At 35.9% G+C, this 117,710-nt stretch overlaps 2 protein-coding genes and 1 long non-coding RNA gene across 3 annotated transcripts; 1 reads left to right on the forward strand and 2 right to left on the reverse strand.

Annotated features, from left to right (window-relative positions):
- Window positions 1–18,276: 18,276 nt before the first annotated feature.
- Window positions 18,277–60,574, reverse strand: LOC138334327 (uncharacterized). The gene is made up of 26 exons (XM_069282976.1): window positions 60,252–60,574; window positions 50,799–51,373; window positions 49,935–50,030; window positions 49,459–49,561; window positions 47,790–47,979; window positions 46,460–46,625; window positions 46,151–46,246; window positions 45,397–45,563; window positions 44,923–45,040; window positions 43,378–44,096; window positions 42,757–43,208; window positions 42,031–42,120; window positions 41,120–41,416; window positions 40,522–40,685; window positions 38,584–38,730; window positions 37,123–37,256; window positions 36,324–36,462; window positions 32,661–32,773; window positions 32,207–32,360; window positions 30,484–30,609; window positions 29,691–29,854; window positions 28,934–29,039; window positions 25,300–25,434; window positions 23,176–23,309; window positions 22,077–22,253; window positions 18,277–20,591 (listed from the first exon to the last, which is right to left on the reverse strand). Exons 1-26 carry the CDS (start codon window positions 60,448–60,450, stop codon window positions 20,486–20,488), a joined length of 5,067 nt encoding a protein of 1,688 aa, XP_069139077.1. The 5' UTR covers window positions 60,451–60,574; the 3' UTR covers window positions 18,277–20,485.
- A 3,422-nt stretch (window positions 60,575–63,996) lies between these two features.
- Window positions 63,997–91,486, reverse strand: LOC138334326 (amiloride-sensitive sodium channel subunit alpha-like). Its single transcript, XM_069282975.1, has 12 exons — window positions 90,901–91,486; window positions 82,739–82,920; window positions 82,059–82,273; window positions 81,569–81,672; window positions 81,186–81,349; window positions 80,939–81,058; window positions 67,677–67,824; window positions 67,051–67,129; window positions 66,366–66,423; window positions 65,943–66,037; window positions 65,429–65,504; window positions 63,997–65,148 (listed from the first exon to the last, which is right to left on the reverse strand). The coding sequence occupies exons 1-12, from the start codon at window positions 91,088–91,090 to the stop codon at window positions 64,909–64,911; spliced, it is 1,671 nt and encodes a 556-aa protein (XP_069139076.1). The 5' UTR covers window positions 91,091–91,486; the 3' UTR covers window positions 63,997–64,908.
- Window positions 91,487–107,862: 16,376 nt separating this feature from the next.
- LOC138334328 (uncharacterized) lies at window positions 107,863–110,682 on the forward strand. Its single transcript, XR_011210107.1, has 4 exons — window positions 107,863–108,797; window positions 109,487–109,566; window positions 110,111–110,231; window positions 110,531–110,682. It is a non-coding gene; the product is annotated as an uncharacterized lncRNA (long non-coding RNA).
- The last annotated feature ends 7,028 nt before the right edge of the window (window positions 110,683–117,710 follow it).

Here is a 117,710-nt window from a genome sequence, read left to right on the forward strand (position 1 = left end):
ATGACTGTGTAATATCGTCATTGGTCGTGTTCAGTATGACCAATGTCGTGTGTGTTAGTTCACGTCATGTAGATATGGACTGTGTGTAATATCGTCATATGACCAATGTCGTGTGTGTTAGTTCAGTCATGTAGATATGACTGTGTAATATCGTGTCGTGTTCAGTTGGCCATGTCGTGTGTGTTAGTTCATGTCATGTAGATATGACTGTGTAATATCGTCATTGGTCGTGTTCAGTATGGTCCAATGCTCGTGTGTGTTAATGTGTTCAATGTCATGTAGATATCCTGTGTCAATAATCTAATCCGTCAATATTAGGCTTCGTGTTCATTATGGCAACAAGTCGTGGTGTGTGTTAGTTCATAGGTCCATGAAGAAATGACAGTGTAAAATCGTCATATGGCGTGTATGTCAGTAATGGACCAATGTCGCGTGAGTTAGTTCACGTCATGTAGATAATGACCGGCGGACACAATAGTCATACTGGTCGTGTTCAGTAATGCCCAACTGTCGTGTAGTGTTAGTTCTCATGGTCATGTAGATATGGACTGTGTAAATCCGTCATTGTTTCGTAGTGGTGTTCAGTAATGGACCAAAGTCGAGTGTGTGTAGTTTTACCGTCATGTAGATTATGACATGTGAAATAACTTCATATGGTCCGTGTCTCAGTAATCGGCCACTGACGTGTGTGTTAAGTTCTCATCGTCATGTTAGATAATCGGACAGTTGAAATATCGTCCATTGGTCGTGGTTCAGTATGTGCCAATTTCGTGTGTTGTTAGTTCACGTCATGTAGACTATGGTGCTGTGTAAATATACGTCCATTGGTTGGTCGTGTTCAGTATGGCCACAGTGTCGCTGTGTGTAATTTATCATGTCATGTAATTATGCCTGGTAATATCGTCATTGATCGTGTTCAGTATTACCAATGTCTGTTTGGATTAGTTGTCACGTCATTTTAGATATGGCTGTGTAATTTCGTCATTGTCGTGTTCAGTATGACCAAGGTCGTGGTGTGTTAGGTCACGTCATGAAGATATGTGACTGATGTAATATCGTCATTGTGGTCTTTGTTCAGTATGACCAATGTCTGTGTAGTGTTAGTTCTTGTCATGTAGATAAGACAGTGTAATAATCGTCAATGGTCGTGTTCAGTATGGCCAATGTCGTGTGTGTTAGTTCACGTCATGTAGATATGGCTGTGTAATATCGTCCAATGGTCGTGTTCAGTATGATCAAAGACTTGCGTAGTGATTAGTTCATATCATGTAGATTTATTACTGTTAATATATCCGACCCAATTGGACGTGTTCAGTTATGTGATTTGTGTGGGCCAAGGTCGAAGTCATCTGTGATTAAGTTCCATCAACACAGTCCTGTAGATCATGACTGTAGTAATATCGTCCATTTTGAGGTCGTGTTCAGAGAGTATTTATGGGTGATGTGTGTCCAGATGCGTGTGTCGTTGTTGTTATTGTTGTTTTCATTCGTCATGAACATGTAGATTAATTATGTCTGTGTAAAAATCGTTCATAGATCGTGTTTTCTACATATGTGGGGGGGCCAAAGTGTCGTGTTGTTTTAGTTTCACGTCATGTAAATATGACACGCGATGTACACTATCCGGTCCTATTCGTATCATTTGGTCGTGTCTCAGACGATTGATGGACCAATGGTCGTGTTGTGTGGTTCAAAGTCACGTCCATGTGTGACAAATGACTAATGTGTAAGATCGTTTCATTGGTTTCGGCTAGTCGTCATGGTAAGAGAATGAGCCCCAGTATTGGCCAATAAAGACAAGAAGTGAGGAGGTGTGGTTGATAGGTGCGTAAGGAATGTTGCGTGTTTGTTACGATCACGGAGGCGTTCAATAGTAGGATAACTAGAACTGTGTTGTGGTGTATATCCGTATTTGATCGTGATTCATGCTTATTATGTTCGAGGTCAGGGTGGGTGTTAGTTCTCGTCAGGTAGTGTTGACTTTGTGATGGTCTCATTGGTCGGTGGTTTCAGTTTTACTAATCGTATGGCCCAACGTCACGTGTGAGTGTGTTTAGTTCACGTCATGTAGATATGACTGTGTGGAGGTATCGGTTCCCATTGGTACGTGTTCATGTTTAAGGGCCAATGTGTGGTCGTGTGGGTTAGTTTCACGTCATGTAGATAATGGCTCATGTTGTTGGTCGTGTGGTACGTCCTTTGTGTCGGTGTTCATGGAAATATAATGGCCAAGGGTCGTCAGTTGAGTTAGTTCAACGTAATGTAGAATGGGCCGCCGTGGGGACGTTTTCTGTGTAATAAATCGTCATTGGGTCGTGTACCGCATATCATGGTATGGCCAATGTCGTGTGTGTTTAAAGTCATTCCGTTCATGTCATGTAGATTGAACTGTGGTAATATCGTCATGGGTGGTCGTGTTCAGTATGGCCCAAGGTGTCGTGTAGTGTGTGTTTAGTGTTCACGTCTCATGTGTTGATATGACTGTGTTAATTATCGTCATTTGTCGGTGTTCAGTATGGCCCAATGACGTGTGTGTTAGTTCAAGTCATGTAGATATGACTAGTGTAATATCGTCAATGGGTTCGTGTTTCGGGGCTCAGAGTATGGCCAGAAATGGGTCGTGGTGTGTGTTAGAGTTCAAGTGACATGTAGATATGAGAACTGTGTACTATCGTCAATTGGACCGTGTTCATAATGACCCAAGGTCGTGTGTGTTAGTTCATGTCATGGGCGTATAATATGGACATTTAAATAAATCGTCAATTGAAATCTCGTGGTACAGGTATGACCAAATGTCTGGTGTGTTTAGGTTCACCGACATGGTAGATAGTGACTGTGTAATATCGTCATTGGTCGTGTTCAGTATGACCAATGTCGTGTGTGTTAGTTCACGTCATGTAGATATTGTATGTTATAGTATTGTATGGTTAGTTATGTATATATGGGGTAATGTAGGTATTAGTAATTGGAGTGTGTATAGGATGATGAGTATGGTAGGGGTTTAGTTATATAATAGGTATGGGGGGAATGATGGTTATAGTAATTGGGTAGTGTGGGATGTGAATGTTAGTATGTAGGGTTAGTTATATATTAGTAAGGGGGGAATTTAGGTTATAGTAATATGTAGTGTGTTATATGATGTGATTATGGGTAGGTTATTTATATATAGTATTGGTATTTTGGTTATATAGTGATAGGTAGTGTGGGATAATATGTAATTTTAATTATGGTAGTTTAGTTATAAAAAGTATGTGGGTATGTAGGTATAGTAAATGTAGTTTGTGTATATGTAATTATAGTTAAATGTAATTTATTTAATAAATAGTAATTGGGAATTCGTTAAAGTATTAGGAAGGTGTTTTATATGAATTTTAGTATGGTATGGTAAGTTATAAATAGTAATTGGAATGTAGGTAATAAAGTAATAGGTATGTGTATATGAAGTGAGTAAGTAATTGTATTTATACTATAGTATGGGTAATTAGTTATAGTACTTGGTAGTATCATATCTACGATGACGTGAACTAACAACAAACGAACAAGTTGGTCATATATGACACGTGATCAATGAACGATTATTTTAGCAGTCCATATAATACATAGACGTGAAACTAACAAACACGATCTTTGCGTCATAACTGAAGCACAGACGATCAATGGCGTATTGATCAGTCATATGCCTACAACATGAATGAGAACTATCACAAACGGACAGTTGGGTCATACTGAACACGACACAAGTGACGATATGATTACAAAAGTATATCTACATGACGTGAACTAACACACACGACATTGGAACTGAACACGACCAATGACGATATTACACAGTCATATCTACATGACATGAACTAACACACACGACCTTGGTCCAACTGAACACGACCAATGACGATATTACACAGTCATATCTACATATCTACACATACTGACACACACGATATTACACAGTCATTGGCCATGAATAAACACACACGACACGACCAATGACGATATTACACAGTCATATCTACATGACGTGAACTAACACACACGACATTGGTCATACTGAACACGACCAATGACGATATTACACAGTCATATCTACATGACGTGAACTAAACACACACGACATTGGTCATACTGAACACGACCAATGACGATATTACACAGTCATATCTACATGACGTGAACTAACACACACGACATTGGTCATACTGAACACGACCAATGACGATATTACACAGTCATATCTACATGACGTGAACTAACACACACGACTTTGGCCAAACTGAACACGACCAATGACGATATTACACAGTCATATCTACATGACGTGAACTAACACACACGACATTGGCCATACTGAACACGACCAATGACGATATTACACAGTCATATCTACATGACGTGAACTAACACACACGACATTGGTCATACTGAACACGACCAATGACGATATTACACAGTCATATCTACATGACATGAACTAACACACACACGACCATTGGTCATACTGATACGAACACGACCAATGACGATATTACACAGTCATATCTACATGACGTGAACTAACACACACGACCTTGGCCATACTGAACACGACCAATGACGATATTACACAGCCATATCTACATGACGTGAACTAACACACACGACATTGGCCATACTGAACACGACCAATGACGATATTACACAGTCATATCTACATGACATGAACTAACACACACGACATTGGTCATACTGAACACGACCAATGACGATATTACACAGTCATATCTACATGACGTGAACTAACACACACGACATTGGTCATACTGAACACGACTAATGACGATATTACACAGTCATATCTACATGACATGAACTAACACACACGACATTGGCCATACTGAACACGACCAATGGACGATATTACACAGTCATATCTACATGACGTGAACTAACACACACGACATTGGCGTCATACTGAACACGACCAATGACGATATTACACAGTCATATCTACATGACATGAACTAACACACACGACATTGGCCATACTGAAACACGACCAATGACGATATTACACAGTCATATCTACATGACATGAACTAACACACACGACCTTGGCCATACTGAACACGACCAATGACGATATTACACAGTCATATCTACATGACGTGAACTAAACACACACGACATTGGCCATACTGAACACGACCAATGACGATATTACACAGTCATATCTACATGACATGAACTAACACACACGACATTGGCCATACTGAACACGACCAATGACGATATTACACAGTCATATCTACATGACGTGAACTAACACACACGACATTGGCCATACTGAACACGACCAATGACGATATTACACAGTCATATCTACATGACATGAACTAACACACACGACATTGGCCATACTGAACACGACCAATGACGATATTACACAGTCATATCTACATGACGTGAACTAACACACACGACATTGGCCATACTGAACACGACCAATGACGATATTACACAGTCATATCTACATGACGTGAACTAACACACACGACCTTGGCCATACTGAACACGACCAATGACGATATTACACAGTCATATCTACATGACGTGAACTAACACACACGACATTAATCATACTGAACACGATCAATGACGATATTACACAGTCATATCTACATGACGTGAACTAACACACACGACATTGGCCATACTGAACACGACCAATGACGATATTACACAGTCATATCTACATGACATGAACTAACACACACGACCTTGGTCATACTGAACACGACCAATGACGATATTACACAGTCATATCTACATGACGTGAACTAACACACACGACATTGGTCATACTGAACACGACCAATGACGATATTACACAGTCATATCTACATGACGTGAACTAACACACACGACCTTGGTCATACTGAACACGACCAATGACGATATTACACAGTCATATCTACATGACATGAACTAACACACACGACCTTGGCCATACTGAACACGACCAATGACGATATTACACAGTCATATCTACATGACATGAACTAACACACACGACCTTGGCCATACTGAACACGACCAATGACGATATTACACAGTCATATCTACATGACGTGAACTAACACACACGACATTGGCCATACTGAACACGACCAATGACGATATTACACAGTCATATCTACATGACGTGAACTAACACACACGACATTGGCCATACTGAACACGACCAATGACGATATTACACAGTCATATCTACATGACGTGAACTAACACACACGACATTGGCCATACTGAACACGACCAATGACGATATTACACAGTCATATCTACATGACGTGAACTAACACACACGACACATTGGTCATACTGAACACGACCAATGACGATATTACACAGTCATATCTACATGACGTGAACTAACACACACGACATTGGCCATACTGAACACGACCAATGACGATATTACACAGTCATATCTACATGACGTGAACTAACACACACGACATTGGTCATACTGAACACGACCAATGACGATATTACACAGTCATATCTACATGACATGAACTAACACACACGACATTGGCCATACTGAACACGACCAATGACGATATTACACAGTCATATCTACATGACATGAACTAAACACACACGACATTGGCACATACTGAACACGACCAATGACGATATTACACAGTCATATCTACATGACATGAACTAACACACACGACATTGGTCATACTGAACACGACCAATGACGATATTACACAGTCATATCTACATGACGTGAACTAACACACACGACATTGGTCATACTGAACACGACCAATGACGATATTACACAGTCATATCTACATGACGTGAACTAACACACACGACATTGGTCATACTGAACACGACCAATGACGATATTACACAGTCATATCTACATGACGTGAACTAACACACACGACATTGGCCATACTGAACACGACCAATGACGATATTACACAGTCATATCTACATGACGTGAAACAATAACACACACGACATTGGCCATACTGAACACGACCAATGACGATATTACACAGTCATATCTACATGACGTGAACTAACACACACGACCATTGGCCATACTGAACACGACCAATGACGATATTACACAGTCATATCTACATGACGTGAACTAACACACACGACATTGGCATACTGAACACGACCAATGACGATATTACACAGTCATATCTACATGACGTGAACTAACACACACGACATTGGCCATACTGAACACGACCAATGACGATATTACACAGTCATATCTACATGACGTGAACTAACACACACGACATTGGCCATACTGAACACGACCAATGACGATATTACACAGTCATATCTACATGACATGAACTAACACACACGACATTGGCCATACTGAACACGACCAATGACGATATTACACAGTCATATCTACATGACTGAACTAACACACACGACTTGGCCATACTGAACACGACCAATGACGATATTACACAGTCATATCTACATGACGTGAACTAACACACACACGACATTGGCCATACTGAACACGACCAATGACGATATTACACAGTCATATCTACATGACGTGAACTAACACACACGACATTGGCCATACTGAACACGACCAATGACGATATTACACAGTCATATCTACATGACATGAACTAACACACACGACATTGGCATACTGAACACGACCAATGACGATATTACACAGTCATATCTACATGACGTGAACTAACACACACGACATTGGCCATACTGAACACGACCAATGACGATATTACACAGTCATATCTACATGACGTGAACTAACACACACGACCTTGGCCATACTGAACACGACCAATGACGATATTACACAGTCATATCTACATGACGTGAACTAACACACACGACATTGGCCATACTGAACACGACCAATGACGATATTACACAGTCATATCTACATGACGTGAACTAACACACACGACATTGGCCATACTGAACACGACCAATGACGATATTACACAGTCATATCTACATGACATGAACTAACACACACGACATTGGTCATACTGAACACGACCAATGACGATATTACACAGTCATATCTACATGACGTGAACTAACACACACGACATTGGCCATACTGAACACGACCAATGACGATATTACACAGTCATATCTACATGACGTGAACTAACACACACGACATTGGTCATACTGAACACGACCAATGACGATATTACACAGTCATATCTACATGACATGAACTAACACACACGACCTTGGTCATACTGAACACGACCAATGACGATATTACACAGTCATATCTACATGACGTGAACTAACACACACGACATTGGTCATACTGAACACGACCAATGACGATATTACACAGTCATATCTACATGACATGAACTAACACACACGACCTTGGTCATACTGAACACGACCAATGACGATATTACACAGCCATTCTACTGACTAATACACAGACATACACGACATGACATAACACACATATCTACATTGAATACAACATACTTGCATATGAACACGACCAATGACGATATTACACAGTCATATCTACATGACATGAACTAACACACACGACATTGGCCATACTGAACACGACCAATGACGATATTACACAGTCATATCTACATGACTGAACTAACACACACGACATTGGTCATACTGAACACGACCAATGACGATATTACACAGTCATATCTACATGACGTGAACTAACACACACGACATTGGTCATACTGAACACGACCAATGACGATATTACACAGTCATATCTACATGACGTGAACTAACACACACGACCTTGGCCATACTGAACACGACCAATGACGATATTACACAGTCATATCTACATGACGTGAACTAACACACACGACATTGGTCATACTGAACACGACCAATGACGATATTACACAGTCATATCTACATGACGTGAACTAACACACACGACATTGGCCATACTGAACACGATCAATGACGATATTACACAGTCATATCTACATGACCATGAACTAACACACACGACATTGGCCATACTGAACACGACCAATGACGATATTACACAGTCATATCTACATGACGTGAACTAACACACACGACATTGGCCATACTGAACACGACCAATGACGATATTACACAGTCATATCTACATGACGTGAACTAACACACACGACATTGGCCATACTGAACACGACCAATGACGATATTACACAGTCATATCTACATGACGTGAACTAACACACACGACATTGGCCATACTGAACACGACCAATGACGATATTACACAGTCATATCTACATGACATGAACTAACACACACGACATTGGCCATACTGAACACGACCAATGACGATATTACACAGTCATATCTACATGACGTGAACTAACACACACGACATTGGTCATACTGAACACGACCAATGACGATATTACACAGCCATATCTACATGACGTGAACTAACACACACGACATTGGCCATACTGAACACGACCAATGACGATATTACACAGTCATATCTACATGACGTGAACTAACACACACGACATTGGTCATACTGAACACGACCAATGACGATATTACACAGTCATATCTACATGACGTGAACTAACACACACGACATTGGTCATACTGAACACGACCAATGACGATATTACACAGTCATATCTACATGACGTGAACTAACACACACGACATTGGCCATACTGAACACGACCAATGACGATATTACACAGTCATATCTACATGACATGAACTAACACACACGACATTGGCCATACTGAACACGACCAATGACGATATTACACAGACATATCTACATGACGTGAACTAACACACACGACATTGGCCATACTGAACACGACCAATGACGATATTACACAGTCATATCTACATGACATGAACTAACACACACGACATTGGTCATACTGAACACGACCAATGACGATATTACACAGTCATATCTACATGACGTGAACTAACACACACGACATTGGTCATACTGAACACGACCAATGACGATATTACACAGTCATATCTACATGACATGAACTAACACACACGACCTTGGCCATACTGAACACGACCAATGACGATATTACACAGTCATATCTACATGACGTGAACTAACACACACGACATTGGTCATACTGAACACGACCAATGACGATATTACACAGTCATATCTACATGACATGAACTAACACACACGACCTTGGCCATACTGAACACGACCAATGACGATATTACACAGCCATATCTACATGACATGAACTAACACACACGACATTGGTCATACTGAACACGACCAATGACGATATTACACAGCCATATCTACATGACTGAACTAACACACACGACATTGGCCATTACTGAACACGACCAATGACGATATTACACAGTCATATCTACATGACATGAACTAACACACACGACATTGGTCATACTGAACACGACCAATGACGATATTACACAGTCATATCTACATGACGTGAACTAACACACACGACATTGGTCATACTGAACACGACCAATGACGATATTACACAGTCATATCTACATGACATGAACTAACACACACGACATTGGTCATACTGAACACGACCAATGACGATATTACACAGCCATATCTACATGACGTGAACTAACACACACGACATTGGTCATACTGAACACGACCAATGACGATATTACACAGCCATATCTACATGACGTGAACTAACACACACGACATTGGACATACTGAACACGACCAATGACGATATTACACAGTCATATCTACATGACGTGAACTAACACACACGACATTGGTCATACTGAACACGACCAATGACGATATTACACAGTCATATCTACATGACGTGAACTAACACACACGACATTGGTCATACTGAACACGACCAATGACGATATTACACAGTCATATCTACATGACGTGAACTAACACACACGACATTGGCCATACTGAACACGACCAATGACGATATTACACAGTCATATCTACATGACATGAACTAACACACACGACCTTGGCCATACTGAACACGACCAATGACGATATTACACAGCCATATCTACATGACATGAACTAACACACACGACATTGGCCATACTGAACACGACCAATGACGATATTACACAGCCATATCTACATGACGTGAACTAACACACACGACATTGGCCATACTGAACACGACCAATGACGATATTACACAGTCATATCTACATGACGTGAACTAACACACACGACATTGGTCATACTGAACACGACCAATGACGATATTACACAGCCATATCTACCTGACGTGAACTAACACACACGACATTGGCCATACTGAAGACGACCAATGACGATATTACACAGTCATATATCATACATGACGTGAACTAACACACACGACATTGGCCATACTGAACACGACCAATGACGATATTACACTGCCATATCTACATGACGTGAACTAACACACACGACATTGGCCATACTGAACACGACCAATGACGATATTACACAGCCATATCTACATGACATGAACTAACACACACGACATTGGTCATACTGAACACGACCAATGACGATATTACACAGTCATATCTACATGACATGAACTAACACACACGACATTGGCCATACTGAACACGACCAATGACGATATTACACAGTCATATCTACATGACATGAACTAACACACACGACATTGGTCATACTGAACACGACCAATGACGATATTACACAGTCATATCTACATGACATGAACTAACACACACGACCTTGGCCATACTGAACACGACCAATGACGATATTACACAGCCATATCTACATGACATGAACTAACACACACGACATTGGTCATACTGAACACGACCAATGACGATATTACACAGCCATATCTACATGACGTGAACTAACACACACGACATTGGCCATACAGAACACGACCAATGACGATATTACACAGTCATATCTACATGACGTGAACTAACACACACGACCTTGGCCATATTGAACACGACCAATGACGATATTACACAGTCATATCTACATGACGTGAACTAACACACACGACATTGGTCATACTGAACACGACTAATGACGATATTACAGAGTCATATCTACATGACGTGAACTAACACACACGACATTGGTCATACTGAACACGACCAATGACGATATTACACAGTCATATCTACATGACGTGAACTAACACACACGACATTGGTCATACTGAACACGACCAATGACGATATTACACAGTATATCTACATGACGTGAACTAACACACACGACATTGGTCATACTGAACACGACCAATGACGATATTACACAGTGATATCTACATGACGTGAACTAACACACACGACATTGGTCATACTGAACACGACCAATGACGATCGTTAACCAGGTAATTATTTTTACCTGTACTCGCACCTGTTACGTGAAGTACCTACCTTCACATTTTCACACGTTTCAAAGGTATCTAATACATTGTGGACAACATATGTTTGCACTTGTATTGATTTGTGGACAGGTTATCCAGGGGACAGAAACGTCATCAGTTTAAGGAAACATAATTAGATGTCAGCAGCGTTACACCAGGTAATTTCGATAATCAACAACTGCAATATTAAGGCTATAGCAATGTCTAACAAGACAGTGTAATTAGAACAGTTGGTAGTTTGACGTCCGGTTTATTAACTTACGGGTACTCTGATCATCATCAAACTTTATTTCCTCCAGGTGGAGATACAATATAAATCGATATAAAAAGAGAACAAAGAGAGAAGTTAAATTAGTATAAATCAAAGAGTAATAGGCAAGCCATTACTCTTTTGCACGAATTTTTATCAAAGCTACTTTCACGGATGGAATAAACGCGAAGCGTGCAAGATGAACCGAGCCGATTTCATTAGGTATGTCTTTCTAGCAGCATCATTCTGGAAAGGGACTCCTGCCATTTCGCCTTAAAGGGTTCCAGCAAATGAAATGTCATTTTTGTTTATGATAGAGGTGAAGACACAGGGCCAAAATTCAGTCATGATTTCCGGCAAAAACCTGTCATGGAGAGCTCTGGAATGATCACAGCTAGCGCAGAAATGAATCATGACGTCGTGGAAGGGCTGCAGGCACAAATCACACACTGTAGTATCATGGGTGACTGATAATGTCAACATGGAACACAATGAGTAAATGACCTGAACATTCAATAGGATGTTGCTGCTTTCAACATGACGTACGGTTTGTAGGATGAATGACACAGCCGAAACATCTCAAAATCTGAATCATTTGTCATACGAACTTTCAAGGCCGCGTTTTCAGTAGATGATGACTTCCATTTACATTTAGAGGGGAATGTATATGTCCTGAGGTACAAGTCAAGATATGAGAGTAGCTCGTATCTTTGAAGGACCCCAACGATATCTGGAAAGTATCCTTTGCCACAAGAAGATCCTGGTTTTACTACTCGTACATTCAAAAAAGGAATACAATCGTGGGGTGAAGATTCGCTTGACTAAACACGACAATTCTAAGGAATCAGTTTCTGAAGGAAACACAACTTTCTTCTGTCAATTTCGGCAGATATACGAAATAATCCAAGCATGGGCTCGATCATGTCCGATCTTGATCGCCGGTGTACACAAAGAATAAGTTTCGCTGCGTAGTGTTGGAAACGAGCTAGTTGTGAAAGATCGCTCACACTCAACTGCACCCAATGTTCGCATCCATAGAAAACAGATGGCAAAATCACTTTTTTTGAGAAATTGGTCTTGACGAGCGGATTAATGAAATTGGATGGGCCAATGTCAACGATCGAGTGGATGGTTCTTCTCAATGAATGAATTTTAGTCTTGTTTATGATTTTACTAATGTCATGTGAATACAAATTGCCACATATAACATAGACTATCAGTGTTACTCTGCTGTCGAGTCATATATGTATCAACAAGTGATGGCTATATTTAAGGGATATAATGTTCAATGAAATTGACTAGCAATGTATTTCCATGGTAGCTGTCGACTTGTATCCCTATCAATGAAATATTTAAGCTTATTTAACTTTAATTCCAAGAATACATCGAACGTCCAAGATGGTTTTATATAAACAAAACCAATAACGCTTTTTTCAATAAATGCCGTTATATTGGTTAAGTATTGATTTTAAATGTTGGATATTGAGAAGTCGTTATTTTATATACAAGTGAATTAAGTTTTTATGTTTTATCTTATGTGTCCTTTGTAGTTATAATCAAGAGATATAGAACCATAAGATATAAGATAATGTTTAATTTGGCAATCACTAATATCCTCTGACAACAACTTTTGTTGTACCTCGTGATTTCGAGTTCACAACAACAGTTGCAAAACTTGAATTTACTTTATACAACTTTTCATCTTTCTAGGACTCGTCAGTGATGTAATGGACACATTACATGTGTTTCATCCTTCTAGGACTCGTCAGTGATGTAAGGGACACATTACAGGTGTTTCATCCTTCTAGGACTCGTCAGTGATGTTAGGGACACATTACAGGTGTTTCATCCTTCTAGGACTCGTCAGTGATGTTAGGGACACATTACAGGTGTTTCATCCTTCTAGGACTCGTCAGTGATGTTAGGGACACATTACAGGTGTTTCATCCTTCTAGGACTCGTCAGTGATGTTAGGGACACATTACAGGTGTTTCGTTTCATCCTTCTAGGACTCGTCAGTGATGTAATGGACACATTACAGGTGTTTCATCCTTCTAGGACTCGTCAGTGATGTAAGGGACACATTACAGGTGTTTCATCCTTCTAGGACTCGTCAGTGATGTAATGGACACATTACAGGTGTTTCATTCTTCTAGGACTCGTCAGTGATGTTAGGGACACATTACAGGTGTTTCATCCTTCTAGGACTCGTCAGTGATGTAAGGGACACATTACAGGTGTTTCATCCTTCTAGGACTCGTCAGTGATGTAATGGACACATTACAGGTGTTTCATCCTTCTAGGACTCGTCAGTGATGTTAGGGACACATTACAGGTGTTTCGTTTCATCCTTCTAGGACTCGTCAGTGATGTAATGGACACATTACAGGTGTTTCATCCTTCTAGGACTCGTCAGTAATGTAAGGGACACATTACAGGTGTTTCATCCTTCTAGGACTCGTCAGTGATGTAATAGACACATTACAGGTGTTTCATCCTTCTAGGACTCGTCAGTGATGGTAGGGACACATTACAGGTGTTTCATCCTTCTAGGACTCGTCAGTGATGTAAGGGATACATTACAGGTGTTTCATCCTTCTAGGACTCGTCAGTGATGTAATGGACACATTACAGGTGTTTCATCCTTCTAGGACTCGTCAGTGATGTTAGGGACACATTACAGGTGTTTCGTTTCATCCTTCTAGGACTCGTCAGTGATGTAATGGACACATTACAGGTGTTTCATCCTTCTAGGACTCGTCAGTGATGTAAGGGACACATTACAGGTGTTTCATCCTTCTAGGACTCGTCAGTGATGTAATGGACACATTACAGGTGTTTCATCCTTCTAGGACTCGTCAGTGATGTTAGGGACACATTACAGGTGTTTCGTTTCATCCTTCTAGGACTCGTCAGTGATGTAATGGACACATTACAGGTGTTTCATCCTTCTAGGACTCGTCAGTGATGTAAGGGACACATTACAGGTGTTTCATCCTTCTAGGACTCGTCAGTGATGTTAGGGACACATTACAGGTGTTTCATCCTTCTAGGACTCGTCAGTGATGTTAGGGACACATTACAGGTGTTTCGTTTCATCCTTCTAGGACTCGTCAGTGATGTAATGGACACATTACAGGTGTTTCATCCTTCTAGGACTCGTCAGTGATGTAATGGACACATTACAGGTGTTTCATCCTTCTAGGACTCGTCAGTGATGTAAGGGACACATTACAGGTGTTTCATCCTTCTAGGACTCGTCAGTGATGTTAGGGACACATTACAGGTGTTTCGTTTCATCCTTCTAGGACTCGTCAGTGATGTAATGGACACATTACAGGTGTTTCATCCTTCTAGGACTCGTCAGTGATGTAAGGGACACATTACAGGTGTTTCATCCTTCTAGGACTCGTCAGTGATGTAAGGGACACATTACAGGTGTTTCATCCTTCTAGGACTTGTCAGTGATGTAAGGGACACATTACAGGTGTTTCATCCTTCTAGGACTCATCAGTGATGTTAGGGACACATTACAGGTGTTTCATCTTTCTAGGACTCGTCAGTGATGTAATGGACACATTACAGGTGTTTCATCCTTCTAGGACTCGTCAGTGATGTAAGGGACACACTACAGGTGTTTCATCCTTCTAGGACTCGTCAGTGATGTTTCGGACACTGTGTTTCGTGTTTCTAGGACGACTCATCAGTGATGTTAGGGACACTATACAGTTGTTTCGTTCTTCTAGGACTCATCAGTGGTGTTAGGGACACCATACAACTGTTTCGTCCTTCTAGGACTCATCAGTGATGTTAGGGACACTATACAGTTGTTTCGTTCTTCTAGGACTCGTCAGTGGTGTTAGGGACACCATACAACTGTTTCGTCCTTCTAGGACTCATCAGTGATGTTAGGGACACTATACAGTTGTTTCGTTCTTCTAGGACTCATCAGTGATGTTAGGGACACTATACCGTTGTTTCGTTCTTCTAGGACTCATCAGTGATGTTAGGGACACTATACAGTTGTTTCGTTCTTCTAGGACTCGTCAGTGGTGTTAGGGACACTATACAGTTGTTTCGTCCTTCTAGGACTCATCAGTGATGTTAGGGACACTATACAGTTGTTTCGTTCTTCTAGGACTCGTCAGTGAGATTTTGTCCAAAGCGGATATAACCAGCATCAATTCCAAGTCCAGACAGTGTATCATGTCAATAAAATAGATTGCTAAATTTTGCATGTCAAATTATTCAGAAACATAATTAAACAGCTATTTACTTGTTTATTTAATAGGAATTAAATAATTGGATATCATTGATTGTTTAGAAGTATTAAATTATATTTACATGATACAGATCTAGATATTGTGATTCGCTGGTCAAAATACAAGTACATTTATTTGTCCTCCAGAAAATGACTGTGGAACTCAGATAATGATACGGACTTTGTGTTAGTAGAGGTGTTTCAATCGTCGATACAAAAAGTTGACGTGCATGTACCACATCCCTATCTATAAAATTATTAATAAAACACAGAAAAACTAGCACTTAGAACGTGATTTTCTGTATACCCCTGTAACTCTATAACTAATTTGCAGGTTTTGTTTTTCAGTTTTTCATAGCGTTATCGGGATTTCAGCTTTCTATGCTCAAATGAAACACAATTTGCGGTGAAGACAGAAATCTTGATATTAATGGTAGCACATCTGGTCGTATAACATGAAACGGGAGTGATACCACGAAAGAAAAGAAAAAATCTTAAATTTTGAAGGCTCCATTTTTAGGATTCTGGTAACACAGTACTAGGCGAACGAGTGACTGCAGTCAAAGGGAGGTAATTTGTAACATTCAAATGGTTGCGTAGAATATCGTATCGCTGTTATTCTGAAAGATTTAGTTGCACATAAGTTATTAAGCTTATTTAGCGAGACCATGTATGTAATATATGAATTAAAATGTAGAATTATCATCAAAATAATTATATTTGTAGAATTGGAATGCTAGCCTTATACTCAACCTCGGTTGATAGTCTGAAGAAAGTCAATCCATACCAATGCACGGCAGTGTAACGGAAAGAATATAGAACAATATGGTTAAAATCTTGATTTCCACGCCGCTCAGGTCAACCTGCTCTTTCTTACTGGAACGTACAGTATCACAGCCTTATCGAAGATCCGATTTTTTATCAGTTTGTACAATGGGAATATATTGTACCTTAGATTCCGTACATCAGGAGAAATAAAACACTATTATACAATGTGTTACTTAAAACGACGTGCTATTCACGTTTGTTGGTAGACACGCCGTTTGAATCAAGTTAACCATATTAGACGGAGCTTCGGCTTACCCAAAAACGTGGCCTCACTGGGCTATACAACCGAAAACAGTTTTATTTTCTATTTACATTATAGGTTTGATAACTCATGACAAAACGCTTACGCTGGGATTAGTTTGCCTGTTACATCCATGTATGCTCCATTCGATTATGTTATGGAATTTTACGTGAATGGACCGTGTAACACTAGGGTTTCCATTTTTAGAAAACTTTTTTATACAATAAATCACAAATGATCAGATTAAATATCTTTATTTGACCGATTTTATCAGCCTGAAAAAAATAAGTTACTATGTTTTATAAAACCAGTTCAAAAGATTACATAGGTAAAAACTATTTTCATCTAATGCAAACAAACTTCTCTGTGGTTTTTTGCTCAATGAACAAGCATGTTTTCATGCAAAATGTGGAAAATATAAATATCAAAACATGATTAATGATGTAAAAGTTAAAGTAAAATCGCACCTGGTGTTTAGTTTTGGTGTGAAATTGTTTCCTTACAATACAAATCCTGGGTGATTGTGTTATATACATAAACATTTAACAGTGTGCATTAATGGTATCACGGATGACATTTATCGTAACATAATCGATATACTTGACTTAATGTCCTCCGGTTTTTAAACAAGTGATCATCTACACGCTTATCAATCACTTATCTTGTCAGTTGAACTGTCAAATGCAAACCATTCTCAATATACTTTAACATGCTTTTGTCAAATCAAATCTGGTCTAACAAGTGTGTGTAGTACCTGATTTAGACACTAGTAAACCTTTTAGCATGGTTGAGTAGTGATAGTAATATTTTTCTATGTCTGGATGTTTTTCATAAAATGTATATTTTTCGCATATTCTATTTCAACTACAAGATAAACAGTAATTTACGAGTTAAAAGTGGTGTCTTAGTCACGATAATATAATTTTGATCAGCTTCTGTTAAACTGCACTGAAGAAGTGATTTATAGGCATGAAAAATATCACTGGTTTTAACTCTGGGTAATATCCTTTATGTTTTCCTGATAACCACACGTACCCTGATAGGAAGAATGAAGCTTCTGTGTCTAACGACCAGTATATATCATACTTATACCAAACAAATTATATAATGGTGATTGATTACTGGTCACAAAAGTAATAGTCAATAAAATTTTAATTATACATTTTGAAATAGTTAACCAATTCAATGCGCATATCCTATGAGACGTTTTTGTTCGAATAATAATTGAGACAATCAATGTGAACAAACACACGGTAAAACAATTATATGTCTAACACGCATTTAAAAAATCATCTTTTTTGTTGATATATTCAATTTTTATTATGTATAAAGCCTTGATTAGTCTTATTATGTAATAACATCCACAGTACAAAATAAAAATTTTTGATGATTTATAATCAAGTTACAAAAGGCAAAATATGGTGAATTAAAAAATAAATTTGAGAGTTAATAAAGACAATAGACTGAGTCCTTCACTTGGATTTCTATATAAAAAGATATGGTTCATGTAAGGATGAAATATGGTAATCAAATTAACAATATCCAGTAGGACGGTGTACAACTATGTTCCGTGTCTTATTTTAGAAATAAGCAGTTTCTCATTGTTACACACATACAATAGTTCATACTTGGAAATTATATATAAAAACTTAATAATCATTGTTGCATTTCATTTTGTTCCTGTCTTAAGTTAAAGAATTGACATAAGATGGATATTTGTAACCTAAATCTCTATGTGTATTTCGAAATCAGCTCCATTTTCTACTTTTAAGCGACAAAATATGCAAATCCATTCATGTTGGTAAAGGGTTAGAAAAAATATATTCAGAAGGAGTCAATCTGTTTATTTGTTATAGCTAGATATCATTATATCCATAAGCTATTCATTTATTGTGATAACTTGTTGAAGTTTATTGTGCATTTTTTTATAAACGAGTTTATATCATTTTATCACCGATCCTTTTACTATTAAAGATGTTCCACCATCGACAAAGTATAAAGAATCATCCTCATTTGAACAATAACTGGTGTTTACTTATGCAAATGTAAGTGTAATTTACACACACACACACAAAATAACTTGTTTTGCTTTAGGTGGATGCGCCATTAGTACTTCATTCCATATCGAGTACAGTACCATGGGATGTTAATTACTTTTTATATTTTTATCTTGAAGTAAAAAAGAAGCTCAACTTTTCAATAGAGGTAATGATGAAAAGTTACTTCTGTAGGCGAAGAAAAATACTTATTCGTCGGCCCCTGGTTTTGTGCAGTGAAGCATCTTTAAAGTCGTGATTTACATAAAAATATAAAATTAATGCAATTTAAAACAGCCGTGTCACATCGTATCATATAGCCATATGTCAAACCAAATTTACATATGATAGGGTTAACAGATGGGCTTCATATCTTTGTCCATTTCCGGTAACTCTGGAATCATGGGAGGGTTAACAGACGGGCTTCATGTCTTTGTCCATTTCCGGTAACTCTGGAATCATCCTCTCACATCCATGTAGGTTATGTGCACTAGCAGCGGACGCCAAGTCGACGAATCTGTCACACGAGAAACATGTAGGTGTATTATAACAGTTACCTTTGTGACGTTACTTATGACAGTGACCATGTACTACATAACCTGCATCGCTACTAAAGGCAACTTGTGAAGCAAAACCACGCGAACAGCTAACCTCATAAACATTGACGAAGATGAACCGATGTTTGTTTTATACCTCGTAAAGTCTTTAAATATATTTATTATATTATATATCAATATATGTGTATTTATTGTCCTAGACGGATCCTACCGTAACCTTGCACTTTTACCATTGTTTATCCTCGACGTCCAGGGGTTACTACCATTATCCTCATATCCACAACACCAGCACCAAGGCAGTATGGGCAACAACTTTACTTTATGTGTATTACATGTAAAATTAAATCATAGGATGTAAATAAAAAGAAATCTTAATGAGGTAAAAACGGTATAAAGCTAGTATATCAATAATCCGAAATAAAAGGTCAAAATAAATTTTAAAAAAAATCAAAAATCATTTCTATGGAATATATATTCAGCCACTATAAGGCCTTATTTAGTCCAAAATAACACTAACACAACCTGTTCGTCTACATGTTTGTTTACATTTATTGTGCGCAGGTATGAAATGTCTCGGCCTTTTTGATGTAGACGGCGGGTTATTTCGACCCAACATGCTATGTGCACTAAACCAACCCTAGTCTGTTTAGCCACAAGATACTTTAAAATATCAGATAGACTCTTGTAGCCATATACATAACACTGACGTATCAAAATGGGATATTATATGCAATCACATGCTCGGTCGAAACGTCTGATATATCAGTTTTTCGGGATGGCAATCAAAATTGCGGTCGAAATGTGTGACAATCGACAAAAGGCATGCTTTTGTTTTGAGACAACTCGTACCTCATACTATGCTGTAAACATAGTATCTATCAGAAAGTCTGATGATCGAATGAGGTTAAATGATAATGAGTCGCGTCTTTATCATCTTCTAAAGTAGTCATTGCGGGCCTGTATATGGTCATCTGTTGTCCTAGTAAAGCTGTCAGTTTGATTATGACACAATCCAGGGGTGGATATCACGATGGTAATATTAACCTCGAGGGTGTTCAAATCATCCAAAATTGCATCGAAATATTCTATTGTAAAACATCGATAGACATGGTTCAGAACACAAACGGAATGATGAAACATCAACGATACAAGTACACAAGTAGACCTACACCTCTTTAAATACTATTAGTATATTGTCACAAAACACAGTTAACACGAACATTAAGAATTAGGTTACTTATAAAATTCAAACAAATATTTTAAAACTTTCTATTTGGTTTGAATGATATGTGTAATTATCCCTCTCTCCTTATGCTTGTCATTACTACGCCATTTTCTCAGATTAACAACTCTTGTTTTTAATCAATATGACAGGGGCATTGGATCCGAATACCATTATTACGAAACAACGGTATAAATAACACAGAATATGACGTCATACTCACTTGTCATTAACGATTACGCGTGCTAGTCCCCCGGTAAATGACGTAACAGCATCCCCTTGCTCTCCTCCGACGGTAATATGGTATTCTGCCGGGGCGTCCGCGCCTATAGATAACCAGCCTCGCTTTTTATGTTGTACACTCACTACTGTTCCGTTCAGACTCACCCTCACTTCGGTCCTACACAAAAGAAAGTTATGATTACATTTATCTCATTTAATGTTATATTATCCCATTTCTAAAAGTAAAATGATAACGGAATGAACGTCTACCATGATGTTAGATACACACGTGGACTATACAGATAAAGGTATGTAATGATCTAAAGCACAATTTTTGTTGTTGATGAGGGAGATTGCTATAATACAACAGTGCTTTATTAATAAAAACATATCACATGCACAAAAATAGCACATCATTTTATCCTGGTGGAGTGCGTGCCCCAATGGTGACCACCTATCTTTGACACGGAGTCTTAAAGGGGAAAGTTGAAATCTAAGACCCAAGGGCCATGAAATTCACAATTTTTGTAAAATGTCTAAAGACCCCTCAACATATGAAGAGCATTTGATTCTACCACATCTGCTAGTGGAGAAGATGTTTAAAATTTCAGCTATTTTGACTCCATTTGGCCCCGCCTCTTTGGCTCCTCTGGGGTCAACTTGGACCTTTATTGATATTATTTTAAAATACTATCTCAGGTTGATAATTCTAACAAAATTGAACTTATGTCCTATGAAAATTGAGCAAATAATGCTATTTTTGATCCTTTTTGGCCTCACCCATAGCCCCTTTAGGGGACATATGATTCACAAATTTGATTAGCTTTGTGCCTTGGAAGAAGTCGAAAATATAAATCGACACACGATCCACGACGAACGACGCACGACGACGGACAAAAGACGATTAGAAAAGGTCACTTGTGACTTCGTCTCAGGTCACCTAAAATGACAGTGCGTCAACAATTTTCACATTTTCCGTGAATTAGTATCAAAGATAATCACGAAATGATCTCCCTCAAAATGATATAACTTTGCCGTATATTATGATACGTAATGTACTAATAAAGACCGGATATATTTGGAATAAACATAAAACTTACCCCAGATCCTCAATAACTAACGTCATCCACCTATCATCATGGTTTAGCGCTGTAAATAGCATCTCTTCGTGGCCCACTAAACTCTCGCTGATGGTAACACCCGCAGCATCCAGGTCAATATTGATATTAAATTTCTACGGAAATAAGCAGATTCAATACGTATTAATACCTTACAGGATGTGGATCAAATACAAACGTATAGGTAGATATGAATCACTCAGTGCCTATATGCTTTATATCAGGAAATACTCGCGGATATTTTCTTTCGTAATTCTGAACGATCAAATTATTTTGTGAGTGGGAATAATCTTAGTTAATCTTTGAAACAATATCTCCGTTATTGCATTAAATACATTGTACATTTCGGATTTTCCCTCTTATTCGTGGTTTCACCACATCCTTGAAAATGATAAAGATTTCTACACAGTCACATATACACTATACATACAGTAGTATGGGACAATTATCTGAACGTTTTAACTTAACAAAATTGTTACAAGAACATTTAGCATTAATTCGCCATGAGAAGACCGCTACTAATCAAAATGTAAGTAACGATTCACTGTTTCGTTAAGCCGTATTTTATTTCTGGTTTTGTTTTTATTAAACAATATAATTGCAAGCGTACATATATCAGAGGTAATATCGTGTTTTTTACTGATGTGTATATACATATGTTGCTATGCCTCAAATGTATATACACATCATATACAGCTGGGGGAATAAAATATTTGTACTGTGAAAAAAAAATAGCTGTTTATGTGAATTTATTATATATCGTTTATATAGCTGTAAATGTGACTCTATGATATATTGTTTATATAGCTGTAAATGTGAATCTATTATACATCGTTTATGTAACTGTAAATATGAATCTATTATACATCGTTTATATAGCTGTAATTGTGAATATATTATATATCGTTTATATAGCTGTAAATGTGACTCTATGATATATTGTTTATATAGCTGTAAATGTGAATCTATTATATATCGTTTATGTAACTGTAAATATGAATCTATTATATATCGTTTATATAGCTGTAATTGTGAATCTATTATATATCGTTTATGTATATGTAGCTGTTAATGTGAATCTATTACACATCGTTTATATAGCCGTTATTTTTAATCTTTTAAATGTAGTTTAATTAGCTGTAAATTTGAATCCATTATATATCGTTTTTATAGCTGTGAATGTGATTATATTATATATTGTTTATATAGCTGTAATTGTGAAAACCTCGAATCTGTATTCCGCAAATATATTTTAATTCGATAATGTGCTTAAATGCATTTAGGTATGCTTACAGTTACGTATACTCAATTAGAAACTTGTGTACGAGTGATAGAGGGTTACAGACTATTCTATGGGTGATCTGAGAGGGTTATAAACAATTCTAAGAGTGATATTTAGAGGGTTATAAACAATTCTATGAGTGATATTTAGAGGGTTACAGCCAATTCTATGAGTGATCTTTAGATGGTTACATACAATTCTATGAGTAATCTATACAGGGTTACATACAATTCTTTGAGTGATATGTAGAGGGTTACAGACAATTCAATGAGTGATAATTAGTGGGTTGAAGACAATTCTATGAGTGATAAGTAGAGGATTACAGGCAATTCTTTGAGTGATTTGTAGAGGGTTACAGACAATGCTATGAGTGGTATTTAGAGGGTTACAGATAATTTTAGGAGTGATATGTAGAGGGTTACAGACAATTCTAGGAGTGATCTGTAGAGGGTTATAGACAATTTTATGAGTGATCTGTAGAGGGTTACAGACAATGCTATGAGTGATCTTTAGAGGTTACAGACAATTCTATGAATAATCTGTAGCGGGTTTCAGACAATTCTAGGAGTGATCTGTAGAAGGTAATAGACTATTATTTGGCCGATCTGTAGAGGATTACAGGTAATTTTATGGGTGATATGTAGAGGGTTAAAGACAATTCTTTGGGTGATCTGTAGAGGTTTTCAGACAATTCTCGGAATATGTGCTCTTATATGTGAAGTATTATTATTTTTGGTATTTATATCTAATACCTTTAACCACTTAGAATACCTTTATTAAAAATGTTTAGCCAGTTATTGTTTATATACCTATGATATACCTACATCTTTCCTTTTATAGTTGAGTACTGTCCCCAAAGCCTCAGTACTGACAGTCACATATATTCTACTGGATTCCACTAAGTCTTCAAGTGGTACAGGGATGCTGCTCTCAACAAACTGAACGCACTGATGCCATAACTAAAAGGAAAACAAATACGTAACATTAAACATTATTTCAACAAACATTCGATCAGCTAAATAATATGTCAAAAACATCTGGTAAGTTAAACATCAAACATTATTTCAACAAACATTCGATCAGCTGAACAATATTTCAACAAACATTCGATCAGCCGAACACCGAATATAATTTCAACAAACTCGTTCAGCTGAACATCAAACACTATTTCAACGGACATTCGATCAACTGAACACTAAACACTATTTCAACAAACATTCGATCAGCTGAACATCAAACACTATTTCAAAAAATATTAAGTTAGCTGAACACCAAACACTATTTAAACAAGTTTTCTGCTGAACACAAAATCTTTCTTACCATAAAGGTTTTAACCCCCGATAAATTCTAAAAGGACTTTCATTTCATCAATACCCAGGCGACATTGTAATCATATACATACGAAACATTCAGAAAGTTCAGAAAGAGAGATAGGATTGTCTTTCACTTGGTCTGTTAGGTTTAAAAAGTACATTTGATACATATCTGTATATTGTAATATTTTTGTCACTTTTAAAATGAGACAAAGGGAGATAACCATTATACATGTGCCATAATTATAGGACTAGCTAATTATATTCAGCTTAAATTTCTCAAAAAAGATATGATTAATCTATGTTATCATGCTATATAGAATAACATTAATGTCAGTCGTGACACAGTTTTGCTTGCTAAGTATATAAGTGAATCCGAACTGCTGATGACGAGCAGATGATTTGTTCCTAGTGTTATATTACCTAAGACAGACATAAGGTATGTGACTATGTTTGGAACGATAACGAGATTCTGGTCCATTTTCTCATTTGAACATGTATGTCTTGACCTACTGCTTGCAAAATCATTGGCATGCGGAGAATGTTAGATCTGCTTTATATGGAAGAATATTTCAATTCTTACTGGGGTTGGACTCAATGAAACTACATGTACTTAAAATGCGGTTTTATTTGCTCATGAACTTGGGTATATTTTAACACCGGTCTTCGCACAAGAAAATATTCTGGACCTACTTTTGCCTTTGAAGATGGAGCTTCCTAACTAGGCCTACTTATTATTTCAACCCATTAAATCGACCAAAGCAAGAATCAATCCTTAAAAGTAAAACCAATTAGTCTTTCCAACTTTGTTCGGGGTACTTAAATATAACATTTCATAGCATTATATCAAATAAGGTACATAAGATGGCTATGTCTATTAAAGATAGAAGTGTGATTATAACTGGTACGTTCTGTAAGTAACAAATATCCCACCAGTTAAGTGACATAACTTTTATCTAATCCCTAAAGTAAGAGACAAGTCATTATCTACGTTTATATGTAGCTTTAACAAGCGTTATAAACAACGCCTTATTCTGAATACAAATTGTCATGGCAACACATAAGTTTCGTAAATACCATGGACAAAGGTTATCTTCAGTTCATAATAACGTTGTGTCTACACTACATGTACTTTCATTTTCCGGTCACCTGCCTTTTCCAGACATTACGATTTACTTTTTGTATGTGCAATATCCGGTTACTTTCTGTTCTTTTTGTTTCAATTTTGACTTTTTATAAAGATATCTAATTTAGTATTTTCTTGTCTGTATGAATTACAAGGTTTTTGTCAAAATCAAACATCAATCAATTAACTCAAAATTGTTTCTTTAATGGAATATAATCACGTACCACGTGTTGCCCGATAACGTTTGTGCGGGATTAGTATCTCTAGTGGTGATGGAAGGTAATTATATGTAATCTTCCTGCTGAAATGATGTTAGCATTCCATCACCAGTCGACCGCACAACGTTATCATGTATCACGTGGTATATGAATTATTTCCTTTATAGATACATGATTGTCTATAAAATACTTAATCGGCCAGTTATTTTACAAAATGGGATTAACGCGAAGATAATACGTTATTGAGAACTAGTAAGCATGCACCAAATTAAAGTCTTGTATGATTCAATTATTTTTGGAGCTATTCAACGTCAAGAAAACAAATTTTATTCATATACTTATATTGTAACATGGCGCCTGGAGACATACATTTGTCAATCTGAAATTTCAAAGGGCTTCGTTGAGCAAATAGATACTATCTAGATATGGCTTTTTTGGTTTATTAATTCTTGAAACAAATATTGTTTCATATGTATTTCACATAAGTTTTGTCATGTGTTATATTGGATTACCATCCATCCGCTGTTGATCTAATAAATACCCTGTCACCCTCTTTGACGGTAGCCTAATCCATTCAATATGGTTGTTGAGTTGTTACCAATAAGTCTGTAAATGTTTGAAGTAACATACCGGTAAGTTTGTTTTCTACCTAACCTTCATTCTTATAAAGCTTAAGTGTTGACATGTGTGTTTATCGGAGGACGTTACGACGTCCGAGGTGTTGAAATCTGGTTATTGCCCGATGTTACAGGATACCTAGTGACATTTAAACGGCAATGCTATATATTGTATCCTATGCCAAATTAAAGATAAACCATTTGTATCTCGATGGGTTGTGGTATATGACTGGCCGAGCTATAGACCTTGACACAGTAATACATATAAATATAGAGAAATACATCTGTAGAGCCAAACGCCTGTGATCTATCCTTTACAGACAAACACTTCGGTATGTCGCAATTTAACGACCCTCCATGTCTCTTTTACACCACCAATTGTGGATTGGTGTTGAAAGCGAAATTATTAAAACTATCAAGAAAGTTTATTTCAATTTCACCCTCACTTCTCTGGGTTAACCTGTGTGTCAGGCGTTTTCTCTCACGCGCCTGAAATTTACATGACGTCATCAATAAACTGGATGTAACCGCGGACTACATTGGTGATGATGTCATCAACTTTGACGTTCAAGTGATAATAGCGCTATACAAGTGTTTGAAACAACTAATTCAGCGTTTGTCTTTACAGTATATGAGACAAATAAACAAGTATGGATGTGCAACGTAGATAGGGATATTTTATACTCAAATTGAGATATCCCGGTCCAAAACATCTTAACTGAAATTGAGATATCAAATTGACAAACTGATATTTAATCATATAATTCATCTATGCTTTTTATGTATTGATATTTAGTCCTCCATTGTGAGAATAAAACATATACATATAAATTGGCGATATAACATTAAACTAAATTGTTCCTTGAAATGGAAACAAATTGGAAATTTACGCCTACTTAAACACTAACGTAAAGTAATCAAACGCCTATATATACAACAAAGCAGAAGTGAAACTGAACGCTCTGACAAGCTCTCTATACAGATATCAATATTGACGGAAGAAAATATTGACGAACAGACGGATTGACGGACAACAAATTGATAAACGAAGAAACACTACAGCAAAATAATGTATCGCTGTCTTCTTCTTAATGTATGGCTAAGGTGAGTGAATATTTCAATGTATATGTATATGTTGACAATGTTGACTGTTTATAAGTAAGTGTACAGAGTGATATACTTACGCTATCTGTACACGAGCCATATACCACGTTCTTACTCTCCTGTAACATATACATAGGGATGTCCCGCTCTGTTATACGTAGTTCGGAGACACAACCGGTAAGAGGTCTAAAAAGTACAAATTATAAACATTTTAATTCAAAACCTGGAACATTCAAGTAAATTATGGATTGTTTCTTTACCAGTAGCTGTTTATTTTCGTAAGTGACAGCTTCCCACATTTCAAAAATTCGGCCCTTTTGTATCACATATAAGGTTTCGCCACAACTTAAACAACGGAAGGGTTTTTTAATAGTTGACTCATGTTAAAGCATACACTATAGTTAAATATTATGTATTGTTATACCCCTATAAGATTGTTTCTATATAAATTCTATTGACAAAATGCCAATAAATAAACTGTTCCGTCGAGTCGTCCAAAGAACGGTTAAAATCGACTGTTAAAAAGAGTTGTTTCACCGGAGTGACGTCACATCTACAATTCGTGACGTCGATGCATTGCTTTGAGTCAATGAGTATAACAAACCAGTTATCGACTGGGTTTTCGGGTAACAGATGATTTGTTTGACCCTCAAACAAACTGTACCTCGGCCTTCGGCCTCGGGCAACAGTTTGTCTTCGGGTCCAACAAATCATCTGTTGCCCTCAATCCTAGACAACAACTATATATAATAGCATTGTAACAGAAGAAAGCCGATAGAACAGTAGAACACACGTTATAAAAATGACGCTGACAGACAGAACCACACGGTATTTTACCTGAGCTTAGTTTTACCAGCGATGATTTGATTGGAGGAACCTAGACCACCAACATAGATACCGTCCTCTGTTCTAGGGGGTATTTCTTGTGTTGATGTCTCGGCTGTAAAGGTGTCTGGGACGCCGTCAATGTTCGCCTCGATCTCGTCTGTTTGTACGTTTACCTGGTAAAGATAAGTTAGCTGCTATCAGGTGTTAATAACACAAGTAATATATTAATAGGCACCGTAAAGTGTCCGAATGACAAAGGTGGAAGGAGGGAAACAATAAACTGATAAGGTACATAGCACAATCAACTGTAGTACACAAATGTTTCATTTTAAAGAGAAGGTTCAGGATTTAAATACTGGAATTTGCATCTGTGAGAATCAACAGATAATATTACGCATACGATGGCTTTTACTATTAAAGGTCAGGATCAAAATACAAAAATAAACGTTTGAGCTCCATGCAGCTGACGAATCGTTCAAGGATCAAGGAAGAATCATACACATAAAATGATTACTTTTATTTTTGGTGCATGCGCAATCAGTACTTCATTTCATACAGGAAACAGTGAAATAAAAGCTGAAACTTTTCAATGGTGATGATGGTGTTAAGCCTATATCACTGATAAATATTAATGAGTCTGCTCGTGTTTATGATAGAAAAAAAAACATTCGTAGCAGGAGTGAATACAGTACTGCTCTATTTATCGAGCAATAGACCGAAAGCCAAAGAGCACGCTTTACATCATAATTCAAACAAGATACTATCGCGTTTAAACATTAAATATTGATTTAAATTCACTTACCTCCACAAAATGGAACGATCCATCAGCGTATGTATCCTGCTTACTTCTAAGAACAGTAGTCCCTCTTTTCGTTCTTGCTTCCATGTGTATAAACCCTTCCGATACAGAAAGTAACATTTGTAGTTGCTGAAATTCAGAAGAAAATAGTTTTGCTCATTCAGGAATTTCGAGTAAGATGAGTCCTTACAATGTTGTAACATTGGGAAAGAAAAATATCGCTTTAGAGTATCCTAATCCTAATATCATCACTGTTTTATCTTCAATAAAATACTTGGTAAGGTTGACGCATTAACAATAATATCATTTTAAGTGATTCTTTTTGTTTTATTTGTTTTAAAGAATATTCAATATATATCTTCGATTTGTCAGAACAGATGTTACAAAATAGAATAAATTGCTGATAGATTTTTCATCGCCGCCGCTTTAAATATGTAAAGTGAGCATAACAGGCTTTTTTACACATTTGCGGAAATTATGCGAGTAAAATTGTGAAAAAAAAAAATTAAAAAAAATATGTTGCAAAAGTACACATCAAATATTTCAGATAAAATTTTCTAAAAGACAGCACGTGAGGATGACGATTTTCTTTCTTTTAACTTCCGCTCATAAACACTCACATTACAGCGGGTTGTTTACACGCTCACGGGAGAAATGCCATCGTCGTAATAAAATGCTAGATTAAATATCGTAAATGCTATTCTAGCTAACATCTAGTCTGTTTTAGGAACATATCGAATATTGAGATTTCATTTAGCATGATTGTATATCATGAAGACGTCTGTAGGCCTAAATGACAGACTCCAGATTAAGTCTCGATATTAGTAAAGCAAACATATTGACTCGGATATGAAATGAAACATTGTTAATGTTTCGTCGTCATTTTTTAGTGGCAGGTCACGAATACACTAAAATAACTTTAATGAAATCGTATGACGTCATGAAGACTATGTCTTCTTCCTCCTAACATGGCCAAGTTTTGGTTGCCACATCATATCTTAATATTTATATTTCCGTTTTCTCTTTGTTATATAACTTTACCAACTGCGAAATCGTTTACACTTGCGTTAACGCAGTGGTTACCGCGCAAGAATACACACCGGAACACTGACTTCCGCAAGTAGTGTGAATGCGCATCCGGTTAAGCCTATTGTTTCTGTATGAAACATCTTCAATAGATTTCATGTATGAATGTTATGTAAATCTTAAATTATAAATCAACAAATAAAAGATTAACAAATATTGTGTAAATGGGATGAAAAAGGTAAAGTCAATGTGGAACTATATTTTGTGTACTCTCTGAATTTGACAACATTTCCCGCCAAATTGAAGCCAGCTGTTCCGGGATTCCATCAATTGACCGGCTGTTCCAACGATCGTATAACATTGGAAAACAGAGTTTTATTTTATTTGAACACTTAATTTGAATGAAATGGTCGATCTAAATGTAAATATAAGGAATAATTTTTATTGTTTGTTGTTTACTGCTGTGTAAACTGCATTTTTTGTACAGATATTTCAACATGATGCGCTGACGCGTGTCATTTAAAATATCTGTACAAAAATGCAGTTTACACACCAGTAAACAACAAACAATAAAAATCATTCCTTAAGTAACCTAATTCTGTATATTTCTAAGATAAACACGAATAACAAAAAGAGATGCGAATGAAAGGTATAATACTGATACTAATTCAATTGGACTGTTATCGTTACATTAGCATACCTGTTGTTGGTCGTTATGGAGGAGTAGAATACCTTCCCGTTGTCGTGTGGAGAACTTGAGAAACAAACTGTACACTGGATAATACTGACGTAAGACTGACAAAGGGAACATCACGTATCCGTCTCCAGTAAATACCATGGAACTAGAGGAACCACTGGTCAAACACAAGGTTACAAAATGTACATTTCAGTACTAATGTAAGTAATAAGAAAATTTGTTTCATGAAACCAAAATAAAATTCTTCTCGGAACAGCATCTTCATATAAAGATAACTTACCAACTTATATACGCCATTTTGATTTTGAAGGTACTAAATTTAATTGAAGCCAAATAAAGTTAAAATATGAGATTAGAATACGGAACCAGGGATGAAACTCAGTGCATCCAAAACACATTTTCACATGAACTAGTTCATAGAAATGTTTCATTCCGTTTTTATGTGTTGATTGTTTACCAGCCAGCTATACAGGTCCGCACGGGTTGTGAGATATTGCTCATTCTGGCTAATCCTACAGCTTGTCCGTTCACGATCACGCTCCCTATGCATCCAAAAACATCGGTACTACCCTGAAATATAGATTTACTCTCAAAACAAAATAATTAAATTGAAAAAGGACTCCGATATTGACGCTCTATAGGGACTGCAGGGAAAAAAATATATGTCTGCAAATACTAATTTGGGCAGAATATTTCATAGAGAGATTAATACTTCGATGCCTGCTTGTTGGGTATTTAGGAAGCAACAGTTTTGCAAAAATTAATGTTTTGGTTGGACAATATGTGAAGATAGAAAATCCATCTAAACATGTTAAATTCTTTTTTGTTAGGAGGAGATAATCGAGAGCGTATTGGTTTGAATATTTCGGTCACCCTGTGATGCGGAATTCAATACATGATATGAAGTGTTTAACAGGATAGTAAATCTTTCAAATTAGCTATTCACTTCTGTATGAGATGATTGGATCAGAGTAACAGACTTGAAAGCGCCACTTAATTCTAGCGTGTTAACACCGTAAGGACATGTGGCTGTCACTTTTTTTAAAATGTAAACATTGAAGACCTAGTTGTGCCTTGTGTGAAATATTAGATGGCCGTCGCCATTGTCGTTGTCGTAGTAAGCGATTACAGAATGTCTATACTTTTTATTCCGTCTTTCCGTTTCACAGAGTTTTCGTGCTTGCGGGTATGTATCCATTATGACGTCATTAGTTAGTGAGCTAAACTCAACGCGTTTGTTTTTGAAAACTATGATGCCATACTCATTAACTACTCCAAGGGCACAAAGCGTTGTAACAAGCAAATTCGGAATAGCTTTATGTTCCACACTTACGAGGAATCTGTATCATTTCTCTTCCTCTCCTTATTTGCATCATTTTTATAACTCTATCTAGTTATGCCAAAGACATGTTTATAATTTCGAAATTTTCATTGACTAAATATGAACTTGTAATCTTATTATTCAAAGAAATAAATCACTGTGCCTTTTCTATACGTTAAGTTGTTTTCCACTCCTTTTATAATTTGTGTTTGTCACACCCAACACTCGTATGACGTCTTTAGGTTCAGTTCATATTAACACGATTAGAGAAACAAAGAACACAATTATCGAAGGTTTTCTTCTAGGTCTGTGAAACAATGATATATATATATATAAATATTTAGGATGACACTGTATCGACCCTAGGGCTTCTGTACATCATTACACGTACCGGGTAATAATTTAACATATTGAGTTGAGGTGTTTGGGGAGGGCGATGTCCTAGAAAAACTGCTAAGCATTAACTTTCGTGATGTTTTTCCTTGAGCGAAAACTGGATTATCCACACCGCTAGAAACATATTTTATACTGGAAGTAGTTTTTTTTAACTTAATTGACTGATGGTTTTTCAAGAATATTCCGGCTTTCACGTTTTAAAACTCACACAGACGAGTAATATCTACCAATGCCTTATCATCAGTATCTCTGTTATGTGGAATACATTTACCCATTACGCCTACACAAAATGAAATATTATAAAGTTATTGACTGAGTTTGATATATTGAACACTATTATATCAAAAAGTATTTAGTTACACCTTCTATTACTGTGTTTTATCGTTTAGCTCTGAAAAAGGATGATTTGGTGAACTTAAATCCGTGTATTATTTCCCTTTTACAAGTAGCATAACACTCATTAAGCTTCTCTCCATTAACAACTGTCGACGGTGATCTGATAAAACGAGGTTTGAAAAAGTGTTTCAATATTCACGAAGTCATTTTCGACAAGAAATCTATTGTTTTCACGCGATTTTGACGCGACAAAACGAAGATTATTGCAGTTCCGGATGTCACTATATGAGGCTTTCGACGTATTTATAGCACGATCTATCGTCTATCAGTCGCACCGTCTGGGGATCTTGCGAAAACTTTGGACTACATGTATTTCCACTAAAGAAAAAATACGAAATACAAATTAAAGGTCTAAAAGACATAATGTATAGTTGTTAAATTTCGCTGGTGTAAAACTTTGCGATTCACTGAGGGTTTTTTTTTTTTTTTTTTTTTTTTTGCTGGGTCATTTTTGCGAATCCTATTTCTAGCTTTTGAATTCGTTATCCACGGGACAGGCTCTGATATGTATAACGATCATGTAATATATCTCGCGAGTTATTAATTTTCGCAAATTTGGAAGGACCCGTGAATGTTAGCAGCTATACAGTTATGTGATTCAGACTTTTTCTAACCCCCTCAACTTTTTATAGAAATCAGTTGCCATTAAATTTTCGCTTAAACGGTTATGTAATTGTTTTATATGACTGAGAAGCAGCCATGTGATTGAAATCCCGTGTATCTTCTGTAGAATATATTGATGAGTCTCTGTTGTTTGTTTTCTATAACAATTGTATAACGTAACCCATTGCCTTTATTATGAGCTAAACTGTACTGCTCCTATTATCGTCTGCACGCTGACCGTAATCACGTTTATGACATATATTCCATATAGAGATAAAATGTTTCATTACCACGACTGACAGTATAATCATATTTATAGGTGATACTGATGTTGTCTGAGCCACGCCTTGTACGGTATATGATACTTAAAGCAACGTATGTATGTTTAAAATGGTTAAAGCCAGGCTTTGGCTTATTGCACGTAGACCAGAAGAGGCTACAGCAATATTAGTGAGAAAGTGAAACCGACTCTAAAGATCAGATAAGTACGAATTGTGTTGATAAAACTTTGAACGGACACATTTCAGCGGTGATATGATTTTAGTGCTTTTCGTGCGAGAAATGCCAAGCGAAAATATAATTGCGCTATAGATATGTACATGTAATTTATAATTGTGCAAATTCAGCATTGCATTTACCTGTTCAAGATCGCGTTTACGCTTAAATAAGTACATTTGCAGTGAAATAAGTAGTTTACAGTAACATAAGTACGTTTGCACAAAAAAAGTTTTTGTGCATTAAAATAAGTTCGTGTGCAGTAAAATAAGTTCGTGTGCAGACAAATAAGTACGTTTACAACAATATAAGTACGTTTGCAGTAATTTAGGTTGGTTTGCAGTAAAAAAAGTACGTTTGCAGTAAAATAGGTACGTTTGCAGTAAAATAGGTCATTTGCATTAAAATAAGTACGTTTACAATAAAATAGTAAGTAAAATACGTACGATTGCAGTAAAATAATGTTTGCAGTAAAATAAGTACGTTTGCGATAAAATAGGTACGTTTGCAGTAAAATAGGTACGTTTGCAGTAAAATAAGTACGATTGCAGTAAAATAATATGTTTGCAGTAAAATAAGTACGATTGCAGTAAAAGTTTCAATAAATCGTCACTACCTTTGCGTAGACAAGATCGTGTTTTTATTCAATGCAGAAACCCAACAGGTAAATGTATATAAATATTCTGTATTTGTTTCAAAATTCATATGATTATATCACGTATAGTTATATTCATATTTGTTTTGATGGTACATCTGCGTTATAAGTATTATTATAGAAGTATAAGGACATGTAAGGATTTAAACTTATTTGGGGAGTCCGACAGCTGTCCCATGTAGCTCTTGATACAGAGACCGACCGCTTTTTTAAAATAATAAAGCTTAATATTTCTGACAGAGTGTGCGATTTACCTGGTCGGGCGAACCGCTGATCTGGACAGTTGTTGGACTCCTCTGTAGAGCCTCCATGGTTGGGAAGGCTGTCGCCTCTAATGTAGACCCCGTGTCATTACCGAGTTTGGTTGTCCTCATCTCAATCGTGTGGCCAGTCCTGGTGATAGACGTTACAGAATGGGTCAAAGAAATAATATCAACGATTGTTTTCCAGATAAAACAGCATCCTTCTAAAGACATGCACATACAAATTACTTAAAATATAGGACAAAGAAGTAATATCAACGGTTGTACTCCAAAAAACACTGGATCCTTATAAAGGCATGTATGTTGTATACAAATTATTTAAAGTAATAAATATGGGACAACGAAGTAATTCAAACAGTGTGAACAAACTATTGTCGAATTTTCGAAGCGATCTGCCCCTTTATCAAGATACACAAAAAAACACAATTACTTATAAAGGACAGTCACGAATGTTTATGAAACCATAAACAATAATCACATATAGATATATAGATACACTAGAGGGACAATAGAGATGCTAATTATATCTAATCTGTATCTTCTTTCTATAATATTAAATGTTTAAATACACACACACACAAACAAATTAGTTGAGCGCATTATTTTATGTTTATTTTTTTATTTATATTAAATAGATAAACAAATCCATGGATTGCTGGTTTTGAATAGAAATTATTTTACCAAAAAACAATTATGAACTATCTCATACGATATGTAAGACGTGAGATTGATATTGTATAATAAATTATATATTGTTTATTTAATTAAATAATATATATAAGATCCATACCTAGTTATATGCAAATTGTACCAATTCGAGGTTTCCATAGTAACGGATGATTGGATAGTACCATACACTTCCCCGTCACTTCCAGTCACAGAGACAACGGGAGCACTGTCCACAATCTCTATGTCATAGGCCACCTTAATATACAAGAATAAACATGTCTGATAAAGAAAGAATAAAACACCAAACATGTATATAAAATAAACATTATACAAGTACAAATCACCTGAATTACTATAGCGAAACCAAATATCGTAATAAATTAAAAACGAGTTAGTTATGTATGATTATCATGTAAATCACTATCAAAATGTACGTATTATGCGGACATTTAGGTTAAAGCGAAACCAAAATAAGTCATACATGACACGAATCAATTACACATATATTGACACAGGTAATTCCAAGCCGTAATGTGAACGATTTGGTCGTATCCCAAATGTCTAAAACAGATTTTGAAAATTCTACGTAAAACAAAAGAGGTCGATTTTTAATATAAAAAATAACAGATAAACATTAGATATACCAGATAAACATAAAAATACCAGATAAACATAAAAATACCAGATCAACATAAGAAATACCAAATCAACATAAGAAATACCAGATAAACATAAAAATACCAGATAAACATAAAAATACCAGATAAACATAAGAAATACAAAATAAACATAAAAAAATACCAGATAAACATAAAAAATATCAGATAAATATAAGAAATACCAGATGAACATAAAAATACCAAATAAACATAAAAAATACCAGATAAACATAAGAAATACCAGATAAATGTAAAAATACCAGATAAACATAAGAAATACAAAAAAAACATAAAAAATACAAGATATACATAAGAAATACCGAATAAACATAAAAAAATACCAGATAAACATAAGAAATACCAAGTAAACATAAAAAAATGCCAGATAAACATAAGAAATACCAAGTAAACATAAAAAATACCAGTTAAACGTAAGAAATACCAAATAAACATAAAAACACAAGAAAAACATAAAAAAAATACCAGATAAACATAAAAATGCCAGATGAACATAAAAACACTAGATAAACATAAAAGTATTACCTGATAAACGTTAGAAATACCAGATAAACTTGAGAAATAATTGTTTTTAAAACATTAGTTTTAAGGATGCGAGTAAATAAACATTGCACGTCTATCATTACATGTAATTATACTCTTTATCAGTTAGTTTTCTCAGAACAAATGCTAATTAGAAATTCAGTTTTATTTCAAAAATTCAATATAGAAATTTTCCAGTAATTATTTTTTTTCGCACTTTGAATCATGCATTACATTTATCTAAATCACTAATTATCGATTTTTTTCTAGTTCTACTGCCGTGAAAACCTGGTTATGAAAACCAATGACATGAAGAGGAAATCCTACGCTTTGAGACTGAGGAAATGTGGGGTAATAAGTAATTGGCTTAATCTGCTACTCACGGTTCCATTTCCATGGAAACTGGCCACCGTCATCGCTGACCTCTCAGGCTTAATACAGACTTGTAGTGACGCCATGGGTGACTGGGGCTCGACTGATGATGACATCTTAGCTGTGTACTCGTGTCCGTTTTCAACAGCTAGCATTACCTATATAGAATAAAGGTTAGGGCGCGGTACTAATAATGAGGACATCCGTTTGATTGAAATAGTATGTATCCTTTCTTTCAATTGACATCCGCTGACAGCTGAAAACATCATCCCTTATTTCAATAAACACCGATAACTATTAATTCTAGACAAAAATATGTCAATAACTGTCGTTGATAATTTGAAGTAACATGTCTACTTTTTTAAAAGAATATCAAAATTGATATCTACTGAAAACTTAAATAAAGAAATTACAATCGAAAAAATAGCATGATGTCTTTTTCAACCGTACTATAATCAGTGATCTTATTTCCAACAACATTTATCTAAACATTTGACGGATCAGAACAAGTTCCCTTAGTTCTAAATCCTGTCACAAAATCCGCAACACTTTATTTTTTTTCAATGTAATGATAGAAAATGAGCTCCAACGAATGGTTTTGGTGTATTACTCTATAGCGTGATCAATATTTCGAGGTTCTCCATATTCCTTTAACTCTTTATGTTCTAAAGTATGTATGATTTGTTTAATATTCCGGTGGTGTTTAGAATTCGTGGGTTTCTCTTTCCTGAATTCAAACTTCATGGTTCACATATTCCCATAGCTCTTTATGTTCTAACGTACAAGGTTAAGGATTCGTGGATTTAAATACACACACAACTTTAGGGGGAAATAACCCATCCGTGAACTTTAAACTCTAACGTCATTGTACCCAAATTGATACCAATACACGTAGATTTCTCTTATATGACATTTGTTGTTTGGTATGCTTCATTTTTTTTCTGTTTTGTTTTCAAAAAGAGCATACAAATTTTATTTTGATGCTTTGTTTTTCTTATTACAGTGCTTATTTTTATTGTTAGAACGATTAATATCATGTCTGGAAATTTCTAGCTTTGTCACATGATGTGTACCCAAATTGATACCCAGCAAGAAAAAATATATAAATACATTATAGAAAAATCAATTTATATAGATATTTGTGATTTTACTTTATAAAAGAAACGCAGTTGCGTTTATTATAACAAGTTATACTAAATACAGTTATACATTTTACTGTAAAAATTGTACAAGTGTTTTCGCAACAGTACCTGTGCTAATTTGGTACCCTGTAACACCACGTAATGACTTGTGTGATATTTCAATGATTTAAAATCAGTTTTCTGTGGCATTCACCTAAGCTTATATAGTTCCAATGTGGTGTATATGTCAAAAGACCACTATCAATTATTTTTAATGATTGTAAAAAATTTCAATGTAAAAAACTACAAACATAATTATGAATCAATCAAGTTACAAAATACTTGAATCTAGTAACAGTTTTAGTAAAAATTAAGATGGAGAAATAACGCTATACAAAGAGCAATTTGAACATGACTAAATAAATAAAAAAATAATGTGTGGCAACTATATTTTATCTATTTCTGTTAAGTGTTTATATCTTAAATTTCATTATTTAAGAAAATTTTCTTTGAGGAGGCCTTACGCTTTGAAAAAAACACTATTATGGTACAAATAGTAATTGTTGCACGGCCACATTTATAGGGATTAACACGTTTCAGACAGAGTTATCAATATCAAAGTTATCTTTCAGAGAAAATAACAGAAATAGCTACGTAAAACGAAGCGTAATTATCAATAAATGATGCATCTTTGGTATCACCACTGAGAAATGAGGTAAACTTTAACAACACAAATGTTTAAGGTATTTTTTCAATTAGGGTATCAATTTGGGTACAGTATCAATTTTGGTACAATGACGTTACACATTACATGACTGATATACATACAGGTAATGCTGACGTGATAGCACGGGCCCTATCGATCTTTTCCCGGAGGACGGCTATGCTGTTACGGAGGGTAATGGCCTCCTTTTGTACGGTCAAGCAGGGCTGACCACCAGGATTACTGGCTATCTCCTTGATCTGACGCATATTCGATCGGACAGTGTCCACTGTAAAAGGTTAATGTTTCTATTATCGAAATGCTGTGATAATTAATTCATGACAAATAATCCAAAAACAAAACGGGATGTGTCATTACATGACGACTTCATCAATAATTCAATTTAACGATTTCTTCTAGTTATACCTTAAAGGCGTGTGCAATATCACCAGCTGATAATAGTTCTACTTTATACGTATGTCTTGCATTATCATAACAGAGCAATGAAAGAAACTACCAAAACGTCACCGTTTCTATGAAATCAATGGAACAATAATATTCAAAATTCAGTACCTACAGAAAATCAACCTTTTATTAATTAAATTTCATTATAAAATTAATTAATTAAATAAAAAAATGAAATGTCAAAATAAACCATTTATAAGTATTAAACGTTAACAAAGCAAGAACAAATGAGATCAAGTAAACATCAGCTATAAGCACCTTTAGACAACAGATCTGTCATCATCTTCACTTGCTGGCGGGAAGGTTCCTGTCCGTTTTGGTTTCCCTGAGCCTTCTGTAGCTGGGTCTCCGCTACGACTCTTGCTTTCTCAAGCCTATCCCGAATCTTCTGATCATTTGCGTTAATCTTGGCGCTTAATTTCTCTATCTTTTTATGAGTGGATTCGATCTCGGGACTGGTGGCCATCCACATTGAATTCACCTCCGAAGCATTGTTCACGAAATATCTCAGGATGTCTACATTACCAGTGACGGTGTCCCATCTCTCTGCCATTACTGGAATGGAAGTAAACTTTGGTGACACAATTACAAGATAGGGGAACCAATCAATTAAATGAAGTTTAAATTACACAATTTCATGGTATATCAAACCACGCTGTTTGGGAGTGTGATCTCAGCTTCTCTGATGACCCATACTTCTGTGACCAAACTTTTGTATTTCAAATATTAATCTAGCACAAAACTTTTCAAATGTCATAGACAAGTCAAAGTAAATATACATCGCTCCCGGTAACAATAAAACCTGCTTACAGGTACTGAAGAAAATCAAGTTACCGTTGCCAATCTAAAAAATATAAAACTTTTCGTAATAGTAACAAATGAAGTGCTATTACATTAGTTATGACGAAACTTCATTTTGTTTCCAAGCTTAATGTTTTTGAATTGGTTCTATTCCGATACCTATGCTTTGGAAGGTTTGGCAATGCCGGATTGCCAAAGACAAACACCGATCAATGTCAGCTCCCCTCTCTCCCCACCCACCTCCCACGTTAGATTTCGAATTCGACTATCGGATCCAAAATATTGAAAATGTAGTTTTATAATACCTTACAACAATTGGCCACCCTAGTTTTGTCCGATGGATTGGAAAAGGAACTAGTTTGACTTACTGTCGTGTCTGCGGTCGATTGGAATCGACCTAGCCATCAATCGATCAGATATCTCTCGTTCTTCTTCTGCTCTCTTCTGTAACTTATCATCTACAATATAGTATTATCTTCGTTAATTATGCTTCTATGTTTCCATCTTAGATCATCATAAGGTACTGACTATGAACGGCAAATATGGAGTTAATTTAATCATTGTCTGACAAGTATTCGGTAAATATTTTCGATTTACAGGCGAAGGAATTTCTGCCTCAAAATTGTGTCTGTAAGCTTATTTATTCTATCATTACAACGGACGTTAATTAAAATATATAAAAATACACATTTAAAGATTCCACAACCCTTTTCAACCGAAATGTGACAATTTTCAATCAAATGAATGTTAAATATGTAGGTTATTAATACACTTTGGGCCCTACACCAACCCTGTTTACATCTATCAAAATACTTTACTCGAATTCAAGCGTGTTTCAAAATATTACAGGACAGCTTATTTTCTTAGCATTAATTTCGTGTAGATCAGAGTTCGCGGAAATCATTTACAGTGACACAGTTTTACCTTCATGCACATAAGACTTTCGGAAACGTAACCCATTTCAATCTCTGTGAAAAAGTCCTTAGATAGTAGAATACCAAACAGATTTATCTTGAAAAAATCAAACTAAATCGGAAAGTACATTTAGGACATTATATCTATTGTACTATTAATTGGCCAATCCATATACTTACTAAATAAGTTGCGATCGATCCCGGCGTATGGATCATCACCGTACCACCAACCGCCCCATCCACCGCTGTCGTCTGTCTTCTCTTCCGCTTCCTCTAAAACATCCCCGATATTGTCGTTGCCACTGCCGATTTCTATGGTTTCTGTGGTAGACACCGCCGTAGTTGTGGTGGGTGGAGGTACGGTTGTGGGCTTACTCGCCAAAGTCGTGGGGACATTTGTAGTAGTGGTTAAGGGTGAAGGGCTGGTGGTCAAAGATGTCGTACTTAGAAGGACGGAAGCGGTCGGCTTGTCTGGGACTGCAAAAATAAAATCATCATCTCCGCTGATGACGATATCGTCATCATCAGTCGTCGTATCAAAGTCATCGGGGGTCGGAGGCGGTGTAGTTGTTGTTTTTATAGGTGTTGTTGTAGTTGTAGGTGTTGTTGATGTTGTAGTTGAAGGTTGTTGTTGCAGGTGTTGTTGATGTGTGTGTAGTTGTAGTTGTTGTGGGTGTAGTTGTAGTGTTGTGGTGTAGTTGTAGTGTTGTGGGTGTAGTTGTAGTTGTTGTGGTGGTGTGTTGTAGTGTAGTTGTTGTGGGTGTAGTTGTTGTTGTTGTGGTGTTGTGTGTGTTGTGTGTTGTAGTAGTTGTAGGTGTTGTAGTAGTTGTAGTAGTTGTAGGTGTTGTAGTAGTTGTAGGTGTTGTAGTAGTTGTAGTAGTTGTGGGTGTTGTTGTAGTTGTTGGTGTAGTAGTTGTTGTTGTAGTAGTAGTTGTAGGTGTTGTAGTTGTTGTCGGTGTAGTTGTTGTAGTAGTTGAAGGTGTAGTAGTTGGTGGCACAGTTGAAGGTGTACTTGTTGTTGTAGTTGTTGAAGTAGTTACTGGCAGAGTTGTCGTTGTAGTAGGTGTCGATGTTGATGTGGGTCGTGATGTTTTCGTCACTGTTGTGGGTGGGGACGCGGTTGTTGTAGAGTGGGGAGTTGTTGTAGTTGTGGACATTGAGAGAGGCGTCATTGTTGTAGGACGAAGGGTTGTTGTAGATGCCGGGTGGTCGGTCGTCGAAATTTTAGTCCGCGGGGTCTCGGTAAGCATTGTAGTTTTAGTGGAAGACACTGATGGAGGTTTTGATGTCGGTGATGATTTTGACGATGTGACAAGAGGTGGTGTTTTAGGAGTCGTCCTGCGTGTAGTCATCAATTCCTCTCCACCACTTCCTGTTATCACGATGTATTGTTCACAGTCGATCACCGAATCCTCGTCATCGCCATCTCCAGATCCCGCCACCAAGTCTTCACAGCGCTCACGGAGGACAGCCTCGTCACCCAGTAGTAACCTTAGCTCGTCCATTCGTTGGTCAAGTTTCTACCAACGGAAATCAATGCAAATTAGGAACCCACACTACATTCTAATTATCATTAAAGACACTTTTTTGAAATTCCAGATTCATTTGTATTCCTCATCTTAATGAAATGCCTTAGCTTACAATTTTTCTTAATGAAAACTATTCAAAGGTTAAAGACAAACTATTGGTATCTACATTTATCTCCCTTCTGTATATTTTATATAAGTGTCGTCTCCCCTTATTATTACAGATAGTTATATAAACATTTGTGAACGGATGTGAATGAATAAGATGTAAAACAGGTTAATGTTTTCCTAATGAGAATTATGAATTTAAAAATGTTCGAACGATTGAAACTATCCCTTAAAATATATTTGTTTTGGGTTTGCTAAATGCGGTTTGTGTGTGTGCGTGTTGCTATTTTCTTCAAATGGTATTAAGCAACCAATAAACAACATATCCCTCTGTGATTAAGGTCATATCATTTGTACCCGTTCCCGCATTGGTAAAATCTTAACAATTTTACAATTTATGTGTGTCAAATTATCTCAGTTTAAATGTTAGAAATAGTAGACCGTACGCGAATGTTTTGATGAAATCTACATAAGAATTAAGATTGGATTGGATTATCTCTCAAATATTCCAATAAGGCGGATTTATACACATAAATGACAAGTACAATTATGACGCAATGTGTTGTAATGGAATGAAGCAAAGTGGCGTTAATATTACCGTAAACATCACATAAATATATTTCTATAAATACATCGTATTGTAAATTAAAACTATTTTAAAATCTAACGAGTGTGAGGTGTAAGTCAGGATGACATTTTTAAAATCACATACCGCCATGGCATTGGCCAACCTGCCTATAATGGCCATCAACTGTAAACGAACGTTGCTTCCGGATTCTCGCCTGTCAGCTATGTATTGTTTTCCCTTTTGAAGTATAGGGATGATTGCTCTGTAAATAACAGTTTTTAAGGTCAAATATGATAGGGAGGTGGCCTCTAATCATGTAGCACAATTCTATCACAGAGCTGTAGATGTAACGTAAGTTTAAATCCTATTCAATTTCATTGGCTTGCAAGTCTTAATGTATTTTATAAATTATGATTACAAGTATAAGAAAAAAATGCAAATATCAATATGAGCGTTCTTAAAATGTATGATAAGTTTCGTACATATTAGAAACATCTAAAGTAAGTTTGTCTAATAACAACTACAACTAATGCATTCTTAAGTATACATAGCTATATATAGAACATATTTTATACTGAGGATAGTTTGTAAGTTTTCCTCATGTGACACCTGTCTGACCTGGCTATAGCCTCTACTGTACGACTTAGTTGCCTGGATCTCTGATAGGTAGCTGTGGCTAACTGTTCTACTTCGTCCATGTTAGTGATGGGGGCCGACGTCTGAAATAGGACTTCATCAGTCGGCGGTCGTCTTTCAATGTAGGCGTTACGTAACGCTATGTTTCTCTGTGAATAAATAAAATTACGTTACTAGTGGTGTAATATAATATTCAACGTGAAACACAACATGTACGCTTCTGCAATCGTAATTATAAATGTGATTTTGGGCTATATAAAAAGTACTTCTTGGATATCACTTCTTAAAGATCATTCCTAATTTGTTACCTTTTGGATTAGTATAGAAAGGCATACCGTAAAACGTATGCTTTAAAGTTTTATTTCGGCATACCCGTATAGATTGGAACCTCCCGAACCGTATCGCGTGGTCAAAATATATCGCCAATACCCGTACAGATCTGAATAGATCGGAACAGTTCGGATTCTTCCGAGTCATATTTAACGTGTACATGTTAAAAATCAATATTTTAATTTAATTGTTTAATAACTTTGCGAATACGAACTTTACAACAATGGGTAAATATCGAAAGTTTAAAACTTAGAAAAGCGGAGAAAATATGTAGAACACTGTTAATACTTTTTCTATGCCGCAAATACAACAAGTCACAGACCATACAACTTTAACTTCATCACAATTTGCCACATAAACGTCGAAGAAAATACAAAGGGAAGTAACTCTAACAATGTCTCTGTACCTGTACATCCCGTTGGACGGCCCTGATTTCCTTATTAGCTGTGAAGGAGTAGTTCCTGGCATCAAGGTACTTGTCGGTAACACCGTTAAGGTAGCGCTGTAACACGAAATACAACATATGTAAATTTCCAATAAAAGACCGAAAACTTTTCTCATGTTATCGAACATCAAATGAATTGCATGCACAAATACACATTTGGACCTGTATGACGTTTTAAGATATTATTATATTATTAATATATTATTTTTATCCTGTGTAAGACAATAGTTGTTATTGTTGTTATCATTATGGGTATTATTGTTGTTTTACCGTGTACGTATGTATCCGTTGTCTGACGTCACCACGGATCTGCCCGTAAAGTCTGGTTTCAATCTTACGTCTATACCGGGCAATATCTATAAAAAGTGCCCGGGCATCTCTGCTCTTAAAGCTCTTAAATATGACGTCGTACTCCCTTTCCTGGGCCATACAGCGACTGGAATGGACGACAAACATACATAATTAATAATGTGGAAGTACTGACGGAATACGAAATGTTTAGGAAAATAACGTCATGAATATCGTCATCTGGACATTAGTTATAATTTGCCTGAATTTTGCCTTTATTCTGCAAATATTTTTTGCAAAAGATGCAAACTGTAATACTGATGTAAAAACAATATTTGTTTTGTTTCTGAGTAACATTTAGGTACATTTATTGGCCCAAAATTTACCTCTGATCCATCGTAATATAATTCTTTTTACCACAATAATTTACATGTGTGTCCGAATGTACCTTGACAAAATCCAATATATCATTGTTTTAAATGAGGTCATTAATGACGTCATAATGTTTTGTTATGAAATCCTGGCTGTAAATGATTGTATTCCAACAAACGGTAGTATCCATAATTCGTGAAAGTTTGTTATGAAGAAATTATGATAGTTTAAGTTTAAAGTCGGGACATGTTTTATGAAACACCCTGTATTATGAACTAGTGCACAGTGGCCCAAGAAAGATTTGTATAATAGACAATGCCTATTTATATGAAGGTTAACACATCTATTCCTGAACATTAACCTCTCAACGTGTGTACTGATTGCTTTACTATTGTATATTACGTAATGACAGATTCTTGTCCAGTGAATACTATTTATAGAAATATAACAATGTAAAAGATGTTTCCGGGACTATTAACTGTGCTCCATATTACTACAACAGATTATGTCCTTCATGTACTTTACAGCCGTTTGTATAAATCTGCTCTATTGGAATATTTGAGAGATAATGCAACACAGACTTAATTCTTTTGTAGATTTTGAATCAACAATTCGTGTACTATAAAATTCAGATCATTTGACAAATATATATTGAAATAGAACGAGTTTGGATCCGTCGCAATCCTTCGATAATGACATCTGTTCACTCAAGTGGCATGTTCTATCACTATATATACTATAAGTCAGTTAGTTTAACAATTTGTATCGAAATGTTAAAATCAGCGATAATCCTGCGACAAATTTTGTTTAACAAATTAGGACAGAAAAAGCGTGTTTCTTAAGATTACCAATGAATAAAGAAAACTATAATTATTGCATGCTATCTGTATACAGAGGTGGTCGATTAGACTGGTTCTTACTGATTTATCGACGGGGTTACCTTTTAAGCTGCTCTAACATCGTGTGCATGGATTTTGCCCGGCTTTGGGCTTGATCAGCGACCATAACATGGCGGCTAAAATCTTCAAAATATATATTTGGTGGAACGCTCATGGAGACAGGTGCCACCCTCTTCTCATAGGCCCTGAGGTGGACGAAACGCACGAGCTGTGTGACGTCAAGCAATGCATCTGTGTGGAAAAAAACCCAACAGGATTCTTAAAGATGACGTAACTTTAAGAGTATCATTAAGGTATTATTAACTACTTGTTTTGTGTGTAATGTGGATTTGTAATACGCGGGTAATATATATATATATATATATTGTTTTTTAAATCTGGAATTAAAAGTTCATAAACATACACAAAAAAAAACTATTTACAAAATTTATCATGTAGTTGATGGAAAATAGAACCCGAGTCCAAATCCCCTGAAAACCCTCTGTAATTGCAGAAACACTCAATGTTCAGGATATAAGAGTATCCTAGAATGTTGTGCCTGACCAACCTATTACCGATACATAGTGTAATGAAATGTCTATGATATTGTAACAAAGAAGAACATATTGTACCAGATCTTCAGTGTTACATGGTGACTTCGTGTGTCGTTTTTAACAATACATACTAAAGGTTTTTAATTATGTATGTGGTGTTCCGATATAGACTGACATCATATGAAGTAGTAGTGCTATCGTTCGGACTACCTTAATGAAGACGGTAGTATTCAATATAGTATTCACAAATTCACAAATATAGGTAATTACAGGGTAAGGGAGCTCACTCTTACTGCCAAGATTGCCTACCCCAACACAAAATGGTCTTCGTCATTAATTCACTATTACAAATATATTCCTCATCTGCGTAATTATATCCATATTTTATTCATAGATCTATTTAATTCCATATAAGATAAACGTTTGTCAACTGACGTGAATGTAAATCCATTTTAAAAGTACGTTATGTATATGGGGTAATGTATATGTGAATGTAATAACGGGGAAAGTCTACTTCAATACGTTACAATCCAAAAACAGTTCTGAATATATCTTAATATAGGGCAATTGTTTTCCTGAAATCAACATTTCTTTGCGTTATTTGTAATTTCACAAAATCCTTTAATAACATGGTTGGATATAATATTCAGAAAGTCTTTGATAATAAAAGTCTTAAGTTCATCATTGATTTTAAAATATAGTAAGAAATAGATTTAGTTAAATAATGTGATCTTTTATTAACGTAACATGGGCTGTCTAAAGATATACACATGTTTAATTAATGCTTTAATTGTTGATAGAACTATGGTACCGACTTATTACGTCAAAATGGTTTTCAACTGTTGTATATTCTATTATTTCAAAATTTTAAATAAAACGATATTAAAACAAAAACCTGAACCCTGTTCATCTGCTGTTGAATCAGTATTACGTTTGTAAATAGATGTGTTAAATGTCAATATCACATGGACCTTGAATAATTCTCACATTAACCTCCAGTTATGTGCTGGATCGCCCCGAATTTGAATTTCACACTAATGTTTACAAACAGCAGATGTGACTATTGTTTAGGAGATAATCTGTCCTATGTGTCTATGACGAGCACACTGTATGTAAAGTACCAGTATAAATGACAGCCAAGGGGATGTGTATTGTGTGATGGTATTGTGTTACTCACCATAAGCTTTGTTGTTCTCATCATGTATAAACTTTAGCTGATGTTTCACCTCCGAGATGTCACTACGTGCATCGGAATGAATGTTCATAAACCGATCGCTTACCTGAAGTGGAATGAACAGGGTGGAATATTAAAAGCAATTATTATGTTGAAATTTTAAAACATTCATTATACAAATGTATTTTCTGTGAAAATATTTAAATGCTTCAGAATTGGCCAAAAATATATCAATAGTGAGCAAATGTTCCTGGTCTATTCTCTTTATTCTTCAAATGATTGTCGATGTGGTCCGTTGTCTGTATGAAGTGCATTAAAGTGTTGACTGCAAGAAAGATAACAGGAAATGTCGAAAATGTCAGCTTTTAATAATTTTACCAGCATTTTTTCATGTTATATTTATCATTATATTGACGAATATTCGTCTAAACTTAGCGTTTTACTACAAAAACAAGAAATAATGATGGACTAATCGTTACCCTTTTGACTTTCTTCTGCATGATTTGTAGGATATTGGACATGGTTTGCTTGAGGTTGCGAATTGCTACACTAAGCTTTGGCCGCATTCTTTGTTCCTGTATGGATAAAATGATACGAAAAGGCAGATGTATATTACATATATTTCTTATAAATATTGGGTACGAAAGGCATAACAATTCCTGTAGAAACTTTATATTTTTCCTGTATACACTTTAGATTTTTCCTGTAACTTAAAGTTATATTTGCCGTATTTTTCATACTCACGAATCAAAATGAGCTTTGAATATGTTATTCATAACCAAAAAGGTACTAAAATTTTGAAAATTACATTACTTTCTACGCATTGGTTTCAATTTTACAAATTCAAATAAGGTCAGAAAATGATTTTATGTAGTACTGCCAAAAATCATTATATGTACATCTATAGTGAAGCGAAATAAGTATGTGGTTAAAAGTGTACTCTGTCAATGTGTAAGTCACAACTACCACAAAGACCAGCATTTCATGATCAAATATTGATAATTTAAGCTTATATTTCGGATGGATAGAATATGAATATAATGGTAAAATTAAATATCAATTTATTAACGTAACAGATGGAAACTATTAAAATGTCACAAATATAATATATCACTGTTAAAACACTTGATATACAAATTTGGTTAGGAATTTGGGCATTACTGTATTGACTAGCTGTTTCATTCCCGATATGGTCATAACAATCCAGGGAACCTCAGAATAACAACATCAATTCTTTATATAGTTTATTGTTTTATTTTAACATCTTTATCGTATGAATGCTGGAGTCATAGATACACCCATCTCCACTTTGAAACTTGATTTTGAATTGTTAACAGACTTACCAATCGAGATACCGCTGCGGGTTGTCTTTGCCCGTATCCATAGCGACGCCTGTACCCATACGGCTGTCTATATCTAAAAGGAGACTGGTTCTGCATTCCATTTCCATCCGCAATAGGACTTATCTGAAGATCACTAACTTGATGATGTTTCTCTTGTGTGTTCTGCTGATCCGAATTATCGACAATCAGACCGTGGTTTTGTATATGAAGGTTCCTTGACCTACTGGAATCTTTAGTTGGGTTTTGGTGGGATCCTTTTCCTGTTTGATGTAATGACTCACTTTCCAGGATAATGTCGCCATTACCAAACTGAAGTGACCTAGGTTTTTCTTGTCGATGTGATGACCGATGGGTCTTTTGTCCTGTTTCCTTGTGGTGTTTATGGTTGTCTCTGTTGTTATGATGGTGTTCTGTCCTAGTTCTCCTGTTGCCGCCATGCTGATGGCCATGATGGGTAGATGGTTGATCGTGACGACCATGACGCTTCCTTAGACTTTGTATGTTTCGGTTACGTCTCAAAGCTCCTCTAGATCCACTGCTATGGTGTTTTCTCGTAAGGTCATCACTTTCACAATCTGTTAAAAATAATATTTCATGAAGAAAATATTAGTATTTTGTTGAATAAGTATATACTTCAGCTTTTTGTATAAATTATCATTTTGTGGCACATAACCTTTTTAAAGCAGACTTTCTTTAAAATTCCTTTAATGTATTTTATAAACACATGTAAACAAATTCATACTTGAAAAATTGTTTAAAGATGCTCCAACGCTGACAAATGGTATTTTTCACTATCAAAAACCGGAACAGACGATTTTGTATTTTTCTTCAGTTACAAAAGTTACTTATTTTACACCATTACCACCATTGAAAAGTTTGAGTTTCTAATTTTACTTCAAATTAAGAATATGAAAAACAATTAATGGTATCCCGAAAAAATTCCGTTGCACTATATCTTATATAGAATAAAGTAATGATTGCGCATGCACCAAAAGGCGAAATAAATTATTTTATGTTATTTTTGTGGTAATTAGGTATATATATACACGATTAAACACCAAATATTGTTGGAATGATATAATTTATGCTCTGTCGGCAGTGGAGCATCTTTAAATGTCAAACTTATTTAATTCCCGATGTTTTAATTACCTGGTTTGGCACTTGGCCTAGTTGTGTAAAAGGTTATTAGGCTAATAACAGTTTAATATTTGTTCATAATCAAGGTAAGATAACTCCTTTTAAAACAAATGAAAAGTTCACTAATCACGTGATGAGACTTCTATATCAGTTACAGTAGGATAGCTATATATTTTAACAGACATTCTGAAAACATAAAATGGATTTGAAACAAAATTAATCTATTGGAAATTCTAAACAAGAATAGTGCTAACACATTAAAAGGTTGAGGACTACAGACACAGACAGGAAAGATGGTAATATTAGGATATGGTTACAGAGATATTTTATAACATATAGCCGAATTGGAGAAATACATGTCAATGGGTTTTTTATCGGTACACAATTGAAAAAATATCAAGCTACTGGAGAAAGTTGTTTAAAAGTACATAACGCACAATGTGGTGGTAGACGTTTTAACTGCGTTATTGCGAAATAGCCGCTCTGCTTATCCTTGGAATCTTAAACAACGACTGTACATAAATTCCATAAGGTCAGGCTACCTTACAAGTAAGAGTATCGTGTACCCATTCATGTATCCAGTAAATACATGTACACAAAGAATTTAAACCGCCAGTGTGCTTAAGATGAATGATTAACTTGTAAATTGTGAATGAATGGAATTCAACCTAACGATTTAGGCTAGTTGGTTTATACAGTTGTGGAGTTATGTAGTTATGTTTGATTTTTGTATTAAATAATGTCCTATCCAGAGCTATAGAGTCATTAAGTAGGACGTTGAACAGATATGAATCTTTATTTAAACACAATATCAATAAAAAGAAAAATATAAAAATTAAAATAAATGAAATATGAACATCGATACCAAGTAATTCACATTTTAGTGTGTTATTATCCATCCCGGTGTGTCATACATATATCTATAGATAACATCTCTTATATTCATAAAAAAAACTCCCACGCAATTTGTTACTATGTTGAATACTACACTTTAAATGTATGAAGAAATCTCGGGTTACCTGTAAACATATTTTACATAGATAAGTTAAAACATGAACTGTTTACCAAGCAGGTTACGAAATATCTGACTGTGCGTGGCGCCACTTTCGGTTTGTTTGCCTGCATTACCATTATAATAGTATAGCCCCTATTTGGGGGTCCCTCCATTGACTGGATACCACGATATGTGGCGTGAGGTGATTATAGAGGTGTGTTATTTCCAACCAATCAGAGCCCAGTAAGGGATATGTCCTGATCGAGTCAGGTGAGGTGACTTTACGTTAATTATGACTCCGATACTACATCGTGAGTGGTGCAGCGTGTCGGATGTGCATCGTAAACTGTATGTAAACATGTCTACATTCAGTTATATCACATATTTCATAAACGTCACACATGAATAGAAAGAATTTATAATAGATAAAGAAGACGTTACCAAAGTCAAATTTCTAGATTAAAAACCTAAATATGCTGGTGTAAATAGGCTGTCGTTTGATTACGTTCGCATATTTTTGTTTTTGCTCTTCATACATGAAAATCATATACTGTACACCAAACTCGAAACCTTACAACTCAAAGACTGTTTAATTCGAAGTATTTTGCTGATTTATACCACACTTTCTACCTTAACTTCATTAACTCGGAAGTCTTAATCATGGTTCTGTCGACTTCGAAGTAATGCGGTTTTACTATATATCGCTAGATGTCACAAAGTCGTCAATGTAATATCACCATCTTTGAGAAGATGATAGCAGGTGAGGTGTATATCCACGCAGGTTGTGGGTTCCCAACCTCTGGAACTAGTCCTCTCCATCGTCTTTTATATCTGTCATCTTTATCGACTGCTGCATAACTTGCAGTAATAATCTTGGTTAGGTCTTTTCTAACATATAAAAGAGTGCCTTAACAACAGATGACACGCACAGAGCAGTTTTGATTGTAGGGTATATAGTAAAGGATATCTTAAAATATTACTTCATATCCAATTTCGAGTAAAATAGTAGGAATTTCTATTTGGTTGCAATATCTATTCCACGTATTTTGTTTAACTATGTAACGTTTTCATTTATATGTATAATTAAAACATACTCGTATCTAGGTATATTCGTTTTCGACGATAAGTGTGTCATATTGCGGAAGTCTGTTTACAATATATGTAGAAATCATTTATTTCCTGCTATATTAAGATATGGTTTTAAGTAGTAATTAGAAAATCTTAATATATTATTCATTTATTTGTGTGAGTAAGATCTAGCTTCATTAGCAATCACTCTAAAGTAGAAATATCGTTTTGGTATTATTCCATATATAGAATTTAATTTAATAATTTCCTTTTGTAGAATATCATTATCGATTTTTAGATATGGATTTTACTATAATGACTGTAATCTTGTGAAGATATCACGTTATGATGCTCTAGAAGGTAATAGATCTTCGGAATAGTTTATCATTCTAGTCAGTTCTGTGATGAATTTCTGATATGGCATGATAGGGTTCTGAAATAAGCATAATTTGCTTTCAATAATTAAAATACTTACTTCCAAAGGAGATTATCGTAATGCACAGTTTAATATCTTACATCATCTGTAGACTAAAAATATTAACTTTCAAGGAAAAAACTGTAAGAAAACCTAAATATGGCAATCCTAATGATAAACAAGGAAATTTGAAGGAGATCAAATTACATAGAGACGTTTGATAAAGCAAAGACAAAATTAGCTCTAAACGATAAACCGGCGGGAGATAAAAGACACCATGAGAACATTAAATCACACAAGTTTTTAGCTGTTATATGCCTATGTGTTTAACAGCAGTTACCATTGCAAGGAACGCTTTCACTTCGGAAGCAGCTGGATCATTTTAATTTTATCTGTCCGAAGGTGTATTTCAGGAATTCTTTTGAACATACATTTTACATATCAGTTATCCCCTCTTCACATCTACATTCTTTAATATTAATTATTTGTTTTCTGAGTAAAGATAGAGTTTTCTATCAATAATTGCTTTCATATTTTTGAAGGATTTATTCTTGTTCTCATCAATTGTCAATTACTTCAACAGCAGACTGGATCGGAACCTAGCGTCTGTGGTTATTGAGTCTGGCGTTTCAACATTACAGTGAGCCGTATACCGACAATACCACCATCAATGATATCGGCGTCACGTCTGTGGTTAATGAGTCAGGCGTTTCCATATTACAGTGAGTCGTATACCGACAATACCACCATCAATGATATCGGCGTCACGTCATTTAAGCGCTCGCTATATTAAATGCCTCATGAAAACAGAATCGCTACGCGTGTTTCAATATAATCAAACATTAATAATTATTTTTAAAACTAAGATTATTGAGACAATGTCAGTTCAATCTCTAAATATAGCTATCATCTTTATCTCTGGTCTGATCCAGTTTGAGTGCGGATTAAGGTTTCTGGTTAAAGAAGTGGTGTCCTTTGTTAATGCATTAAAATGTAGAAAACATCTGCCGAGCATGTTTTGAAACCTTAATGTATTATGCATATGTGCGAATTTTACAGACGCATAAAAGCAACCGAACTACCAATAAATACCCGGTATATACACGTCTCGCTTTGATAGATTTCTTTATATTCTAACATACCTCCAGCAGATTCATTAAGGTAAACGTGGATGTTTGCCAGAAATTGTTTATGGTATGCAACTTCATGTTTATGTATTTATTGGCGAAATAGCGTAAAAAGACACTTAAGGAAACTAGAGATAAAGTAGGTGATGTGTTATTGAATATATGTTTACACCTTCCGAAACCAAAAAAGTGCAGACTCAGAGTTTGGATGATAGGTATACAACATTAAAACAATTAAACATCGATCACAAGGATTCTCATATCTATATCAAAAGTTAAACACTTTGTGTAATTTCCTTTACCTGGAAGGTTTATTTTGGCGTTTTTTATTATGTTCTTGTCAAATCGGTGGTTCATGATCACCTTACTGAAACTACACGATGGAATATATCGATGAGGAAACGTAACCAGGATTCCGTATCGGGACCAAAGCTCAAAAACTTAATGAAGGGAGATTTATTCAGAAATATCTCAACATTTTGATGTGTTTGATTGATTAACGTCCTATTAACAACCAGGGTCATGAAACATTGGTCAGGGGACATAAGCCAGAGCCTACCTCACAGAGGCGAGCGATCAACTGAAGGCCAAAAGCGGGGTGGTGTCAAGGGAGACGTTAGGAAGATGAAAGTAAGGTAGAAAGAAAGAAAAAATAAAGTTCTAAAGGTGTTGTTCGCCCATAGCCCAACTTTCTTGAAACTTTACATATCGAAAGTGCTACTAGTTGTCCCTTAAAAATGACTCTGCGTTTTCCTTTTGTGCTTTTAAAAAGCCCTAAAGGCCCATCGTATTCACTTTTATTAAAAATAGCACAAACATGCAAAAAAGGCAAGCCTTTGTTAAATAGTATACATACTTAAGTCATTTCTTTTAGATATTTATCGGAAACTTTTATTTCAAATAATAACTCTTACAAAAAAATAACACTTTTGGGAAAAATCGAAAACGAAACATTGCTCTTTGTCATCTCATTTCTCATTTCACCCTGTTACGGGTTTTGTCCACAATTTAACCCCCTCCCCCCTCCCCCCCTCCCCCCCCCCCCCTCTTTTAAAATACTCTCATGACATTCTCTGCCTACTTGTAAATTAGTTTCGAAATTAAAATCCGGGAAAACAGTTCTTGAGTGAATTGAAAATTGAGAGTACAGGAAGTAACGAACCACTTTTTTGTTAGTATACCTAAGCTATACATTTCAAATTTATGATTCCAGAGTCCGATATAAGTAAAAATTAGTGTACAGTACTAATTTTTGAAGCTAAATATCATGATAACACTTTTGAAAACAAAATGGAGGCATCTGATTGGTTGAAATCAAGATATTAAGAGATATAAGTGAAAATTTGTACATATGGGTCATGGGGTAAGCCGAATGAGTAAGTAAAAGGTTTTAATTCGTTGTTGTCATTGTAACGAAATAAAAGGTCCCTGATTGGTCAAAATAGCCTTTGTGATGCTTGTATTATTTTGTGATTAAACATGTTTTATATCAAAATCAAATGTAACTCTGTTTCCCTATTTAATAATTTTTAATGTATGTTAGATTACAAAATTCTACTCAATTTTCATCTTGCCAAATATTTGATTTTTTGTTTCTTGAAAATTAATTTGTAATAAAATAATTAATAAATATCATTATCGTTGTGTATAAAATAAAGAATGAAGTATGTTTTAGTAACAAAACTCATTAAAAAATATTTAAAAAAAAGATGTTTAAAAGGTGGACACAAGGGGTCCCTTGCCACATACCCAAAGTTTAGTTAGAAAACATCAGTTTATGCTCCTGATGTCCTTTAAAAAATTCAAACTACGTAAAAAGTACACATAAAGTTTTGTACCTGGATCTTTAATACTGCAAAATTTGAAAAAAATCTGTGTCTGTGCGGATTTTGCATCCCACCTTTAGTCGCCTTTTACGATCATGTAATGCGGGCAGCAGGTACAATTCTAACGCTCTACCTATTCAAGTACTTTGACATAGAAATTCAGCTGCACATATCTCACTGTTTATAATCTTACAATGGTGAATTCTGTAACAGGAATATCAACATCATGTCCAAATTGAAACGAACTTCTTTTAGAGACAGACTGTTTCAGTTTTAGTCTAACAATGCAGCATATCTTTCACGAGTTATCATCATAAAATGCCATCAGGTTAACATGTTGTCGGCTTGTGTAAATGAAGAGCATACCCCCTACATTGTACCCAGTTGATATGATACCAAAAGGTAGCGCTCATCACTCGAAACGGTTTGTCCTCATTTGTCGACAATTGTTTTAAGAAAAAAAACGAGTATGAATAATTTGTGTATTTTCGTCTGTAGAACATTTCCGACTCTGCTGTACACCAGCCCTGATCGTTTAACTGAGTTTTGAGGTCGCTTTCCCACGGCTGACTGTGGTTTAAAAAAAAACACTTTATTATCTACCACAGACACACACAACAGTTTACACACACGATATATTGATCTACTGGCTACAGGTTTATGTAACTCATGCCTACAAGCCTTGTCGTACAGCTTTTTCATTTTTCTTTAACACATATTGTGTTTACAATCACGCCCCTCACATTGTCGCCACTCTACTGTATGTATGCCCCTGTCTCGATTTGTTGTACTGCTTCAAACCATCGTAGAGAGTACTTTCTGTAATTGTGGACATGTAAAGTTAATATGACTTCCATGTCGAATGTATTTTTGCCCTTTGAAGTCATTGCAGCAACGTTTGAGTTATAGCCGATTATTTTTTCACCGGTAAAAAAAATTGCAGTGTATTGCTTGGTGTCTTTAGCAGCATCCTTCAGTGATATAGCACTGTAAAAAGAACAAGAGTCCCACTATAAAACAACACGAATATACCGCAGTCTCCCAAAACGCACCACGCACTTTATGCACGCTGCATACATTGGAGACCGTCCTTACATGACCCTGACTATTAATAGGACGTTAAAAATCAAACAAACAAGCAAACAAACAAACAATCGTCAGAATGTGAGGAATCAGTGCAGATATTAAAATAATGAATAATCATGTAAAACTTAACAGACACTTCTGTCGGTCCTTAAGGTAGGACGTTCGAATTGTACTTGTTGTTACCATTGTATGATTCATAAAAGGCGACAAAATTTGGTATCTTATCATCTTCCTATCTTACGTTCCCCATTTTAATGTCTTCCTTGACATCGCTTCAATGTGGTTTTGAGTTGAGTGTTAGATTTGTTTCTCATAAAGAGAAGCATTTCAAAGTATCACCAATCCTGTATTAATCATTGCCTTAATTAGGACTAAAACCCTAGTACAAGAACATAATATTATAGTAGACACGTTAAATATATTGCCTTTAATTTTAGTTTCAACAAGGACTGAAGATTTATACCTGGAAATTGGTTGTACATGAAATAACTTTATAGAATATGTAGATAGGATTTGCGTAACAAAAGCTTAGATAAATTACCGGATAATCAGTCGTGATAAAGATGGTAAGATAGTACACCGTCCTGTGTGGTTACTGATTAGACTACACAGACAGTCTACCCTGTATGTATATGCAGTGAGTATGTGAATGTCTCTATGTTTTGGGAGGCTGCGGTATGTTCATGTTGTGTCTGTTATTACCTTGGTAATACTTGAACTCTTGTCCTTTTCCTATATGTAGCTATCTAACTTCTTAACTCGTTAGTTGTGGACTGTGCATAATTCAAATTACTTTGTTCAAACGTCCAGACCTGTTGTGTTGTCAAAAACGGTCAATACCTACAGGAGCTTTTTACCTTTGATATGTTTGTCATTCCTCTTGTTCACTGTGACTGTCTTGTAAAATTGTTCTTAGTTAATTCCTTACGTTAAAGTAAGTTGGGGTTTTACGATACGTTTTGTAGATTTGCCAATCTTTGTCTTGTTACACATAACGGTATCAATACACAGAGGAACGTTTTTATATGGAATAGAATCCACTAGATAATCCCCTATGGTAAACATGCCCTACTGAGGTCAGTCGGGGCCGAGGTACACTTTAGGCCTGTGATTTCGAGTTAATCGTCGTCTATATTACCTCCAACTAATCGGCCACGATAAAACTATATCATGTTTTGTAGGACTATCACGGCGTATCAGTTACACTATGATTAAAGTCCTTGATCAGTTGTACTAGGTAATAACCAACCGGTAGATTTTCCAATACAGGAGATATATTTTAATCATTTATGCAATTTGTTTTTCAATCGCAACTAGTAACTGGAACGTCCTGTTGACAATGATCTGTGGTATACACATGTAACCAGATACTGTTGCGATAATTTTGTTATAAAATGTATATGATGTGTGCTTGCATACACCTGTATTTAAATACCTGTAGTAATAATATATATATGGTATATAAATATATCTTACACAAGATACCGGATATACCTGTCTGATTTCTTCGTTACCTGGCAGTATATTGTAAAAGCATTCATATAAACTGACATCGTAAAACTACCATTCCTAATATACCTGTACGAGAATATAATGTCATGATAGTATATTAAAGATCAATTCAGATAGATAATAAGTAAAAATATACTGGCGAAAAAAACCGTAATACATATCGTACGATACTTAGCTAGCCAGGTAAGTGTATTAACAATAAAACACGCCATGTGTCCCAACATGCTAGTGAATGGTCGCTATACGTCTATTGTTTTACCTGACAATTTACTAGCAGAAGTAACTTACCTTTCCCAAGACACTTTCTCACACCTGATTTCGGTCCTGTGTCCAAACCTCGTGTTTGAGATTTAGTTGGTACATGTTCACGTTGTAAATCCCTTTCATGTTCAATCTGTCTGCTTTCATATCCCGATATCGCAAAACACAATAAAATTAAAAATAAATTAAATAAAATCCTCCATCGAATTTTCACGAATGTTTTCATTGTATGTGAATATTGAAAAAAAACCAGTTATACACCTATAAGTTGACCGTACTAGTGATCCACTAATTCACAGGTAATATATTTAACGTGTATGTTTAACTTTGTGTATCACGTGGTTCACAAAGGGTATTGAGGTCATACTGCTATATTCGGCATTTGTAAACACTTGCGTCATCAGCCTTGTAAAGGTTTTGTGACATTCAGTCGTGGGACAGACTAACATGGGGATGTACCACACAGTGATCTGACCTTTTCGTCGTCAATTCTGACATATTCGGCAGTCACATGGCATTCTACCGGCCCAGCAGGGATTACATCTTGATAGTCTGCAAAAAGCGACTGTGTAATTTGATTTACAAGTGCAGATATATTGATAGTTTTACTCATTTATAACTAAGAGGCAGTGAAGTTACAGATATATCTCATCTGTGAAATGAAGAATAATGGTTTGAAAATAGTTATAAAGGCAAGTCGCACGATATTGTGGAAATGTTCATGAGTTACTTAAAATCTTTTATTCTTGTTCAACACTTGACAATGTATCGGGACCAATGAGCAGCAAACCATATATGGTAGAACGGATATTAATAAAGAATGTTTGACAGGGCATTAGCAATTGCTGTTTGACTGTGTGTAAAGTGTGAACTTGTCAGGCAGGTGGGTCTTTGTTCCCGACAGAACCAGTGAACTGTATAGGGAACATAGAATCAGTAGAGTGTGCGTTATTGATATCCTAGCTTTGTCTTCTCTCGTCAGAGAACAAAGATCTGTAACACCGATAAACAGTTTATCGTCAACTGACATAAGAAATACATAACTATGCCAATGTCTAATCTGTGCGTTAATTACACTTTAAAAAGTAGCAGGTGTAAAGTTACTGCATTATCCAAAAATGTAAAAGCTTCAGTTCAAAAGAGGAGAGCAGTATCCGTCATTAATCAAATGTTGTTTGTTGCGCTATTTTCACATGATATTTCAAATCTTTTGTGTTGTGGTAATGACGAATTAAAATCATCGAACTGGAACGGAGGTACATAACACTTAACAAATTAAACTTGCATTCTAACTCTGTTTACTGATTAGATATAGTGGTACGTTTATACAATGTATATCGCAAAAAAGACATAAATAAGTCCTAGGTTACATTTATGCTCCTCATATGTTTGGTGATGTATCGGATACATAGCTGGTTAGCCACTATTGCATTATGACAGCTTAATTTATTTTCTTTCCAGCTGACTTTTGTCTCCCCTGACATCGCCTCATGTCTGATTTTGATTCAAGCGTTTGCCTTAGGGAAATGCATTTGGCTCTGTCCCCTGGATGATGCACATGACAGCTTCAGACCTACTTCATGTGTTTTACAATTAAACTAGACATTTGCTGAAACTTCTAATATTTCTGAATTTGATCATTACTATGTGTTAAATGTATTATAAATTTGTTATATAATTATCATGCTACTTGGGACCTTTGCTACATAAATATTAAAACATGGCAGCCACCTTTTTCTATATATAAAGTTGGCCTTTTGCTAAACTGTTAAATAAGAAAATGGTCAATCACTACAAAACATTTCAGACAGTCTAGGTTCAGCATCAATGAACAGGGACGTATGTTGTGTCATTTAACAGTTGTGGTGTTCTGTTCCCAGTGTCTAGTAAAGGTTCAGCATCAATGAACAGGGACGAATGTTGTGTCATTTAACAGTTGTGGTGTTCTGTTCCCAGTGTCTAGTAAAGGTTCAGCATCAATGAACAGGGACGAATGTTGTGTCATTTAACAGTTGTGGTGTTCTGTTCCCAGTGTCTGGTAAAGGTTCAGCATCAATGAACAGGGACGAATGTTGTGTCATTTAACAGTTGTGGTGTTCTGTATCCAGTGTCTGGTAAAGGTTCAGCATCAATGAACAGGAACGAATGTTGTGTCATTCAACGGTTGTGGTGTTCTGTTCCCAGTGTCTAGTAAAGGTTCAGCATCGATGGACAGGGACGAATGTTGTGTCATTTAACAGTTGTGATGTTCTGTTCCCAGTGTCTAGTAAAGGTTCAGCATCAATGAACAGGGTCGAATGTTGTGTCATTTAACAGTTGTGGTGTTCTGTATCCAGTGTCTAGTAAAGGTTCAGCATCAATGAACAGGGACGAATGTTGTGTCATTTAACAGTTGTGGTGTTCTGTCCCAGTGTCTAGTAAAGGTTCAGCATCAATGAACAGGGACGAATGCTGTGTCATTTAACAGTTGTGGTTCTGTCCCAGTGTCTAGTAAAGGTTCAGCATCAATGAACAGGGACGAATGCTGTGTCATTTAACAGTTGTGGTGTTCTGTTCCCAGTGTCTAGCAGAGGTTCAGCATCAATGAACAGGGACGAATGTTGTGTCATTTAACAGTTGTGGTGTTCTGTTCCCAGTGTCTAGCAGAGGTTCAGCATCAATGGACAGGGACGAATGTTGTGTCATTTAACAGTTGTGGTGTTCTGTTCCCAGTGTCTAGCAGAGGTTCAGCATCAATGGACAGGGACGAATGCTGTGTCATTTAACAGTTGTGGTGTTCTGTTCCCAGTGTCTAGCAGAGGTTCAGCATCAATGAACAGGGACGAATGTTGTGTCATTTAACAGTTGTGGTGTTCTGTTCCCAGTGTCTAGCAGAGGTTCAGCATCAATGAACAGGGACGAATGTTGTGTCATTTAACAGTTGTGGTGTTCTGTTCCCAGTGTCTAGTAGAGGTTCAGCATCAATGAACAGGGACGAATGTTGTGTCATTTAACAGTTGTGGTGTTCTGTTCCCAGTGTCTAGTAAAGGTTAAGCATCAATGAACAGGAACGAATGTTGTGTCATTTAACAGTTGTGGTGTTCTGTTCCCAGTGTCTAGCAGAGGTTCAGCATCAATGAACAGGGACGAATGTTGTGTCATTTAACAGTTGTGGTGTTCTGTTCCCAGTGTCTAGTAAAGGTTCAGCATCAATGAACAGGGACGAATGTTGTGTCATTTAACAGTTGTGGTGTTCTGTTCCCAGTGTCTAGCAGAGGTTCAGCATCAATGGACAGGGACGAATGCTGTGTCATTTAACAGTTGTGGTGTTCTGTTCCCAGTGTCTAGCAGAGGTTCAGCATCAATGGACAGGGACGAATGTTGTGTCATTTAACAGTTGTGGTGTTCTGTTCCCAGTGTCTAGCAGAGGTTCAGCATCAATGGACAGGGTCGAATGTTGTGTCATTTAACAGTTGTGGTGTTCTATTCCCAGTGTCTAGCAGAGGTTCAGCATCAATGGACAGGGAGGAATGCTGTGTCATTTAACAGTTGTGGTGTTCTGTTCCCAGTCTTTGGCTGTATGCTTCAATGAGACAGTAATACAAGGAAAGACAACACGAACCATATTCACTAGCTAAGGGTATTCAGCACGATATTCTCCCTGATGCTGAATACCATTGGCTAGCGCAGTTTAGTGTTTTAAATAGTTGTTAACAGTGTAAGGGAAATAACTCGAACAACAATACAGAAATTATTTTTATATCATATGTGTGCTGCTTTATGTTTATAATACGTAACCGTCCATTTACATTGTCACAATAAAACACGACATTTTAACAAAACAAAGGTAATTAGAACTCATTAACATTTCTTTGAAAACTGCTTTATTAAACAAAATGCAATAAAACGGAAAAGACAGTTCATTCTATATTTTTCTCATTCTTTTAACACAAACCATTTTTCTAACTTTTATTGTTTACACTCGATGACAGTTGAATGTTTTTCACATCCCGACTTTTTGTAATAAACCTAACTGTTTTACAAAAAAATCAACCATAGTCGACATTTCATTGGTTTCAACTCCACTAATATGATGGCATTCCGCCTCTTCGTAAGTAAGTGTTCCAGACTTATAATGGGAAGTAACGATATGGAACACTTCAAAAATTGCATGTCAGTTGTATACATACAAAAAGCACATTTAAATTTGAATTAACAAAATTCAATTGGAAATTGAGTATTGATAAATAGTTTCGATGGTGTTAAACTCTTCACAAGAAACACGACATAATTATCACAGAAAAAAGTCAATAATAAGTAAAATCAAGATATTTGTGAATCCTTCACCACAGGTCGATACAACTATATATATATACGTACATGTTAGACGTTTGATGAATGTTACATGTATTTTGTGATATTCTAGAATATATCACAATGTTTATGTTTAACGTTTCGAAACTTGTCAGCATTCGTTAAGACCTTTCAGCACTATTTGCTGAAATCCACAAATGACATCGTCTTATCATTATATTAAATGCACGTAACCATAAACAATTATTACTTTTTTCATCATCTGAGGCTGGGATAATCGGTAATGATACTCTGTCACAAAAAGAGTTTGGCATTACTAATACACTCTTTTTATTGTATATTATGATACACATGATATGTGTAATATATTACATATTATGTGTCCTCTGCATCAGCATGTCTCTGTGTCCACTAGAAACGAAGCATGAGTATCTTTTGTGTCGTCATCTTTTCCTTTTTCATCTTTTTCTTCTCCATGTGAAGCTACATTATTTTTCCTCTTGTTCCACAGTCTGAGGATTCCAATGGTGACCAGATCCGATATGATCTCTATGATCTCGAACAAGGACACGATAGACAGTCCAATCCACAGTCCGAGCTGACCACCAATATCAGACAGCAGGTTCTCTACCTACAACACAAGCAGATCATACATTGCAAGGGCGATAACTCTAATTTTATGTTACATGCTTTTCATGATGATAAATTAAATTCAGTTTATTTGAGTTTTAAGTCGTTAATAATCGAAGATGTGCACCCCATAAATAATCCCGATACGAACCCATGATCATTTTAGTGACTGAAATATACACGTTACGAATAAATTTCATTTTACTTAGAATGACCTGAAAATAGTCTCTATAAGGAGTGTACGATATGTATCTACTGACGACTTTGTAAGATCGGCCTACCTCATACGACGCCTCTGTTTGGATCACCTCGAAGTTCAGGTATCGGTAATATATTTCAACTTTGATTCCGTTCTCACTGTAATAACAAATGCAGAATATGGAACTGAGAACATTTTGTTACCTGATTAAGGTCATCATATACATCTAAGTTAGGTGGAACTACATTTCTGTTGTAATATTAGCAATCCTGTCCTCTTAGGGTGCTACAGCCTGCCATCAGAGATACCGAACATAATCACATGATGCTAGTGTTACAGCCATCCCACCCCTTTATGCTGAGTCCAAAAGTAGGAAGTACCACCTTTATAGACTAGGGTAGGGGTGTCGGCCAGGGGATTCTGTCCCAAATTAAGGTCAAAGCTGACGTGGTGCCGAAGAAGACGTTTGGAAGAACGGAGAACAAAACCCTAAATTTTCGCCGCTTTTCACTATAATGCAATTGAGAAAACAATGTAAGGATCAGAAAAATAGAGAGCAAATGAGCATGTAAGATATAATAAGTACCACCACTTACTTCATGAACGCCCTTTTGTCTGTGGTTGAAGTGCTAGACGATATGGAGGAGTAGAGAGAACTCGAGGTACTACGGAAGTCGTTAATAGCAGTGTCCTGGAACAGTCAAAACATTTCATACCGACTAAATATATTCTGTATAGACATATCACAGAGTTATCTGCCCATGTCTATTGTTTGTTACGTCATGTTTACATTATCATTAAAATCGCCATTTACCCTACAATAACGATGTAACATCACAATTTATACCTATCCGTAGTAGAAATAAATAAATTCCAGATGTTCTTTCAAGATCAAGACAGTCGACTTAAGTTCGCTTCAGAATTATTTTTGTACGGTTTTAAATTTTATGATTTACCTCTCTCTGTTTAATTATGAAAGTTTCATTAAGGATACCTTTGTTTTGTTCAGTCACACTCACCAGGTATTCGTTGGACGGCCAGGCAGACATAGTCACATCTGTAGTGTATTCTGTCTCACTGTAAACAATATACACATATATATTCTGATATCTTCATCACATTAAAACAACATAACATATCCACATTTATATAATTATTACTCGATAGAAAACAAATCCATCAGTCTACCAAAATTAACTCATCAGATTTTAATAGACGAATGAGATACGAACTCACAAATGAAATCATAACATTTCCCTATAATTATGATTAACCTTCACCTCTAGCACACTTGTAAACATAACAGGTGGTATTTTGTAGATCTAAATATGGGTTTTTTCTACAATCTGTTAAGCAGGGATTGAACACAAATTCATTCCATGATTTTATCATGTATTGCCATATGTGTTAGACACACTAACTAGGTGGATATATATTTAGGCGTAATTTAAATTGTGAAAACTGTTCAGATAAACATGAAAAGCGAGGTCAAAAACAAATATTGTCTATTGAATATATAATAATCATATAATATTACAGTTACTCTAGTTACGTCAACGTTTTTGAGCAGCAAACCTGTAGTAACAAACACAAAATATGATTCCACGTCAATAAAAGTCTCAGTAAAGTACAAACAATTTTCTTCATTCCAGATATTATTATCAGAGATTAGTTGTGCCACGACATTAAAAGAGGAGTACTTACTCGCATGGTGGAACACAGTCAGACGAACAAGGCAGCTCGCCTTTTTCATACTGACTCAGTACGTATTCTTCACAGGCAGCTGCAGACATATAAGGATAACATATCTTACATGGACTAACGTTACTTAATGCTCGCACTTTTGTATATGTATACGGTTTAAAATGCTGTTTATAATTACACAGTGCATTGAACAGATGAATCAAGTTATCATAAGTATTGTAATCACATAGAAACCATAAATTTTGTTTGTTTATTTGATTAATTAACGTCCTATTAACAACTATGGCAATATAAGGACGGCCTCCCATGCATGCGGCTTGTTGCGTGCATGTTGTGCGAGGTAGTTCTTTGGGAGACTGCGGAATATTGTTGTGCCTTCTTGTATAGTGGAACTCTTGCCCTTTTCATAGTGCTTTATCACTGAAGCATGTAGCCGAAGACACCAAAAAACAAACCTAACCTGGTCACATTATACTGACAACGGGCGAACCAGTGTCCCACTCCTGTAAGCTCCAGGTTTTTTTACATTGAAGAAATATTTAAGATAAGGGATACATATTTTAAATATCATACAATTATTTATATTTGTAAATATAAAAATATGTATTACAGAATATACTACTCACTTTGTGTGGAGTTTGAATAGATACACCAATCCACGTACGAGTAAGCAGACCAGACATCATCAAAGGCTGCACCAGTACATGGGTAGTCCAGACTACAACATCCACAGTACTGGATCAGGCTCTTCTGGTAACATGTCTTCTGGCACGCCTGTCATAGGAAAACAAAACTTTAGTAAAGGTTGCATCAGAACATGGGTAGTCCAGACTACAACATCCACAGTACTGGATCATGATCTTCTGGTAGCGTATCTTCAAGCACGCCTAGGGTGGTCAAATACAAGATATACAATCTAACAAGTAAGCAGTTTATATAGCAGGTATTGTCTACATTAATGACAAATCTTGCAGATAATCATCACATTGCGCACTGGCGCTCAGTTAGATTAATTTATGTAAAGCTGTTGCATATATATGACGCAAGGTAAATAAGAAAAGCTTAAAATTCATATTAACATTTATCCTCTAAACAAAGTGAAAAAATTGAAGTCGCCGAATAAGTCTCAGTTATCAATAATATTTTTGGTGGTGCTCAATTGAAATGTCACTTCATAATATTGTCGCTTTTCGTGTGGTTTATAACCTTATCATAGTTTTTGTTTTTATATTGATTTACCTATGGAAATCATTTCTAGTTTAAGTGTGTAAGATAACTTTAATCACTGATCGAAACCAGGACGTCTTGAATGCAAGTCTGACGCTCGACCGATCTCGCTAAGAAAGATCTCTCTAACCGAGATTTATATTGCAGCTAGTATCCATCAAGGTTACACAAGTTAAAGAGAGATTTTATATATAATTATGTTATGAATTAATGTCTATCTGTAACCCTATAGAGGTAGGCAGGCTGGTAGCCTTGCTTAAGCCCAAATGATATTATTGGTGATAGACGATTATAACCCTATAGAGATAGACAGGCTAGTAGCCCTGCTTAAGTCCCCATGAATATCATTAATAGATATGATATTTGAATATTCCCGCTAGGTAAACAGGAAGTGGGGTACCTGTTGAACCTTGACAGAAGTTGTTATGTTAGCCGTGTATAATTGTGGATCGCGGGGCTGAGTTAAATTATAGTGTATTTTATAAGAGTACAAGTATTAGTTATTTAATAACAACCATGTATATATTTATTAGGCTGTGTTTAATTTCATAGTGCATTATTGTGGTGTATATAGTGTTGCTTAGACCTAGTATTGATGTGTAGTATATTTAAAGGTCAGTAACACGGGATTGTTTACTCATGTTTGCAGCCAGAGTTAGGTTGTTGTTTTAAGGCATGGCCAAACTGGGTGACCGAAATATCAGTAAATTGTTACGGCACCTACTTTGTAGCGACTACGTGGGATGTTCTGGAAAGCATGGCAGGACATCGCACGGTCTATGCACGTGTTAAACTAGGTGACCAACTTATTAATTAATTGTTACCGAATAGGTATGGGTATGGTAGGGACTACGTGGAATGTTCTGGAAGGAATGACAGGACATCGCGTAGTCCACACACCTGTTTAATGCGCAGTATAGTTTGTTCAAAATGTGCATATTACAGGCGGTTCTGTCCAGCCTCAACCAAGTCCAGTCAGAAAATCAAAACATTTCTATTTTGTTAAGCCTGCATCAGGCGCCGGTAAGGCTGTATTCTGAATTAAAATTAGTAAATTTTGACAGTTTATGATGAGCTGGGTAACCTTTGGGGCAAGCATTGTCCCAACGGCACGTGTACCAGTCACGTACCCAATCATTATAAATAGAGGGCCGCAATAGGCCCCAGTCAGACGGAAACTAGACGGAGACTGAAACTAGACTGAAACCAGACTGAAATTAGACTGACATCAGACGGGAAAAAGACTGAGACTGGGTACTTCCGCCTCACATACACCTACGTCACCGCCTCCTCTAGGGCCACCTTTGAGAGAGAGAGAAAGTGAGAACTCTTGTCTACACTTTGAATAAAAGCCGTCAACAAGCTTCTACCCTACTCCTTGTCGTCATTTCGACCAACACAGCCATCCATAGGGCGACAAGGTGGGGTAAGGGCTATGTTATTTGGTGCTGTGACCAGGATCTTCAATATAAAGAAGAAAAGAAAGAACCTGAAGACGAAGAAACAGACGGCTAAAGGTAAGCGAACTTTCTCTACTTTGATTAGTACCTCTAGTAGCTGACCATTTTTAATGTTGTATTAGGTATTTAGTGGTATAATTTGGTTAGTTAGAAACCAGGTACTGTCAGTATACATATTTTTGGCAATATTTAAAAAAAAATGTCTCTCAATTTAGATGTAGACATGGCCCAATTAACTGAGCGTATGGCAGGTCTAACACAGACAGAACAAAATCAAAATATGCCCCCAGATCAGAATATTGCTCAGGACGATAGTGAGGTAGTGTTCAGAAACATGGCACAACATTTTAAGAACTTCTCTGCAGCTATGACAGCACAGGGAGTTTTCCAGGTCGTTAGGTCATTTGAGGGTGACCCCACTAAATTCAAGACCTGGATAAAAGAAATAGAAAAATACGCGAAATTAGTAGGGCTAGATGACAAGGCAATCCCTAATATAGCGTATCAAACAAGTGTAGGTTCAGTAGGGGATTTTATCAAACGATATTTAGACGATTTAGAGGGAGATCTGTCTTGGGAGGACCTTAAGAAACTCCTCAAACAAAGATTCGCTGACATAACAGATTCGCATCAAGCTATGGCCTTATTACGTAAAACGATACAGAAACAGGACGAAAGCGTCCAGATATACGCTGAACGACTCCTGCAAGTAGCAGAAGACGCGTATCCTGATGCCCAGGAATGTGAAAGGGCATTGTTCAAAGACAATTAGTTAACGCCTTTTGTGATGGGTTGCATTTCAACTATGTTAAGATGAAGGTTATGCGCGAGGACCCAGACACATTAGAAAGGGCGGTACATATAGCTATGCGCGAACAGAACCTTAGGAAAAGGTTCAATCTAAGACAAGACATGAATAATGACAATGACATGGTCTTAAGGCCAAGACAGGAACATGTATATGACCCTCAGGTAGCCCCTACGCAAGACACATACTTTAACCTTAGACATAACGAAACTAACACGAGGCGAGAAGTACCAATGGACATTGACCACACCAGACAGAGACAGTGTTATAAATGTAAACAAAACAATATCATAAGACATAGACCACGCCCAGTACAAGACAGAAATAGTTTTAGGGAAACACAGATGCAGACACCCCTTAATAGAGCCCCTAGAAATAGGTATTCAGACAATAGCAGATATCATAACCAAACTCAAAATAGGTCGTATAGTACAGGTAACAGAGTGCAAACTCAGAACCCCCCACAAGTGCAGTCATTAGGTCGAAATAAACAAAGATCACAATTCAGATGTTTTCAATGTAATGGAGAAGGTCACATAAGAAAGAACTGCCCCCAATTAAATAGAAAAGGTAGGCCGTTAAACTAAGGACCTCGCTTCATAAGGAAACCGATGGGGCGAGGTTGAAAAGAAATAAGAAGCATGTGTCTAAGAAAATAGAAATATCGGGTAACCCAAGTACAACTGTGATAAAAATAGGTAAACAAAAATTAAGAGCTCTCTTAGACACAGGTGCTGAGGTTTCCATAATCAGCAATAGGATTTTTAAGATGTTACCGAATAAACCACGACTAAGAAAAGAAAGCATGACTCTCCAATCCGTCAGCAGTACACCGCTCAAGGTAATAGGTTCAGCAGACATTTCATTTCAAATAAGACATTTGACCTTAAGACATAAATTTTATGTTGTTGATGGCATGAACAGAAACTGCATCCTTGGTTTAGATTTTCTTAAACAAAATGGCGTTAGAATGTATTTTGACCTTGCATGTATGCGTATAGGTAAGACCTATTTTCAATTAGAGGAAGACATACATATTGCCTCAATAATAAGGACCACCCACAAGACATTGTTAAGACCGCAAACGGCAACGGTATGTCAGGTAAGACTCCCAAGAACTTTTAAGATACCAGGATCAAAGCTCTTAGAGATATCACCAAATGACACTTGTATATATGATGAACCTGGTTTGACCTTACAAAACGGTGTAACAAAGGTCACAAACCCTCGCAAGATACCTATCTTGATACTTAACCAAACAAACAGGACGATTAACCTAAAACGAGGAAGTGTAGTAGGCAAAGCACAGGCCTTAGAAGACAAAGACATTTCAAGTATAACTGCGACAAAAGATGATGACAGAGACGAAGAAAACTTTAAGGAGGTAGATGTACCAGACGAGTACAGTTACAGTGCTGAGACACTAAAGATATTAAGAAGAAACAAGGATCTATTCGCCAAAAAGGATTCTCAGCTTGGACATACAAAGACAGTTAAGATGCATATAGAAACAGGAGATCACAAACCAATTAAGAACCGACCTTACAGGACACCCCTGAAGAAACGTCAAGTACTGGACGAAGCCATTGACGAGATGTTAAAGGCAAATGTCATAGATAGGTCTAGAAGTCCCTGGAGTTTTGGCTTAGTGGTAGTTGATAAGAAGGATGGAAGTAAGAGAATGTGTGTAGATTTTAGGAGTTTAAATAAGATCGTTACCCCGATGTCAGTACCTCTTCCTTTGATAGATGACATTTTGACCCTCCTAGGACACTCAAAACATTTCACTACATTAGATTTGAAAAGTGGATATTGGCAAGTAGAACTCGACGAGGAAAGTAAACAAAAGACAGCTTTTGCCTGTCACAAAGGACTATTCCAGTTCAACAGAATGCCTTTCGGACTAAGTAACGCCCCTGCTGTCTTCCAAGAACTGATGAATATTGTCTTACAAGGATGCGAACAATTCGCCACGGCTTACCTTGATGATGTCATAATTTACAGTAGGACAGCTGAAGAACACATGAAACACTTACAGATAGTCTTCAACAAATTAAGACAACATGGACTCAAACTAAAGCTTAAGAAATGCACTTTCTTCAAGAAAGAGACGGAATATCTTGGCTTTATGATTACGGACAAAGGTGTAAAGCCGGACCAAAAGAAAGTTGAAGCTATTAGGGCCTTACCAACCCCTACTTGCGTAAGAGATGTAAGAGCATTCATTGGAATGTGCGGTTACTATAGGAAGCACATCCCCAACTTCTCAAAAATAGCGGAATGTCTTACAGAACTAACCAAGAAGTATGCTAGGTTCAAATGGACTGAAGAATGTCAGAAGTCATTTGACTATCTTAAAGAAAGTCTTACAGTAGTACCTCTACTAGCATACCCAGACCCAAACCTACCATATGTGCTTTATACAGATGCATCAGACACATGCATAGGAGCTTGTCTTACACAGAAGACAAAGGAAGGTGAAGAAATGCCACTTTATTACTTGTCACATAAGCTTAGCCCAACACAGCGTAGGTGGTCTGTGATAGAGAAGGAAGCTTTTGCTGTGGTATATGCTCTTCAGAAGCTTGATAACTACTTACACAACAGTTCCTTTGTAATAAGAACGGACCATCGCCCACTTTCTTACATATTCTCAGACAAGAAGACATTGAATAAGAAACTCTCCTTATGGTCCCTTACTGTAGCGTCCTATAATTGTAAGGTAGAATATATTGAAGGTAGATTTAATTGTTGCGCGGACTTACTATCAAGACTACCAACAGATACAGGAGAAGAAGCTGAGGATAAGCAAGGAGAAACCCAGGAAACTAAGGACATTCATGATGTCTTGGACGTAGATGACAGAGCCTTAGAGATTGGAGCTCTCAACTCTAACAAATTTAAGCCAAGAGACTTTGTCAGTAGTACAGTTGATACTCCAGACGATATTGTTAAACCTCATATGGATCTCCCTAAAGACATAGACATGAGAAAAACTCAAGACAATGACGAAGACATATCAAAGCTGAGACTTAGACTTTGTAATGGACAAGCAACCAAGAGTGAGGAGGAGCGCTTCTTGGTTGTAGATAACTTAGTGTATTATTTGTCAAACGCGGAATCAGATGACCCGGTCTTGAGACTTTACATTCCGAAGGAACTTGAAGGAATGGTGATAAGACAGTATCATGATTTCCTAGGTCATATGGCAGTTGACAAAACATATGACGTAATAAGAAAGAAGTATTATTTTCCTTCGTTATACAAGAAGGTTCACCAACACATTGAAAAGTGTGTGACTTGTCAGACAAGAAGTCAGAGTAACCCTCATCCTCCTCTTCAAGACAGCCAGATACCCCCATACCCTTTTGCTAAGGTAGCAATGGATTTGTCAGGCCCTTATCCCCAGACATTATCAGGAAACAAATACATCGTGTCGTTCATAGATGTTTACTCTGGCTTTCCGGAAGCATTTCCAGTCCCTGACAAATCAGCAGCAAACATTGTACATCTTATCTTGGAAGAACTATTCCCAAGATATGGTAGCGTATTAGAACTGGTTACAGATAACGGTTCAGAGAATATCGCTAGATCAGTAAAGGAGACACTAGAAGCATTGAATATCCACCATGTTACCACTTGTTATTATTGCCCCCAGTCAAATGGAAAAGTGGAGAGATTTCATAGAACGATGGTAGACATTTTGGCCAAGAAGATCAAAGAAAACGTTAACACGTGGGATCTTTTCTTGAACCAAGTATTGGCCGCAGTAAGATTTCATACCAGTGAGGTAACAAAGGCTTCGCCTTTCTTCCTGCTTTATAACCGCGATGTAGTACTCCCCTTGGACACAATCTTAAAGCCAAGACGGCGGTATGCCGGTGAAGAGTTACACAAGATCGCCTTAGAGCAGCAACATAAGTCCTTTGTTCTAGTGCATAGACACATGAAGCAAGCGAAGAAGAAACAGAAGAAACTCGCTGATAGGAACTGTAAAGACGAGAATCTTAAGACAGGAGATCCGGTTTACATAAGAAACCATAAGCGTACCTCAAAACTGGACAATAAATGGACACCTTACTATAGGATTATTGAGCAAACTGGACCAGTAAGTTTTAAGGTAAGAAACCAGCTTACAGGTGAAGTCACGAAGACACACGCGAGGCATTTACGATTAGCAAATGTTGATGAATGGGAGTTGCCCAAAGATAATATAGGTCGACCTTTAAGGAAATCGACATATGTAGTTCCCCCTGAGAGCAGTTCAGAGGAGTCTGAGGAGGAAACATCCTTAAAAAGAGTCATAAGATATAGAAGACAAGAAAGGTCAGATTCGGACTCTGAGGATGATATTCCGTTAATGGAGCTAAGACAAAGGCTCCGGACTCGAGAATTGGACAAAGCTAGTCCTATTGATTCAGATGATGAACTTATACCTTTATCACAATTGAAAGGTAAGTTAAATGAAAACAATAACGCTGACACTCAGACAGATGGTGTTGACGATGTTGATGATGCGTCTGAGACAGGTTGTACTGCTGATGACATGGAGATTGATGCGGTAAACAAATTAGCAAATGAAGTTACGCCCCAAATCTCCACTGCAGTAGATAAAACATATCAAGATGACGGGCTCCCCAATAGAAAAGATGTAGATTCTAAGAATCAGACAGAGGAAGTTAAGGGAAACATATCAAAAGACTCTGAGAAAAATTTAGTATTATCAAGAAAATGCCTGAGATATTTTCTTCGTGATCCAGAGCTATTTAAAAAATGTCTGAAATATTTTCTTCGTGATCAATAACGAGATTCAAGAGTGAATCGTTTTCTTATCATTTCAGGAAAATAGGACTCCGAAAACCCTTATGGCGGACCGAAATAAACCTGAAGAATTATGTAATCTAATACAGATGATACAAATTAGGGCACCCTCTATTGTAGAAAAAATCTTACTATTTTTAAGAATTGAAGAAGCTAAACACCCTGATAGAATAGCAATTAAAAAGGAACTTAGAGAATTAGTTAGAGTAGATAGGAAAATTAGGCGAACAGCAATACTCATTTTAAGTGGATTCGAATATGAACGAAACTTAAGACCAAGTCTGATAAAAGTAATGAAAGAATTGAGGAAGGCAATACAAATAACGCGCAAAAGGAAATTAGAAGAAGAAGTACTAGATAACATGATTTAGAGTTCATTAAATAGTTAAAGTTAAAAAAATGGATAAACGTGGACCCCCTAAGATTTCCCTGAATAGCCAGTTTAATCGGATGAAAGTAAGCGACAGGGAACCCACGGGTAGGAAAGAATCTTCAATAATAACGAGTCTAACGCTCGGGCCAAGATATAGTATACATGCCCCAAGTTGCACAAGACGGCCTAAAGCATTAAATAAGTCGCCCTCTAAGCCACAGCCACGATTGGTAGTTACCCCTAAGGTTAGAGCTTCAAGTAAGCAAAACAAATCTTCAAGACCCAATCGCCAAATTACAAAGTGTAAAACTTGGCCACCTGTCAATGTGTTAAGACATGATGAATCTAATGACCCTTTGTTAAAAGATATAAAGGAGGCAATGGACATATCATATGCTGTTAGACAATTAATAATGAAGTTTAGTAGGATAGCACAGGCTTCCAAGTCAGTTGCTAAAAACGATTTCCATTTAGAGTTAAGAACACTATACAAAAATGTATAGACTTTATCAAATCAAAGAAATACAAGAAGGAACAGCCAGCGTTACCATCTTACCGTCAATGATAAAATTCTGGCGAAAATATTCATTCCTTGTTAGATTTACCTTAGATACCCCATTCATACCCTTTCCAGGTCTTAAGAAGGAATTAGCCGAATTGGATGAATTACTCAAGAAACCAGATTTAAACGTATTTTCTTATTGAATTTACAGGTAAAAAGAAATTGTCAAGATGCGCAGTTCATTTCTAACCGTGTTTCTTTTCCTGACCATATTAAGTTTAAGCACTAGTACAGTAATAAGACAAAATGTAATATTTGAGAAAGTTGCTGATGTAACATCAACTAGATCAAAATGGCTTGTAGCTTTTGTTCTTAATCTTAATCCTTACGAGGAAGTTCTTAGAAAGTTAAATACTAGTCTGTCAGAAATAACTAAAAGCATCCTAGCAGAGTCAATAAAACACCATGAAACATCTAGAACGAGATTAGGTCTTAATAACAACCTTATAATACTGAACCATGAAATTGAAAATTTAAAAAAAATACACAAGACTTTCTTCAGTCAGAACTTACCGACATTAGGACACTACATCAAGCCAGAACTAAAAGAGCTTTAATTCCTATAATAGGTAAAGCACTGAATTTCCTGTTTGGTACTTTAGATGAAGGTGATATCAATACAATCAAAACTAACGTAAACCTCTTAAGACGTAATCAAGTCAAACTTCAGCATGCAGTAAGGGAAAGCTTAACAATAATTCATGCTGCACAAGGTCAAATCACTGATAATAGAAGGAATATAAATGACGTGATTGATACCTTAGAGAATCTAAGAAGCATAGCTCTAAATTTAACAGAAGCAATACAAGATATTGATGAATATTTAAGTACATACACTAAGATCGACAGGGCCCTTAGTGAAGCAAAGGAATTAGTTGGATTAGCTAGAGATTATCTTAATCATTTGAAACTTCAGATCAATATGCTATCTCTAGGACATTTAAGCCCTTCAGTCATTTCACCCCCAGACTTGTACGAACTCCTTATAGAAGTAGAAAGCAAACTTGACCCAGGTGTAAGAGTACCTTTTGACCCGGAAACTGACCTTTGGGAATTTTATAAGACAGTGACCTGTACGACACTTATTAGTACTGATAGCCTTATTGTAGTTATTTCCATTCCATTAATAGACATGATTGGCAAGTTTGCTGTGTACCGAGCACATAACCTTCCTCTTCCGTACCTTGGATCGAATCAAACAAATATTTTGGCGACTTATAAATTAGAAGCAGAAGCTCTTGCAATCAATGAAGCGAAAACACAATTGGTTACAATGACAATTGAGGAGATGAATCAATGTGTAAATAGCGTTAAAAACTACTGCAGGTTTCGTAGTCCAATGTATACTATAATGGGAAATAAGAAATGTATTGTTAATCTTTTTATGAATTGGACCAGTAATTTAGTTAAATATTGTACTACAGTAGTACAAAATACAAACACTTCCCCTATGGCCCAGTATTTGACCAATGGCCAATGGATAGTTGTCCATGATAGATCCTTGACCTTTACACTGAAATGCCCCTATAGAACCCAATCTGGTACTGTGGTGACCAGATACCCTATTGACACCTTATCCCTTGCGGAAGGTTGTTCTGCATCAAATGAATATATGACCTTGCCCCCATATTATCATTCAGAGAGTAAATATAACCTAACAGATCATTTTCAACAGGTGATTCCAAATTATTATGTAGGCTCTATTGAACTCTGGAAAGCAATGACCCAAAGACTACCAAATGTAAAGAACATTAAGATACCCCATAAACTTAAGCCTATAAAGGAAATCCCCATTGATGAGCTGATAAATGAACTTGACAATTCATTTGATCTTGAACCTATGAAATCTGATTTGCCCCTCTCGACCTACTTGTCGATAGTAGGTGTGGTAGTAGTTGTTGTTATAGTGATATATTTATGTCGTAGGAGAATTAGGGATAAATGTCTGAAATGTAGGTTAGGTAAATGGTCAGTGAAAAGGGGAAAGTCAGAGTCGAGTGCTTCGCAAGCCTCAAGACCCATGCAAAGACACAAAAGTAACCGATCCACAGAAGACACGACAGCCGTTGAAGAATTGATGACAACATACATCAAGGAACTCATCCACCAGGAACAAGAAAATACAGAAAAACCTACACTGATGTCAGGAAATTACCCTGAGGGCGTTGACCTCGCCGAGGCAGATGTAACTGCTCCATCAGGAAGTGGAGGAATTGAATCGGGTAAACAAGACTGCCTTACAACCCGAGTACGAAGTGTAATATACCCAGACTTAAGAAAAGAGCTCAGTCTTCCATAGACAGATATAAAGTAACGTCTTGGTCGTAACAAGACAATGTCTAAATGTGAAGAAGGAAATGATAATGACCCGGTGAAACATTATGTCGTGATATTTAACGTCTTGATGATTAAAGAGACTTACGAGACAAAGATATACATATAATGTCTCGGTTATTACAAGACAATAAGGAAACGTCTTGGTGTTAACAAGACCATCTCTTGTCTGGATATTAACGTTAATCAATTAAAAAAAATCACAATGTCTTAATGCGGATAAGACAAAATGTGACCTCTTCAAGAACCGTGGTGGATGACGAACCTAAGAACATGAAGAAGCTCTGGATATAACTAAATAAGCAGCAACTGTGGAGTTAAACTGTGGATTTTTATATATGAGCAGCCATATTATTACGAATGATTTTAACGATGATGTTACCATGGAACTGTGTGACTGTTGAATAGGTTCAAACTAAAATGGACGTGACTGTGAAATAATATTACTGATTTTCAACGACGTAGTTACCATGGAACTGTGTGACTGTTAAATATGTTCGAACTACAATGGAAGTGACTGTGAAATATGTTCGAACTACAATGGAAGTGACTTTGAAATATGTTTGAACTACAATGGACGAACTGTGAAATATGTTTGAACTACAATGGACGAACTGTGAAATATGTTTGAACTACAATGGACGGACTGTGAAATATAGTTACTGGCCAATTTTAAGATGTTGTGACCATAGAACTGTGACTGTAAATAAGATTTTATATTGCATGAATATATAAAAGAGATGTTTAAAGTAGAACGTCCAAGATAATTAGAATATGTGTATGTACATATTGTGCATTAAGGTAAAGAGTTGTAACGTTTAATAGGATAACTTCGCGATAATTAAAAATATACTGCATGACGCATGCGAATGAAAGAAGGTTGAAAGGAGAAATGAATGAAATGGCCACTAGTTACTATTTAGGAATTTTTTTTTTTTAAAGGAGGCGGTGGTTAATTGAAATGTTAATAATACTTGATACTTTGCTTTAAGAAATATGTAAGCCATTCTGAGAAATGCCTTACATATTGTCTTGTTTGAAGAAAGGGGCGATTGTAACCCTATAGAGGTAGGCAGGCTGGTAGCCTTGCTTAAGCCCAAATGATATTATTGGTGATAGACGATTATAACCCTATAGAGATAGACAGGCTAGTAGCCCTGCTTAAGTCCCCATGAATATCATTAATAGATATGATATTTGAATATTCCCGCTAGGTAAACAGGAAGTGGGGTACCTGTTGAACCTTGACAGAAGTTGTTATGTTAGCCGTGTATAATTGTGGATCGCGGGGCTGAGTTAAATTATAGTGTATTTTATAAGAGTACAAGTATTAGTTATTTAATAACAACCATGTATATATTTATTAGGCTGTGTTTAATTTCATAGTGCATTATTGTTGTGTATATAGTGTTGCTTAGACCTAGTATTGATGTGTAGTATATTTAAAGGTCAGTAACACGGGATTGTTTACTCATGTTTGCAGCCAGAGTTAGGTTGTTGTTTTAAGGCATGGCCAAACTGGGTGACCGAAATATCAGTAAATTGTTACGGCACCTACTTTGTAGCGACTACGTGGGATGTTCTGGAAAGCATGGCAGGACATCGCACGGTCTATGCACGTGTTAAACTAGGTGACCAACTTATTAATTAATTGTTACCGAATAGGTATGGGTATGGTAGGGACTACGTGGAATGTTCTGGAAGGAATGACAGGACATCGCGTAGTCCACACACCTGTTTAACTGCGCAGTATAGTTTGTTCAAAATGTGCATATTACAGGCGGTTCTGTCCAGCCTCAACCAAGTCCAGTCAGAAAATCAAAACATTTCTATTTTGTTAAGCCTGCATCAGGCGCCGGTAAGGCTGTATTCTGAATTAAAATTAGTAAATTTTGACAGTTTATGATGAGCTGGGTAACCTTTGGGGCAAGCATTGTCCCAACGGCACGTGTACCAGTCACGTACCCAATCATTATAAATAGAGGGCCGCAATAGGCCCCAGTCAGACGGAAACTAGACGGAGACTGAAACTAGACTGAAACCAGACTGAAATTAGACGGACATCAGACGGGAAAAAGACTGAGACTGGGTACTTCCGCCTCACATACACCTACGTCACCGCCTCCTCTAGGGCCACCTTTGAGAGAGAGAGAAAGTGAGAACTCTTGTCTACACTTTGAATAAAAGCCGTCAACAAGCTTCTACCCTACTCCTTGTCGTCATTTCGACCAACACAGCCATCCATAGGGCGACATATCTTTCTATTCTTTAACGAAAGACAATATGTACATGTGTATACTTACCACGTACGAATATTGTACGTTGAGCTGCCCCTCCTCTGCCCAGGCGTTGTATTTAAGGTTTTCAGCCCAGGTGTACTCTTTACACTCCCCGTGTGGTGGCTCGACTCGGATGACTTCTGTCTAAAGGTGCAAAATTGCATTCTTCAAACATTCGATTCAATTAACAGATTATATGTTGAATTAACAAATTGCTCTCAAAGTATAGGAAAGGTAACCATGTGTTGTCTACTTCCTTTTTCATACTTACCAGCCTTAACGCTATTCCCGTTTTAAATCCCGGGGCCAGATTGATACCGTTCTCCTCCGGGAATGGCATTGCGGTTTGGTTGTGTATGGTCAGACGTATCCCAGCGTCTGGGGCCAGGCTCCCCACATACTCATCCTGTTCTAGGTAAACTTCTAAAGTGAGACCTGAAACCGAACTTATCATGTCACAAAAGCAGTCTTTTGTTGGTTGTAAAAATATCTGATGTGTCATTTGTAATGAGGAAGCGACATGAAGCAGGTTTTCACGCCAGTTTACTGCTAATTTACGTCAATTTAAACAACACATAAGTAAGCAAAACCTATTGGTATTGACTGAGTAAGGTTTGTGTAATAACCAATAACCTTGATCACATTTCTACTTACCATAGACAGGTCCTGTCTTTTCAGTTTCGACAACAGTGGAATTAAACCCAGAATTAAACGTATAGCAGTTTCCATACTTATAGTGCAAAAAGTGAGAGAAATTCCTGAAACACAGAAAACTTGTTTAAAAGAACAAAAGTGGGTTTTCCATTCATTGCGCTTTCGTATAAAAGTAGGTGAAAATATTAATCTAAACTCTTAATCGGTTTCTTATTTTAAGTACAGTTAGTACTAATCAGACTTGTTTTCTCAAATACCTCGAACTGTTACCATGGTCACACCGACTCCGTGTTAATTAGGTAAGACCGTTAACATGTACTTTGGTACATTCGTTGCTGTCCGCTTACAGAAGCAACTTTTCAATAATGATAATTACTATATTGTTAATAGCAGACTCATCATTTAATTGCATTAACCTCTTCAATATTTCTTTTGCGCTATAATTTAATTGCTAAAATAAGAACGTTTACAGTAATCCAAAACGACTTACGCAGGTGAGCACGACCTCCCTTTAAAGCTACACGACACCAACATATCCTCTAGTTGGTGTCCGGTCGACGTCTTGGTAGCATCGTCCAGAGTGGCGTACTCGTGATAGAAATCAAAGCTGTAAGAGGCGTAAGAATCGTAATCGTCGTAGTACGAGCTATTGTCTTCATAACTATCCCAGTCCCAAACAGTCGGGGCCACGGTCGTGTCAGCTGCCTACAACGATAAAAACAACCTCCCAATTGGTCAAAAATAGAACCTTATTTTAAGGTTTTATATTTTATAGAGTGACCTCGTCTTGATGTCTGGAAACAAACTGAAGTAAAAAAAAAAACAACAACGCACCACTTCAGTCAACCCTTTGACATACATGTATGTTACATGAAGAGAAAACTTCAGTTTTGATTCAAGTCGGGTTTCTTTCGATAAATCGGGAACCTGGTTCCAAGATCATGAACAGTTTTAGATCTAAGCCTATCGTTAGTTTTTACTTAACTTATTACGCATCACGTTAGAAAGAAGAAGGTATTCAAAACATCAAATCTAATATTGTTTCATGAATTCCAAAGGATGAATCTCCATTGGTCATTGTACATGAGTAGTAGTTGCAATACATCGAGATACAATGGCTGCTTTGTAAACAAAAACCTTAATGTTGTTAAACATATCTTGAACACTTACCGCTATTAAATCATTGATACTTGTACTAGTACTGGAGAGATTACTTTTGCGTACGGGATTACTGTTGCATAAAGTCACGGCCGGGAACTGCATACTTCCGTTGGAGTTCAAGATGAGGTTTGTGGAAGTTGGGTAAGTGTAGAACTTCTGGATCAACTGTGTCAGCTGCCATATTGTCATCCCTGGTAAAGCATGATATAAAATCAGCAGGATTATACTACTGCCTTCAATGGGTAAATTACAACAAAGTTTTATTACAAATCATATCATACAATTAATGTAGGGAGAAAGGATATATAAGCAATAGTTGATGTCTATTCCTGTTTTCCAAATGTATCATTGTCAATAAGATTGAAATTTAAAATTGTATGGGATCACTCTGTCAAATATAGAGATGCTGACAAATACTGCAGGGTTTCTATGGCCTGAACCACCGTTGTATTCACCCATTACCATTTAGGAAATTCAGAATTTATATCTTTTTTTTTATTATAAAGAATCTTCAATAAAGTTTCCTATACAACACATTCAGAACACATTAACAAACATGATATCTTTATATTGTTAGGAAATAATATTCGGTTTAACGTATGAATTTCAAATTTTATTCAGTATATCAAATACCTTTTCATTACATATTTATGCAAATTAATGTATTGCATGCAAAAAAAACACAAAAAGAAACAAAAAACAAACAAAAAAACAAATTCATACCACAGAACAAAAGGAATCAGGTAATGATGTTGTTTACCATATATATGCAAATGTATCTATATCCAAATAAATGAGAAAAAAATACAAATTCATAACACAGAACAAAAGAAAATATCGGGTAATGAATATTTCGTGCGCGAAGACTACATGTATTGAAGGACAAACATGCTGCTGACTTTTATTAATGCCTTGTCTGTAAAACTTGACAACTGGCTGTATGCTTTACACATATACATATACATGTAGGAGGTGAAAACCGACATTTTTTAGAGGTGACATCTATCTTTGTTCGATTGCTGTATCTATTATTATAGGTCACATGATATTGCAAATTACGCCAAGAACCTGCTTCGACATTATTTATATCACGAAAACGTGACAAACATGTCGAATAGCCTTAGTGATTGTCGTATGACATTCGTACCGGGACAGTGTTCTAAACAAATACAAACTAAGCTATCGCTTTTGTGTTTCGGTGTCATCCTGAAGATAATTCCACCTGTGTATTGTTTCCCAACAGTTATAAGTCACGTTTGTTAACCTTGACACCATTTTTGTGGTCATTTAAAAGTTAATGTAAAAAATGTATATTCTGTCTTGCTATTTGAAAGAATTGTGCTTGAACACTCACTTCTGTTTTTAAAAACTTGCATAGGGATATAACAATACTGAAATAAAGCCCTTAGTCGAATAACGATAAAGCATATTTAGATGTAAAAGGAGAGTGGTATAGGTATGTAATTAGAGGTGTTATATGACAATTGTTAGTAGCCCGAGACCGTCAAATTAGCCCATAAATAGCAGAACTGTTAAAAGGTGCGATATCAAAATTGTCATATAACCTTTTTAGCACACATTTTAAAAAAAATGAAAGTTATAATTTAACAATATAAATTATTTATCCAAACGAATTAAGCAGATTCTACTATACAATGAAACTCACAATGATATTCCACTGATCATAATTGAGTCAATTTAATGTTGAGTTTTATGATTTTCAAATACAGAATCTCTTGATAAATGAGTAATTTTAAATACATTTTAAGCAAAATTATCGAGATTCTAGTTGAGGCTAGCTGTCACTTTATCAAAATAATCAAGATTCTAGTGGACGCTAGCTATCACTTTATCAAAATTATCGAGATTCTAGTGGAGGCTAGCTATCACTTTATCAAAATTATCGAGATTCTAGTGGAGGCTAGCTATCACTTTATCAAAATTATCGAGATTCTAGTGGAGGCTAGCTATCACTTTATCAAAATTATCGAGATTCTAGTGGAGGCTATAGCTATCACTTTATCAAAATTATCGAGATTCTAGTGGAGGCTATAGCTATCACGTTATCAAAATTATCGAGATTCTAGTAGAGGCTAGCTATCACTTTATCAAAATATCGAGATTCTAGTGGACGCTAACTATCACTTTATCAAAATTATCGAGATTCTAGTGGAGGCTATAGCTATCACTTTATCAAAATATCGAGATTCTAGTGGAGGCTAGCTATCACTTTATCAAAATTATCGAGATTCTAGTGGAGGCTAGCTATCACTTTATCAAAATTTTCGAGATTCTAGTGGAGGCTAGCTGTCACTTTATCAAAATTATCTAGATTCTAGTGGAGGCTATAGCTATCACTTTATCAAAATTATCGAGATTCTAGTGGAGGCTAGCTATCACTTTATCAAAATTATCGAGATTCTAGTGGAGGCTAGATATCACTTTATCAAAATTATCGAGATTCTAGTGGAGGCTAGCTATCACTTTATCAAAATTATCGAGATTCTAGAAGACGCTAGCTATCACTTTATCAAAATTTTCGAGATTCTAGTAGAGGCTAGCTGTCACTTTATCAAAATTATTAAGATTCTAGTGGAGGCTAACCATCACTTTATCAAAATTAACGAGATTCTAGTGGAGACTCGCTATCACTTTATCAAAATTATCGAGATTCTAGTGGAAGCTCGCTATCACTTTATCAAAATTATCGAGATTCTAGTGGAGGCTAGCTATCACTTTATCAAAATTATTGAGATTCTAGTGGAGGCTAGATATCACTTTATCAAAATTATCTAGATTCTAGTGGAGGCTCGCTATCACTTTATCAAAATTATCGAGATTCTAGTGGAGGCTCGCTATCACTTTATCAAAATTATCGAGATTCTAGTGGAGGCTAACCATCACTTTATCAAAATTATCGAGATTCTAGTGGAGGCTCGCTATCAATCTATCAAAATTATCGAGATTCTAGTGGACGATAGCTATCACTTTATCAAAATATCGACATTCTAGTGGAGGCTAACTATCACTTTATCAAATTTATCGAGATTCTAGTGGAGGACTATAGCTATCACTTTATCAAAGTGTCGATATTCTTGTGGAGGCTAGCTATCACTTTATCAAAATTACCTAGATTCTAGTGGAGGCTAGCTATCACTTTATCAAAATTATCGAGACTCTAGTGGAGGCTAGCTGTCACTTTATCAAAAATATCGAGATTCTAGTGGAGGCTATACCTATCACTTTATCAAAATTATCGAGATTCTAGTGGAGGCTAGCTATCAATTTATCAAAATTATCGATATTCTTGTGGAGGCTAGCTATCACTTTATCAAAATTATCGAGATTCTAGTGGAGGCTAGCTATCACTTTATCAAAATTATCGAGATTCTAGTGGAGGCTAGCTATCACTTTATCAAAATTATCGAGATTCTAGTGGAGGCTAGCTATCACTTTATCAAAATTATCGAGATTCTAGTGGAGGCTAGCTATCACTTTATCAAAATTATCGAGATTCTAGTGGAGGCTAGCTGTCACTTTATCAAAATTCATCTAGATTCTAGTGGAGGCTTGCTATCATTTTATCAAAATTATCGAGATTCTAGTGGAGGCTATAGCTATCACTTTATCAAAATTATCGAGATTCTAGTGGAGGCTATAGCTATCACGTTATCAAAATTATCGAGATTCTAGTAGAGGCTAGCTATCACTTTATCAAAATATCGAGATTCTAGTGGACGCTAACTATCACTTTATCAAAATTATCGAGATTCTAGTGGAGGCTATAGCTATCACTTTATCAAAATATCGAGATTCTAGTGGAGGCTAGCTGTCACGTTATCAAAATTATCGAGATTCTAGTAGAGGCTAGCTATCACTTTATCAAAATTATCGATATTCTAGTGGAGGCTAGCTATCACTTTATCAAAATTATCGAGATTCTAGTGGAGGCTAGCTATCACTTTATCAAAATTATCGAGATTCTAGTGGAGGCTAGCTATCACTTTATCAAAATTATCGAGATTCTAGTGGACGCTAGCTATCACTTTATCAAAATTATCGAGATTCTAGTGGAGGCTAGCTGTCACTTTATCAAAATTATCGAGATTCTAGTGGACGCTAGCTATCACTTTATCAAAATTATCGAGATTCTAGTGGAGGCTAGCTTTCACTTTATCAAAAATATTTAGATTCTAGTGAGGCTATAGCTATCACTTTATCAAAATTATCGAGATTCTAGTGGAGGCTATAGCTATCACTTTATCAAAATTATCGATATTCTAGTGGAGGCTAGCTATCACTTTATCAAAATTATCGAGATTCTAGTGGAGGCTAGCTATCACTTTATCAAAATTATCGAGATTCTAGTGGAGGCTAGCTATCACTTTATCAAAATTATCGAGATTCTAGTGGAGGCTAACTATCACTTTATCAAAATTATCGAGATTCTAGTGGAGGCTATAGCTATCACTTTATCAAAATTATCGAGATTCTAGTGGAGGCTAGCTGTCACTTTATCAAAATTATCGAGATTCTAGTGGAGGCTCGCTAACCATTCAGTACTTTATCAAAATTATATCGAGATTCTAGTGGAGGCTAGCTATCACTTTATCAAAATTATCGAGATTCTAGTGGAGGCTCGCTATCACTTTATCAAAATTATCGAGATTCTAGTGGAGGCTAGCTATCACTTTATCAAAAATTATCGAGATTCTAGTGGAGGCTCGCTATCACTTTATCAAAATTATCGAGATTCTAGTGGAGGCACCATCACTTTATCAAAATTATCGAGATTCTAGTGGAGGCTAGATATCACTTTATCAAAATTATCGAGATTCTAGTGGAGGCTAGCTATCACTTTATCAAAATTAAATTATCGAGATTCTAGTGGAGGCTCGCTATCACTTTATCAAAATTATCGAGATTCTAGTGGAGGCTAACCATCACTTTATCAAAATTATCGAGATTCTAGTGGAGGCTCGCTATCACTTTATCAAAATTATCGAGATTCTAGTGGAGGCTAGCTATCACTTTATCAAAATTATCGAGATTCTAGTGGAGGCTAGCTATCACTTTATCAAAATATTTAATCGAGATTCTAGTGGAGGCTAGCTATCACTTTATCAAAATTATCGAGATTCTAGTGGAGGCTAGCTATCACTTTATCAAAATTATCGAGATTCTAGTGGAGGCTAGCTATCACTTTATCAAAATTATCGAGATTCTAGTGGAGGCTAGCTATCACTTTATCAAAATTATCGAGATTCTAGTGGAGGCTATAGCTATCACTTTATAAAAATTATCGAGATTCTAGTGGAGGCTAGCTATCACTTTATCAAAATTATCGAGATTCTAGTGGAGGCTAGCTATCACTTTATCAAAATTATCGAGATTCTAGTGGAGGCTATAGCTATCACTTTATCAAAATTATCGAGATTCTAGTGGAGGCTATAGCTATCACTTTATCAAAATTATCGAGATTCTAGTGGAGGCTAGCTATCACTTTATCAAAATTATCGAGATTCTAGTGGAGGCTAGCTATCACTTTATCAAAATTATCGAGATTCTAGTGGAGGCTATAGCTATCACTTTATCAAAATTATCGAGATTCTAGTGGAGGCTAGCTATCACTTTTATCAAAATTATCGAGATTCTAGTGGAGGCTATAGCTATCACTTTATCAAAATTATCGAGATTCTAGTGGAGCTAGCTTATCAAATTAGCTATCACTTTATCAAAATTATCGAGATTCTAGTGGAGGCTAGCTATCACTTTATCAAAATTATCGAGATTCTAGTGGAGGCTATGCTATCACTTTATCAAAAATCGAATTTGATCTTCACTTATCAAAATTAGTGGCGGCTAGCTATCACTTTATCAAAATATCGATTTAGTGAGGCTAGCTTCACTTATCAAATTATCGAGATTCTAGTGGACGCTAGCTATCACTTTATCAAAATTATCGAGATTCTAGTGGAGGCTAGCTTCACTTTATCAAAATTATCGAGATTCTAGTGGAGGCTAGCTATCACTTTATCAAAATTATCGAGATTCTAGTGGAGGCTAGCTATCACTTTATCAAAATTATCGAGATTCTAGTGGAGGCTAGCTATCACTTCATCTTTAATCTAGTGATAGTCGAGATTCTAGTGGAGGCTTAGCTATCACTTTATCAAATTATCGAGATTCTAGTGGAGGCTAGCTATCACTTTATCAAAATTATCGAGATTCTAGTGGAGGCTAGCTATCACTTTATCAAAATTATCGAGATTCTAGTGGAGGCTAGCTATCACTTTATCAAAATTATCGAGATTCTAGTGGAGGCTAGCTATCACTTTATCAAAATTATCGAGATTCTAGTGGAGCGAGATTCTATCGAGATTCTAGTGGAGGCTAGCTATCACTTTATCAAAATTATCGAGATTCTAGTGGAGGCTAGCTATCACTTTATCAAAATTATCGAGATTCTAGTGGAGGCTAGCTATCACTTTATCAAAATTATCGAGATTCTAGTGGAGGCTAGCTGTCACTTTATCAAAATTATGATTCTAGTGGAGGCTAGCTATCACTTTATCAAAATTATCGAGATTCTAGTGGAGGCTAGCTATCACTTTATCAAAATTATCGAGATTCTAGTGGAGGCTAGCTGTCACTTTATCAAAATTATCGAGATTCTAGTGGAGGCTAGCTATCACTTTATCAAAATTATCGAGATTCTAGTGGAGGCTAGCTGTCACTTTATCAAAATTATCGAGATTCTAGTGGACGCTAACTATCACTTTATCAAAATTATCGAGATTCTAGTGGAGGCTAACTATCACTTTATCAAAATTATCGAGATTCTAGTGGAGGCTAGCTACCACTTTATCAAAATTATCGAGATTCTAGTGGAGGCTAGATATCACTTTATCAAAATTATCGAGATTCTAGTGGAGGCTAGCTGTCACTTTATCAAAATTATCGAGATTCTAGTGGACCTAGCTATCACTTTATCAAAATTATCGAGATTCTAGTGGAGGCTAGCTGTCACTTTATCAAAATTATCGAGATTCTAGTGGACGCTAACTATCACTTTATCAAAATTATCGAGATTCTAGTGGACTCTAGCTACACTATCAAAATTATCGAGATTCAACGCTAGCTACATTAATCAAAATTATCGGATTCTAGGCTGTGAATCTTTATCAATATTATCAGATATTCAACGAGATATTTTAAGAATTCGACGAGACAATTAACTATTAAACTGTTCGAATTTATCCTTTTAAATAACTTTATCGTCTGGATCGGAAACCGAATCGAAAAAGGAATACTAAAATCCGGAGTGAAAACCCGAATGACGTGATATCAGCTAGGATTAATATCAGATCTTGACGTCATCAAGTGACAAAATGCCCAATAACAAAGACAGAAGTTAATTGGAGGTTCCCAAACAAGTGACTGTTGTTAATTAAACCATAAAGCTCGTGTCTTTTCATAATTTGAAACTTAACTTAACGAGAGTTTATATAAACATGATAAACAACAGCCACGCGTTGGGAAACTTATTTATCCCTTAACTTTAACTCTATAATCTATACCGTGGTGACCGTTCTCTCGCCTTCATTCAAGAATATCTTTCCGCCATAAAATATAGTGCCTAAATACACACTAAATATTATATTGTTTAATACATATCTATTGCCCTGGCGGTAGGGAGACATGACACTTTGTTAAATAGAGACGTAGCCCAAGGGAAATAAGACTTACCGTGGGTAAACTAAGCGTCATGTCTCCCTCCCTACTACCTGGGCGGTAAATTGTTTATTATAACGAAAAAATAAAGATGAGATGCTATTTAATCGCCTTTTACGATCATGCGATGGAATGGGAAAATCATGAACATAAATTTCATAAAGAGAAAAGGTAAAATTTTATGAACTCAATTTTTTTTGTATCGTTAAAGATAAACGGTTGGAAGAATTTCATTATTTTAAATAATACTCATTTCGGAGACGGTAAATAATTGAGGACTATTAACATTTTAATGAGATATGAATGAAGATTTACATCTTAAGTAGGCAGATTCTATTTACTCAGTGGTAATTCCATAATTTAATATTTGTAAATATTGTTTGAAATCAAACAAAAATATATAACTTAGTTTTTATTAATTATTTTGTAATACGTACCCCAGCCCGCCATGAAGACTAAAATCCAAAGCGTCATGCGGACTATGTTTACGGATCGGGCGATGGCGGACGGGCCATGCATGTAACAGTTGTCAGCATATTGTCTGAATTTCTCTTTAGGGGAATCCTTAGCGGATACATCCAAGGCAAGTCTACCCGAGCAGCAGTCACATATATTCTTCTTCGTCATCCTTAAGTTTTATACCCACATTGACATTTCATTGATTCATCACAGCATTGTTCTGCGGTTTACCAAAATGTATGATACTGTTAGATGTAATGTATTACCTTAGCAATGGTGTCTGATAAACATACCCTTGTATATTTAGAATTGTCGCGAGAATACAATGCCACATTAGTAATTGGCACGTTCGTCACACGTCACATATCTTAAATAACTGCGGTAATTAGAACTTTAGACAAAGAAAGGGAATGTGATATCTTGAACCATAATGACAACAATCAGTTGTTTTCGCTTCCTTTCAAATGTAATTATAAGGCAACAATACACACTGACGGACCAAATACACATAACGGTTACTTATAACGTATGCAATATATCTGTTCCATATTGAAACATTTCTGGATATGTGAAACTACACATACAAAGCAAAATATAATATTTGTTCCGAAAATGGCATCATTATTTTGAAAGGGTTTTGTTTCGATGTAGTTTTGATGAGTATTTGAACATCTAAAAAACTGTTTCTTATTCAGCATTTGACCTTTGTTCTCGTGAAATCCACATAACTGATAACCGTCCACATTTTATTTTTACTCAAAAACTGTGCAGTGTTTGCATCGTTATGGCAGAAGTTTGAAATAAAAACACGGATTATAGATATATTAATGCTAAATTTTGGGATTTTAATCGTAAAAAGATAGTGTTACATTATACCGTTTTCTATTACACCGAAATTTACATAATATGCTATCTCAATCTCAGTCCAGACTGATCCGAACATCATATTGATATCGCTATCAAATTAGACTGATTAACAAATCTAAAGTTATATATACGCTTGTTTGAATGTTTGAAATGGTGTAAATTGAATTTTTTGAAACTGAAAATATCTACATCATAAAGCTAGAATAACCATTTACTCGAAAAACTCAAATTGTAGATCTAACGTATACGTGTATGTGCTGTATAGATGTATAGTACTAGGCTTACCTTGTGTAGCCGCGGACTACTCTGACATCACAAGACCACGTGACCGCCTTGCTCATTATCTCTGAACCGTAGTCGACACTACCCGTAAATCACGACCAAAACCAACCGATAGCGCTAAAAGCTAGGCGATTCGTTGGGTGGAACTTAATTTTTCATCCATCCAAAGCAATATCCTGACGTATTATCAAAAAAAATTTTGGCTGCACAAATCCTTTAACAAAATTCTTTGTTTATTTAAGGATCTGCTGTGGTGAGGCTGCAGTGTCGTTGAAGTCTCGTTTCAACATCAATCTTTATTCCTCAAAAATGAGAGTGTGTAATACAGAAAAAGAAAACAAAATTAATAATTGATATATACAATATAGATCAAATTTTGAAAGTCTCGTATCTTAAACAACATATCAATGTTCTTTGCTAGGGGTGTATCCCCCCTGACATCTTATGGTATCATTCCATGTTTACGGCGTTAAAATACGTTTGTGCTGCTTTATACAAGAAATATATACAGTCGTTTGCGAATTCGCAGCCCACAGCATCATTGTCAAAGTCATGTTCGCCAAGTGTTGCTTTAAAAAGAGACACTAAAAGTTTCTCGTCACTCATCTGCGACAACGTCAGATATGGCTGTACACCATAGTAATTTATTATTTTGTCCATAAACGTGTCCCTGAGTGAATGTGGTAGTACATTCAGTGACAAAATGCCGAATGACGTCATAGGAAGGTATTCCGCACTTCACACATATTTTGCTACTGTGTTCTATAGGAGGGCAAGTTAACATTTTACAGACGTATAATACTTCTTTCTTATTGGTGTTTTCTAATTTCAGTAGCTTATATGGTTCACTATATGTCATGTGTACATTTTTAAAACGATTAAAGTCAGAGTCATTGTTCATTCGTTCTTTAAGTTGTGCGTTTTCACGGATGTGTATTGCAGCTCTTTCTATATATTTCCACTCGCGTCGATTTGGAAAGTTCCAATCAATTACGTATTGAGATATGTATGTTATTAAATTATACTTGCGAAGAATGTTGACTATATCAGGCACGAATCCGCCTTGTATTTTTGATGTTCCGTCATAATTCAGGAATTTTAAAAGTCTAGGAATGAAAATATCTTTTGTTGTGCTATTTGAAGGACTACTTATCAGGCAGTGTAGAAAGTTCAATTACCTCTTTTCAATTTCACTATTGATTCTATAGATGCCGAGCATCGTTTCACACATATCCGACCTTGAAGATTTCCTAAGATTTAGAATAATTTTTGTAGCATAGTGCTGGAAGATTTCTAGCGTTGGTCTGTCTTTTGCCGTTAAGTTGCTCCACATTTCAGACCCATATACCACGGCTGGTAGTATTACCTTCTTATAAATGTTAACAGTGGTCAACGGCTTAGTATGTACACAGTCTGATCCCATACGAGTTATGGCATGTAACATGTTCCTTCCTTTTCTGCATGCTTTCTCCACAGCGTTTGAGATCTTTAGATCCGATGATACTTCAATTCCTAGATGAACTTCTGATTTTACCGTCTTGAGTATATTCCCGTCCAATGTCCATGTGATATTTGTAATACAGTTTTTAAACGATATTATAGAACACTTAGAAGAATTAAAAGTAAAATTCCATGTCTTCGCATATTCTTCCTCGATGTTGAGTAGGCACAGAAGAGCTCTCGGACTCGTGCTAATGAGTGCTATATCGTCCGCTAGGCATGGGATAGCACATTTAACTGACAGAATTCTCGCGCCTGCTGCCGATGCTTCTAATTGGTTAAGTAGATCGTTTATATGGAGGAGGTATAAAAAAGTTGACATTATTCCTCCTTGTCTTACTGATCTTTTCACACTGAACCAACGTGATTGGACATTATTGTGGAAGACCGCACTGACGATTCCTTTATATGAGTTGTAAAGCATTCTGAACAAGTTTCCGGTTATACCGCAACATATACACATTACTCTTTTGTTCTAGATTTTCGTTGATACATTCGTGGAGATTAAAAGATGCCATGGTGCAGCTCTTTCCTTCTTGAAATCCTTGTTGCTGTTTGTTAGGGAATTGGATATTTTCCGTTTCCATCCATCGAAGGACACGATTACGAATAACATTTTCCATCAGTTTGTAAAGGGTCGGTAGTAACGATATTGGACGGTAATTATTCGGATCGTTCTTCTTTTTATGTCCACCTTTATATATTGGAATGACTATTCCCATTTTCCACGGTTTTGGTATTTTCCCTGAAATCCTTATGAGTTGAACAGTTCTACTATCTTCTCTATCAATAATTTCCCTCCATATCTGAAATGTTCATTAGTTATATTATCAATACCTGGGGATTTATTCTGTTTTAGCTGTCGTATGCATATGTTGATCTCATCAAACGTAAACGGCGAGTCTAATTCCTCTACGTAACTATGTGGTGGGTCGAAGTCCGTCTCCTCATTTGAGTTATCCGAGTAGAGGCTTTCAAAAAAGTCTGTAAAAATGCCCGCTATTCCAATGGAATCTCTACTATCAACACCTCCAAGTGACAATGATGTAGATATTTCTGGCGTTGGGTTCTTTCGTTTCCGTATCGTTCGCCAGAATAGTCTTATATCGAGATCAGCTATGCTATCAAGTTCGTTGTTAATTGTGTCCATATATGATTTGTATGCAATTTGATGCATATTACGGAATATATTTTTAGCCTCCTTGTATTCTTTATATGTTTTGAATGGCATCCCTCGCGGTCTGTTTTCGTTTATGTCTTTTATAAATAGCCATATTATGCGCGTTTTCAATTTCTTCAATTTCCGGCGTCCAGTACGGTTTTAGAAATTGCTTGAATTGGCTTTTTGGAATGGTTTTATGTGAAGACAATAGCATACATAATGACAATTGGTCATATAACGTGTCTAAACCAAGTTGTGTATCCATGTCAAATTCTCGGATGTTGCCAAGTTTTTCCGTTAGAGCTAACTGATATGCTATCAAATGGTCTGTACTTGCTTTATTCCAAGATGTGTGGTTCCTTGGACTATTTTCTGGTACTTTACAATATCCAATATTGAGATCTATTGAGCAGACTATAGGTAGGTGGTCAGACGCTATTTCAATATCACCATTATCTAGTATTCGGTTGCGTGTAACACTAGCAGCGGTTGATTGGTCTATAAATATATAGTCTAACGTCGATTGGCAAGATCTGAAGGTATATTCTTGTCCAGTCCTGGACGGTTGATTGTTAAGAATGCACAGGTTAAGGTCATTAACTAGATTTTGCACAGCATTTGCCTTTTGTCTTGCAATTGAATATGTCGGATTTCTAGGATCCTTGTATTAAAATCTCCCGCTATAATCAGTTAACCGCGTTGGTCATAGAACGAAAGAAGATCGTGTAAAGTTTGTAAGGTTTCACAGTAAGCATTTATATTGCAATCACTATTCATATATACGCCAAATATATATATAGGACTGTTCCATGTTTTACCGGTTACTTCAATGGCAACAATGCGTTCATCATTCTTTACTTCGTCTAGTTTCCGGATGGTATATTGACAGATCGCCAGCTGTCAATCAAATCGCACGTGACCTTGCATTTTGTATTGTGTGTGCTAAGATGTTTGCTGCGACATTGAATAGAAACACGTGCGTTTGTGAGCGCGAGGCGTGGCTATATTACACCTGGCGATCGGTCAATTGTAAGGACTATTTAATAAGAAAAGCAGCGCCGGTTCCAACGTTGGAGTATTCACGACAATTAGCACATACTGCATAGTAGTTTTCGTCTAACGTGTCTAGATAGCCGTGCGACTTCTGGCACAATTTGTGTTCGGTGATCGCCATTACGTCACAGTCCGTATCACGTAGTAGTTTTACAACACTTTTACTAGAGGAGAAAATTCCCCTTACATTCCATGTCATTACGGTAAACACCATGATGTCAGCGAGAAGTCCTAATTTAGACATATGAAACGTCTGTCTTTCCCCGATTCTATTCGAGTGCTGTGTTCCAATAGAAGTTATCGCGTGCATCATTATAGTTCCAAGAACTGTCATTGCCTCTGTTGAATCTGTTGTAATAATTATCATGCCAATAATCTCTATTGCGTTCATTATCATTGCGGTCTCGCGGTGCTGTCCATCGCGATCTATCTTCATTTGGCTGTTGGGATTCAAGTTTTTCTTGCCATTCCCTATTGAGGAGCCAAGGTCTACATACCACGCTTTCTGGCCAGAATCCTGGGCTTTCGAGAATTGCGGCAGCATTGGGTTCAACGTTTATCTTTGCCGTAAACGATCCAAACCGCTGTGGAAATATCCATATGTCCGTTATTTTAACATGTTTCCTTTGTAGGTAATTGACGATGCCCGACTTGGTTGTTTGGTGGCCTATACCACTGAGATAAAACCGCGCCGCGCGTTTTCGCTTTTGAACTCCAACAAATATGTCTTGGCCTTCGTTTGTTTGGTCCATCTTAGGCTTACTATTTCTTTGTTTGTGTTCATGTCTCGTCCTTCCTGACTTTCTGTAGATTTCCCGGCTTTATTGCCATACGGCTTACAATGTCCGCTTTTTGGTTCGTAGTTTTGAGCATTGCCATTTACAGTATCTGTGGGTATATTGGTAGAATGTGTTACGCATTCTTGGGGTTCATTTATAATAGTGCTAGCTTTGTTAGTCGGAACAATCCGGCACTGGTCTGGACTGGTTGGGTTTTGGTCAGTATGCATATGGGCGTCCATACTGCTCGCGCACCGTTTCTGTCGTCGCGCTTCGTTGATTGTCGAGCTGGTCGTCTCACCTTTACCTGTATTAGGCCGGTACCGTTAGGAATGTTGTTTACATTTTCCTGGCTTCCTATAACCACATCGGAGAACGATTTAACGCTATTCATTCCTTTGGCGACTGTTGACAAGATATCTTGTAATTCTTGGACATTATTCGAAGTTCCATGTTTTCACCTCGCAATGTTTTCTAATATTTTCAACATCTGACATTCATTTTTGTGGCTTTGCTTCAGAGATAATTCAACACTTTTCAAAACGTTCATATATTGAATGAAGAAAACCTTGTTTGTCTATTTCATCAAGTTTATTCTCATATGATTTTGAGTTCTTTGTTTCATATCGATTTCGTTGTCCATCCACTATTTAGCGGGGTACCGGCGGTCAGGCTGTCCGATATTATCACTTCGGTTGCCCTACCCTTACTGCATACACTTTCAATTTCAGTCGAATCTCCGAGTATTATGTAGCAGTCTCTGGCGTATTTGACGTAATTTTGACTATTCGATGTAGTTTTTCTGGTCGCGAGTTTACCTTTAGGACAACCTGGGATTTTTGTTTCTGTACCATATGATTATTCCTTCGGAACCCTCCCATAACTCTGTTATTGTCTTTATATAATGTTCTCGAGGCAAATGTATCAAAGCTTTATCTAGTTTTTCAGCGTGATCCTTGTTATAGGACGGACTTCCTTTTTGGGAGAGCATCTGGCTGTTGGTCGGGGGTGAATTATATAACCAATCGACACTATGGCTAGGGCTTCGGGACGGGCTTTGACAGAGCTGATTCGCACTCACAATGTCTGACATATCAAAATCACTTACAAGTTCTTTTTCAGGGTCATTCCTCCTTTTTTCTTCACATATCATCAGTTTCGAACAACCTTCAACATTAGGTGAACTCAGGTTTGTTTATACCAATTCACTATCTTCAACATATTGCTCACTATAATTCCGGAGGCGGAGTGGCTCGCCGACCTCAATGGTCGCCATCTTGTACTTCAAAGATTAAAGATTAATCAAAGAGATCTTTGTGATTTAAAAAAAAAAAAATGGTTGTCTCAGTGTGTAGCAGTTTGTATGTTGATGTGAAATTTCATCTTTTTTACTCCAAAATATTCACTCAAACCGTTTGTGCGATGACATTTCAGCTATTTCATTTTTTTTTAATAATTAACGTCAACAGCCAGGTTCATGAGCAGCTTTAATAAAAGCAATCTTCACATCTTTTTGGCGACAGATTTTTTTCTATGACTTACCTCCCTTGAGTTCCGATGAGTTGTGACGTCATCTGAGACAATCAACTAGCGGAAGCCGGTGTGCCGATCGCGGAACTGTCAACATGCATGTGGATTTTAGCCACAGGTCTAAGTACTTACGGAAATACACACGGAGAAAAATAAGTTATATTTCGACTTATTGGGAAGCGTGTTTATCCCCTACATAATGACATATTACTAACGTCATAACCTGTAAAATGACGTCACTATATGTAAATGATGATGTCATTAATGTCGAGTACATATATCATGTGGAGTATCATATGAGGGGTTAAACATTATTCTTTTTTTCACGAATGAATTAGTATTACTTTCCTATTCAGTCCACCCTGGAGTAATACGACTGTGTATGCATACTGGTAAATCATTGTGCAAAATAAGATCGTTGTGAAAATGAACAATTATTGCGGCCCACCTCTACGTTTTGATGATGAAAAAAATCATCCGTTACAAACATACGGAGACATAAAAACAGGTAATTTAAAATCGAAAAATCACAATGTTAAGAACGCTTTAAAATCATCAAAATACATCGTAAAACTCATCACAGCCATTGTAAATTGTAATACTTTTTCCTTCTCGGGAGAGACCTTCGGACCCCCAAACACCAAAATATCGCGCCTTCGCAGCTCGCAAAATCATCAAAATACATCGTGAAACTCATATCTCAGCCATTCTAAATCGTAATATTTTCCCCAGGAGTCTCCTCCGAACCCTCAAAACATCACAATGTTCGCCAATTTGGCCAATTTGCAATTGCGTACTCATTAATTTCCTGTTATATTCTACATAGATCTAGTACACTTGCGTATATGTAGAATACGAATTTTACCGATTTTTTTTATCTAGACCCCTAAATCGTCTTATAATGTTCAATAGGCTATCTAGTGTGTCCATATTGATATAAACTAACCAATTCTCAAATCCCTGTGGACTTTTAGTATACTTTTGAAATTTACTTAAGGTCGACAGGTTTGTTATTTCCACAACTGCGCACGGTTAGATAATATAATGAAGCGGTCTTGTAAATGATTTGTGTTTTATAAGAAATATGTTGTCTCATGGCCCTGTGTTAGTTGAAATATTAAACATGCATGTCTTGTCCACGAGTACATGTCATGCATATTTGGTCACTGTATCTAGTATCTGTGTTTTGTCCTGTCTTTTTATCGGTCGTGCGTGTATTATTACTACTGTACATACATGTTATTCTATTTTCGTACACGGAAAACCCCGAAATTTTGTCGAATGAATCCGTAAAACTCGTAAAACTTTAAAAAAAAAAAAATAGATAAGCCTTACCCATTCTGTGCGGTGTTTCTAAAGCATTAAGTTCCAAATAGGAAATAGAGTGTGTGTAGTACATACATAAGGCGGGATAGGGGCACGTTTGTCGCGGTATGATAGGGTTTAGAAAGGGTATGAAGGGTGGCGGGGTCTACTTTTATAAATATGCATTATATGTATTAGCATGTAGTCTAGTGTCATTATTGTTTTGGTCCATTTTCTTGTAAACTTATATTTCTTCTTGTTGATATACACTTTAAAGTCTATGTTTAGAGTTTTAATTTACAGACAAAAGTCAACAGCAACCTCCTCGAACCTGAGTTGGCAAACACGTACATGATGATGTCATGTCACACCGAATGCTTCAATGCAGTGCTCACCTACAACAACAATACAACGAAAGATTTCATTGGATAATCATACAGCATTTCTAATAACAAAAGCATCGAGTTCGGAATGGTATGAGTATCTATAATTCCGGATCACCCTGTCAGATAAGACCGGACCATCTCTGCAAGCGCAGAGGAGAAATTTGGAGATCAGACAATTAAAACGTTTGACATCCTTAAAGAAGTAATTGTAATGGTTGTGTGATACTCATGACAATATCTCGTATCATTTACTGTAGAACATTCTATTTATTTAGATCGAATACGCCATGTTTGTAAATCTGCGGAATTAGATCACTTCTTTATAAAAAATCACCACCCACTCCCCCACCTTTGGTTCAATTCCATTGGGGGTTGGATTGGGTTAAGTAACTTTAAGGGGGTTCACAGAAAATCCTTTCAGTACTACATGATTTTTATAGGATTTGGTTAAGTTCTTTAGAGGGGTAGGGAGTTTTTATGTATCGGTTCATATACGTCGATTTGTAATTAGCTAGCTAGTGTAAAACATATATCCTTAACAAAGATCTCAATTTGTTGTTGTGCGCCAATTTTTTGGTGCTGCCGCATCCAGAATAATCGCGAAGGTCGAATTCGAGCTTTATAAATCAGTACTCACATTGCAGATGACGCTGCAGATTGGAAGGCAAAGGCCTATCAAGGTCTAAGCCACAGTGCGGGTCTGGACCGAGCTTTTCAAAGGGCTATACAGAAATGGGTAATTGTAACGTCAAAATTAATTGTCTTAATTATGGACCATATGCATATATATGTTTTTGGATGTATAAGGTTTAAATGTTTTAATGCCACAGAATGTTCCATTCTAATGATTTTTTTTCCTTTGTCTAATCCTTATCCGAGACTAGGGAGAGTCACGTAGTGTTTGTAAAACCAGAGGCTTTGCGACGTGTATGATATCAGATTGTGATGCCTATCGGTAAAATATCCCTATCGTTAAATACCACTATATATGAAAGTTTTTTTTCTCTCATACGCTTCGATCGTTTTTACGAATATAACATTCGTTATATATCACTATTTTTCCCGATCCATTTTCGAAGTACAATGCACAAAACATATCTAGACTGGAAAAATCCTATATCTTCATTAACATGAACATTGCGTATATAGACTGTCATCTTAGTGAAAAAGTAATTTAAGCTTAACATTTCATCATAACAGCAAAATCATAGTTTATCACCACAGCGGGCACGAGGTTTTATTTAAACATGGAGTAAGCTACGAATATGAGATAAGAAATACATGTAATTTCAACATTTCAATGATAAAACAATTATTTCATGCTTTTACACTGTTCATCTAAAAATCTATTTCACTGGCTAAGCTTTATCATTTAGAATTAGTTTTAGACAGTTTTCTTGAGAGCTCTCTCTTTTTTCAGTTCTTCCTTTTTTTCCTTTTTGACTTGGATCTCGCGTTTTGTTCAACTATTTCGTCACTCGTAAGTAATCTGTGTGAGGTGTTTCTTTTTTTCAGCGAGGACTCTGCACGCTCTGGGGATGGTTTGGGAGGCAAAAACAGTTTTTCAATTTCGGAATTCCATATACTGTGGTCTGCGGGTTCAACATTCACTTCAAGTTGGTCGGTACTCAACAAATTGAGCAGTAGTTCCGGGTGCTCAATCTCGGGTGGAGATAGTAGAGGAGAAACCGAAGGATGTGATAAATCAGAACCTAGATGAAGACTTCGGCTACAAGATGCGGAAAATTGAGAGAAGCATCACAGAGGATCGAATTCTCACAAAGACACGGAAGAGACGATACTGTTAAGTACAGATGGGACTCGGTGTATGTGAGGTGTGTATGAAGGATCGACGACAGAATGAATGGAACTGCTCATAAGTGCATAGCAGGAAGGAATTTTTGATAGAGAAAGTAAGAGGAAGAGATGTGCTGCTGAAGATGATTTCTTCCATAGAGTTTATGGCTGACCAATATCAAGGGGCAGCAGAGACTTCTTATGGACCGACTGTCGTACATGATGATACTGGCGAACCGTTGGTATTTGCTTGGTGCGTAGGACTCTTTAGCTGATAGGCATTAGGGTGAAACGGAAAAACTTCCGCATTGACCTAAACTCTGCATTCGGTATGTTTTTGACAGTAAAATGACGAATCCCCATCGCACACTTCACGAGGCCCGGAAAAATTCATTTTTGAGACAGAATTGAGTGGGTTTTGAGCATATAATTCAGAACATGCGGTGTTATATGCATTACTGAAGGGTTCCACTATCCCGCCAAAACGGCCGGGTAAGCGGTTGCAAAATATGAGTTGTGTGGGGAGGGAGACAGTTAAATTGATGATTGATATGTTTTCCCTTGCTAATTCTAAAATAGCAAGGGACTCGTGTGAGTGAGTGGCCATCTAGCTAACTAGGCAGCTGAGGCCTCTCCTCACCACATCCGGCTAAAAATATGTCTCGAAACCACTGCTCACCAATTTTGGTCACGTCATCCAAACCCCGTCTTACCCCATCCCGTTCTCCGTGAACGGCCCATTTTGTCCCAACTGGAGCAGCGGACGTATCAAATCCATGAATGGAGACATTAGTCTTCCCCTTAACTACAAAACATTGGGGACATGGTTTTCCCCGCAGCATTCACGCATGCCATAATCGACACATTGGTGCGATTGTTGCTTGTTCTGCCAACAACATTTTTTGATTTTTTTTCAGCGATTACGCGAACGGGGGTATGTTCAAAGCTCCGGCCAGGTCTCGTCACAATTCCAGATACATTCTGGTTTTTCTCGCAAATTGAGAGACGTGATCAGATCACCCAAACTGGTCATATACTGCTCCACAAACTGTGGGGTTTAACATGCGTGCTCTAGATGATGATAGTTTTTCTGGCCTGCGAATGGATAACTCAGGGTGCCGTTTTTTGATACCCTCCCACCACTGATTTGACGGAGTCACGTTTTTGAAAGGAGTGACTTTGTATTTTTCTACAGAGATCTCCCGTTCTTGCCAGAAGTTGTCGCCTGGAAAATGCCCATTCCCTGTTTCGCTGCAGCCTTGACTGTATTTACTATTTTATCTTCTATAGCGTCGGGAAGCGCGGGCGGACGGCCGAGGCGTGGATCAGAGCCATAACGCTCATTTACCCTATCAGACAAAGTTGATTTAGGGATGGAAAAGTGTTGTGCCGCTTTTCTTAAAGACATCGTTTTCGAAGTCACAGCGTCAACGGCCTTCATCATGTCTTCTCTGTCGTACTGGACCCTCTTCCCTGGCATCTGGATGAATAAATTAGCAATAAAAGTTAAAAAAAAAAAAAAAAAAAAACGACACCAAAAACGTCTATATTTATCATTTGCAGTACAACTTGTTGTAAATATAGTCTCATACATTTTTTTTTCAATTTCGATATTACGTTTAGAATACTATTTCATAGATTGAATAAAAAAAATAATTAAAATTACTCTTGATACAAAAAAAACAAAAAACAAAAAAAAAAAAAACAAACAAAAAAAACCCAAACAAATTGGGCATATATTCTATATGCAAAATTAAAATAACATATGATATTCATTCCACTCTCCAAGTACGTTTGGCCCTGTCCGGAATTATGTGGCCATCTGAAATATAGTCATGTATTACCGGACAGCCGATATTTATTATTTTTTAGGTATTTATCAAATATTCTCAATTAATACATTGATCTTAATAATTAATAAAGTATATCTTTGTTTTACTTAACTATTTTCCAATATACAATTCGAAAGATTACCTACCTTAAATGTATTTCAATACACGAGACCCTATGAACCGGTCACCTTGAATTTCACCGCCACAGCAAACTCAGCATCACGTGATGAAAAAAATCCGTACCGATTAAACCGAATCGACCAAACTATTGGTATCGCCACCAGTATATAAAATAGTATCAGGGTATTCCCATGCTTAATCGATGTCGGAAAAGCGCTTTATTAACAAGCGTTTACGATCGAGATACAAGAATAATGGTTTACAATCAACATTAATTTGGGAGTGTCCGGTAATATATTAATGTCCGGTATTTATGTGAATTTCCCCTACTTTGTATTTGTTGAGTTAATAACTGTTTAATGTACATGATATTTATACATGTAAGTTAGTCACCAGGTTCCTGACTCCACAAGCTTAAGCCATTAAATGTTGTTATTTTGTAGATATTATATAGTGAGTTATACAGTCACCAGTGATCAACTTTGTCGCACTCCTAGCTACAATGTAGGTCAGCTGTTAAACGACTGACAGATAGTATTGGACTAGGACTGTTTTCAGTAATTTGCAGATTTTGGGGGAGGGGCAAAACGATTACCTCGATAGGCTGAGCATCCCAGTTGATGGAGTGTTTGTTGCTGTTGAATTGCCAGCAGCCAAGACAAACCCTGGAGACTTCGAGATCAGTACCAGATAGTTTTACGCGTGGTACAGCCATGCTTAATTTTGATAAGAAAGGATCTATTTAGGTCAGAACACCGGCAAGAACTCCTCTTCAATGATAACAACACACGTGCCGTAAACAGAACTAAACTGTCGTAAGCTTTACTATCAATTCCATCAAGGCAAAAATTAAAAGATAATAGATATAGAGTAGACTTTATTATCTAAAAAGTTTATAATATATATAAACAGTTGGTGAAATTGATCTTTACGCATTTTCAATGAAAATTATAACGTCGCAAAATATACAACATCCGGGCATTTTCAAGATGGATGCGCCCTATCGTTAAAAAATCTCTACTGACTAGCTACAGTATATCTATATCTAATCATCACAGACAACTGTGGCTTTCATTAATTTTATTTCCTACTAATTAACTGACATGCTTTTTTTCTGAAACAATCCTATATCGACAAAATTCCCAATATACCCTTCGAACATTATTTGTAAGTAACATATAATAACGTTAAGCTGATCATGATTGCACCACTCAGCCACTAACTAGACTTGCCATCTGGTGATGCAAATGTGCTCAGATGGGACTAATAAAAGCAAAAGTAAGGATTAAAAGTTGACATAATAGGCTTATCAGGATTCAAGACGGTAATTATACATTATTTCATTCTTTATATAAAAAGAAAATGTGTATTTATATACATGCAGAGTTCAATCTACGAATATTATTCTTGGGTCCTTTTCAATAGTTTTTGTGAAAACCATCGGTCCCACAGTGTTATAGATACCCATTCCCAGAAATTTCATGGGTCCTTTTAAAATTCTGTGAGTACAGCTAGGACTCGGGATGCGCACGTAGATTTATCACTGTACATGAAACAGGTTGGGGACGCATTTATGTAACAGTCCTGTATTTTGAGGGATAATTTTGTTACGCAAATTTAGGACTTTGTGACATGAAATGGATAAAGTTATTTTAAAAATTTGTATATAAAAAAGGGCGTCATGATTTTCAGATAGCCATATACCCTTGAAGGACCAATAATCGTCAAAGTAATCAAATCATCTCGGTTATCAACAAATTAAACCAGCAAGAAATAAAATGTACCAGTTTTATCAACAAAAATATTTCATATTTTGTCTTACTTGTACAAAAAGTAGTCTATTAATTCGTTTTTTATCTATCACGATACGACTGGTCACCGGCCGGGTGATAGCCGACACAATAAGGACCTATTTTTGTCAGGGGGGCAGTTTGGCTTATTACGAAAATTGAAATCATTTCAAACAAATGTTTAGCATTCATAGGCACTTGTGAAACCGTGTTTAAGATGAAAATTTCTTGATGTTACATCAATTTTAAGTCTTAAACCTATTGGTCATGGAAAGTGGCGAACACCTCTGTTTACATAGAATAACGTTATGTTTTCAACTGTACCGCACCCAAAATTTTTGAAGGGTAAGTTGAATTGCCAAAATAATTAATTTGAAATATAACCCAAAATCTGGGTTACAATCACATGACAGACATGTATTCTATGACTGGTCCGGTACTTTGTTGACATTTTATTGCTGATCAGTGCACATGGACTTTGTACAGCCAAACGCTGTTGGTATGTAAGTGTTTTAAAAGTTTCATTTAAAATGGACTTAAGAAAATACCTTGAGTTTTGGGGGAACATTGCTACATCGTTTTTTATAAAATCACTTGGTTTATAGTATAGCACACACTCCCTTTTAAGCAAGACAAATACTTACTTGACGATGATCAAATCTGCTTTGGGCAGACAACACTCTTTATGAATCTTATCTCGCGATATTGTTTATGAGATATAAGTAATCATAATAGGTTGTAAACATGGACGAAAACAGGTATTCCTACAAACGAATTTTAGGGCACAACTGGCCATAACTGATTGAAGACTATGTTTTTGTGTATGAACTACAGAATTCTATTATCTCACTTTGTCATAAAGTGACAATTTAGCTGCTCTCCATAGACTACAGTGTACAGCCATCAGGGAAATTTAGTGTAAATGTCATGAGTTTTACCTGTGTTCTATTTTTAGCCCCATAGTAAGCAGTAGAGGTGATTTTGTTTTGTGACTTTTACAAACATGTAGCTAATGAAATTTGTTTCCATTTGAGTAATAATGTGGAAAGTTGTATTAGTGATATTGCCATGTAAAAATTATGACGCCCTTTTTTTTAAAAATGTTTAAAACAACTCTATCCTATTTCATTTGACAGAAACCTGCTCTGTTTTCTCTTGGAAAGGACTAGGTATGGTAAGGCCCATACCGAAATAAAGCATGCTTTTATGATGCTTTTAGTGACATATTTTAGTACTTTTTCTAAAAAGTACAAAAAAAGCATGCTCTTTTAGTACTTTTTTCCGGACACACCATCAGGGCAGAGTACTTTTTTTGTACTTTTTTTGGACTCTGAAATTTTGCAGAGTACTTTTTTTGTACTTTTTTTGGACTCTGAAATTTTGCAGAGTACTTTTTTTGTACTTTTCTGGACTTAAACATTCTGCAGAGTACTTTTTTTTTGTACTTTTCTGGGACTTAGTCATTTTGCAGAGTACTTTTTTTGTACTTTTCTGGGACTTAGTCATTTTGCAGAGTACTTTTTTTGTACTTTTCTTGGACTTAGAATTATTCACATGGTATGAGAAATGTTCAGAGTACTTTTTTTGTACTTTTTTTGGACTTAGAATTTTTCACAGGATGAATGGGAAATGTTCAGAGTACTTTTTTTGTACTTTTTTTGGACTTAGAATTTTTCACAGAGTATGAAAAATGTTGTGTACTTTTTTTGTACTTTTTTGGGACTTAGAATTTTTCATAAGGCATCACCATTTCAGTGTACTTTTATTTTGATTTTTTTTTTCTACTCCAATTTTTTTTAGGGGGAGTTTTTTTTTAACAAAATTATATATTTAATTAAAAATTGTTTACAACTGAACATTAGAAAGAAATATAATTCAACTACCGGTAATTAAGATGTTTATTTAATAAGTGAATGTTGCAGATGATGTTTTGAATAATTTTACATTCTTAATGCTAAGTTTTTATTTTCATTTCTTTACCATAAATGTTTAAATTATTTCTAATCACTTAAGTGTTCACCTTAAAATATTGTTGAAATGTGTTTATATAAGTGTTCACCTTAAAATATTATTGAAATGTGTTTCCAATTCCCTTTCTCTCTAAATGAGTTAAAATGTAGTAGTATACACTAGGCCCATGTACATATATGTTACATAAAACCAATGCCTATGTGATCAGCATAAGATGCATTAAAATTAGAGTCTTAATTATCGACAGTCACGTGCACACTGACACACAAATCGCCTGTCTCTGACCAGTGGTTTCACACACAATAACGATTAACAACCAGGTAAACAAGCCAACATAAGTCGTTCTGCACGGACCTAACAAAACTCTCTCCTGGGTCAGACTCATGGTCCCATACGATAATAAATAGTTTGTGAAAGTATTTCCATCCTCATATAATGATTAATGGTTTCAGTATAAAATCTCAACAAACTAACCAAAACAAATAGACATGCCGGGGATACTCCGTTGCACACACTGTTGACGTAAATATGCTATCGGTCTGATTTTATATGTAAAAGGAAATACAAGCTATCATAGATGAATTTGTCAATGGAATTTTATCAACTCATTTGTTTACACCGACTCGGACATCATAGTAGGCTAACCAACAAAACACTCACGGCTCATGTTTACGTAGGCCTGGATGTTTCTGGTCAGACACATGGTCTTATACGATGATAAATAGCTTGTGACTATATAATCTTTCCAGCATCACAACGATGAAATTGATACTTTAAAAAGTTCCTCCAAACCATGCCAAAACAAGGGTTTTGTTTATCTTTTTTTTTATATAAAAATCTCGATCTTTTCACGACATGCCGGAAATGGTTCTTATTACAAATACTCTGTTGTCGTGATTATAAATTGGTTTACACCTCGCGTCAAAAGGTGGATTTATTAATATAATAGTTCGTATATTTTCTGTTTTGATATATTATCACAAACTCTCAACAAAAATTTAGGAATTAAGAGGTTTGGTTTAGACGATAGGATCGTACAACATTCTTTTGAATCACGTAAGAGGCCTACAGGTGTCTGTTTGTAATACAGCAACTAAATGTGGATTTATCAGCACACCAGTTCATTTGTTTGCGTTTTTTATTCCTTGTCCTAAGTTAATAATAAAACGTGAGGAATTGAGAGATTTTGTTTAGAAATATTATAGTACAGCATTCCTTTGTGAAAGACGTAAGCGGCCCCACATGTGTTTGTCACGTGATTATTTGAGCGGGAAACACAGAATGTGAAACAGCTGGCTGGCGGCCATATTTGTTTACGTCTGTCAGCTGAATGCAGAATGTAAACAAACAAAATATAACTGTCTGCTGGGCCAACATCGAAAGAAGGTAGGATGTTTGCACAGAGACACGAGGTTATTTATTTTTTGTTTATTGTTACAATACCATCGATCTCCTCAAACTCTAGCTGGTGAACACAGTACCGATGGAGGATGGAGTTACGGTAAGTTCATTTCTCTTACTTGTTTACTTCGTTCTGAAAGCATTTGGATGCAATTAAAACACCCAGTTTATGAAATAAGTTAGACATCATTTTTTGTTTACATAGCTGTGCTTTCTTTTTGAATGGGCTTGGCAATTATTTCATTGCCGTTCAGTTGTAAATTTCAACATCATTTCCAATTTCAAATCACAAGAAAATTTACACGGCAGGGGGGTTTAAATGTTATAAATCAATTCAACATCCAACAAATTGTATCTGGACACAAGTTTTATTAAAAAACTATGGAACTTTCCATATCATTTTCACTTCATTATCGCCCACAATTTCGTTTTGTGGTACATAATTTATTTTATGTTTTTTTTTTTTTTTAAACTTTACTTTATTCATCGTGATTAATTAGATTGGGAAATAATATTTGTTTTCTTGAAAACATGGGTAATGAAATAACATTATTAACTTAAATATGTGAGTGTGATTTGGATGCTCATATTCAATTATATCGTTGTTTTCACGACATTTTTTTTGACAAGAAGGTATGGTGTTTCAATGATGTAATCCTATCATATTTACATTTTGCTGTCCATCAGTCAATTAAGTCCTGCAATTAAATCTAAATGTGTATACACATTCATACATGTGTTTCCATACAATCAGGTCATGTATATATAACCTCATATTTTTCCTTTCAGGCAAATTGCAGATCAGTGTGTGATAATGATCGAGGGCAGACTGGTTAAAGACATAACATTAATATGCCTAATTTAAACAGGTAAATATTATAAAAAGGATGGTGGTAACATGTGAATATTTAAATATTTTAAGATGACTGATATACACAATGTAGATGAACATTATAAAAAGAGTTATTTTACCATCTAAACATAACCTTTGCATTTCTTTTTTTGTTAAGTAATATTTCATTGAGACTTACAATTTAAGTGAATTAACACTCTGAGAAAAATGTCATTTATCAGAATGGCAGTAGGGTCACTGGGGTGTTGATCAGGGGTCAGGGAGTGGTCACACCTCTTTTGTTTACATAATTATCAAGCGACTGCCTGGTATTTTGGTAGTTTAGTAAAACTGTACTGGGGACAAACAGGGCTGGGTTATAGATCGAGGCATGGCGTCAGGTAAAAAGGGCACGGCGCTGCGCCATGCGTACATAAAAACACTAAAATAATTTAGTTCTGTAAATTTATTTTTGATTAATTAATCTAGCCATGTGTGAACTTTTTATGAGTATACTATTGTACCATATGCATTCACACTGTATCCATATTGCACATCCTATTTTTTTTCTTTCTTTTCAGAATACAGTAATTATGAAGAAGAAACAGTCAACAAAAACAAATGAATAGCTGATGACTGAAAATGAATGCACCTCATCAAAGAGACTGAAAATCCACAGCTGTCATCAAGCCACTTTTACAGGTAAATATTTCAATCTATCCTGGTTTCAGATTGCTATTACTAGCAATTATGTAAAAAATATGGATGCCATTTTAGACACTAAAACTCAGTAATCCTGTGTGGAGTGTATCTGGCTTCATTGTACGTTCATATAGGCGGGTGCTTCGAAAAATAAATGGAGGAATTTACGTTGTTACATACATACACATGGCATGGTATAAAATTAAAGCAAATATTTATTTGAACCAAACAAAAAAATAAGACATTTTAATATATCCATAAACATTATTGTTCCAGCACAAGTCTTTGTCTTTTTTCAGGCTTTCACTGCCAGGAAAATGGAATGAAAAAACAGCATGTAATGGACAGTGATCAAGGGGAAAAGATTTGGACAGGATTTCATTGCATTGACATATTGAAATTTATATTGTAGACAACATTGTGACAAAACCTGATGCCAATGTTCAACAAATTTACACATGTTTTATCTCTGAATACAATGCTGTGTTTGTAAATATTGAACAGAGTGTGGCCCTTAATTTTATTTGTTTCTTCTGTGCATTACCATGTCCAGGTACTATCTTTAAACTTGATGTGTGGGTCCATCTTGGTTGGATTGTGTGTCACATAAAAAACACTGCACTAACTAAGACAAGTCTATTTGAACAAAAAAAACAACAACCTTGAATTGCATCTTCATTTAAGAAAAACATTGCTAAACTTTTTCTGTGTTATAAGAGATACTAATAGGTCCATCTAGGTGAGCTGAGGCACCTATAACCATCAATAAATAAGAATTCTATCATAGTATTTGAAATTAGTGAAAGAGTACACCTGGGTTTTCATATTGTATTCTTAATTATTTGGTACTTGAAAAAAATCATCCGTTACAAACATACGTACTTTTTTTGTAGACATCAAAAAAAAAAAACTTTTTTTCCGCCACAAAGTACTTTTTTTTGTACTTTTTGTACTGTTTTTAGTAGCCTACCTATAAAAGTAATTAAAAACTGTACTTTTTTAGTATCCGAAAAATCACAATGTTAAGAACGCTTTAAAATCATCAAAATACATCGTAAAACTCATCACAGCCATTGTAAATTGTAATACTTTTTCCTTCTCGGGAGAGACCTTCGGACCCCCAAACACCAAAATATCGCGCCTTCGCAGCTCGCAAAATCATCAAAATACATCGTGAAACTCATATCTCAGCCATTCTAAATCGTAATATTTTCCCCAGGAGTCTCCTCCGAACCCTCAAAACATCACAATGTTCGCCAATTTGGCCAATTTGCAATTGCGTACTCATTAATTTCCTGTTATATTCTACATAGATCTAGTACACTTGCGTATATGTAGAATACGAATTTTACCGATTTTTTTTATCTAGACCCCTAAATCGTCTTATAATGTTCAATAGGCTATCTAGTGTGTCCATATTGATATAAACTAACCAATTCTCAAATCCCTGTGGACTTTTAGTATACTTTTGAAATTTACTTAAGGTCGACAGGTTTGTTATTTCCACAACTGCGCACGGTTAGATAATATAATGAAGCGGTCTTGTAAATGATTTGTGTTTTATAAGAAATATGTTGTCTCATGGCCCTGTGTTAGTTGAAATATTAAACATGCATGTCTTGTCCACGAGTACATGTCATGCATATTTGGTCACTGTATCTAGTATCTGTGTTTTGTCCTGTCTTTTTTATCGGTCGTGCGTGTATTATTACTACTGTACATACATGTTATTCTATTTTCGTACACGGAAAACCCCGAAATTTTGTCGAATGAATCCGTAAAACTCGTAAAACTTTAAAAAAAAAAAAATAGATAAGCCTTACCCATTCTGTGCGGTGTTTCTAAAGCATTAAGTTCCAAATAGGAAATAGAGGTGTGTAGTACATACATAAGGCGGGATAGGGGCACGTTTGTCGCGGTATGATAGGGTTTAAGAAAGGGTATGAAGGGTGGCGGGGTCTACTTTTATAAATATGCATTATATGTATTAGCATGTAGTCTAGTGTCATTATTGTTTTGGTCCATTTTCTTGTAAACTTATATTTCTTCTTGTTGATATACACTTTAAAGTCTATGTTTAGAGTTTTAATTTACAGACAAAAGTCAACAGCAACCTCCTCGAACCTGAGTTGGCAAACACGTACATGATGTCAAATGACTTGTGACCTAAAGAACATAACAATTTTATAGCCCAGAATATAACGATTAGAATGAGTAAACGAACATTTTTATTATATCAGGGTATATTATAGATTGTATATTATATATACGGATACATTTCCACTTATCAATATAGCAATTACACGTAGCGCGACTGTTTTAAATATCTATAATCGCCAATACCGCAACACTGCCCCATTGAATTTCCCGGCTCTTTTCACAGCTGTTGGTCTCAGATGACGTCACGAATCTACGGCCACCTGGTGATATCAGGGGCGATAAGCGATGCGATCGTTCTAGACAAGGGTCGTTTTGGACTTCGTTTCAAGCATATTTTATTGAAATTACGTCAAATACAACCTGTATATTTTGTGGGAAGTCATAAAGTGCAATACAATAAACAAATATCGACACAAAAATAGCATATTTAAAATCTGTTTTTATCACCTTTAAGTGTAAAGTTATAATTTCGTGGGTTTTTGTATTTTTTTTACATTGAAGTGAATTTAAAATTTTAGCAAGAACTGTTGAACTATAACCAATTTTGTAACGGGACAAGACACCAAGATGGCCCCCGATTTTTATGCCGCCTAAAGTCTTTTAATCTGTAGAAATTTAGTAATCAATGATTTTTCTTTAAAGTGTTCGATCTTTTAAGAATTGTTAAAAAATAGGGGATAGGGGTAACATTATGTTATTCTCAGCAATAGGAATAGTATTTTAGAGTGCAATAATGATATTTTTGACAGAAAACATTGGTTTTGTCATTTATGCGAATATTCCTACTTATCGGACAATCAATTTGCAAAGTATTGCTTTTTTATCTTGGCTATGTTCAAAACATTGAAATTCAGGAAATATCACAATTTTCGTCATCTTCGATGCTCCAGAAATTACTTTTACTATCATAATATCCAACCCCTTTTTATGTTGTTTTTTTTTTTTCCAAAAAAAAATAACTTTATTCCCCAGACATGATAAACATAGATGACTGCCAGGGTTGGGACCCTGGATTCAGCATCCGTACATAATTGTCCTCTTGCAAGAGGGCTTTCATTTAACATTCATTTCCCTATATTCTCTCTAACCTTCCAATCATTCACTTACTCTTTCTCTTTCTTTATATTATTCATTGATACATTCATTCTGTGAATCTTACATACTCATTTATTACTTTTCTTTCATTCTTAATTCATCCTCGCATTCTATAGCTAATTCCTAAATTTATCTAAAATATTCTGAACATACTTTATTGATACAATTTTCTTTTTCTTTGATTTTATAAACATTTCTAAATTACTTAGAAATAGGTATTGGACTTTCCTAAATATATGATCAACAGCAATTTCTATTTTGTTATACTTAATTTCATTTCTACATTTCCAAATGGACCATTTGAAGGACAATAATGCGGTATTGAGAAGAACTGACATATTATCTTTAGCTTGAAATCCCAAAATCACAACATCTGATGTCAGCATATCTTCATTAAATCCCGGAATGGTTTTAAATATATGTACAGAACAAATGTTTAGAATATTTCTGACAATACCACATTCAAAAAATAAATGTACAATATCTTCAGTTTGCGTTTTGCAAAAATGACACTTGCCATTCGAATTACCAAATTTACTTATTTTTGATTCTGTATATATAATGTTGTGTATACACTTCCATTGAAATTCTTTTACTTGATTTGTTGTAACGGTATTTTGTACATTTTTCCATATTAATTCCCAATTGAACTGTTTTTGAAATTTGATTTCCCATTTTAATTTGCAGATAGGATCTGCATCAGGATTTCTTTTACACGTTATCATTTTTGGTTTCAGACTTTTGTATCCTATCGGTTTGTTATCTTTCCCTATAATATTAAGATTGGCGTCTATATTAGGATAAACAAAATCTGTCGCCCCAGCATCAATTCCTTTTAGAACATTCAACCGTTGTGTCGGAAAAGCGATCTTAAACTTTGCTAGTTCAGCGATACAATTTCTTTTGTCAGTTATGTATTTCGTAATCCTCTTTAAAATTATTTCTGCGTTCATCCCATAAATCTTGTAAAAATATTGCTTTTGAGAAAAGAAGGAAAATATATGGCTGTTTTATTATACTGGATGAAATAATTTCCAAAAATTGGCTGTTCTAGTATTTTGTTTTTGTTGAGAGTTGAGTGGCTAGATTTTTGGAAATTTGCCCATGCTTCAAGAAGATTTCTGTAGAAAAGTGGAATTTTTGATGTGTCAATAGTGCGTATGTCTGATCATTTACATAGAAAATAGGTTACTCTAAATTTTTCATCCATATAGCCTAACCAGTATTTACCTATTGCGTTCCATGTCTCAATATCACTTTGCATAATTTTATACATTGTTTTTATTTGCCTTCTGAAAATGAATTCTCTGATATTAACAATTTCTATTCCCCCGTCTTTGAACCTTTTTGATGACATATTCCTGTTGACTAAATCCCTTTTCCCATTCCATACAAATTCCCATATCAATGAATCGATTTCTTTTATATAACGTTCTGAGATACCACGTGCTTCAATTTCATAACCTATAAGTGATATTACTAAAGACTTAATAACTAAACTCTTACCATATAGTGTTAAATTTCTACTTTTCCAAACCTGCAAGCATGATTTAATTTTTTGAATTTTTTCTTTCCATATGGAATTGTCATCGATGACGTATCCATGATGGACTCCTAATGTTTTCACACAAGTTTTCGACCAGGATATATTTGTATATATTGGATCTTTATGCTTCCATCTGCCTAAATATATACCTGTTGTTTTATCTAAGTTAATTTTTGAACCAGAAGCTGATTTGAATATATCTAAAATATTGAATATTTCTACGATCGAATGTTCGTCCCTTACGAATAATTGTTTGTCGTCTGCAAACATGTTAATAGTAGTTTCTTTTTCATTCGGAAGTTCAATACATTTTATATTTTCGTTTCGCTTTATAGAGCAATCTAATGACTCAGCTTGTAGGATGTATAAAATCGGAGCGATTGGACAACCTTGCCTTGCTGATCTCGATATCGGGAAATATTTACTGACATACCCATTTGTTTTAATGCATGTTTTTGAATCTTTTAAAAGCATTGTTATCCAGTTTAGATATTTTGCACCAAAATTAAAGTGTTCTAGGCATCTGTTAACCCATGACCATTCTACTCTATCGAAAGCTTTAGATTGATCCAGGAAAATTATCGCTCCCTCTGATTGTTCTAAATCCGTATATTCAAAAACGTCTTGAATAAGTCTATTAGCATCTGAAATATTTCGACCAGGAACGAAACCTTTTTGATCCGAATGGATGATATGTTTTAGATACGGTTTTATTCTATTAGCCAGAACCTTTGCAATAATTTTATAATCAACGTTAAGTAAAGTTAGCGGTCTCCAATTTTGAATAAGTTCTCTTTCTCCTTTTTTATATAATAAAGTAAGCATACCTTTAGACTGAGATTCAGATAATGTATTTGAAGCAAATATTTCTGTTAAAACTTCGAAGAATTCCCCTTTTATAAGGTACCAGTATTGTTGATAGAATTCGGATATAATACCGTCTTCGCCTGGAGATTTGTTCTTTTTCATTTGACAAATGCTGTTATGTATTTCATTTTCGGTTATATCTCTTTCTAATTCGCCCCTCTGTTCATCAGTTATTTTAGTTTTAGCATTTACATTTTCTAGAAGAGAGTTTGCTGCATCTCTATCCCAACCCTCAGAAGAAAATAACTTTTTATAAAATTTTGTTTGCTCATCTAAAATAGCAGATATTCCTTCTTTATAATTACCGTCGTCTGTTTTAATTCTGTGCCACAACTTTTCTTTTGCCTTAGTTTTTTCCAAATTAAAAAAATACTTAGAAGACGTTTCATTATCTTCATAATTTTCCATTCTAGATCTTATCTTATAACCATTAATCTTGTGTTTGTAATGAGCCTTAATCTCTCTAGTTAGTAAATCGATTTGATTATTTTGATATTCTCCTATTTTAATCATTTCTTCAAGCTCCTGTTCTTTTTTCCTTATTACATCTTCTCTCTTATTTATTATCTTCGAAACGTGTATGGTTAGTTCTTTTATTTTAATTTTTGTCATTTCCCACCATTCTGTAAGTTTCCCATAGTGCACCTTTTGTGTTTTCCAGTTTGACCAGAAGGTTTCGAAAAAATCTTTAAAAAATTCTGATTCTATAACTGATGCATTCATTTTCCATACGCCAGGACCAATTTTTACCTATTTTCAATTCCGCAGTCACCATATTGTGATCACTATATATGCACGGAATTATTTTTGCATTAACCATATCATTAAACAATTCATTACCTACCAAAATATAATCTATTCTAGATCTTGATTTCCCCCTTTTAAATGTAAATTCTCTACTTTCGGGATTTCTTTCACGCATTCTTTTTCATATCTTTCATAAGCTCCCTAAATTGTTGTGTGGTTAGATCATTAGTGTTTGCTGTTGGTATCCTATCATAATTATTATTTAACGTACAATTGAAGTCACCCATAATTACACATTTTTCTCTATGTCTGTTTTCGTCAATGCTGTTCAGAAATAGTTTCCTCTCTGCACATGTGTTTGGTGCATATACATTTATGTGGCTGAATAATGGAGCATCATCTTTATTGATGGAACACTCTAAAAACCTACCATCTCTGTCACGTTTTGATTCAGTGATAGAAATATTGATCGTTGATTTGGTCAATGTTTTGCTACCCCTCTTGACGCAGAGAGTACCATTATTCCATATAGATACATTCCCGCCCAAACTCTTCCATTCTTTACTCCATATATATATTCATCTGCTTTAGTACAGTGAGTTTCCTGTAAAGCTATTAACAACCCCTTTTTATGTTGTTACAAAAATGAAGGCAATGTATCACAAGGTGTTTCTTTTCTTCTTAAAGATGCTCCACCGCTGAAAATTGGTATTTTTTCACTATCAAAAACAGGACCAAAACGATTTAGTAATTTTTCTTCAGTTACAAAAGTTACTTACTTTACACCATTACCAACATTGAAAAGTTTGAGCTTCTAAATTTTTACTTCAAGTTAAAAAATATGAAAAATAATTAATTGCATCCCGAAAAAAAATCCGTGGCACTATATCCTTATATGGAAGTGAAGTAATGATTTGCGCATGCACCAAGGGCGAACAAATTATTTTATGTAATTTTTTGTGTTAATTAGGCATACATACACACGATTAAACACCAATTATTGTTCAAATGATGAATAACCTTTATGCTCTGTCGGCGGTGGAGCATCTTTAAGTGCCTTCAGT

The sequence above is a fragment of the Argopecten irradians genome, chromosome 11 (assembly GCF_041381155.1).
Source record: "Argopecten irradians isolate NY chromosome 11, Ai_NY, whole genome shotgun sequence".
NCBI lineage: Eukaryota > Metazoa > Mollusca > Bivalvia > Pectinida > Pectinidae > Argopecten > Argopecten irradians.

Bases quoted from the DNA above. Each gene is read 5' to 3' on its own strand.
- LOC138334327 (XM_069282976.1), bottom strand. From the start codon at position 60,450: ATGAAAACATTCGTGAAAATTCGATGGAGGATTTTATTTAATTTATTT. The intron at 46,626-47,789 runs GTAACCCCGTCG...CGTCCATTCCAG, and splicing joins ATGTTAGAGCAGCTTAAAAG to TCGCTGTATGGCCCAGGAAA. The intron at 22,254-23,175 runs GTAAGTTTTATG...TCTTTTGTGTAG, and splicing joins TTAGTTATTGAGGATCTGGG to GACCGAAGTGAGGGTGAGTC.
- LOC138334326 (XM_069282975.1), bottom strand. From the start codon at position 91,090: ATGACGAAGAAGAATATATGTGACTGCTGCTCGGGTAGACTTGCCTTG. The intron at 81,350-81,568 runs GTAAGTAGAAAT...GTTCGGTTTCAG, and splicing joins AAAGACAGGACCTGTCTATG to GTCTCACTTTAGAAGTTTAC. The intron at 66,424-67,050 runs GTAAGTACTCCT...TATTGTTTACAG, and splicing joins GACTGTGTTCCACCATGCGA to TGAGACAGAATACACTACAG.